Source organism: Bombina bombina, chromosome 5 (genome assembly GCF_027579735.1).
Source record: "Bombina bombina isolate aBomBom1 chromosome 5, aBomBom1.pri, whole genome shotgun sequence".
NCBI classification, from domain to species: Eukaryota; Metazoa; Chordata; class Amphibia; order Anura; family Bombinatoridae; genus Bombina; species Bombina bombina.
This window is the reverse complement of record NC_069503.1, coordinates 60,811,530-60,949,799: the sequence shown is the minus strand read 5'-3', so window position 1 is coordinate 60,949,799 and position 138,270 is coordinate 60,811,530. Positions and strand designations below refer to the sequence as shown.

The following is a 138,270-nucleotide window of genomic DNA, read 5'->3' as shown; positions in this document are numbered from 1 at the left end:
TTTGCCTTTAGTTGTAGACTGGCGTGCCTTCGTGACCTGCTGAGGCACATTTTGGCACTGCTGGAGGATCCCGCTCTTAACGGGTTGGTGGATCCTCGATATTCTGTTCCAAATCCAGTTAGCATGTATTTTATTTAATTTTGTAAAGCTCATATCTGTTATAATTTTTCCTTTGGCAATTTATCTTCTCTGGAACTGGATACTTGGGATTTTGTTGTCACATTGATGCTTCTTCTAGGGAACTTATTTGAAAAGTTGGTACATTGTTATGTCTACTGGTTGTCTGTTTTATTTGTCTATCTCTTCGTGGGTTGCAACTTTCTGTGGCCTTGGACAGTCCTGGGGTGCCCTATGTATTAGGCTGGTCCTGATTGGGTACTTGTTTTTCTTTCCTTTGAGGTCTATCTCATACATGTGGTGCCTGTTTATATCTGGCTGGCCCAGTTGGGGTGCCGCGTGGCTCTCTCCGGTTTGAGTCACGTTTCTTGTTTTTCATTATAGGTGGCCTTTCGTTCTCGGACATCAGGCTGGTCCTTGTTTATTTTCTGGGGGCATCAGAGGGGATTGTGCTCAGTCCTCATTGGCCTATCCATGCATAGCTAGCGGAGTTTTCGGATCCTGCTAAGGCATTCTTTAGGGGTGGCCTTTTGGTCATCTGTTTAGGGTCTTTTGACTTTTTCTACTCCAGGATCTCGTCTGCTCCCATATTTTTGGACTGCAGACTAGGTTGTCTCCTCTTTTCCTGTGTTAACCTCTGCTTAGGCGTTTTGTGTTTCAACCGCCAGGGATTAGGATGCTCGTTCATTCGTACTTTCCTCGAGTGTAGGGGTTTCCAGGAAGATGATCCTAAAGTATCTTGGAGACTAGTCTTTTCTTCTCAATCCAGGATTTTTCAGGGTTGAGGTATGTTCTCGTGTACATTTCTCTTAGTCTTTGGACTTAGTGGATTTTGTCCCAAGTGACTTTTGGGTCAACCAGAGTAGCTGTGTGGCTTTCATCATTGCCTAGCACCCTTTTAGTTGGGAGTTTGAAACCTGCTATGGGGGTCTTAATAGCTCTCTGTGTTCTGGGATTCCTACATGAGAATTCAGGGTCCAAGGTGTCTTGGATATGACTGTATTGCATCGCCTGTGGTGCAGGTCCGCTCCGGATGGGGTAAACTGGTGGTTCCTCAGAGGTTATTAGTTTGTTAAAGCCGGATCCGGATGTCCGGGTTTTTTTGTCCTGGTCCTTGTCCTTGACTGGACATCTTGTGGTTCTGTTTTCCGAATCCTTTTGGACTGGTTCGGGACGGCCCAGTTTTCCGGTTCTGGGGCTTCTTCTGCTCCTATGGGCTGACTTTTCTCTCCTTTTTCGGTGAGTGGTTCTTTTTTACTTGTTCGGCCGTAGTGTTCGGATGGTTCTTCATTTGGTACTTGACTTATTGAGTCAGTCTGCAGCTTTCACTCCATATCATTGTTTGGGTGAGCCATTTTTGTGCTTGTTTTTCCATCCCTTTGGGGGTGGATTTGGCATTCCTCAGTACCCGACTGGTACTCCGAGGTACTTTCTTTCTCTTTTCTGTGGGGTTTTCCCCCCTGCCTTGCATGCAGAAGGTCAGAGTGAAGGGCTGGATTTGCCTTTTCTGTATTTCCAGTAGCCGGGGCTGGACAGGTAGCTCAGCATGCTACTGCACTGTGGCTGAGCTCTGTTACAACTCGAGGGTTGCAGGTCCAACCCCTGGCTAGCTTTTCTCAGCCTTTTCAGCCTATAGAAGTTGATTTAGTGAGCAGTGCCTTGGGACCGTTCGGGTGATTAGCCACATTTTACCAGTACCTATTTCTTGGGGGTCTCCTTTGGGAGTGTCCTTAGTCTTGTTTTGACAGGATTTTTAAAACGAAGGTCCTTTTTGGGGGGGGGGCTGGTCCCCCTCCCCTTTTTCCTTCCTGGAGGTCTCTGTGGTTGGGGACACTTAATCCCCTTGTTTTTCGGACATGTCAGTCGCTTGTTACTGGGTCCATTGCTCGGAGCGGGTCAGAGATCTGTCTGCTCTTGTCTGCTCTGTCGATCTTGGACCACGTATCATACATAGGTCTTGTGAACCTTCCTTAGGTGGTTCTGCTCCTGCTTGTTGTGGGGAGGAGTTGTTCTGCATTACTTTGGCGTTTTCTGAAGACGGTCATGTGCAGTCTACTAGTTTTTGCTGGTGTTAGCGTTGTTGTGTTCTTCTAAGAACTCTCTTGCAGCAAGAAGCCTATGGCTTTCAGAGGTGCATATTCAGATATGCTAATGCTGTTTTTCAGCGGCTCCCGGGGACAGGTTGTCTTTCGGTTGCCATATCCTGGGTGTGGGTTGCACTCTGCATAAGGGAAAAGTTCTCTTCTCCCTTTAAAGTCACAGGGTTTTCTTTGATCCCTTGGATTCTATGCAGATGGGGGCTGGGTTGCCTCCCTTTTCTTTGCTAGTTTGGTAGGGTTCTTTTATGGGTCTTTGCTCTGTTTCATCTGGGCTACACTCTTGAAATTACCCTTGGGTTTCTTTCTTGCCCTTCTTCATTTGCGTTTTTCAGAGTCCTTTTGGACTCCATTATCTGTGTCCTTTTTTCTTCCCTTCTGAGAGAATAGGGAAGTTCCCCTTGCTTCTGGTCGGGGTGTTTTTCCTTGCAGCCATAGTGTCTGCGGGACTTTGTCTCCTCAGAGGCTTATTGGCTCAGTCGAGTCTGGGTTTTTGTAGCGGTCTCTAGTGTGGGCCTTACTGGGCTAACTGCTGGACAGTTACTTGGGCCTTTTCCTCTTTTTTTTCTTTTGTTCTTGGCTTCTGATGAAGCTGTTTTTTTGTTGGGAGTTTGGGTGTTTTCAGGTTGGTGCCCTCAGAATGGGCCACCTTTTTGTACCCTCCCGTCTTAGCATTCAGTGTCCTCTATAGCTTGGGTATTGTTTTCCCAAAAGTAATGAATGCAGCTCCTACTGTATGAATGCAGCTCCTACTGTTCCTTGTTCCCTCTGCAGAATGACAGGGGGATGAGGGAAGTGGGAGAGGTATTTAAGCATTTGGCTGGGGTGTCTTTGCCTCCTCCTGGTGGCCAGGTTCTGAATTCCCAAAAGTAATGAACACAGATGTGGACTCTTCCCGTCTGAAGAAAAGAAAATTATCAGGTAAGCATAAGTTAAGTTTTCTGTGCCCATACATATAAGTACAATGCTTTGTAAAAATGCTATAACCGTAATAAGTTCATTTCTACAAAATGAAACACGAGAACTAATATTGTTTAAAGCTGTAAAAGGAACCAGTGTTTTGCTGAGATTAGCAATACTAATATTTGCTGACTCTTTGAATTAGGAGGTTTTAACATGAAGAGTTGGGGGTAATCATTTTATTACTTAACTATCATGCCCCACACTCAATGTGTAATCTCTTCTGCTGGCTGTGTTTACTTAGGCTATTCAATAGAATATACTCCAGTATAGGTTGGGATACCACAGGCTAAATCAGCTGTTTCAAATGCCAAAATAGGGGTAAAGGAGCTACTTGTAAACCATTTAAAACACTCCAGCAGGTGAAATGAATCATTGTAAACAATATAAAGGGGAGAACATTTTTGCGTGAACTGTCCCTTTAAGTTTCCTTGTACTTAGGAACTAGCAAGAGCCATGCATTTTGCATACTTTCATTCTGCTCTGTACTCTCACCAGTTTGTTCTACCTTCAATGCATCTCCTGTAGGACCCGTACCATAAACCAACTATCTTCTGTGCATTCATAATAGCCACACCCCTGTAACCATTCATAATAGCCACACCCCTGTAATCATTCATAATAGCCACACCCCTGTAACCATTACTTAACCCTGCACCACCTCCCTCAGATACGGAGCACATCCATATGTGTGCTCACAAAGAGGCTGCCTCTGCTCACATTTGCATGAGACGATGTACTGCATAGTAGTCTGTGAGATCAGTAAAATCAAGAGTTTAGTAGCAAGGCACTCTGTCTGTCTGAATGCTGCTCCCTCTGATGAGGTCTCTCCCTTGTCCCATTGCCCCCTCTGGATCCACCACTGCACACCCTTCTCCATCCATTCTCTTTGAGGCTTAGGGCTCGATTTAATAAAGCTGAGGCAGACAAGGGCGCGTATACGCGCCGCTGTACTCCTCAGCTCGCCTGTGGCAGGGCAAATTTACCTGCAGGTAATCACCATTGTAATGTGCAATCCCTCCCCCTGCCCGCACACAGCCGATCACGTGCGGGCAGGAGCTGTCAATCTCCTCTGTCGGACTCGAGGAGTCTTAGAGGTGGCGAAGCGGTTAAATTACGGCAAGCAAGTTCTTGTGAGAACTTGCAGCGATAGGGCTTTGATAAATCGAGCCCTTATTAGTCTGTTTACCATACTCCCACCTGCAGTAGTGGGGGAGCTTGAGTCTTAGTGCAATCCACTACAATATGCGGCAAAGCTTATTTTATAGGAAGCAAATGGAGAAATTGAGAGCTGCGATAGGAAATGAGACTGCAGGTTTGTCTGCTTGCCGTCAGGCTGTTTAATAAAATACGTCCCTGTGTATATAATACACTTATAATATAATATATACACAGGGATGTATTTTATTAAACAGCCTGATGGCAAGCAGACAGGGCTGCAGTCTCATTTCCTATTGCAGCTCAAAATTTCTCCATTTGCTTCCTATAAAATAAGAAAAAAACCCTATTGAGAGAATAGGGAAAAAGTATGCTCTTTCTACACATAAAGTATATATTTTTCCACTTAAAATGTAACTTTTACTAGTTATTTTAACTGCACTCTGTTAATGTTAGACTATCTACTAATTTAATATTTTTATTTGTTGTTGTAACATTTGTTGTAACATTCGGGACATATTGTGGGAAGAATGGGGAAGGCATTTATAGCTTATAGCTTAGCTTATCTACTCTAATATTTATTTATAAAATATTTTACCAGGAAGGATACATTGAGATTTCTCTCGTTTTCAAGTATGTCCTGGGACCACAAAACATTGCACTTTTTATTTAGTTTATTCACTTTTATTCTTATGTTCCTCTTCCTAGTGTTTTCTGTACACCCGGGTTCTCTATATCTCAGATATCCAACTAAGTGCCATTGAAGTTAGTGCTATTACCTACTCATGTCCTTCTTACCTATATAGGTTATATATATTTCCACATCTGGCAAACCCCTGCCCCTTTCTTCACTTCTCGTCTCTTTAAGAAGTAGGAGCCTAATACAATCAATAGGACACTTAGCCATCATGCACTACGCAATGCACTGCCTTAGGGAAGTCCCTGGGTTAGAGATAGTTTTAAAAAACCTCATCAAGTGTACAGAATTTACATATACACATAAACCATTCGGATGAGTCACACACATTGCTTCTAGTTGCCTTCTTTACTGAGTGTAACGTTACCGTTTTCAAAAAATACCGAGCCCAATAGGATATAGACATCCCCTTAGGATTGTGCCCTTAGTTTATTTTTCGGTAACTAACAGGTCTTTGCATATTTATATTTATACATATGTTATTTCAGGATATATAGTACTTCATATTATATTTTTTTTATATATTGTTTTACATTAATTGTTCATATGTTTTATCTTTAAAAGTGAATATTATTTATATGTTACCCACTGTATTTAAAATAAGAGAGTTGACCACAGTGAACTTATAATTAGGATGTGCCCATTCCAAACAGCAGCGATCTTAAAATACACTGATTATATATATTAAGTAAGATCACACTGAGGTTTGGAAATGTTGCACCCATTGGCCATCTTTTCAAGCCACCCCAGGATTGGTGGCTTCAAGGTTTAAAAGCTGTCTTGGCCGTAAACTAACTAGCCTCCGAAGAAGCGCATCTACGCATGCGCGAAACGCGTCAGGCGTCTCTCACTGTGACCCTATGTACTTTGCTTACTTTGACTTGTTTTGGATCACCATAATAAACAAGTTTTTCCAGCAACCAACCTTGAGTCAACAGATCTCTTTTCTTTATGAACTTTAGACTAAATAATGTGCTGGTATTGGATCGGAGGTTATAGGAGGTGGTAATAGCCGGGGAGAGCATTCTGCTCAGGTAGGGTGGGAGCTTCCCAGAAAGGCTCTTAAAGACAAGGCAGGAAAGATGGAGGGTGCGTCTGGATTCCAGCGTCAGCCAGTTTAGTTCTTTTAGCATGTCACAATGGTGGGTCTTGTAGTTACATTATAGCACAAAGCAGCAGAACAAGTTATGCAACGTATTAACTTTATTTAGGTGAGTTTGCGGTGCAGGTGCGTATACTACATCCCCATAATCCATGATAGGCATCAGCATTTGCTGTACAATCTTTTCCTTAACTGTAGGGCTGAGGCAGGATTTGTTTCTGTACAGTGCACCTAGTTTTGGATAAAGTTTAGATGCAAGTTTTTCTATGTGGAGGCCAAAGGATAGATTGGGGTCTAACAACATACACAAGTATTTAAGAGTGGACTGCGGTAAGCGTGCAATTGGATTTTGTTTTGATGCGAAGATGGGAATTTTCTAATTTGTGTAATTTAGGTCTTGTTCCAAAGATCATGTGACAGTTTTGTCAGTGTTTAGGAAGAGTTTGTTTTTTGAGATCCACTTTTCTATCTCTGTGAACTGGTCTTGGAGTACTGCTTCAAGCTGCGGTAGATCGGAATTGTTTGCATAGATTACTGTGTCATCTGCATACATGTGTACAGTTGAGGATTTGCAGACATTAGGTAGATCATTTATAAATAATGTGAATAGTAGGGGGCCGAGAATGGAACCTTGGGGTACACCACACGTGACTGGGAGAGGGAGGGAGTCGCTGTCAGAAATGGAGACATATTGCGATCGATCCGATACATATGATCGAAACCAGGTTAATGGATGATCAGCAATACCAGAGTTTTTTAGTTTGAGCAGTAGTATGTCATGGTCCACTGTGTCAAAGGCCTTTGCAAAATCAAGGAAAATAGCTCCAGTTAGGTCTCCTTGTTCCATGCCAGTTTGGATGTAGTTGCAAACTTTTAGGAGGGCAGTTGTAGTGGAGTGATTCGGGTGAAAACCGGATTGATCAGGGGTCAGATAGTTAGATTGTTGGTAATACTCGCATAATTGCGTATGGACGCATTTTTCTAAGATTTTTGACAATACTGGGAACAAAGATATAGGGCGATAATTAGAAACCAAGGTTAACTCCCCACTTTTATGGATAGGCACTACTCTTGCGGTTTTCCAAAGTTTGAGTATGTATCCAGACACCAAGGATTCGTTAATTAGGGTTGTGACCGGTTTAGCAATTGCCGGTGCACTGAGCTTCAACAGCATTGCTGGGATTTGATCAGGTCCAGACTGGTTTTTCATTTTTAGATTATTAAGGTGTTTCTTAATGACATTGATGGGTACAGGTCTAAAATTCTCTATATTGGGTCTTTGCTGATTTAATGGGGCCTGATCCACATTTGTAGTTTCAGGATGCGTGTCATTTATTAGTTTGTCAATCAGGGTGGTGGAGCATCCGACAAAATAACTATTAAAGGCATTTGCTACTTCTAAGGGGAGTTGCAGGGTATGGTTGTCCACAGTGACACTGGGGGGTTGGGAGTGGATTGGAGGATTTTGTACATTATTTATGAGTTTCCAAAACTTTCTAGGGTTTAATATGTTATTGTTCAGATTTTCACAGAAATATTGGGCCTTGGCCAATTTTGTTTGTTTAGAGCATATATTTCGCCATTTTCTATATACACAGTGATTATTCATAGAGCCTGTATGTTTGAATTTTGACCACAATGAATCCCGAAACTGGTGCATTTGAATGAGGTCAGCTGTGATCCAATTCAGGTGTGCTCCTTTTACTCTCACCTTACGCAGTGGGGCATATAAATTCCAAACTTGTAGGAGTTCAGACTGAAAGAATTCAACTGCAGAGTCTAGATCAGGGATTAAGTTTAATCTGTGCCAGGGTAGGTTCTGGATGTCAATTAGAAAAGATTGAAGATTAAATTTTTTGAAGGATCTGATGATTTTAACCTTGGGAGAGGATTTAGTTGCCTTTATCTTGCGCACGCAGTACACTAAGCAGTGATCACTGAAATTGTTAGGGAGAACACCTGCCTCCTGGATTCGGTCGGGAGAAGTGGAGAGAATCCAGTCGAGCAGGGTGTGATTATGGCTTTTGATGTTTATGTGAGTTGGTGAGGAGATTAATTGCGTGAGCTTCAAAGATTTAAACAGCAAGCGACAACTATTATTTTTTGGATTCAGCCAATCAATATTAAAATCTCCAAAAACCAAAATTTCACTTTTTGGGTTTTGAGCTATGGTTTCACTAAGGAGATGTGCTATGTCAGGATGGAATGCACAGGGGAGCTAGGTGGGCGGTAGATTCCTGCAACAATGATTGATTTACTGCACGGGATCTCAATTTTGCCAGAAAATCGAAGGTGGCAGAAGAGCTAGATTTTTTTAAGGGAGTGTACTTTATAGAAATGTCAGCATAAATTACAATGCCGCCTCCTCTCTTTGCTCTATCATTTCTATGGCATGAATACCCATGTATTGCAATGGCAGAGTCAGGTATTTTTGCAGTTAACCACGATTCAGAGATCACAATGATTTTGGGCTTGTAATGTGAACACCAAGCTTGCAGTGCATTGATTTTTGGTAGTAAGCTGCGAATATTGCAGTGCACAAAGGCGAGGCCTTTTTTAGCTGGAAGGCTAGGAATGGAATTTGTTGCTGGACCAGGGTTAGACTCTACATCATTTGCAAGGGCAAGTAACATAAGGAAAATTAATTTGGAAATCATTTTTGTTTGGCCATATTGTGAATGTGATACTTTATAATTTTGTGAGGTGGGGGTAGGAGGGTTATTTTTAATAACCCTCCACCAGCACTCAGCAGATAAGTTACAGCAACAGAGCAGGCCATGGTGTATGATAACAGAATTTATGCTTACCTGATAAATTGCTTTCTCCAACGGTGTGTCCGGTCCACGGCGTCATCCTTACTTGTGGGATATTCTCTTCCCCAACAGGAAATGGCAAAGAGCCCAGCAAAGCTGGTCACATGATCCCTCCTAGGCTCCGCCTACCCCAGTCATTCGACCGACGTAAAGGAGGAATATGCATAGGAGAAATCATATGATACCGTGGTGACTGTAGTTAGAGAAAATAATTCATCAGACCTGATTAAAAAACCAGGGCGGGCCGTGGACCGGACACACCGTTGGAGAAAGTAATTTATCAGGTAAGCATAAATTCTGTTTTCTCCAACATAGGTGTGTCCGGTCCACGGCGTCATCCTTACTTGTGGGAACCAATACCAAAGCTTTAGGACACGGATGATGGGAGGGAGCAAATCAGGTCACCTAGATGGAAGGCACCATGGCTTGCAAAACCTTTCTCCCAAAAATAGCCTCAGAAGAAGCAAAAGTATCAAATTTGTAAAATTTGGTAAAAGTGTGCAGAGAAGACCAAGTCGCTGCCTTACATATCTGATCAACAGAAGCCTCGTTCTTGAAGGCCCATGTGGAAGCCACAGCCCTAGTGGAGTGAGCTGTGATTCTTTCAGGAGGCTGCCGTCCGGCAGTCTCATAAGCCAATCGGATGATGCTTTTAAGCCAAAAAGAAAGAGAGGTAGAAGTTGCTTTTTGACCTCTCCTTTTACCAGAATAAACAACAAACAAAGAAGATGTTTGTCTGAAATCCTTTGTAGCCTCTAAATAGAATTTTAGAGCACGAACTACATCCAAATTGTGCAACAAACGTTCCTTCTTTGAAACTGGATTCGGACACAAAGAAGGCACAACTATCTCCTGGTTAATATTTTTGTTAGAAACAACTTTCGGAAGAAAACCAGGTTTAGTACGCAAAACCACCTTATCTGCATGGAACACCAGATAAGGAGGAGAACACTGCAGAGCAGATAACTCTGAAACTCTTCTAGCAGAAGAAATTGCAACCAAAAACAAAACTTTCCAAGATAATAACTTAATATCTACGGAATGTAAGGGTTCAAAGGGAACCCCTTGAAGAACTGAAAGAACTAAATTGAGACTCCAAGGAGGAGTCAAAGGTTTGTAAACAGGCTTGATTCTAACCAGAGCCTGAACAAAAGCTTGAACATCTGGCACAGCCGCCAGCTTTTTGTGAAGTAAAACAGATAAAGCAGAAATCTGTCCCTTCAAAGAACTTGCAGATAATCCTTTCTCCAAACCCTCTTGTAGAAAGGATAGAATCTTAGGAATTTTTATCTTGTTCCATGGGAATCCTTTAGATTCACACCAACAGATATATTTTTTCCATATTTTATGGTAAATTTTTCTAGTTACAGGCTTTCTAGCCTGAATAAGAGTATCAATGACAGAATCTGAAAACCCACGCTTTGATAAAATCAAGCGTTCAATCTCCAAGCAGTCAGTTGGAGTGAGGCCAGATTCGGATGTTCGAACGGACCTTGAACAAGAAGGTCCTGTCTCAAAGGTAGCTTCCATGGTGGAGCCGATGACATATTCACCAGGTCTGCATACCAAGTTCTGCGTGGCCACGCAGGAGCTATCAAGATCACCGAAGCCCTCTCCTGATTGATCCTGGCTACCAGCCTGGGAATGAGAGGAAACGGTGGGAATACATAAGCTAGGTTGAAGGTCCAAGGTGCTACTAGTGCATCTACTAGAGTCGCCTTGGGATCCCTGGATCTGGACCCGTAGCAAGGAACCTTGAAGTTCTGACGAGACGCCATCAGATCCATGTCTGGAATGCCCCATAATTGAGTTATTTGAGCAAAGATTTCCGGATGGAGTTCCCACTCCCCCGGATGGAATGTCTGACGACTCAGAAAATCCGCTTCCCAATTTTCCACTCCTGGGATGTGGATTGCAGACAAGTGGCAGGAGTGATTCTCCGCCCATTGAATTATTTTGGTCACTTCTTCCATCGCCAGGGAACTCCTTGTTCCCCCCTGATGGTTGATATATGCAACAGTCGTCATGTTGTCTGATTGAAACCTTATGAATCTGGCCTTTGCTAGTTGAGGCCAAGCTTTGAGAGCATTGAATATCGCTCTCAGTTCCAGAATGTTTATCGGGAGAAGAGATTCTTCCCGAGACCATAGACCCTGAGCTTTCAGGGGTTCCCAGACCGCGCCCCAGCCCACCAGACTGGCGTCGGTCGTGACAATGACCCACTCTGGTCTGCGAAAGCTCATTCCCTGTGACAGGTTGTCCAGGGTCAGCCACCAACAGAGTGAATCTCTGGTTCTCTGATCTACTTGGATCGTCGGAGACAAGTCTGTATAATCCCCATTCCACTGTCTGAGCATGCACAGTTGTAATGGTCTTAGATGAATTCGCGCAAAAGGAACTATGTCCATTGCCGCAACCATCAAACCTATTACTTCCATGCACTGCGCTATGGAAGGAAGAAGAACAGAATGAAGTACTTGACAAGAGCTTAGAAGTTTTGATTTTCTGGTCTCTGTCAGAAAAATCTTCATTTCTAAGGAATCTATTATTGTTCCCAAAATCAGTATGTCGTCCAAGTAAGGTACTACTGCAATGCCCCTTGGTCTTAGCACCGCTAGAAGGGACCCTAGTACCTTTGTGAAAATCCTTGGAGCAGTGGCTAATCCGAATGGAAGTGCCACAAACTGGTAATGCTTGTCCAGAAAGGCGAACCTTAGGAACCGATGATGTTCCTTGTGGATAGGAATATGTAGATACGCATCCTTTAAATCCACCGTGGTCATGAATTGACCTTCCTGGATGGTAGGAAGAATTGTTCGAATGGTTTCCATTTTGAACGATGGAACCCTGAGAAATTTGTTTAGAATCTTGAGATCTAAAATTGGTCTGAATGTTCCCTCTTTTTTGGGAACTATGAACAGATTGGAGTAAAACCCCATCCCTTGTTCTCCTAATGGAACAGGATGAATCACTCCCATTCTTAACAGGTCTTCTACACAATGTAAGAATGCCTGTCTTTTTATTTGGTTTGAAGACAATTGAGACCTGTGGAACCTTCCCCTTGGGGGTAGTTCCTTGAATTCCAGGAGATAACCTTGAGAAACTATTTCTAGCGCCCAAGGATCCTGAACATCTCTTGCCCAAGCCTGAGCAAAGAGAGAGAGAGTCTGCCCCCCACCAGATCCGGTCCCGGATCGGGGGCCAACACTTCATGCTGTTTTAGTAGCAGTGGCAGGTTTCTTGGCCTGCTTACCCTTACTCCAGCCTTGCATCGGTCTCCAGGCTGGTTTGGTTTGAGAACTATTACCCTCTTGCTTAGCGGGTGTAGAATTTGAGGCTGGTCCGTTTCTGCGAAAGGGACGAAAATTTGGTTTATTTTTAGCCTTAAAAGACCTATCCTGAGGAAGGGCGTGGCCCTTTCCCCCAGTGATGTCTGAAATAATCTCTTTCAAGTCGGGGCCAAACAGCGTTTTACCCTTGAAAGGGATGTTAAGCAATTTGTTCTTGGAGGACACATCCGCTGACCAAGACTTTAGCCAAAGCGCTCTGCGCGCCACAATAGCAAAACCTGAATTTTTCGCCGCTAATATAGCTAATTGCAAAGTGGCGTCTAAGATAAAAGAGTTAGCCAATTTAAGTGCTTGAACTCTGTCCATAACCTCCTCATACGAAGATTCTTTATTGAGCGACTTTTCTAGTTCTTCGAACCAGAAACACGCTGCTGTAGTGACAGGAACAATGCATGAAATTGGTTGTAGAAGGTAACCTTGCTGAACAAACATCTTTTTAAGCAAACCCTCTAATTTTTTATCCATAGGATCTTTGAAAGCACAACTATCTTCTATAGGGATAGTAGTGCGTTTGTTTAGAGTAGAAACCGCCCCCTCGACCTTGGGGACTGTCTGCCATAAGTCCTTTCTGGGGTCGACCATAGGAAATAATTTCTTAAATATAGGGGGAGGAACAAAAGGTATGCCGGGCCTTTCCCATTCCTTATTTACAATGTCCGCCACCCGCTTGGGTATAGGAAAAGCATCGGGGAGCACCGGGACCTCTAGGAACTTGTCCATCTTACATAATTTCTCTGGAATGACCAAATTGTCACAATCATCCAGAGTAGATAACACCTCCTTAAGCAGAGCACAGAGATGTTCTAATTTAAATTTAAATGTAATAACATCAGGTTCAGCTTGTTGAGAAATTTTTCCTGAATCTGAAATTTCTCCCTCAGACAAAACCTCCCTGGCCCCTTCAGATTGGTGTAAGGGCATGTCAGAACCATTATCATCAGCGTCCTCATGCTCTTCAGTATCTAAAACAGAGCAATCGCGCTTTCTCTGATAAGTGGGCATTTTGGACAAAATGTTTTTAATAGAATTATCCATTACAGCCGTTAATTGCTGCATAGTAAGAAGTATTGGCGCACTAGATGTACTAGGGACCTCTTGTGTGGGCAAGACTGGTGTAGACACAGAAGGGGATGATGCAGTACCATGCTTACTCCCCTCACTTGAGGAATCATCTTGGGCAACGTCATTATCAGTGGCATCATTGTCCCTACTTTGTTTGGACATGTCACATTCATCACATATATTTAAATGGGGAGGAACCTTGGCTTTCAAACATACAGAACATCGTCTATCTGATGGTTCAGACATGTTAACAGGCATAAACTTGATAACAAAGCACAAAAAAACGTTTTAAAATAAAACCGTTACTGTCACTTTAAATTTTAAACTGAACACACTTTATTACTGAATATGTGAAAAAGTATGAAGGAATTGTTCAAAATTCACCAAAATTTCACCACAGTGTCTTAAAGCCTTAAAAGTATTGCACACCAAATTTGAAAACTTTAACTCTTAAAATAATGGAACCGGAGCCGTTTTTACATTTAACCCCTATACAGTCCCTGGTATCTGCTTTGCTGAGACCCAACCAAGCCCAGAGGGGAATACGATACCAAATGACGCCTTCAATAAGCTTTTTCAGTGGTTCTGAGCTCCTCACACATGCATCTGCATGCCTTGCTTTCCAAAAACAACTGCGCATTAGTGGCGTGAAAATGAGGCTCTGCCTATGACTAGAAAAGGCCCCCAGTGAAAAAGGTGTCCAATACAGTGCCTGCCGTTTTTTTAATACATCCCCAAGATTATAAGAACTATTTATAGATTAATCCACTAAATATATACTTATAGAGTAATCGTTTTAGCCCAGAAAAATGTCTACCAGTCTTTAAAGCCCTTGTGAAGCCCTTTATTCTTATACTAAACTAAGAAAATGGCTTACCGGTTCCCATAGGGAAAATGACAGCTTCCAGCATTACCAAGTCTTGTTAGAAATGTGTCATACCTCAAGCAGCAAAGTCTGCCCACTGTTTCCCCCAACTGAAGTTACTTCATCTCAACAGTCCTGTGTGGAAACAGCCATCGATTTTAGTAACGGTTGCTAAAATCATCTTCCTCTTACAAACAGAAATCTTCATCTCTTTTCTGTTTCAGAGTAAATAGTACATACCAGCACTATTTTAAAATAACAAACTCTTGATTGAAGGATAAAAACTACATTTAAACACCAAAAAACTCTAAGCCATCTCCGTGGAGATGTTGCCTGTGCAACGGCAAAGAGAATGACTGGGGTAGGCGGAGCCTAGGAGGGATCATGTGACCAGCTTTGCTGGGCTCTTTGCCATTTCCTGTTGGGGAAGAGAATATCCCACAAGTAAGGATGACGCCGTGGACCGGACACACGTGTTTTCCAGTTTGAGGTGTGTGTTTATGGTGGTAATGATAGGAACAAAATTGGAGTGAGAAAAGAGTTATCATGAATAGCAGTATGGTCATATTTGGATTCATGTTAGTGGTATAAGGTGTGTAGATGGGAGGGGGGAAAAAGTATATACTATTGTTTTGTATATATATATATATATATATATATATATATATATATTAGAAATATAATGTATGCTAGAAAGATTAGAAAAAGAAATAGTACAGTTAGTTAACAAACAATAAAAGGGTCAAATTATTAATATTGAAATTCTCAGCATTGTATCACATACTGTATGTATCTAATAACAGGTTAATATTATACATTTGTTTGCAACTAAATTATTTTAAATTAACAATTTCCATCAATAAAAAGATAATATAATGCTGTATCCTGAGATATTTTAGTACAGAACAGAAAAATCTCACATTTAAATAAACAGTTTGTTTCCTCCTTACTTATCCATATGATAATCACACCCTGAGGGGAGGCAGGGACTCTGTATTCATGTGACACCAGAGGGGACAATAGACATCTATATGAGAACAAAAGTCCAGCTGTGACCCTCTCATTGTCTCCCAACTGACAAGTTGTACTCATGTGAGTCACACAGAGAAAGGTGACACTCCCACATTAGTATAAATATCTGTGTAACACTCAGTGATATCACAGGAGGAACCAGACAGACTTCATACTTACAGAGCTTCTGCTAAACGGTAATGTGCAAACCCTGACATAAATCTTTATTAACAGCCTCACACTGTTGTGTTTTATGTAATGATGAGAAAATATTGTTCAGTATTTTGTTATGATAAAGATAAAATATTTCACTTCATATAAGAAACCGAGTTTATATAAAAAGTCCACTGAATTAATTTAATTTGTTTTCTATATTTGTCATGCTGTGTTAATGAATTTAACATTGGTTATTTCATTAAAAAGGCTAATTTAATACATAATGATTTACTGCAGTTTGTAAAATGAATGTTTGTAGCAGAACCAAACCATATTTTCAAGCTTGAGGAACTGTGTCCTATAATACATCTGTGGGTGTTATTCTTGTTATCCAATGAGTAATAGATTCTTAAGTATCAGCCAACGAGAATCCTGTATTTCCCTATAGGTTTATAATTAACTGTAGAGCCCAGATAAACCATTTTAATTTAATATTAGTCTGAAGCTGCTATTTGCTCCAGTAATAAATATCACTTAGCTTATGGCCCTGTTGTATCAGTCTCATCACAAATACTGATCTAATCATAAATATCTTGTGATCTGCATATTATTTTATTTCTAATGAGGTTATTTTATAATACATTTCTTATTTCTATTAGCTGCACCTGTTTATCATCAGAACGTTTATCCCACTGATCTGTGACTGATTCTTGTTGTTAGTAAAGACCTTAGTAAGTGTATTCTGCACCTTCAGCTGCTGCTGTTTATGTCACATGATCACAGACTTAAAGGGACAGTGTCCTGTAAATTTGGTTTTCTCTTAAAGGAACAAGAAACCCGAAATGTTTTTTATAATTTAAATAGAACATATGATTTTCAACAACTTTCTAACTGACTTTTATTATGATATTTTGCTTCATTCTCTAGATATCCTTTATTGAAGCAGCTGCAATGCACTACTGGGAGCTAGCTGAGCACATAAGGTGAGCCAACGACAAGAGGCGTGTATGTGCCACTAATCAGCAGCTAGCGCACCATAGTGCATTATATGCTTTGTCACAAAGGTCCCCAAGGGAATAAAGCAGATTTGACAATAGGACATTGGAAAGTTGTTTAAATTTGAATAATAAAAGTGTAATTGTGACTTTGCTGTCCCTTTAATCTGTTTCTAATGACTTGTTTTACCGGTGTATAAAATAGTATAAAGTGTATGGGAAATTTCTCCTTTAGCTTTATTTTTGTGTAAAATAACTGTTTGCTGTTTGTAATTTAGTTTCATTATTAAATTGTACACAGCCTTTTAAATGACCTGAGGCTCCGGCTCCTACTTAGCATATGCAGGAGTTCACATTATATAAAAATATGAGTCTGTTATTGGCTGATAGCTGTCACATGGTACAGGAGTCTGTTATTGGCTGATAGCTGTCACATGGTACAAGAGTCTGTTATTGGCTGATAGCTGTCACATGGTACAAGAGTCTGTTATTGGCTGATAGCTGTCACATGGTACAGGAGTCTGTTATTGGCTGATAGCTGTCACATGGTACAGGTGCAGAACTACAGTTATCAGAATACAATCTACTGCTCTTTTAAATTTCATAGTAAGTTTTATTGCATTGTATTTTTATTATGCATCTGTGGTTTTGTAATTCTATATTTTATGGACCTTTTTAGATGGACTGAATTTGCCAAAAGAACATATCTCATTATATTATCACTATGTAAACACAAATTCTTCCATTTCTTAACTCTATCCAAGATAACAATTGAAATGAACACTTTAGTGCCTATCTTCCCCCCCCCCTCCCCCCTTGCAGTGTGATTTAAGACAACTCAATATTGACCAAGAGAAGTTAAAGGACTGGGGGTGGAGCACATGACAAAATGTCTGAAAGTGAGAATTAGTAGGAAGTACAATACCAATACTGCAGTATCCAATTTAACTTATATTTAAACAAATTATATTTAACATTTGTTTCAGGAGAAAATATTTTCTACCATTATGTTGTATAGATCTGGTAAGATTCATATTTAAGGGGCAATTATAGCACCCACAGAGCTAACTGTACTAATTCTTGTGCTGAATCAATAGCACATATGTAATAGCCTAATCAGCTGATCTGTATCACATGACTTGTTATGTGTGCCTTTAATTATACCATACGTACAGTTAATCAGAACCATTAGTTATTATTATCTGTCTAAACCATTTAATATACTTTTTACAGACACGACCAGAGCACTCGGAGATATCAGATATTGATGTAACTGGCAGTGAATAAGGGAACCTTCTTCCTGAGCACAGACATTGGAGCCTGTTATCAGCATGAACTCATATGTGTTAGGTGAGTAAAATAGATATTATGCTGATTTTAATTGCTCATTAAACAAATATTAACTATCATATTTATATCTGCATCCTTAAAGGGACGGTAAGGTCAGAAATGTTCTGTTCATTCTTATACACTTTTAGTCTAATGATACATTTTTCCAAATACCTTGTGCTGCGCTTTCTTTGCTGTTTAGGAACTATTGCGGTCCAAAAATATGTCAATTTCCAAACCCACCGTGGGGCTAATTTGCATTAGCCAATCACGGTGAGCAACCTGTATTCTTTTTTCCCTGCAGTTCCGGGTACAAAGATGAAGTCTAACGCATGCACTCTGAAGTGAGCAAAGTTAAAGCATGCGCACTCTTTTTTTGAATTCTCTGACGTCCGAGGACTAGCGGTCATGTGACCGCAGTCATTCATGAACCGGAGCAGAGAGAGGCGGGGAAATATGTTGATAACGGCATATAATTTATGCGTGCAGAGGAGTATTCAAGACCACCCTTTGTAGGGGGCTGGAAAATGTGACGTGATAGCTACAAATAGAATAAAGTTTTAATACAGGATCAGTGCTTCGTTTTAAGTACAATCACATTAACCTCTTGAGTGCTAACGACGGCTCTGAGCCATCACAAATTGTATCACTCAGGTGTTAATGATGGCTCAGAGCCGTCGCTAGCACTCTCCCACCTTGAGGGAGATCTGGAGGCTTCCACCTCCTCTTACCCAGATCGGGCCTGTATTGTGACAGGCATTGCCGGAGCTTCACATTTTGCGTGGTGACGTCACGCACAATGACGTGATGACGTCACCGCGCAATAACGCGATGACGTCACCGCGCAATGACGCGATGACGTCACCGCGCAATGACGCGATGACGTCACCGCGCAATGACGCGATGACGTCACCGCGCAATGACGCGATGACGTCACCGCGCAATGACGTGATGACGTCACCGCGCAATGACGTGATGACGCAATGACCGCGCAATGACGTGATGACGTCACCGCGCAACTTTATTTAAAATGGACAATGTAAAGTATAAGGAAAGGGGGCATGCTGCTTAGAAGTCTTTATCTCAGGCATCTAAGCAGCTACATAACCCAAAGACCCACCGTTGGAAAGGTAATAGCCTTTCCAATGGTATAATGGGTATCTGTAAAAAAAAAAAAAAAAAAAAAAAAAGGTAAAAAATGTTTTAAAACATAAAAAAATAAAATAAAATAAATTTCAGTTTAGCACCCAGGTGGGAAAGTGCTTAGCACTCAAAGGGTTAAGTTATAATATAGGATCATTTGCTTTAAAAAAAAAATAAAAAATATTAATGACACTGTGAGTCCATAATTACTGTTGGGAATATCACTCCTGACCAGCAGGAGGAGGCAACTTCTTGTATCAGTTGCAAGGAGGGATAAAATTAGGACTTCTCTTTCGCTTGGCATATGAGTCTGCTGGACAGCAGCCTCCTGAGAAAATCACGGCTCATTCCACGAGGGCCGTTTCACCTTCTTGGGCCTTCAAAAATGAAGCTTCTGTAAATCAGATTTGCAAGGCTGCCACTTGGTCATCTTTGCACACTTTTTCTAAATGTTATACTTTTGCTTCAGCTGAATCTTCTTTTGGGAGAAAGGTTCTTCAAGCAGTGGTGCCTTCTGTTTAGCTTCACTGTCTTGTCCCTTCCTTATCATCTGTGTCCTCTGGCTTGGGTATTGGTTCCTAACAGTAATTAGGATGATTCGTGGACTCACTGTGTCATTAGAAAGAAAATAAAATTTATTCTTACCTGATAAATTTATTTATTTATTGACACAGTGAGTCCACAGCCCGCCCTGTATTTTACAGACAGTTTATTTTTCTATAAAGCTCAGGCACCTCTGCACCTTATATTACTTCCTTTCTCCTTTCCCTTTGGTCGAATGACTGGGAATTGTGGGTAGGGGAGTGGTATTTAACAGCTTTGCTGTGGTGCTCTTTGCCTCCTCCTGCTGGTCAGGAGTGATATTCCCAACAGTAATTATGATGATCTGTGGACTCACTGTGTCAAAAAAGAAATACATTTATCAGGTAAGAATAAATTATTTGTTTTTAATCTGACTTTACTAATCCTTTAAGAACATTTGTGTCAGTGACAGTTATAAAGATGAAGCAAACTCTTTTGGGCTGAGGAGGAGGGTAAAAAATACTAAACCCCCCCCCCCTCTGTCCTTCTAGACAGACCATGTCCAACAACTGCTTAAACTCATCCCCTGTTGCATAAAAAAAAAAGTGTGTGGGATAGCGCTATACAGCTAAAAATATCTAAAGACGTCTGAAAGTATATAGCAAAGGAGTCTGTGCACATATAAATAAGTGGGAAAACTAAACTCTGTGATGTATGAAGTCCTATATGTATACAAATGTGATCATATGCACATAAATATAATGTGGTTAAATGTACATGACTTCATGAATCCTAAAGATTTGTAGCTATAACGAGTAAATGCAGTTAATATCTGTAAAGCATGAAATATATGCAAAAGCGAGTATGTCAAATAAAAAGGTTATTTAATATGACAGATAAAAAATAGATTAAAAGAAGATGCCGGCATAATGTAATGAACAATTAATAAACTTAATAAATATAAATTCAGATATAAATAAATATTTAAATATAAAGAACCTAACGGTGTAGCTAAATTAGCTGATATTATTGTAATATAAGGTACCTGAAACAATTACAATTTCTTTGAATACAGTCCTTATTAAGGGTTTAGAGTCCCAGATGGTAATAGCTGAACTCCAGAGTAAACTTCATACAGGTATGTTTCAGCTAAACTCCAAAGAAAACTTCATATAGTTATGTCTACCCTGAATTTCTAGCTCTTTAGATAGACAAAATTCCTGAATTTCCAGGTTTTTTTAGATAGACAAAATTCCTCCGTGATCCGAGTGTTCCAAGTTTGAGCGATTGGGTCTCGGTAGTAGCAAAGTTGTGGATCGTGTGGTTCAAATGCCAAGACCGGGACATAAGTTTGTACGCCAACAGAACTGGACAATGTCTCGCGGTCTGATTAGCAAGTAGTTCCAGTGTTGAGGTTAGGGGAATATCCTCAGTACAGGGAGACTGATAGATGGATTTTGTAGCAATATCCACTTTACAAAGAGACTGGTAAATGAGTTTCTTAGAGATTTGGTGAACTAGTAGATCCTGGGAGAGGGATTATACATATAGAGTCTTTTCGGGTGATTCAAAATAGCTTGATGTACCTGTCCTACTACCAGACAATTCCAAACCTTACCAGCTGTATATCAAAGTAAAGGTGATGATCAGTGTGAGCATCAATGTGAGCAAATCAACGCGTTTCAGCTGCCTGGGCCTTTATCAAGATGCTCATTAGATTCTTTGTCCAGTTTAAATAGCATAGGCTATATCTTGATTGGCTGAATTAAACAACCAATGTCTGCTCAATATTTTCAATTCTATTTTGCATAAAACAGTAAGATAATAACGTCTATATCAAAGATTTAAACATTTGAAACTAAATGTTAACAACTTGGGAAACAATTACTAGTAAGGTAACAAAGTATGTGTTTTGATTTTGTATACTTCATTTTTGTGAAAAAGTGAATAAAGCGCATTTACAAATTGGATTCTCAGGGTCCTAAAAGAAGTTTAGTAATATTTAAATTGAAACTTAACAATGTGTAACATGAGATGCCAAATAACTTATGTTAGTGACTTATAGGCTATTAAAGATAGGCATATATAGAGAAAAGCAACATATAAAAAATAGTAAAGTATGATCGGTAACTAGAGTGTAAATGTAACACGTTTGCAAGATAGTGTAACACATATGTAACGGATATCGTGTTCTATTGGATTGTAAGATTAATAAAGAGCAAAGGAGCACATAAAAAATATATATTTGAGATTCACATATATAAAACATTCATAAATAGCCTCTATATTCATAAATAATCTTTTCATAGAAATACCCGAAATCAACATATTTAAACAGACTAAAGTTGTAAACATTCAGTTAAAGGGGCATGAAACATAATTTTTTTTCTTTCATGATTTAGAAAGAGCATACAATTATAAACAACTTTCTAATTTACTTCTAATATCTATTTTGCTTCATTCTCTTGATATTCTTTGCTGAACAGCATATCTAGATATGCTTAGTAGCTGCTGATTGGTAGCTACACATAGATGCCTCCTGTGATTGGTTCACCGTGTGCATTGCTATTTCTTCATTAAAGTATATCTAAAGAATGAAGCAAATTAGGTAATAGAAGTAAATTGGAATGTTGTTAAAAATTGTATTCTCTACCTTAATCATGAAAGAAAATGTTTGGGTATAGTGTCCCTTTAAGTTTAATTGTGTGTAATGTCCGATTTGAAATTGAATTATTATGAGTATATCCATATCCATCATTATTTCATTTTTAAAATGTATTTTTATTTCTACATTAATTTTTTTTATATATGTGAATCTCTAATCTATATATTTTTATGTGCTCCTTTGCTCTTTATTAATCTTACAATCCAATAGAACACGATATTCGTTACATATGTGTTACACTATCTTGCAAACGTGTTACATTTACACTCTAGATACCGATCATACTTTATTATTTTTTATATGTTGCTTTTCTCTATATATGCCTATCTTTAATAGTCTATAAGTCACTAACATAAGTTATTTGGCATCTCATGTTACACATTGTTAAGTTTCAATTTAAATATTACTAAATTCCTTTTAGGACCCTGAGAATCCAATTTGTAAATGCGCTTTATTCACTTTTACACAAAAATGAAGTATACAAAATCAAAACACATACTTTGTTACCTTACTAATAATTGTTTCCTAAGTTGTTAACGTTTAGTTTCAAATGTTTAAATCTTTGATATAGACGTTATTATGTTCCTGTTTTATGCAAAATAGAATTGAAAATATTGAGCAGACATTGGTTGTTGAATTCAGCCAATCAAGATATAGCCTATGCTATTTAAACTGGACAAAGAATCTAATGAGCATCTTGATAAAGGCCCAGGCGGCTGAAACGCATTGATTTGCTCACATTGATGCTCACACTGATCATCACCTTTACTTTCATATACAGCTGGTAAGGTTTGGAATTGTCTGTAGTAGGACAGGTTCATCAAGCTATTTTGAATCGCCCGAATAGCCTCTATATGTATAATCCCTGTCCCAGGATCTACTAGTTCACCAAATCGCTAAGAAACTCATTTACCAGTCTCTTTGTATAGTGGATATTGCTACAAAATCCATCTATCAGTCTCCCTGTACTGAGGCTATTCCCCTGACCTCAACACCGGAACTACTTGCTAATCAGACCGTGAGACATCGTCCAGTTCTGTTGGCGTACAAACTTATGTCCCGGTCTTAGCATTTGAACCACACGATCCACACTTTGCTACTACCGAGACCCAATCGCTCAAACTTGGAACACTCGGATCACGGAGGAATTTTGTCTATCTAAAGAGCTAGAAATTCAGGGTAGACATAACTATATGAAGTTTTCTTTGGAGTTCAGCTGAAACATACCTGTATGAAGTTTGATCTGGAGTTCAGCTATTACCATCTGGGACTCTAAACCCTTAATAAGGACTGTATTTAAAGAAATTGTTATTGTTTCAGGTACCTTTATATTACAATAATATCAGCTAATTTAGCTACACTGTTAGGTTCTTTATATTTAAATATTTATGTATATCTGAATTTATATTTATTAAGTGTATTAATTGTTCACTACTTCATGCCGGCATCTTCTTTTAATCTATTTTTTATCTGTCATATTAAATAACCTTATTATTTGACATACTTGCTTTTGCATATATTTCATGCTTTACAGATATTAACTGCATTTACTCGTTATAGCTACGAGTCTTTAGGATTCATGAAATCATGTACATTTAACCACATTATATTTATGTGCATATGATCACATTTGTATACATATAGGACTTCATACATCACAGAGTTTAGTTTTCCCACTTATTTATATGTGCACTGACACCTTTGCTATATACTTTCAGACGTCTTTAGATCTCTTTAGCTGTATTGCGTTATCCCACACACCTTTTTTTTTTTTTTGAAACATTTTTGGGTGATCTTTTTGGAGGTTAGGTCACCTTTACGAGATTAGCCAATAAGAGACAGAGTGTAGTATCTTTAAATCACACCCCTTTTTCTTAACCTCATCCCCTGACCTGGTTCAGTACTCAGAACACCTGCAACTCCACATTCCCCTGCCCTGACCTCGATCATGGAACACCCATAACTGCACTTATGCCTGCCTTGTTCCCATTTGTGGAACACCCACAACTCCCCCAGTGTTCCCCACCCAAGAACCACCACTGATTTGTGTGCTTAATTTTACAGTGAGTATTATGAAACTAATAACGTTTTTGGCTGTTTATATAAATAGAACAACCACAGCCGAAAGCTAAAGATTATCATAAGGTCACTGCTTCTTACCCTCTCAAAACATCTCACACTGATGATTAGTCTGTGATGATTAAGGCATCAGGTTCTCACCCAACTGGTTAAGCATGAGCCTGGCAGGGCTGTATGTGCAGTTGCTTGTGCAATGTTAAATGAGGATGGTGGATGCCACCTCTCTTGCCCAGAATACAGATGTGCTTGTTCCCTGGCTAAGAACATTATCCACACGCACCTTGTTTAATGCGGCTCTATAACTTGTTTTCATCAGTAATCAGTCATTTAGGTTACTATGATGAAGTAATGTTTACATTCTATGTCATCCTTTTTAAATTGTGATTTACAGGTAAATAAATAAAAATACAAAATGGAAGACCTTTTTGAGTATAAAAAAGTTTTTTATTGAGATGGATTATATTATAAATGAATAAACATTCTTATTTTTTTTTTTTTATTCCATTTCTTTTTATGTAGACAAACACATGCATAGTTCATATCTATCCTTCACTACAGGAAGCATCAGAATGATACCGCAAACTCCACTAGTCTTAGACACCAATGACTATTCACACACATTGGGGAATTCACAGCAGATATTTAAAGAAGATGGAGAATTGGCAGGAACTGTGAAGCAATCATTCTGTACAGAGAGTAATTTAGTCATCAAACAAGAGGAAAACATTTATGACTTGTCTAGTGAAATTATTATCCCAGATGATAAACCACACACATTTACTGAGTTTTCAAAACATAGTAAAGAAGGGAAAAGTCTACAGTCTAGCCAAATGATTCATACAAAGGAGAGACCTTTCACATCTACAGAATGTGAGAAAAGCTTTAGATGGAAGTCTCCTCTACTAGAACACTACAAAATTCACACAGGTGAGAAGCCACACACATGTACTGAGTGCGGCAAATGTTTTACACAAATTAATTATCTGAAAACTCATAAAACGAGTCACACAGGAGAAAAGCCTTTCACATGTGCAGAGTGTGGAAAAAGTTTTGCACTAAAGAGTAATCTGAAAAGTCATGAAAGGATTCACACAGGAGAAAATCCTTTCACATGTACAGAGTGTGGAAAAAGTTTTACACAAAAGAGTAATCTGAAAAGGCATGAAAGGAGTCACACAGGAGAAAAGCCTTTCACATGTACAGAGTGTGGAAAAAGTTTTACAGAAAAGAGTAAACTGAAAACTCATGAAAGGAGTCACACAGGAGAAAAGCCTTTCACATGTACAGAGTGTGGAAAAAGTTTTACAAAAATGGATCATCTGAAAACTCATGAAAGGATTCACACAGGAGAAAAGCCTTTCACATGTACAGAGTGTGGAACAAGTTTTACAAAAATGGATCATCTGAAAACTCATGAAAGGAGTCACACAGGAGAAAAGCTTTTCACATGTACAGAGTGTGGAAAAAGTTTTACACAAATAAACAGTCTGAAAACTCATGAAAGGAGTCACACAGGAGAAAAGCCTTTCACATGCACAGAGTGTGGAAAAAGTTTCACAAAAATGAATCATCTGAAAACTCATGAAAGGATTCACACAGGAGAAAAGCCTTTCACATGTACAGAGTGTGGAAAAAGTTTTACACAAAAGAATGATTTGAAAAGTCATGAAATGATTCACACAGGGGAAAAGCCGTTCACATGTACAGAGTGTGGGAAATGTTTTACACTAAAGAATAATCTGAAAAAGCATGAAAGGATTCACACAGGGGAAAAGCCTTTCACATGTACAGACTGTGGGAAAAGTTTTACAGTAAAGTGTCATCTGAAAACTCATGAAAGGATTCACAAGGGAAGAAACCTTTCACATATTTAGAAAGTGGAAAAAAGGTTTTTTATTGAAATCAGGTATCACAAAACATCAACTATTTACACACAAATAAACTTTATATACACAGTGTACAACCTTTTTTACAATTATTCTAAAGAGGACAAACTCTCTAAATAGAAGCATCAAAAAGGATCCTATTGTAAATAATACTTTCTAAATCCCAGTTATAAAAGCCCCAGATTGGAAGTGCTCTCCTGCTGTCCTTTGTTCCTCTATATATGTGCACCTCAGTTTCTTTCATATCAATGTGATAGAATCTAAACACCACACAGGAATATACAAATCTGTCCTCATACTGACCAGTTTACACAGCCATTCAAAACCAAAGCACCCCAGTGTTGTTTATTAATATGTCAGTGTTAGGAGTTGTACATTTGATTTACATAGGGGAGAATATAATTATATTTACAGAATAAAGAGTCTTTGTATGAATAGAGTGCTAGATAATTATATAAACAAGAACATCAGTCTTAAATGATTGACATCTGGGAAGATATATTTAATGTGCACATCATGTGGATAAACCTTTTCTTATAGCAATAGATGCTTAGCATTGTAGATGTTATATACCAGAGGGATTACTGAGGGGAAAATGATATTATTTCATGAGACACAATATCAATAACCGGTACATACGTGATCAAAATCAGTTTAATTTAAATGGCTACTATAACCTACATGTATACTGGGTATGTAATATGTGTGTCATGTTCTGTAACTTGATATTATGTCTGTTAGATGTTTTCATGTTAGTTAGAAGCCACAAGAACTGATAATAGCACATACTGTATATATAAAGGGAACATTATATATCTGATAAATCCTTTTGTATCAAGAACACAAGTGTTTGGTATATTTATACCATTGTGTGCATATATCATGTAATGCTGCTTTTTACTATATAATATGTAATGTTTTTTTCATGCAAATAAAAAGTGATTGTAATCCAGACCAGTATTTTCTTCATAAACGGGAAGAGTCCACACCTGCATTCATTACTTTTGGGAATTCAGAACCTGACCTCCCCCACTTCCCTCATCCCCCAGTCATTCTTTGCCTCTCTTCACAGGAGGTTGGCAGAGAAGTGTCAGAAATCTTCGATAGTCTCTTATGGAGGGTAGTACTTTTCAGATTGGGACTGGAGTTTTAAGTAGTCCTGTCAGCCTCTCAATGAGAACATCAATGAAAGTTAGAGTCCGTAGATGCAGGGAGAGTCTTTCTGCAAAGCCATCCCAACTCATATTAACAGCTCCATAAGCAATCAGCATTGATGAGTTTTGCTGCCTGTTCTCTTCTCTCAAGTCCATGTCAGAAGCAACGCTACTATCTGTTGCACTTGAAGGGCCATGTTCCTGTTCCACGGCGTAGATTCCAGTAAGATTGTTTTGTTTTACTTTCAAAATGGATTGGATTGTAATGAAGAAAAAGCTATCTAACCGGGAGGGCTAAGGCCCTTTGATGATAAATTTAAGACAGGGTCTCAGTGGGACTCCTTTTTATCTTATGGAATCATGGATTAATATCTCCTGAGGGGGGTTATTGAACAGGGGGGACTTTAATCATGTTTGTTATGTGATTCTGTCTGCTAATGTGTAGTGATATTTAGGCTCGTTGCTATTTCGGAACATAGCGGCCTTTTTGATATGCAACGCGGTCTTTGCGGACTGGCATGCTTTTTCTTGGACCGCATGGTGTACCTTGTGACCGGGCGTGGTCACGTTTCTTTCTCCTTCTTGCGCCTTCTTGTCCTGCTGAGGCATGTTTTGGCGCTGCTGGAGGATCCCAGTCTTAACGGGGTGGTGGATCCTCGGTCTTCCGTTCCTAACGGCAAGCAGAGTTAGACGTATGGGGATGAAGCAATCTCCTTATCGTCTTCTTTTATTTTGAGTATCTTTTCCAGTTATGAGCTTTGGAAGAATCAGATCCCTGACGGCCTGGTCCTTTTAGTCTGTCCATTCTTCTTGGGCGTTAACCTGTGGGTGTTGCCCTTCTTTTATTTGAATCAGGTTAGGATGTATTTTATTTAATTTTGTTAAGCTCATGTCAGTTACAATTTTTCCTTTGGAAACATTTCTTCTCTGGAACTTGATTCTAGCAATTTTTGTGGTCACATTGATGCTTCTACGGAAGTTATATGAGAAGTTATGTCTACCGTTTGTCTGTTTTATTTGTCTATTTCTTATAGGGTTGCGACTTTCTGTGTCCATGAACAGTCCTGGGTGCCCTATGTATCAGGCTGGTCCTGATTGGGTACTAGTTTTAGTTTTTCTGTCCCTTGAGGTCTATATCAGACACGTGGTGCCCGTTATACCTGGCTGGTATGGTTGGGGCACCGAGTGTCTCTCTTTGGTTTTGAGTTGCAATCTTGTTTTTTTCGTTGCAAGTTATAGGGGCATCAGAGGGGATTTGCTCAGTCCTCATTGGCCTATCCATACTTAGCTGCCAGGGTTTCCGAGGTTTGGATCCTGCTAAGGCATACTCGGTAGGCTCCTGGGTTCCTTTGGATCAGGTGCTAGAGTCTTTCTCCTTCCCATAGTGGGTTGGAGGTTCGGAGGATTCCATGGAAATCCATGGTGCCAGTTTCAGTTGGCGTTGTCCTCGTCTTTCTTTGAGGCTTCCTTGGGGATGGTCCTCTTTGGATTCGGTTACCTTGATGACGGTATCTCTTCCTTCGGGTCGAGGCTAATTGGGCTTTTTGTCCCCTTTCCTTGGGGGTGGCCATCTGGTCATCTGTTTCAGGAAGTTTAGGGCTATTTGTTTTTTTTCTACTTCCGGGAATCTCGTCTGCTCCCATATTTTTGGACTGCAGACTATGTTATCTCCTTTTTTCCTGTGTTAGCCTCTGCTTAGGCATTTTGGTTTTTCACCCGCCACGGGTTAGGATGCATGTTCATTTGTACATTCCTCGAGTGTAGGAGGTTCCGGGAAGATGATCCTGACAGGATCTTGGAGACTAGTCTTTTCTTCTCAATCCTGCATTTCTCAGGGTTGAACTCTGTTCTCATGTACGTTTCCCTTAGTCTATGGACTTAGTGGGTGTTGTCTCTAGTGCCTTTAGGTCAACCAGATTAACTGTGTGGCTTTCATCATTACCTAGCACCCTTTTTGTTTGGGAGTTTGAATCCCGCTATGGGTGTCTTTTAAGCACTCTGTGTTCTGGGACTCTTCCGTGTGAGTTCAGTGTCCGAGGTGTCTTGGATATGACCGGAATGCATCGCCTGTGGTGCAAGGTCTGCTCTGGGTGGGGTAACCCGGTGGTTCCTCAGGGGTTATTAGCTTGTTAAAACCGGCTCCGGGTTCCGGATGTCTGTTTTTTTTTTGGTCCTTGTCTTTGACTGGACATTTTGAGGTTCGGTTTTCCAGATCCTTTCGGACTGGTTTGGGACGGTCCAGTTTCCTGGTTCCGGGGCATCTTCTGCTCCTACGGGAGGATTTTTCTCTCCTTTCTCTGTGAGTTAGTCTTTTCTTCTGGGTCAGCCATAGTGTCCGAATAGTTCTTCATTCGGTACTTGACTTTGAGTCAGTCTACAGCTTTCACTACATATCGGTGTGCAGGTGAGCTTTTTTTGTGCTTGTTTTCCATCCCTTTGGGGGTAGATTTTGCATTTTTCAGTACCCAACTGGTACTTTCTTCCTCTGTTCTGTGGGGTTGTTCCCCCTGCCTTGCATACAGGAGGTTGGAGTGAAGGGCTGGACTTGCCTTTTCTGTATTTTCAGTAGAAGGAGCCGGACAGGTAGCACAGCATGCTACTGCACTGTGGCTGAGCTCTGTTGCAACCCGAGGGTTGCAGGTCTGACCCCTGTCAAAGTCTTCTCAGTCTTTTGAGCCTATCAATGTTGATAAAATGAGCAGTCCCTTGGGCCCCCTACAGGTGATTGGCCGCGCTTTACCAGTACTAGAATCTTAGGGGTCTTCTTTGGGGAATGTCCTTAGCCTTCGGAAAGGGAGCTGCGACAGGGTTTTGAAACCCAAGTTCTTTTTTTTTTTTTTGGAGGGGGGGCTGGTCCCCCTCCCCTTTTCCTTCCTAAAGGTCTTGGTGGCCGGGGAAATTTTAATCCCCTTGTTTTTCAGATTTTGTAAGTCGCTTGATACTGGGTCCGTTGCTCGGAACGGGGTCAGAGATCTGTCTGCTCTGTTGATCCTGGACCCTGTATCATACAAAGGTCTTGTGAGCCTTACTTCCTGCTTTTCTTGGGGAGGAGTTGTTCTGCATTAGTTTGGGTCTTCTTCTGAAGACGGTCGTGTGCAGTCTACTAGCTTTCGCTGTTGTGACTTATGTTCACCTAATAACTCTCTCTTGCAGCGCAAAGCCTATGGCGTTCAAAAGTGCATATTCAGATATTCTGATGCTGTTTTTCAGTGGCTCCCGGGGACGGTTTGTCTTCAGTTGCTCTATCCTGGGTGCGGGTTGCACTCTGCATAGGGGAAGAGTTCTCCTTCTCACTTTAAAGTTGCAGGGCTTTCTTTGATCCCTTGGATTCTATGTAGACTGGGGTCTGGGTTTTCCTTTTCTTTGCCTTATTTCCTCTGGGCTACACTCTTGAAGTTACCCTTGGGGTTCTTTATTGCCCTACTTCATTGCATCCTGGGGGCCCTTTCGGACTCCCTTATCAGTGTCCTATTTCTTCCTTTCTGGGAGAATATGGTAGTTCCCCTTACTTCTGGTGAGGGGTGTATTTCTTGCGGGACCAAGTGTCTGCGGGACTGTGTCTCCTTAGAGGCTTGTTGGCTCAGTCGAGTCTAGGTTTTCAGGAACGGTCTCTAGCAAGGGCCTTACTGGTCTAACTGCTGGACAGTTACTTGGGCCTTTTTTTCTCGGCTTCTGATGAAGCTGTTTTTTTGTCAGGAGTTTTGGGTGTTTTCAGGCTTGGTGCCCTCAGAATGGGCCGTCTTTTGTACCCTCCTGTCTTGGCATTCAGTGTCCTCTATAGTTTGGGTATTGTTTTCCCAAAAGTAATGAATGCAGTTGTGGACTCTTCCCATTTATGAAGAAAAACTTAAATTCTGCTTACCTGATAATTTTCTTTTCTTCAGACGGGAAGAGTCCACAGCTCCCCACCTTTGTTTTTTTTTATGTGGGGCGGATGTAATTTTTTTATTCTTCTGGCACCTTTTTTACTCTGATATTTCTCCTACTGTTCCTTGTTCCCTCGGCAGAATGACTGGGGGATAAGGGAAGTGGGGGGGTGTATTTAAACCTTTGGCTGGGTTTCTTTACCTCCTCCTGGTGGCCAGGTTCTAAATTCCCAAAAATAATGAATGTAGCTGTGGACTCTTCCCGTCTGAAGAAAAGAAAATTATCAGGTAAGCAATAATGAGTTTGTGTGTTTTTTGTATAATTAAAAACACAATATCACAGAATAATTAGGAAAACATCATCAAAGACAGAAGCCAAATCTGACAGTGAAAGTTAAACGCTGATAATTCAGATAGAGCAGCAATTTTACCCAACTTTTCAATTTACTTCTATTATCTAATTTGCTTTGTTCTTTTGGTATCCTTTGTTATAGAGTAAACCTAGGAGGCTAATATTACATTAGCTTAGGGACGTGCACGTGTATTTAGCACTCTGTGCAGCAGTGTTTGTAACTATGTATAACATTGCTATAAATGTTCTTGCAAACTGCTGTCTGAAGATACGTGCACGCTCCTGAGTTCACCGAGGATTACTCTTTAACAAAGGATACTAAGAGAGCTAAGCACAATGTATAATATAAGAAAAATGGAAAGTTGTTTGAAACGTCATGTTCTATCCAATCCATTTAAGGTTAATTTTGATGTTAACCCCCGATCTACACCAACCCAGATTATTAATCAGCAGCAAGACCTTATACACAGACATTTTCTGTTACTTATAAGAGGAAGGAAGAGAAAAGAGAGGCGCTTGTGTGTACCAGTAGGAGCAGATCAAAACAACTTTATTCGCCCACACAGGGTACTCACATTTAGGTGAAGCACTCAGACAGTGCAATTAGGCGCAGACTGGGTGATCAACAGCAACCCAGCTTGCTGTGCTCTCCAGCAGATGTACAGGAATGCCTTTGGAGCTGGAAGTGGAACTGCCAAACTGGGTCCCTTTCAACAGGACACAGCAACCAGCATGCAAAAAACACACATAGGGACCTCCACAAGTCGCGGAGCCAATGCAAATGATTGGTAGAAGATGGTGAATAATGATCAGAGGAGGTTCCAGTAGAAATTATGATTTATTGAAACAATACAAATTAATAAAAACAGGAACCAAGAGGTAGGGCATATAGTATCCCCCTCTAAAATATAACATGCGACGCGTTTCTCAGCACCAACGCTGTTTCATCAGGCATATCTGTATTGAAAGTGACTTTCTCATATCATTATGTCCTTATGTCCTATGAATGCTATGTGATTCATTCGTTACATTTGCTACATGTGTTACATATGATCCATTTGCATATACTTGTATTTCATTTATTTCAACTTATCATATTCATTTATATTCTATCTACCCAAAGTGCCTCCTATTAGGTTATCCTAGTAAGATACCCTTTGTTTGTCCGATTTTCTGTTACTTAAATCATACTTAAAGGGATAGGAAATTACACTTTCATGATTCAGATAGAATGTGTAATTTTATGATACTTTTAATTCCACTTCTGTTAACAAACTTATGTACCTCTGAGTGCTGACTGGTGGCTACACACATGTCACTTGTCATTGGCTCACCAGATATGCTCAGCTAGTTCCCAGTAGTTAATTGCTGCTCTATAGAGGACTTTGCAGGAGTTAAAGGGACAGTCTTCACCTTAGTCATCTAGAAGTCTTACCTTAGATTAAAGGGACAGTCTACACCAGAATTGTTATTGTTTTAAAACATAGATAATCCCTTTATTACCCATTCCCCACTTTTGCATAACCAACACAGTTATATTAATATACTTTTAACCTCTGTGATTATCTTGTATCTAAGCCTCTGCAAACTGCCCCTTTTTTTTTAGTTCTTTTGACAGAGTTTCAGTCTAGCCAATCAGTGCCTGCTCTCAGATAACTTCACGTGCACGAGCACAGTGTTATCTATATGAAATACGTGAACTAACACCCTCTAGTGGTGAAAAACTGTTAATATGCAATCTGAAAAGAGGTGGGCTTCAAGGTCTAAGAAATTAGCATATGAACCTCCTAGGTTAAGTTTTCAACTAAGAATACCAAGAGAACAAAGCAAAATTGGTGATTAAAGTAAATTGGAAAACTGTTTAAAATTACATGCTCTATCTGAATCATGAAAGTTTATTTTGGCCTAGACTGTCCCTTTAAGCTGCAAATAGCCTCCTGCACCTTTTTTATATCATGCAGCAGGAACAGTAAAAAAGTTATTTTAAAATGTATATTGTCTCTGGCCACTTTGAAATGGCTGCCAAGCTCCACCCACTGATGACATCATGATCTGCATCTAGGCCCTCTGCTGAATAGCAATGGCAGTCTGTTACATCCAGCTAGTGAGCCTTTTGTGATTGGATGCCATATGCAGCCCAGATCATGATGTCATCAGTGGGTTGAGCTTGGCAGCCATTTCAAAGTGGCCAGAAACAATATATTTTTTACTGTTCCTTCTGCATGATATAGAAAATGTGCAGGAGGTTATTTGCAGCTTAATCTAAGGTAAGACTTTAAGATGACCAAGGTGTAGACTGTCCCTTTAAATACATAGTTATATACAATCAGTGGTACAATAATAAACTGATCTAACATATTAAACATTATTGCACCTTTATATCCCTTTAATTAATAACAGAAATAATTAATACAAAATGTATTCTAGATAATCAATATCTTGTTAGATTTGTCACAATGTTATCTTCATTAAACAAGGACTCACAACAATATAGCACACAGCTAGATCTGATTAAAGGGACAGTAAACACCTTGAGACTAATATAAACTAATTATTCCTAGGAAAACAACTTTACCATATACTTTCATTGTCTAATAGTATTGTTATATCAGCTGTGTGCAGGGATATTATCTGTGTGTCACAGACGTACAGTGACTAATAATGCAATAAACACATAGAAATAACTTCACTGACTCACTATTTAATGTCTAATAGTATTGTTATATCAGCTGTGGGCCGGGATATTATCTGTGTGTCACAGACGTACAGTGACTAATAATGCAATAAACACATAGAAATAACTTCACTCACTCACTATTTATTGTCTAATAGTATTGTTATATCAGCTGTGTGCCGGGATATTATCTGTGTGTCACAGACGTACAGTGACTAATAATGCAATAAACAAATAGAAATAACGTCACTGACTCACTATTTAATGTCTAATAGTATTGTTATATCAGCTGTGTGCCGGGATATTATCTGTGTGTCACAGACGTACAGTGACTAATAATGCAATAAACACATAGAGATAACTTCACTCACTCACTATTTAATGTCTAATAGTATTGTTATATCAGCTGTGTGCAGGGATATTATCTGTGTGTCACAAACGTACAGTAACTAATAATGCAATAAACACATAGAAATAACTTCACTCACTATTTAATGTCTAATAGTATTGTTATATCAGCTGTGTGCCGGGATATTATCTGTGTGTCACAGACGTACAGTGACTAATAATGCAATAAATACATAGAAATAACTTCACTGACTCACTATTTAATGTCTAATAGTATTGTTGTATCAGCTGTGTGCCGGGATATTATCTGTGTGTCACAGACGTACAGTGACTAATAATGCAATAAACACATAGAAATAACTTCACTCACTCACTATTTAATGTCTAATAGTATTGTTATATCAGCTGTGTGCTGGGATATTATCTGTGTGTCACAAACATACAGTGACTAATAATGTAATAAACATAGAAATAACTTCACTGACTCACTATTTAATGTCTAATAGTATTGTTATATCAGCTGTGTGCCGGGCTATTATCTATGTGTCACAGACGTACAGTGACTAATAATGCAATAAACACATAGAGATAACTTCACTCATTGACTATTTAATGTCTAATAGTATTGTTATATCAGCTGTGTGCCGGGATATTATCTGTGTGTCACAGACGTACAGTGACTAATAATGCAATAAACACATAGGAATAACTTCACTCACTCACTATTTAATGTCTAATAGTATTGTTATATCAGCTGTGTGCCGGGATATTATCTGTGTGTCACAGACGTACAGTGACTAATAATGCAATAAACACATAGAAATAACTTCACTCACTCACTATTTAATGTCTAATAGTATTGTTATATCAGCTGTGTGCTGGGATATTATCTGTGTGTCACAAACATACAGTGACTAATAATGTAATAAACATAGAAATAACTTCACTGACTCACTATTTAATGTCTAATAGTATTGTTATATCAGCTGTGTACCGGGATATTATCTGTGTGTCACAGACATACAGTGACTAATAATGCAATAAACACATAGAGGTAACTTCACTGACTCACTATTTAATGTCTAATAGTATTGTTATATCAGCTGTGTGCCGGGATATAATCTGTATGTCACCGACGTACAGTGACTAATAATGCAATAAACACATAGAAATAACTTCACTCACTCACTATTTAATGTCTAATAGTATTGTTATATCAGTTGTGTGCCGGGATATTATCTGTGTGTTACAGACGTACAATGACTAATAATGCAATAAACACATAGAAATAACTTCACTGACTCACTATTTAATGTCTAATAGTATTGTTATATCAGCTGTGTGCCGGGCTATTATCTATGTGTCACAGACGTACAGTGACTAATAATGCAATAAACACATAGAGATAACTTCACTCATTTACTATTTAATGTCTAATAGTATTGTTATATCAGCTGTGTGCCGGGATATTATCTGTGTGTCACAGACGTACAGTGACTAATAATGCAATAAACACATAGGAATAACGTCACTGACTCACTATTTAATGTCTAATAGTATTGTTATATCAGCTGTGTGCCGGGATATTATCTGTGTGTCACAGACGTACAGTGACTAATAATGCAATAAACACATAGAAATAATGTCACTGACTCACTATTTAATGTCTAATAGTATTGTTATATCAGCTGTGTGCTGGGATATTATCTGTGTGTCACAGATGTACAGTGACTAATAATGCAATAAACACATAGAAATAACGTCACTTACTCACTATTTATTGTCTAATAGTATTGTTATATCAGCTGTATGCCGGGATATTATCTGTGTGTCACAAACGTACAGTGACTTATAATGCAATAAACACATAGAAATAACTTCACTGACTCACTATTTAATGTCTGCTAGTATTGTTATATCAGCTGTGTGCTGGGATATTATCTGTGTGTCACAAACGTACAGTGACTAATAATGCAATAAACACATAGAAATAACTTCATTGACTCACTATTTAATCTCTAATAGTATTGTTATATCAGCTGTGTGCCGGGATATTATCTGTGTGTCACAGACGTACAGTGAGTAATAATGCAATAAACACATAGAAATAACTTCACTCACTATTTAATGTCTAATAGTATTGTTATATCAGCTGTGTGCTGGGATATTATCTGTGTGTCACAGACGTACAGTGACTAATAATGCAGTAAACACATAGAGGTAACTTCACTGACTCACTATTTAATGTCTAATAGTATTGTTATATCAGCTGTGTGCCAGGATATTATCTGTGTGTCACAGATGTACAGTGACTAATAATGCAATAAACACATAGAAATAACTTCACTCACTCACTATTTAATGTCTAATAGTATTGTTATATCAGCTGTGTTCTGGGATATTATCTGTGTGTCACAGACGTACAGTGACTAATAATGCAATAAACACATAGAAATAACTTCACTAACTCACTATTTATGTCTAATAGTATTGTTATATCAGCTGTGTGCCAGGATATTATCTGTGTGTCACAAACGTACAGTGACTAATAATGCAATAAACACATAGAAATAACTTCACTCACTATTTAATGTCTAATAGTATTGTTATATCAGCTGTATGCCGGAATATTATCTGTGTGTCACAAACGTACAGTGACTAATAATGCAATTGCTGTTATGTGCTAGTGTTAATAATATATATTATGTAGCTGTTATGTGCTAGTGTTAATAATATATATTGTATAGCTGTTATCTGCTAGTGTTAATAATACCGTATATATTGTGTAGCTGTTATGTACTTGTGTTAATAATATATATTGTGTAGCTGTTATGTGCTAGTGTTAATAATATATATTGTGTAGCTGTTATGTGCTAGTGTTAATAATATATATTGAGTAACTGTTATGTGCTAGTGTTAATAATATATAATGTGTAACTGTTATGTGCTAGTGTTAATAATATATTGTGTAGCTGTTATGTGCTAGTGTTAATAATATATTGTGTAGCTGTTATGTGCTAGTGTTAATAATATATATTGTGTATTTGTTATGTGCTAGTGTTAATAATATATATTGTGTAGTTGTTATGTGCTAGTGTTAATAATATATATTGTGTAACTGTTATGTATTAGTGTTAATACTATATATTGTGTAGCTGTTATGTACTAGTGTTAATAATATATATATTGTGTAGCTGTTATGTGCTAGTGTTAATAATATATATTGTGTAGCTGTTATATGCTAGTGTTAATAATAAATATTGTGTAGCTGTTATGTACTAGTGTTATTAATATATATTGTGTAACTGTTATGTGCTAGTTTTAATAATAAATATTGTGTAACTGTTATGTGCTAGTGTTAATAATATATATTGTGTAACTGTTATGTGCTAGTGTTAATAATATATATTGTGTAGCTGTTATGTGCTAGTGTTAATAATATATATTGTGTAGCTGTTATGTGCTAGTGTTAATAATATATATTGTGTAACTGTTATGTGCTAGTGTTAATAATATATATTGTGTAACTGTTATGTGCTAGTGTTAATAATATATATTGTGTAGCTGTTATGTGCTTGTGTTAATAATATATATTGTGTAGCTGTTATGTGCTAGTGTTAATAATATATATTGTGTAGCTGTTATGTGCTAGTGTTAATAATATATATTGTGTAGCTGTTATGTGCTAGTGTTAATAATATATATTGTGTAGCTGTTATGTGCTACTGTTAATAATATATAATGTGTAACTGTTATGTGCTAGTGTTAATAATATATATTGTTTAGCTGTTATGTGCTAGTGTTAATAATATATATTGTGTAACTGTTATGTGCTAGTGTTAATAATATATAGTGTATAGCTGTTATGTACTAGTGTTAATAATATATATTGTGTAACTGTTATATGCTAGTGTTAATAATATATATTGTGTAACTGTTATATGCTAATGTTAATAATATATATTGTGTAGCTGTTATGTGCTAGTGTTAATAATATATATTGTGTAGCTGTTATGTACTAGTGTTAATAATATATATTGTGTAACTGTTATGTGCTAGTGTTAATAATATATATTGTGTAACTGTTATGTACTATTGTTAATAATATATATTGTGTAGCTGTTATGTGCTAGTGTTAATAATATATATTATGTAGCTAATATGTGCTAGTGTTAATAATATATATTGTGTAGCTGTTATGTGCTAGTGTTAATAATATATATTGTGTAACTGTTATGTGCTAGTGTTAATAATATATATTGTGTAGCTGTTATGTGCTAGTGTTAATAATATATATTATGTAGCTAATATGTGCTAGTGTTAATAATATATATTGTGTAGCTGTTATGTGCTAGTGTTAATAATATATATTGTGTAACTGTTATGTGCTAGTGTTAATAATATATATTGTGTAACTGTTATGTGCTAGTGTTAATAATATATATTATGTAGCTGTTATGTGCTAGTGTTAATAATATATATTGTATAGCTGTTATCTGCTAGTGTTAATAATACCGTATATATTGTGTAGCTGTTATGTACTTGTGTTAATAATATATATTGTGTAGCTGTTATGTACTAGTGTCAATAATATATATTGTGTAGCTGTTATGTGCTAGTGTTAATAATATATATTGTATAGCTGTTATGTGCTAGTGTTAATAATATATATTGTATAGCTGTTATGTGCTAGTGTTAATAATATATATTGTGTAGCTGTTATGTGCTAGTGTTAATAATATATATTGAGTAACTGTTATGTGCTAGTGTTAATAATATATAATGTGTAACTGTTATGTGCTAGTGTTAATAATATATTGTGTAGCTGTTATGTGCTAGTGTTAATAATATATTGTGTAGCTGTTATGTGCTAGTGTTAATAATATATATTGTGTATTTGTTATGTGCTAGTGTTAATAATATATATTGTGTAGTTGTTATGTGCTAGTGTTAATAATATATATTGTGTAACTGTTATGTATTAGTGTTAATACTATATATTGTGTAGCTGTTATGTACTAGTGTTAATAATATATATATTGTGTAGCTGTTATGTGCTAGTGTTAATAATATATATTGTGTAGCTGTTATATGCTAGTGTTAATAATAAATATTGTGTAGCTGTTATGTACTAGTGTTATTAATATATATTGTGTAACTGTTATGTGCTAGTTTTAATAATAAATATTGTGTAACTGTTATGTGCTAGTGTTAATAATATATATTGTGTAACTGTTATGTGCTAGTGTTAATAATATATATTGTGTAGCTGTTATGTGCTAGTGTTAATAATATATATTGTGTAGCTGTTATGTGCTAGTGTTAATAATATATATTGTGTAGCTGTTATGTGCTAGTGTTAATAATATATATTGTGTAGCTGTTATGTGCTTGTGTTAATAATATATATTGTGTAGCTGTTATGTGCTAGTGTTAATAATATATATTGTGTAGCTGTTATGTGCTAGTGTTAATAATATATATTGTGTAGCTGTTATGTGCTAGTGTTAATAATATATATTGTGTAGCTGTTATGTGCTACTGTTAATAATATATATTGTGTAGTTGTTATGTGCTAGTGTTAATAATATATATTGTGTAACTGTTATGTATTAGTGTTAATACTATATATTGTGTAGCTGTTATGTACTAGTGTTAATAATATATATATTGTGTAGCTGTTATGTGCTAGTGTTAATAATATATATTGTGTAGCTGTTATATGCTAGTGTTAATAATAAATATTGTGTAGCTGTTATGTACTAGTGTTATTAATATATATTGTGTAACTGTTATGTGCTAGTTTTAATAATAAATATTGTGTAACTGTTATGTGCTAGTGTTAATAATATATATTGTGTAACTGTTATATGCTAGTGTTAATAATATATATTGTGTAACTGTTATATGCTAATGTTAATAATATATATTGTGTAGCTGTTATGTGCTAGTGTTAATAATATATATTGTATAGCTGTTATCTGCTAGTGTTAATAATACCGTATATATTGTGTAGCTGTTATGTACTTGTGTTAATAATATATATTGTGTAGCTGTTATGTGCTAGTGTTAATAATATATATTGTGTAGCTGTTATGTGCTAGTGTTAATAATATATATTGAGTAACTGTTATGTGCTAGTGTTAATAATATATAATGTGTAACTGTTATGTGCTAGTGTTAATAATATATTGTGTAGCTGTTATGTGCTAGTGTTAATAATATATTGTGTAGCTGTTATGTGCTAGTGTTAATAATATATATTGTGTATTTGTTATGTGCTAGTGTTAATAATATATATTGTGTAGTTGTTATGTGCTAGTGTTAATAATATATATTGTGTAACTGTTATGTATTAGTGTTATTAATATATATTGTGTAACTGTTATGTGCTAGTTTTAATAATAAATATTGTGTAACTGTTATGTACTAGTGTTAATAATATATATTGTGTAACTGTTATATGCTAGTGTTAATAATATATATTGTGTAACTGTTATATGCTAATGTTAATAATATATATTGTGTAGCTGTTATGTGCTAGTGTTAATAATATATATTGTATAGCTGTTATCTGCTAGTGTTAATAATACCGTATATATTGTGTAGCTGTTATGTACTTGTGTTAATAATATATATTGTGTAGCTGTTATGTGCTAGTGTTAATAATATATATTGTGTAGCTGTTATGTGCTAGTGTTAATAATATATATTGAGTAACTGTTATGTGCTAGTGTTAATAATATATAATGTGTAACTGTTATGTGCTAGTGTTAATAATATATTGTGTAGCTGTTATGTGCTAGTGTTAATAATATATTGTGTAGCTGTTATGTGCTAGTGTTAATAATATATATTGTGTATTTGTTATGTGCTAGTGTTAATAATATATATTGTGTAGTTGTTATGTGCTAGTGTTAATAATATATATTGTGTAACTGTTATGTATTAGTGTTAATACTATATATTGTGTAGCTGTTATGTACTAGTGTTAATAATATATATATTGTGTAGCTGTTATGTGCTAGTGTTAATAATATATATTGTGTAGCTGTTATATGCTAGTGTTAATAATAAATATTGTGTAGCTGTTATGTACTAGTGTTATTAATATATATTGTGTAACTGTTATGTGCTAGTTTTAATAATAAATATTGTGTAACTGTTATGTGCTAGTGTTAATAATATATATTGTGTAACTGTTATGTGCTAGTGTTAATAATATATATTGTGTAGCTGTTATGTGCTAGTGTTAATAATATATATTGTGTAGCTGTTATGTGCTAGTGTTAATAATATATATTGTGTAGCTGTTATGTGCTAGTGTTAATAATATATATTGTGTAGCTGTTATGTGCTTGTGTTAATAATATATATTGTGTAGCTGTTATGTGCTAGTGTTAATAATATATATTGTGTAGCTGTTATGTGCTAGTGTTAATAATATATATTGTGTAGCTGTTATGTGCTAGTGTTAATAATATATATTGTGTAGCTGTTATGTGCTACTGTTAATAATATATAATGTGTAACTGTTATGTGCTAGTGTTAATAATATATATTGTTTAGCTGTTATGTGCTAGTGTTAATAATATATATTGTGTAACTGTTATGTGCTAGTGTTAATAATATATAGTGTATAGCTGTTATGTACTAGTGTTAATAATATATATTGTGTAACTGTTATATGCTAGTGTTAATAATATATATTGTGTAACTGTTATATGCTAATGTTAATAATATATATTGTGTAGCTGTTATGTGCTAGTGTTAATAATATATATTGTGTAGCTGTTATGTACTAGTGTTAATAATATATATTGTGTAACTGTTATGTGCTAGTGTTAATAATATATATTGTGTAACTGTTATGTACTATTGTTAATAATATATATTGTGTAGCTGTTATGTGCTAGTGTTAATAATATATATTATGTAGCTAATATGTGCTAGTGTTAATAATATATATTGTGTAGCTGTTATGTGCTAGTGTTAATAATATATATTGTGTAACTGTTATGTGCTAGTGTTAATAATATATATTGTGTAGCTGTTATGTGCTAGTGTTAATAATATATATTATGTAGCTAATATGTGCTAGTGTTAATAATATATATTGTGTAGCTGTTATGTGCTAGTGTTAATAATATATATTGTGTAACTGTTATGTGCTAGTGTTAATAATATATATTGTGTAACTGTTATGTGCTAGTGTTAATAATATATATTGTGTAGCTGTTATGTGCTAGTGTTAATAATATATATTGTATAGCTGTTATGTGCTAGTGTTAATAATATATATTGTGTAGCTGTTATGTGCTAGTGTTAATAATATATATTGTATAGCTGTTATGTGCTAGTGTTAATAATATATATTGTGTAGCTGTTATGTGCTAGTGTTAATAATATATATTGTGTAGCTGTTATGTGCTAGTGTTAATAATATATATTGTGTAACTGTTATGTGCTAGTGTTAATAATATATATTGTGTAACTGTTATGTGCTAGTGTTAATAATATATTTTGTTTAGCTAATATGTGCTAGTGTTAATAATATATTGTGTAGCTGTTATGTGCTAGTGTTAATAATATATATTGTGTAGCTGTTATGTGCTAGTGTTAATAATATATATAGTGTAGCTGTTATGTGCTTGTGTTAATAATATATATTGTGTAGCTGTTATGTGCTAGTGTTAATACTATATATTGTGTAGCTGTTATGTACTAGTGTTAATAATATATATTGTGTAGCTGTTATGTACTAGTGTTAATACTATATATTGTATAGCTGTTATGTGCTTGTGTTAATAATATATATTGTGTAGCTGTTATGTACTAGTGTTAATAATATATATTGTGTAGCTGTTATGTGCTAGTGTTAATAATATATATTGTGTAGCTGTTATGTGCTAGTGTTAATACTATATATTGTGTAGCTGTTATGTACTAGTGTTAATAATATATATTGTGTAGCTGTTATGTACTAGTGTTAATACTATATATTGTATAGCTGTTATGTGCTAGTGTTAATACTATATATTGTGTAACTGTTATGTGCTAGTGTTAATAATATATATTGTGTAGCTGTTATGTGCTAGTGTTAATAATATATATTGTTTAGCTGTTATGTACTAGTGTTAATAATATATATTGTGTAGCTGTTATGTGCTAGTGTTAATACTATATATTGTGTAGCTGTTATGTACTAGTGTTAATAATATATATTGTGTAGCTGTTATGTACTAGTGTTAATACTATATATTGTGTAGCTGTTATGTGCTAGTGTTAATACTATATATTGTGTAGCTGTTATGTACTAGTGTTAATAATATATATTGTGTAGCTGTTATGTGCTAGTGTTAATACTATATATTGTGTAGCTGTTATGTACTAGTGTTAATAATATATATTGTGTAGCTGTTATGTGCTAGTGTTAATAATATATATTGTGTAACTGTTATGTGCTAGTGTTAATACTATATATTGTGTAGCTGTTATGTGCTAGTGTTAATAATATATATTGTGTAGCTGTTATGTGCTAGTGTTAATACTATATATTGTGTAACTGTTATCTGCTAATGAAGAATATAGCAGGGACAATGTGCTCAGTTTCTGTCATTCTTATGAATTTGCAGCATTACAATTTAATGAACATCCAACCCGTCTTTGAAATTGAGACACATTTTCTGTTTGCCTGATTGGCTGCTGATTGACATGTGACTTCTCAGGGTGTTTTCTGGGAGATGTGGTTTTATATCATTCTTCCTTTTACTTCCTGTACAGCTCAAGTAGTCTAGCTGCAAACTGGAGCTCCACTCTAGACAGGAAACATGTGACCTCCAATCAACTTTAATGTAACAAACAACCTATAGACAATCATTCTGAAAACGAAACATTTTGCAGCTTTCTTGTTCTTCTTAATGTGCACTCACAGTGGTTTATGCTGATTGTCATTTATAAGGTAACCACTGTGAGTGCACATTCAGAAGAACAAGAAAGCTGCAAAGTGTTTTGTTTTCAGAATGATTGTCTATAGGTTGTTTGTTACATTAAAGTTTTAAAAAAAAAAGCTTTGAGTGGAGGTCACATGTTTCCTGTCTAGAGTCAGTGGAGGTCACATGTTTCCTGTCTAGAGTCAGTGGAGGTCACATGTTTCCTGTCTAGAGTGGAGCTCCAGTCTGCAGCTAGACCCTTCTCTGTACAGCTGCAGCCGGGTGAGTGAGTCAGGCTCTGTGTATTGTGTGATTATAAGTTTGTGTTTATTTCTGCACTGCTTAAAATGATCAGTTTTTATAAATGTTGTCCTTTTAGTGCCTGTTATTTACCTGCTTGTGCCAGGCAACAAAATAGTAACTGCTGTTTAAATGTTAGTGCTAGTGAAAGGGTTAATACACTCTCTCTGCGGCTCTCTGTCCTTGTAAAGGGGTTAATACATTCTGTGCTGCTCTCTGTGCTAGTGAAGGGTTAATACACACTGTGCAGCTCTCTGTGCCAGTGAAGGGTTAATACACTCTGTGCTGCTCTCTGCTAGTGAAGGGTTAATACACACTGTGCTGCTCTCTGCTAGTGATGGGTTAATACACACTGTGCTGCTCTGTGCTAGTGAAGGGTTAATACACACTGTGCTGCTCTGTGCTAGTGAAGGGTTAATACACACTGTGCTGCTCTCTGTGCTAGTGAAGAGGTTAATACACACTGTGCTGCTCGCTGTGCTAGTGAAGGGTTAATACACACTGTGCTGCTCTGTGTGCTAGTGAAGGGTTAATACACACTGTGCTGCTCTCTGTGCTAGTGAAGGGTTAATACACACTGTGCTGCTCTCTGTGCTAGTGAAGGGTTAATACACACTGTGCTGCTCTGTGTGCTAGTGAAGGGTTAATACACACTGTGCTGCTCTCTGTGCTAGTGAAGGGTTATTACACACTGTGCTGCTCTCTTTGCTAGTGAAGAGGTTAATACACACTGTGCTGCTCTCTGTGCTAGTGAAGAGGTTAATACACACTGTGCTGCTCTCTGTGCTAGTGAAGAGGTTAATACACACTGTGCTGCTCTCTGTGCTAGTGAAGAGGTTAATACACACTGTGCTGCTCTCTGTGCTAGTGAAGAGGTTAATACACACTGTGCTGCTCTGTGTGCTAGTGAAAAGGTTAATACACACTGTGCAGCTCTCTGTGCTAGTGAAGGGTTAATACACACTGTGCAGCTCTCTGTGCTAGTGAAGGGTTAATACACACTGTGCTGCTCTCTGTGCTAGTGAAGGGTTAATACACACTGTGCTGCTCTCTGTGCTAGTGAAGGGTTAATACACACTGTGCTGCTCTCTGTGCTAGTGAAGGGTTAATACACACTGCTGCTCTCTGTGCTAGTGAAGGGTTAATACACACTGTGCTGCTCTGTGTGCTAGTGAAAAGGTTAATACACACTGTGCAGCTCTCTGTGCTAGTGAAGGGTTAATACACACTGTGCAGCTCTCTGTGCTAGTGAAGGGTTAATACACACTGTGCTGCTCTCTGTGCTAGTGAAGGGTTAATACACACTGTGCTGCTCTCTGTGCTAGTGAAGGGTTAATACACACTGTGCTGCTCTCTGTGCTAGTGAAGGGTTAATACACACTGCTGCTCTCTGTGCTAGTGAAGGGTTAATACACACTGTGCTGCTCTCTGTGCTAGTGAAGGGTTAATACACACTGTGCTGCTCTCTGTGCTAGTGAAGGGTTAATACACACTGTGCTGCTCTCTGTGCTAGTGAAGGGTTAATACATTCTGTGCTCCTCTCTGTGCTAGTGAAGGGTTAATTGTCATTTAAAAATGCAGATAAGGGCGACAGCATTGTTATTCAGGATAAGGAAGCTTACTTTGACGAAGCCATAAAACAACTTAATCACACAGAAACATATAGAATACTTCCAGGTAACCCTATTTTTCTATATAAAAAAAAATTACAATCCCTTGTCATGGAAGGTGTGGCTTTGGGTGTCTTTGGAGAAAAGGACATTCCAAATTTAATACCTGAACATCCACTTACTCCTATTTTCTACCATGTCCCCAAGATTCACAAGGGAGACCCATTGTTTCAGGAGTGGGGTCCTTGTTTGAGCCTTTGGGGGCATGGTTAGATGATGTCCTACAACCCATTGAAAAAAAACAACTCTCCTATCTAAAAGATAGTGCAAAACTGATTGAAATTGTGGACACTGTCAGTTGGAAGGAGAACTATTCTTGGGCAGTAATTGACGTATGCTCACTGTATACAAGTATTCCCCAAGATTTGGGGGTACAAGCAATAGAATTTTTCCTCCAGAGAGAGAGATGGACCTAAATATCCATATAAAACAATATGTAGGAGATGTGTTAAGATTTTTACTCTCATATAACTATTTTTGGTTTGATGGATGCTTTTATAATCAAATATGTGGCACCGCCATGGGGGCAAAGTTTGCCCCTGCCTTTGCAAACTTATATGTCATTTACAAATTTTTTTTGTGCAGATATTTACGAACAGGTAATTAGTGAACCAAAATTTAGCTAGCGTAACTATTCACTCCTGAGTTGGAGTCCCACCTTTCGCGGGATACACTTAGCTACTAAGATATTATTTCCAACAATCCTGCTTAATAGACAGATCTTTAGTGCAGAGGTAATCCATACCACATCAACAACTCATATAGGTAACTGTTGTAAGGTATACTTGATAATACACAATGGCAAAAAGCCGGGTAAGTATCATATCACTCACCCTCCTTATCCGTAGCGGTATTCGTGCCTCTGTCACACACAACAGGTGAGTATTGCTGTTGTAGGCTGTTCTGAACTCCGGAACCATTCAGGCTCTCCTGAACCCAACATGAAAACCGATTGAAGCATTTTAAGTTCCAAGGCATAGAACAGGTTACTCTGGGGGTTAGAGGAGGTGATAGGTACCATGCCCTAAGTAAAAGAGAGATCTTTTGGATCTATACACTTAAGACTGGTCACCCTTGTGGAATAAACAAAATCAGTGATGTGAAACTTTTTATTGATAAATAGAGTATTATGTTCACATTGGGTAAATTGTTATTAGTTGTCACTATAAAGATTTCTTCTTTTCCATCTTCTTCAGATGTAGAACATTTACTATTGTTTTTATATATTTATAATGACTAAAATGTTCCACTATTGAGAGGAAAGCTTTATTTTAAGTTTCCTAATTTTGGAACATACCAGTCTGCAAGTGTTGGAGACCAAACACCGATTGATCTTTGTTTAACAATATTGTTCTAGAATAGATTCTGTGTATATATAAATATCTATCCACTTAAATTTATAAACAGACTATTTCTGCCAATTTTGTCTTATTTTCAAAATGACACGCTATATTTATGACTATACCCCTAGAAATATGTTTGCAGACTCGCTATTATAATTAGTATTTACCTTTTATACTTATGGAATAGTCTGCTAATATGTTGATTAGATATATTTATATTCTTCTAATATTATTTTGCAGGGCTTAGTCCCTTTCTGTCTTTTTTAAGTTTTACTTAAATGCAAATGTCTGATAATAAAATCCACTTTTCCTTTGTTGCTATGGAAACATTCTATGATCGTATCCCAATTCATAGGTTTTTAAATATTTTTTTCTACTTTTAAAGTCTGTTTTTCAATTACAAGTGTATATAATTTCACTGTTTGACTAATCGCTAATTTATTAACTACTAAGTCTTGTACGATCAAGGGTTAAGTGAACACTACAAGGTGTGCAAGTTTACTCTGATGACTTGTTTCTGATTGGTCTGTTATACATTGTTGCAAGTGATTTAACAGCTGTGTAAGTTACTATCCGTATGCTCTGATGAAGTGCCAGTGAGGCAGGAAACGCGTCAGCAGAAGGATCTCACTGTTTGCTGTGCCGGTTTGTTTTAAGAAACATTAATAAAGTACATGTTTTATTATACCAAAACCTCCCCTCTCTCTCCTTTCTACCCTGGAACTGTGAATCTGTTTCAAACTTATATGTCTCCTGGTGGGAATTGTCCCATATTTATAATACTCAAAATCCTTGGTATGAAGACATCCTATTATACATTCGTTACATCGACAATCTGTTGGTCATTGTAAAAAAAACTCTAAATGATGCAGAATTTAATATTTTTATGGATTACATCAATATTAACCCATTCAACTTAAAATTTACAGGGATATTCAGCACACAGAGTGTTAACTATTTAGATCTAACATTAGAAATTATTGACAACTGCATTGTTACAAGCACTTATCGCAAGGAAACTGCAGGCAATACTATTTTGTATGCCACGTCTCAACATCCTACACATTTAATTAAAGCAATACCACGTAGTCTATTCATCAGGATACGGAGAAATACAAAGTCAGACCATATTTATGAAACACAATCTCTTGACTTAAAAAAAAGACTAACCTGTAGAGGATATAATGCCAATAGTTTAGAAAAATGTAGGAAAGAAATTAAAAACTACAACACAACCGTAGGAACACACAGCAATAAGAAAAAGAGAAATGAATCTAGTTTTAAAGATGCAATAGTTTTCACTACAGCATATTCTAAACAGTATAATGTCATCATAAAAATCCTGCAAAAACATTCACATATTCTCTCAGGAGATGACACTCTCAGACCCCTCATTAACAAGATTAAATATGTTCCTAAAAAATCAAAAACTTTAGGACAAATTATATCCCCCAGTTTAGTTATGAGAACTAAAGGAAACAAACATGATTGGTTAACACATAAGGGAAACTACAAATGTGGCAGACGAAATTGTAAAATGTGCTCACACATTCAGGAAGGAAATATATTTAACAGCACTAGCACAGAGAAAGAATATACTATAGACTTCTATGCCAACTGCAGCACCACCTTTGTGGTATATCTCCTTACATGTAATATATGCAATTTACAGTACACAGAACAAACCTCCAGGGAAGTCAGAAAGCGGTTTAATGAACACACAAGAGACACTAAAAATTACAATAAAGATTCTGAAGTAGCCAATCATTTCAACAGTCTCCATTTTACCAACGAAGCTAATATAAGCATAAAAATAATTGACACTGTTAATTTGCCCATCAGAGGTGGTAATAAATTTAAGTCTTTGGAAAAGAAAGAACTTTTCTGGATGTTAAAATTACAAACACGTTCCCCTAGGGGAATGAATCGTGAATGTGATATTAATTTCTTCATTGACACTTAAAGTGTTAAATGTGTATCTTTATTTTTATTGGTATTTTTGTCTTCATCTGAGAATGCTTATCTTCATCTAAGGATGCATGTACTATGTTATTTATATACATTAAATCTTTGTACTTTACACATGTCTGCTGATCCTCATACAATCTTATGTCTAAAATTCTTCAACAGGATATAAATTCAGCTTTATTTATACCTAATATGTCCTATTGTAATCCATTGAAAGAGAGTTCCTTTGTAATTTTTCTAGAAATGTACTAATAATATATTCACTTGTAAAGTTGAGAATATTAAGATAATTATATTTGTTATACACATCTTATACAGTGTTTGCTAAGTGCTCCCATCCTATCAAGTATTTACAAATGAGATTATCTATTGTTTAACTAAACAACATGTACCTGAGAATTTCTTTATTTGTTTTTAACTTTTCTGTTAAGGATTAGGAGCGACATGCACTTTTAGGGGTTAACTATTTCTGGTTCCCTAATTAATTTGTATAGGAACCAGCTGCTGTTCACATATAGTTTTCCCTTTAAGTACAGGCCCCACTTTCTCCTTTTCATGTCTATGAATAAGAGTCCTGAGAGGACTCAAAACTAGTCAGACATTTTTCGTGTCTAAATACCCCTGCCTTGTACCTTACCTTTTTGTACCTTTTTTATACAAGCACTCTTTACAGCGGATGTAGCTGTTTACTTTTTAAACTTTGTTCAAATAAAGCATTACTGTTTTAAGGAACCTCCAGCAGTGCCTGCATTTCTTCTTTGTTATTTTATAATACATTTCTTATTTCTATTAGCTGCACCTGTTTATGCTAGCTGAACATATCAGGTGAGCCAATGACAAGAGCTTTGTATGTGCAGCCACTAATCAGCAGCGAGCACACTATAGTGCATTGTAAGCTTTGTCACAAAGGTCTCCAATGGAACACATCAGATTTATTAATAGAAGTAAATAGAAAGTTTATTAAATTTAAATCTTGAAAGTTTAATTGTGACTTAGCTATTCCGTGTAATGTGTTTCTAATGACTTTTTATAACAGTGTATAAAAGAGTATAAAATGTATGGGAGATGTCACCTTTAGGTTTATTTTTATATAAAATAGCTGTTTCACATTTATTTACGTTATCAAATTTTACACAATGTTTATGAAATACAGGTTATGTGGCGCCAGCTGCTACTTAGCATGTGCACGAGTTTATATTATATACAGATATGAGTCTGTTATTGGCTGATCGCTGTCACATGACACAGGTGCAGAACAAAATGTCAGAAATAAATCTACTGCTCTTTAGAAATTCATAGTAAGTTTTATTACATTGTATTTAGGGATGCACTGAAATTTCGGCCGCAGAAACGTTTCGGCCAAAAATGAAATTTCTTTCATCTAATTGGCAAGAGTCCATGAGCTAGTGACATATGGGATATACAATCCTACCAGGAGGGGCAAAGTTTCCCAAACCTCAAAATGCCTATAAATACACCCCTCACCACACCCACAATTCAGTTTTACAAACTTTGTCTCCTATGGAGGTGGTGAAGTAAGTTTGTGCTAAGATTTCTACGTTGATATGCGCTTCTCAGCATTGTTGAAGCCCGATTCCTCTCAGAGTACAGCGAATGTCAGAGGGACGTGAAGGGAGTATCACTTATTTGAATACAATGATTTCCCTAACGGGGGTCTATTTCATAGGTTCTCTGTTATCGGTCGTAGAGATTCATCTCCTACCTCCCTTTTCAGATCGACGATATACTCTCAATTTACCATTACTTCTACTAATAACTGTTTTAGTACTGGTTTGGCTATCTGCTATATGTGGATGGGTGTCTTTTGGTAAGTATGTTTTCATTACTTAAGACACTCTCAGCTATGGTTTGGCACTTTTATGCATTTATATAAAGTTCTAAATATATGTATTGTACTTATATATGCCATGAGTCAGGTTCATGTATTTCCTTCTGCAGACTGTCAGTTTCATATTTGGGAATGTAAACATTTTTAAGAAATTTATTTCTTACCTGGGGTTTAGTCTTTTTTTCAATTGACTACTTCTTGCAATTACGGGTATTAGGCCGCAGGTGCGTCAAATGCTAAACTTTATTGCGTCATTCTTGTGCGAAATTGTTTTTGTCGCGAAAAAGTACGTTTATGATGCAACTTCGTCATTTCTGGCATCATACGTGACGCCGAGACCTTTTACACGGCAGCGTTATTAGTGACGCAAGTGTGTCATTTCCGGTCATTTTTGGTGCCAAAAAGAGTTTACGTTACATTGTGCGTCATACTTGGCGCCAAATTTTTTTCATTATTTCAATACCCCTTGTTTGTTTGCCTCTTGCTTTTTGTTTTCAGAGGCCTATGCTATTGCATTTTTTCCCATTCCTGTCACTGTCATATAAGGAAATAGATAATTTTGCTTTATATGTCATTTTTTCTCTTACATTGTGCAAGATGTCCCAATCTGATCCTGTCTCAGAAGTTTCCGCTGGAACATTGCTGCCTGACATCGGTTCTACCAAAGCTAAGTGCATTTGTTGTAAAATTGTAGAAATTATTCCACCGAATGTCATTTGTAATAGTTGTCATGATAAACTTTTACATGCAGATAGTGTTTCCATCAGTAAAAGTACATTGCCAGTTGCAGTTCCTTCAACTTCTAATGTGCATGATATACCTGTAAATTTTAAAGAATTGATTCTATTATGAAGGCTTTGTCTGCATTTCCACCTTCTAATAAACGTAAAAGGTCTTTTAAAACTTATGAAAAATATATGAAAATAAGATCACCAGTATGTCTGTGTCAACGCGTTTCGGCCTATCTTAAAGGACCAGTCAACACATTAGATTTGCATAATCAACAAATGCAAGATAACAAGACAATGCAATAGCACTTAGTCTGAACTTCAAATGAGTAGTAGATTTTTTTATAACAAATTTCAAAGTTATGTCTATTTCCACTCCCCTTGTACCATGTGATAGCAATCAGCCAATCACAAATGCATATACATATAGTCTGTGAATTCTTGCACATGCTCGGTAGGATCTGGTGACTCAAAAATTGTAAATATAAAAGACTGCACATTTTTTAAATGAAGTAAATTGTAAAGTTGTTTAAAATTACATGCTGTATCTGAATCATGAAAATGTAATTTAACCTGAGTGTCCCTTTAAGGCCTTTCTCAAGACTATACTGATGTGTAACTATTGGGAGCTTATATGGGGTACCAAGTGATGTGATTGGTGGTGGGTTTGGTGCCAAAAATGGATGTGACACCTCTTCCTGTTTGACCCATTGGATTCTGGGACATAATTGAGCTCTTTTTCCTTTGTAATTTTTCTAGAAATTTACTAATAATATATTCACTTGTAAAGTTGAGAATATTAAGATAATTATATTTGTTATACACATCTTATACAGTGTTTGCTAAGTGCTCCCATCCTATCAAGTATTTACAAATGAGATTATCTATTGCTTAACTAAACAATATGTACCTGAGAATTTCTTTATTTGTTTTTAACTTTTCTGTTAAGGATTAAGAGTGACATGCACTTTTAGGGGTTAACTATTTCTGGTTCCCTAATTAATTTATATAGGAACCAGCTGCTGTTCACACATAGTTTTCCCTTTAAGTACAGGCCCCACTTTCTCCTTTTCATGTCTATGAATAAGAGTCCTGAGAGGACTCAAAACTAGTCAGACATTTTTCGTGTCTAAATACCCCTGCCTTGTACCTTACCTTTTTGTACCTTTTTTATACAAGCACTCTTTACAGCGGATGTAGCTGTTTACTTTTTAAACTTTGTTCAAATAAAGCATTACTGTTTTAAGGAACCTCCAGCAGTGCCTGCATTTCTTCTTTGTTATTTTATAATACATTTCTTATTTCTATTAGCTGCACCTGTTTATGCTAGCTGAACATATCAGGTGAGCCAATGACAAGAGCTTTGTATGTGCAGCCACTAATCAGCAGCGAGCACACTATAGTGCATTGTAAGCTTTGTCACAAAGGTCTCCAATGGAACAAATCAGATTTATTAATAGAAGTAAATAGAAAGTTTATTAAATTTAAATCTTGAAAGTTTAATTGTGACTTAGCTGTTCCGTGTAATGTGTTTCTAATGACTTTTTATAACCGTGTATAAAAGAGTATAAAATGTATGGGAGATGTCACCTTTAGGTTTATTTTTATATAAAATAGCTGTTTCAGATTTATTTACGTTATCAAATTTGACACAATGTTTATGAAATACAGGTTATGTGGCGCCAGCTGCTACTTAGCATGTGCACGAGTTTATATTATATACAGATATGAGTCTGTTATTAGCTGATCGCTGTCACATGACACAGGTGCAGAACAAAATGTCAGAAATAAATCTACTGCTCTTTAGAAATTCATAGTAAGTTTTATTACATTGTATTTAGGGATGCACTGAAATTTCGGCCGCAGAAACGTTTCGGCCAAAAATGACATTTCTTTCATCTAATTGGCAAGAGTCCATGAGCTAGTGACATATGGGATATACAATCCTACCAGGAGGGGCAAAGTTTCCCAAACCTCAAAATGCCTATAAATACACCCCTCACCACACCCACAATTCAGTTTTACAAACTTTGTCTCCTATGGAGGTGGTGAAGTAAGTTTGTGCTAAGATTTCTACGTTGATATGCGCTTCTCAGCATTGTTGAAGCCCGATTCCTCTCAGAGTACAGCGAATGTCAGAGGGACGTGAAGGGAGTATCACTTATTTGAATACAATGATTTCCCTAACGGGGGTCTATTTCATAGGTTCTCTGTTATCGGTCGTAGAGATTCATCTCCTACCTCCCTTTTCAGATCGACGATATACTCTCAATTTACCATTACTTCTACTAATAACTGTTTTAGTACTGGTTTGGCTATCTGCTATATGTGGATGGGTGTCTTTTGGTAAGTATGTTTTCATTACTTAAGATACTCTCAGCTATGGTTTGGCACTTTATGCATTTATATAAAGTTCTAAATATATGTATTGTACTTATATTTGCCATGAGTCAGGTTCATGTATTTCCTTCTACAGACTGTCAGTTTCATATTTGGGAATGTAAACATTTTTAAGAAATTTATTTCTTACCTGGGGTTTAGTCTTTTTTCAATTGACTACTTCTTGCAATTGCGGGTATTAGGCCGCGGGTGCGTCAAATGCTAAACTTTATTGCGTCATTCTTGGCGCGAAAATTTTTTTTGTCGCGAAAAAGTACGTTTATGATGCAACTTCGTCATTTCCGGCATCATACGTGACGCCGAGACCTTTCACACGGCGGCGTTATTAGTGACGCAAGTGTGTCATTTCCGGCCATTTTTGGCGTCAAAAAGAGTTTACGTTACATTGTGCGTCATACTTGGCGCCAAATTTTTTTCATTATTTCATTACCCCTTGTTTGTTTGCCTCTTGCTTTTTGCTTTCAGAGGCCTATGCTATTGCATTTTTTCCCATTCCTGTCACTGTCATATAAGGAAATAGATAATTTTGCTTTATATGTCATTTTTTCTCTTACATTGTGCAAGATGTCCCAATCTGATCCTGTCTCAGAAGTTTCCGCTGGAACATTGCTGCCTTACATCGGTTCTACCAAAGCTAAGTGCATTTGTTGTAAAATTGTAGAAATTATTCCACCGAATGTCATTTGTAATAGTTGTCATGATAAACTTTTACATGCAGATAGTGTTTCCATCAGTAAAAGTACATTGCCAGTTGCAGTTCCTTCAACTTCTAATGTGCATGATATACCTGTAAATTTTAAAGAATTGATTCTATTATGAAGGCTTTGTCTGCATTTCCACCTTCTAATAAACGTAAAAGGTCTTTTAAAACTTATGAAAAATATATGAAAATAAGCTCACCAGTATGTCTGTGTCAACGCGTTTCGGCCTATCTTAAAGGACCAGTCAACACATTAGATTTGCATAATCAACAAATGCAAGATAACAAGACAATGCAATAGCACTTAGTCTGAACTTCAAATGAGTAGTATATTTTTTATAACAAATTTCAAAGTTATGTCTATTTCCACTCCCCTTGTACCATGTGATAGCAATCAGCCAATCACAAATGCATATACATATAGTCTGTGAATTCTTGCACATGCTCGGTAGGATCTGGTGACTCAAAAATTGTAAATATAAAAGACTGTGCACATTTTTTCAATGAAGTAAATTGTAAAGTTGTTTAAAATTACATGCTGTGATGCCCTGTGGGTTCCGGTGGAGGAGGAGCTACATGCAGGTGCTGCACAGGTGCCTGCTCAGGTGCTGCTAGCTCGTTTCTCCAATCACTGGGAAATTGGTGGAGGATTCCCGCACCAGCCCCAGGCTCTGGGGCTATTCCCCCCGATAGATACCGCAGACCTACTCCAGAACCTCACAGTGGCACGCCATCCCACTGTGCTGAACTTACCTGCTGGCTAACTGGTATTTCTGGCTACAGCTCTCTGCCTATTGACCATTTGGTCTTGAAAGCGGCTTGTGACTGTCAGTGCCTCAGCTCACTATCTCTGACTTTACTTACAGCCCCGCTATTCCTCTGAAGCCCAGATCTCCCCCCCCCTCTGTGAGGCTACCACCCCTGAATGAACTATCCTTGAACAACGATCCGCAGTCTTCTCAGCCTACCTGTTGCCCCGCTGGTTTCCGCGGGTCTCGCCGCCTTGGGCCCGCCCCTCGCCCTCCCCCACCGGTGCTGCGTGGGAGGGAGTCGGACTCGGAAGGGCTGCTGGATCCAGCGTGTGGCCGCCTCTCTGCCCCGTTGCCCGCTTGGTGTGGCGACATCCTCTCCCCCCCCACCGGTGCTGCGTGGGGGGAGTTGGCTGTGTTCTTTTCTCAGGGCGGAGGAGCCTCGGCCCTGCTGACCTCGAATTGTCCTGCAAACGGCTGGAAGTCGGATGCCGCGGGTGGTAGCTGGACCAACAGCACAGGAGGGGGTGAGTTTCATTCAAAAACACTGTGATACATGTTATATGGTAGCGGCAAAAGTGCAAACCTCAGAAGAGGAAACTGTTAATATCGAATAACATTGAAGCAGAATAACTAAACTTTACACGCAGAACGGATGACTCTCTAAATCTGAAAGGGTATTACAAGAAATCCCCATTTAAATTAAACAGACATATACCCTTGCCTGGACACTTAGGAAAGGAGGATAAGGGATAAACATCGCCCTATAGCTGAATTTAACTAATACATCTCAGACTGAAAACACTACCGGCTAGATTTGGAGTTTTGTCGATAATGAAAAGAAATAGATATCTATCAAATCCTGGATATGGTATATGCTGGAAAGTATTAATTAGATATTCTGAACTTCACTCCTCTAACTGACTCAAGGTTCAAATCTGGTGTCTACATAAAATAAGTGCATACTGTGTTATCAGCTAAATACTTTGCAATTATATAGATTCCTTTTTTTTTGTTTGTTTTTCTTTCTTTTCTTTCTTTTTTTTTTTTTGTGTCTGCTTTTTTTCCTATCTCTTTAGCTCTCCAGTTAAATCAGGTGTTTAGCTTTAATGAAGAAAAACTATTGTTCCTATTGCTGTTTCTATAAAGGGACCTTAACATGAGACCCTTATAGTCTGAAGATAATCTTGTATAAGCTTTATTACATACACTAATTCAGTTGGAGATATATTGAATCTGTGGCTGATATCTTTGTGAAAACTGGAACTGATATAGTAATTTATAAAAGTCTCTTCAAAAATCTAAAATTAAAATCATGTGTGTGGTATCACACTAGCAGCAAAAAATAACTGCCTTACTTATTGTTATAGAATAAGACCCAGCCTAATATAGGCAGCTGCTGGTGTAGGAGCTCATATATGTAACTGCTTGAAACTATAGAAACATATTAGGAATAGAAAGGAAAAGTTTATAACATCTGAGTTCAATAAGATTTGAACGGGCATAGATATAGTTTAATATAGAATTTGTTACTATAAACTGGTAAGATACAAGTTTTTACATAAATTTATCTGCACCATATCCTAACAATTTGTATTTAAACTGTAGTAAAGAAATAACACCTTTCTAGTGATTCTTGAAAGGTAGGCATCTACCATCTTTAGAGCCTCACGAGATGTTCTAAGTACTTACTTACTCTACCTTATTGGGTGTTGATCCACCTCATATACTTTGAATTACAATATATCTCACCCTCCACTTAATCTTATTCAATATCCCCTTCCCTTACTGCCATGGTTGGACCTTCACACAGCTAATATAATCACCCCCACGTAGACACTCCAACCCCCCCCCCTTTTTTTTTTTTCCCCCTCCCTCCCCCACTTGATCCACACCGTTCACTTTTCTCCCCACTTGCTTATCCTGAGATTTAATTATCTCTCTAACTTTCCACTTGGTGGCTTTCTATGTGTTTAGAGAGCACCTCACGACATAAAAATTCACTTTTTTTACTTTTTTCGGCACATGGATAAATTTTTACGCACCCCACACAAGACCCCCTCTCCAGCCATGGCAGCCAGACAGAGGGATAGGAAAATAAAAAATACACAAGAAAGTGTTACCGACATACAACCTATATTGGCAAATGTACCAGTGACACAAGAAGTAACTAATATTCAAAGTCTGGTCACCAGCATCTCGGATGCCCTCACCCCTAAATTTGACGCCATTAAAACTGAATTAAAACAAGATATTCTCTTGCTAACACAGGAAGTCCGGCAGTTCTCTGCTAGACTACAAGAAGCAGAACAAAGGATATCTGACCTGGAAGACCTAACTACTTTACATAGCTCTAAACTTGAATCAGCAGACACTAATATACAAAAAATCCAAAATAAATTAGAAGATTTAGAGAATCGTTCCAGAAGGAACAACATAAGAATCATTGGTCTTCCAGAGGAACAACAAAATGAGAACCTTGTATCCTTTATCTCAGAGGTATTACCTAATATTCTCGAAATACCTTCTACACATTATCCCATAATGGTTGAGAGAGTACACAGGCTGGGTTCCCCCTATACAGACAATAAAGGCAGAAATAGACCCAGGCCTATCATAGCAAAACTCTTAAACTACCAGGACAAAATTACCTTATTTCAATACTACCGCAAACAGCAACCGATTACATTCAATGGGGCTACATTATTAATGTTCCAAGATTTCTCTGCTGATACAGCAGCAAAAAGACGGGAGCTTGCCCCCATTTGCTCCAAATTCATACAGAAAGGCTACCGAGCAATGATAATGTATCCCCACAAACTCAAGGTTATAGCACATGAAAAATCGCACTGGTTTGAAGAAACAAGTTCGGCTGAAAATTTTTATAAATCACTCGACTCCTTAACCCAACAATAGAGTATAGGAGTGTAGTAAAACGTAAAAGTTAATAAAAATATGACTCAAAATGCAGGCGTACATTAGGGAAGACCCCCGTCTCTGGATAGACAGGTGTCAAGGGATTTCTTCCCCTCACGTGTGCAGTGATTTTAAAGGGAAAGAAAAAGAAACAAAAACCTTTCTTGTCCCTTTTTTTTTTTTTTTTTTCTTCTCCCCTTCTCACCCTTCCTCCCCCTCTGTGCGATCTCCCTATACTTTTCCCATCATATCTCTCTCCTAAAAGGAAAAAATAGATAAATGTAAAATAGTATCATGGAATGTAGGAGGGATCTCTACACCCATTAAACGTAAGGCAATTCTTACACAATTACGTAAACTTCAAACTGATATTGGTTTCATTCAAGAAACACACTTGACTGCAGAGGAAACCCTAAAATTAAAAACTTCCTGGGTTAAAGAAGTATATTTTGCTTCTGGTGTTAAGAGAAAGAGGGGGGTAGCAATATTAATAGGTAAAAAAATCAAATCAGAAGTGGTCCACTGTGTGGCTGATCCAGGGGGGAGATATGTCCTTTTAAAAATAAAGATTGCTCAGAAGTTGTACACACTCTGTAACACATATGGCCCAAACGTGTTTGATCCAGAATACTGGAACACTCTACAATCGAAGCTTCTATCATTCACAGAAGGCTCCTTAATCATTGGTGGTGATTTCAATATGGCACCACAATGCCCACTAGACAGGCTAAGACAAGACACTAAACACCTGAAACAAAAAAGAGATAATTTAGAAACCAAGTTATATAAAAAAATCATGCATAATTTAGCCATATATGATATATGGAGAAATCAGAACCCAACTGCTCAGGAGTTTACCTGCCTCTCAAAGGCCCATAAAACTATGTCTAGAATTGATATATTTCTGATCGATGACCGTATCTTAACAACAAGGGTCAAAGCGGCAATAATGCCGATATTAATATCAGATCACACACCTATCTACCTTGAACTACAACTAGCATATGTGCAGCCTATTCCATCACGCTTCTTCTTCCCCTATTACCTAGCATCTGATTTTAAATTTAAAAACTGGTTATTAAATAAATATAAAGAATATGTATATTTCAACAGAGAATATCTGAATAGACCCGAAATATTCTGGGAGACTGCGAAAGCAGTGATGAGAGGGGAAATTATCGCATATAGCGCCACTTTTCAAAAAAAAATCAGACTAAGGGAAAAGGAATCTTGCAAATTCTTGCTTAATTCTTATAATCAATTTCTACTTGATAGAACTTCTCTTAACTGGGCAAAATATGTGCGAGCAAAAAACGAGAGGGACGCCTTTGTATTAACTCAACAAACACAAAAAGAGCTGAAAATTCAGGCTAGATTGTATAGGTACGGCAATAAGTCAGGCAAAATATTGGCTAAATTAATTAAAAATGAAAAAAAACAACTAAATATAGACAAATTGCAGCATAAAGGGGATTATCTTACAAAACCTGATGATATTCTGAATGTATTCTACGAATACTTTAAAGAACTTTACATGCTTAAAGCCACTGAGGTACATAAATCGGCTGAGTTTTGGAGCACAATTGAACACCCCACACTGGCTCCAGAAATTACCAATAGCCTTAATGCACCCGTTACGGCGGAAGAGATCAAGAAAGTAATATCTAAACTATCTCTAAATAAAGCAGCTGGCCCTGACGGTCTTCCGAGTGAATTTTACAAAATCGTGCTTAGCGAAGTCACTCCGCATATTTCTACTCTTTTTAATAGTTTTTTTTTACTGATGGTAAACCCATTCCTCCCTCCTTTTCTCAGTCTTACACAACACTAATACTCAAAGGAGGCAAAGACCCTGTTTGTAAGGAATCATATAGACCTATAGCCCTCCTTAACGTTGATTACAAAATCTTAGCAGCAGTATTGGCGGCTAGATTACAAGGAGCTCTTGCAAAAATTATACACACAGACCAATCCGGGTTTCTAAATAACAGAAATTCCGCTGCAAAAATTAGGGAGGTCTTAGTGGTGACAGAATACCACGAGATAATGTCAGATGTGACCAGCGGGGGAGAGGGCATACATGATCTTGCCATCATATCTATCGATGCAGAAAAGGCATTCGATTCAATTATCCATGAGCATATCTATTCTTCGTTAAATCATTTCGGTATCAAGGGCAAATTTACTGATTTCATAGCAAATCTGTATACCCTATCTGCTACACAACTGATAGTAAATAATAATTTCTCTCCCTCTATTCCCTTAGGCACTGGTACGCGTCAGGGCTGCCCTCTCTCCCCGCTCCTTTTTAATATTGCCATTGAACCTCTGGCAATTAAACTAAGACAATCTCTTGATGGTATTAAAATTCATAATCATGAAATCAAAATTGGACTCTATGCAGATGACTTGCTTGTTTATATGTCAAATACTAAATTAAATATGCCGAAACTTTTTCGTATAATGGACTACTTCGGTTCATTCTCGGGATATAAAGTAAACTACACGAAATCCGAAATACTTTGGCTCAGGAATACGGAAAATTCTGTAACAAATACACCGCTTCGACAGGTTACAGATTCCTTTAAATATCTAGGGATCTACATCCCGGTCAAAACTGCGGATCTCTACAATCTTAATATCCCTCCAGTGCTGAAAGTGATCAAAGAAAAACTTAAGAATTGGCAAAACTTGCCACTATCACTATCCGGTCGAATTGCCTTATTCAAAATGGCTCTCCTCCCGAAATTACTCTACATTCTTCAAAATACACCTATAATACTATTAGGGAAAGATATCCGATCAATTAATAGTGCACTTATAGAATTTTTATGGCAAGGAAGGAGATCAAAAATATCCCTTGGGAAACTTTCAGTACCAAAAGAAAGTGGAGGATTGGCTCTCCCTGATATACGGCTATACAACTTCTGTTTCCTTGCGCGAGTAGTCATAGACTGGATCTCTTGTAACAATTATATCTTAAACAACGATCTAGAATCTAATGTCTGCCACCCATACTGGTTATCTGCACTCATCCACCTTGATTTAAAAGAAATCCCGACAGAAATCAAGAAGCTTAAAATAATTTATAATCCGCTTAAAGCATGGCAAAAAATAGCAAAGCTTTTTTCAATAAATAGTAAAGCCTCTCCATATCTCCCGATATTAGGAAATCCTAAATTCCAGGCAGGTATTCACTCTGCTGTCTTTAAGAGATGGCATCATATTGGTCTAAATAAGGTTCACCAAATAATAGATAAAGAAAGACATTGTATCAAATCATTTCAAGAGCTAAATATAGAATTTGGCCTGCCAAACAAAGACTTCTTCGCATATCTACAACTTAGGCACTTCGCGCTGGAATTAGTTAAAGAAAAAGGCTGGAATTGGAACATAGGTAAACTTGAAGATTGGCTGATATTATCTAGGAACAGCCGTATGTCCATTACACCATGCTACCACTTTCTAGGTTTAAATAAAGGTGCCTCTGTTATAACACAATTGACTGCAATTTGGAATACATTAACTGCTCAGAGCAATATAGAAATAAAAACTCTTCAACTTTCAATTAACAAGGTTACTCAGAACGCACTTTCGGCCACATGGAGAGAAGCCCATGTTAAATTTCTCCACAGCGCATATTTTACCCCTGAGAAAGGCTACAGGTGTGCCAACTTAGGGTTTTATAAATGCCCCAAATGCTCATACCTTGCAGCCAATTTTCTACATATGATATGGTATTGTCCGAAAGTCAAGATATTATGGCTCAAAGTAGAATACTGGCTAAAAAATGTATTAAAAATAACCCCTCTTTCTCTAACACTATTTCAGATGGCACTCTGCTTAAGGGAAGAATCTGGTAAACAAAACAGTGTAAAGGTTGTAATTTCCACTATTCTAGCTACTAGATATTTAATTTTTTAAAAATGGAAGACTCGGTCAATTCCATCTCTCTCTGAAGTGAAAAACTGTTTGAAAAAACAGTGCATACTAGAACAAAGAGACACAAATATAGACAATGAACAGGATGTTAAAAGATTTTTCGATAATTGGGCAATCTTTTTAAAAACTTTTTCTCCTACAGAAATAAATCATATAATTTTTCCCTTTCAAAACACAGAAATAGTTTTACTAGGGAACTGGTAGATAGTAGGAAGGGTCCAGTGTAAGAGTGATAAAAGGAAGTGGTCCCCCCTTTTTTTTCCCTTTTTCCCTTTTTTTTTTTTTTTTTTTCTCTTTGTTATTGTTTCGTTTCCTTGGTTTTTTCTGCACACGTGGGGGGGAGAAATCGAGTGGGATTGAAAAAGTAAATAAAACTCCAAGACATCTCCACAGAAAACTTTATAAGATGTAGCAACATTATCAACGGTCATTAATGTAATCTTGATTGCCTATGTTAACTAAAATTGACACAGAACTATTTAAACTAAGCAAGGTCATTGTGTTATGTTACGTCTTCATAGTTTTGTATTTCTGTTTCTAATTTTATTGTTTTTGTATGAACAACAAATGCATTATTTCTGGTTTGTATTAACTATGACCTAGATTTGGAGTTCGGCGGTAGCCGTGAAAACCAGCGTTAGAGGCTCCTAACGCTGGTTTTAGGCTACCGCCGGTATTTAGAGTCATGTAGGTAAGGGTCTAACGCTCACTTTTCAGCCGCGACTTTTCCATACCGCAGATCCCCCTACGCCATTTGCGTATCCTATCTTTTCAATGGGATCTTCCTAACTCCGGTATTTAGAGTCGTTTCTGCAGTGAGCGTTAGAGCTCTAACGACAAGATTCCAGCCGCAGAAAAAAAGCAGGAGTTAAGAGCTTTCTGGCTAACGCCGGTTTATAAAGCTCTTAACTACTGTACCCTAAAGTACACTAACACCCATAAACTACCTATGTACCCCTAAACCGAGCTCCCCCCACATCGCCGCCACTCGATTAAAAATTTTAACCCCTAATCTGCCGACCGCCACCTACGTTATACTTATGTACCCCTAATCTGCTGCCCCTAACACCGCCGACCCCTATATTATATTTCTTAACCCCTAACTTGCCCCCCACAACATCGCCGCCAGCTACTTAAAATAATTAACCCCTAATCTACCGACCGCAAAGCGCCGCCACCTACGTTATCCCTATGTACCCCTAATCTGCTGCCCCTAACACCGCCGACCCCTATGTTATATTTATTAACCCCTAATCTGCCCCCCTCAACGTCGCCGACACCTGCCTACACTTATTAACCCCTAATCTGCCGAGCGGACCTGAGCGCTACTATAATAAAGTTATTAACCCCTAATCCGCCTCACTAACCCTATAATAAATAGTATTAACCCCTAATCTGCCCTCCCTAACATCGCCGACACCTAACTTCAATTATTAACCCCTAATCTGCCGACCGGAGCTCACCGCTATTCTAATAAATGGATTAACCCCTAAAGCTAAGTCTAACCCTAACACTAACACCCCCCTAAGTTAAATATAATTTTATTCTAACGAAATAAATTAACTCTTATTAAATAACTTATTCCTATTTAAAGCTAAATACTTACCTGTAAAATAAATCCTAATATAGCTACAATATAAATTATAATTATATTATAGCTATTTTAGGATTAATATTTATTTTACAGGCAACTTTGTAATTATTTTAACCAGGTACAATAGCTATTAAATAGTTAAGAACTATTTAATAGTTACCTAGTTAAAATATTTACAAAATTACCTGTAAAATAAATCCTAACCTAAGATATAATTAAACCTAACACTACCCTATCAATAAAATAATTAAATAAACTACCTACAATTACCTACAATTAACCTAACACTACACTATCAATAAATTAAATAAACACAATTGCTACAAATAAATACAATTAAATAAACTAGCTAAAGTACAAAAAATAAAAAAGAACTAAGTTACAGAAAATAAAAAAATATTTACAAACATAAGAAAAATATTACAACAATTTTAAACTAATTACACCTACTCTAAGCCCCATAATAAAATAACAAAGCCCCCCAAAATAAAAAATTCCCTACCCTATTCTAAATTAAAAAAGTTACAAGCTCTTTTACCTTACCAGCCCTGAACAGGGCCCTTTGCGGGGCATGCCCCAAGAAGTTCAGCTCTTTTGCCTGTAAAAAAAAACATACAATACCCCCCCCCCAACATTACAACCCACCACCCACATACCCCTAATCTAACCCAAACCCCCCTTAAATAAACCTAACACTAATCCCCTGAAGATCTTCCTACCTTGTCTTCACCATCCAGGTATCACCGATCGGTCCTGGCTCCGATATCTTCATCCAACCCAAGCGGGGGCTAGACATCCACTGAAGAAGTCCAGAAGAGGGTCCAAAGTCTTCCTCCTATCCGGCAAGAAGAGGACATCCGGACCGGCAAACATCTTCTCCAAGCGGCATCTTCTATCTTCTTCCATCCGGAGCGAAGCGGCTGATCTTGAAGACCTCCGGCGCGGATCCATCCTCTTCTTTCGACGTCCAACTGAAGAATGAAGGTTCCTTTAAGGGACGTCATCCAAGATGGCGTCCCTCGAATTCCGATTGGCTGATAGGATTCTATTAGCCAATCGGAATTAAGGTAGGAATTTTCTGATTGGCTGATGGAATCAGCCAATCAGAATCTAGTTCAATCCGATTGGCTGATCCAATCAGCCAATCAGATTGAGCTCGCATTCTATTGGCTGTTCCGATCAGCCAATAGAATGCGAGCTCAATCTGATTGGCTGATTGGATCGGCCAATCGGATTGAACTAGATTCTGATTGGCTGATTCCATCAGCCAATCAGAAAATTCCTACCTTAATTCCGATTGGCTAATAGAATCCTATCAGCCAATCGGAATTCGAGGGACGCCATCTTGGATGACGTCCCTTAAAGGAACCTTCATTCTTCAGTTGGACGTCGAAAGAAGAGGATGGATCCGCGCCGGAGGTCTTCAAGATCAGCCGCTTCGCTCCGGATGGAAGAAGATAGAAGATGCCGCTTGGAGAAGATGTTTGCCGGTCCGGATGTCCTCTTCTTGCCGGATAGGAGGAAGACTTTGGACCCTCTTCTGGACTTCTTCAGTGGATGTCTAGCCCCCGCTTGGGTTGGATGAAGATATCGGAGCCAGGACCGATCGGTGATACCTGGATGGTGAAGACAAGGTAGGAAGATCTTCAGGGGATTAGTGTTAGGTTTATTTAAGGGGGGTTTGGGTTAGATTAGGGGTATGTGGGTGGTGGGTTGTAATGTTGGGGGGGGGGTATTGTATGTTTTTTTTTACAGGCAAAAGAGCTGAACTTCTTGGGGCATGCCCCGCAAAGGGCCCTGTTCAGGGCTGGTAAGGTAAAAGAGCTTGTAACTTTTTTAATTTAGAATAGGGTAGGGAATTTTTTATTTTGGGGGGCTTTGTTATTTTATTAGGGGGCTTAGAGTAGGTGTAATTAGTTTAAAATTGTTGTAATATTTTTCTTATGTTTGTAAATATTTTATTATTTTCTGTAACTTAGTTCTTTTTTATTTTTTGTACTTTAGCTAGTTTATTTAATTGTATTTATTTGTAGCAATTGTGTTTATTTAATTTATTGATAGTGTAGTGTTAGGTTAATTGTAGGTAATTGTAGGTAGTTTATTTAATTATTTTATTGATAGGGTAGTGTTAGGTTTAATTATATCTTAGGTTAGGATTTATTTTACAGGTAATTTTGTAAATATTTTAACTAGGTAACTATTAAATAGTTCTTAACTATTTAATAGCTATTGTACCTGGTTAAAATAATTACAAAGTTGCCTGTAAAATAAATATTAATCCTAAAATAGCTATAATATAATTATAATTTATATTGTAGCTATATTAGGATTTATTTTACAGGTAAGTATTTAGCTTTAAATAGGAATAAGTTATTTAATAAGAGTTAATTTATTTTGTTAGAATAAAATTATATTTAACTTAGGGGGGTGTTAGTGTTAGGGTTAGACTTAGCTTTAGGGGTTAATCCATTTATTAGAATAGCGGTGAGCTCCGGTCGGCAGATTAGGGGTTAATAATTGAAGTTAGGTGTCGGCGATGTTAGGGAGGGCAGATTAGGGGTTAATACTATTTATTATAGGGTTAGTGAGGCGGATTAGGGGTTAATAACTTTATTATAGTAGCGCTCAGGTCCGCTCGGCAGATTAGGGGTTAATAAGTGTAGGCAGGTGTCGGCGACGTTGTGGGGGGCAGATTAGGGGTTAATAAATATAACATAGGGGTCGGCGATGTTAGGGCAGCAGATTAGGGGTACATAGGGATAACGTAGGTGGCGGCGGTTTACGGAGCGGCAGATTAGGGGTTAAAAGTGTAATGCAGGGGTCAGCGATAGCGGGGGCGGCAGAATAGGGGTTAATAAGTGTAAGGTTAGGGGTGTTTAGACTCGGGGTACATGTTAGGGTGTTAGGTGCAGACGTAGGAAGTGTTTTCCCATAGGAAACAATGGGGCTGCGTTAGGAGCTGAACGCGGCTTTTTTGCAGGTGTTAGGTTTTTTTTCAGCTCAAACAGCCCCATTGTTTCCTATGGGAGAATCGTGCACGAGCACGTTTTTGAGGCTGGCCGCGTCCGTAAGCAACTCTAGTATCGAGAGTTGCATTTGCGGTAAAAATGCTCTACGCTCCTTTTTTGGAGCCTAACGCAGCATTTTTTTGGACTCTCGATACCAGAGTTAATTTTATGGTGCGGCCAGAAAAAAACCCGCGGAGCGTTAACAGCCCTTTTACCGCCGAACTCCAAATCTAGGCCTATGTTTTGGTTCAAGATACCTTTAAGGATAAAGGTACAAGATGTAACAATACTATGAAGTGTAATTAATATATCGTCAAATATGTATGATAAGTAAAACTAATATAATATTGTTTAAATTTAGCAAGGCCATCGTGACGTATTGGGTTTTACAGGCCTTGTAGTTCTGTCCTTATCTCTGTTTTCTGTGCAAAGATAACAAATGTATGATATTTGATTATTGTATTTTGTTTTGGTTCATAAATAAAATATATAAAAAAAAAAAAATTACATGCTGTATCTGAATCATAAAAATTTAATTTAACCTGAGTGTCCCTTTAAGGCCTTTCTCAAGACTATACTGATGTGTAACTATTGGGAGCTTATATGGGGTACCAAGTGATGTGATTGGTGGTGGGTTTGGTGCCAAAAATGGATGTGACACCTCTTCCTGTTTGACCCATTGGATTCTGGGACATAATTGAGCTCTTTTTTTTTTAGTTTAATTAATATTATTATTATATTACTCCTTATGTTTGCATACCCCAATGTGTTTAAGAGTTGTCTCCAATTTTTTAATTTCTATAGTCGATTTAAATCCAAATTATATTAACAAAAACCGCCAGTGAGTACCGGTACTTCCGGTATCGTGTATCACTTCCTGTTTCGTTAAGGTCACTTCCGGTATGTCACCTCCGGTTCCGTTAGGGTCACTTCCGGTATGTCACTTCCGGTTTCGCTAGGGTCACTTCCGGTTTTGGTGATTTTACTCCCCACTTCCGGTTTAGGTTGTTTAGTATTGGTATGATAAATCCCATGTCACTTATACTTGTAATAGTTTTGGGCATATCTTCAATAATAATGTTGTTATATAGGAGCAAGTTATCAGTTGTAAAAAGCTTAAAATTGTCAGTTATAAACAATGTTGAGCTAATCATATCCAGTGTATCAAATGAAATGATAAAGTAATATATCCTTGGCGCCAAACTTTTTCATTATTTCAATACCCCATTGATGTTTGCCTCTTGCCTTTTTCTCTATCAAAGGGCTATGCTATTTGCATTTTTCCCATTCCTGAAACTGTCATATAAGGAAATAGATCATTTTGCTTTATATGTTGTTTTTTCTCTTACATTTTGCAAGATGTCTCAATCTGATCCTACCTCAGAAGATTCTGCTGGAACATTGCTGCCTGACATTGGTTCTACCAAAGTGCATTTGTTGTCATTTTTAATAGTTGTCATGATAAACTTTTACATGCAGATAGTGTATCCATCAGTAATAGTACATTGCCAGTTGCAGTTCCTTCAACTTCTAATGTGCATGATATACCTGTAAATTTTAACGAATTTGTTTCTGATTCTATCCTGAAGGCTTTGTCTGCATTTCCACCTTCTAATAAACGTAAAAGGTCTTTTAAAACTTCTCATTTAGTTGATGAAATTTCAAATGACCAACAACATAATAATTCATCCTCTTCTGATGAGGATCTATCTGAAACAGAAGATCCTTCCTCAGACATTGACACTGAAAAATCTACTTATTTATTTAAAATAGAGTATATGCGTTCTTTATTAAAAGAAGTGTTAATTACTTTGGATATTGAGGTATCCAGTCCTATTGATGTTCAGTCTAATAAACGTTTAAATGCTGTTTTTAAACCTCCTGTGGTTTCCCCAGGGGTTTTTCCCATTCCTGAGGCTATTTCTGATATGATTTCTAGGGAATGGAATAAGCCAGGTACTTCTTTTATTCCTTCTTCAAGGTTTAAAAAATTGTATCCATTACCAGCAAAATCTATAGAGTTTTGGGGAAAAAATCCCCAAAGTTGATGGGGCTATTTCTACTCTTGCTAAACGTACCACTATTCCTATGGAAGATAGCACTTCCTTTAAGGATCCTTTAGATAGGAAGCTTGAATCTTATCTAAGGAAGGCCTATTTATATTCAGGTCATCTTCTCAGACCTGCTATTTCTTTGGCGGATGTTGTGGCTGTATCAACTTTCTGGTTGGAAAATTTAGCGCAACACAAATTGGATTCTGACATATCTAGTGTTGTTCTCTTACTGCAACATGCTAATCATTTTATTTGTGATGCCATTTTTGATATTATCAAAATTGATGTTAGATCCATGCTTTAGCTGTTTTAGCTAAAAGAGCTTTGTGGCTTAAATCTTGGAATGCTGATATGACATCTAAATCTAGATTACTATCTCTTTATTTCCAGGGTAATAATTTATTTGGTTCTCAGTTGGATTCTATTATTTCAACTATCACTGGGGGAAAAGGAGTTTTTTTGCCTCAGGATAAAAAACCTAAGGGTAAATCTAAGGCTTCTAATCGTTTTCGTTCCTTTCGTGAGAATAAGGAACAAAAACTCAATCCTTCCCCCAAGGAATCTGCTTCCAATTGGAAGCCTTCCTCAAATTGGAATAAATCCAAGCCATTTAGGAAACCAAAGTCAGCCCCTAAATCCGCATGAAGGTGCGGCCCTCATGCCAGCTCAGCTGGTAGGGGGCAAATTAAGGGTTTTCAAGGATTTTTGGATAAAATCTGTCCAAAATCATTGGATTCAGAGCATTGTCTCTCAAGGGTATCGAATAGGATTCAAAGTAAGACCTCCTGTGAGAAGATTTTTTTCTCTCACGCATCCCTGTAAATCCAGTAAAAGCTCAGACTTTTCTGAAGTGTGTTTCAGACCTGGAGTCTTCATGGGTAATCATGCCAGTTCCTCTTCAGGAAAAAGGTTTGGGGTTTTAGTCAAACCTATTCATTGTACCAAAGAAAGAAAATTTATTCAGACCAGTTCTGGATCTAAAAATTTTGAATTGTTATGTAAGAGTACCAACTTTCAAGATGGTGACTATAAGGACTATTCTGCCTTTTGTTCAGCGAGGACATTATATGTCCACAATAGACTTGCAGGATGCATACCTTCATATTCCGATTCATCCATAACACTTTCAGTTTCTGAGATTCTCTTTTCTAGACAAGCATTACCAATTTGTTGCTCTTCCATTTGGCCTAGCAACAGCTCCAAGAATCTTTTCAAAGGTTCTGGGTGCCCTACTATCTGTAATCAGAGAACAGGGTATTGCGGTGTTTCCTTATTTGGACGATATCTTGGTACTAGCTCAGTCTTTACATACTGCAGAATCTCACACGAATCAACTAGTGTTCTTTCTTCGGAAACATGGTTGGAGGATCAATTTACCAAAAAGTTTCTTTATTCCTCAGACAAGGGTCACCTTTTTAGGCTTCCATATAGATTCAGTGTCCATGACTCTGTCTCTAACAGACAAGAGACGTTTAAAATTGGTCGCAGCATGCCGGCTCCTTCAGTCTCAGTCATTCCCTTCAGTGGCTATGTGCATGGAAGTTTTAGGTCCCATGACTGCAGCATCGGACGCGATCCCCTTTGCTCGTTTTCACATGAGACCTCTACAGCTTTGTATGCTGAATCAATGGTGCAGGGATTATACAAAGATATCACAATTAATATCCTTGAATCCCAATGTACGACACTCTCTGACATGGTGGATAGATCACCATTGTTTGGTTCAAGGGGCTTCTTTTGTTTGCCCAACCTGGACAGTGATCACAACAGATGCGAGTCTTTCAGGTTGGGGAGCTGTTTGGGGATCTCTGACAGCACAAGGGGTTTGGAAATCTCAAGAGGCGACATTACCAATAAATATTTTAGAACTCCGTGCAATTCTCAGGGCTCTTCAGTTCTGGCCTCTGCTAAAGAGAGAACCGTTCATTTGTTTTCAGTCAGACAATATCACAACTGTGGCTTATGTCAATCATCAGGGTGGGACTCACAGTTCCCAAGCTATGAAAGAAGTATCTTGGATACTTGCCTGGGCGGAATCCAGCTCCTGTCTAATCTCTGCGGTGCATATCCCAGGTGTAGACAATTGGGAGGCGGATTATCTTAGCCGCCAGACTTTACACCCAGGGGAGTTGTCTCTCCATCCAGATGTGTTTTCTCAGATTGTTCAGATGTGGGGGCTTCCAGAGAGAGATCTCATGGCCTCTCATCTAAACAAGAAACTTCCCAGATACCTGTCCAGGTCCAGGGATGTTCAGGCAGAAGCAGTGGATGCGCTGACACTTCCTTGGTGTTATCAACCTGCTTATATCTTCCCGCCTCTAGTTCTCCTTCCAAGAATGATCTCCAAAATCATCATGGAACAGTCTTTTGTGTTGCTGGTGGCTCCAGCATGGCCACACAGGTTTTGGTATGCGGATCTGGTTCGGATGTCCAGTTGCCCGCCTTGGCCACTTCCGTTACGGCCAGACCTACTATCTCAAGGTCCGTTTTTCCATCAGGATCTCAAATCATTAAATTTGAAGGTATGGAAATTAAACGCTTAGTTCTAAGTCATAGAGGTTTCTCTGACTCGGTGATTAATACTATGTTACAAGCTCGTAAATCTGTCTCTAGAAAGATTTATTATAGAGTTTGGAAGACTTACATTTCATGGTCTTCATAAATTCTCCTGGCATTCTTTTAGAATTCCTAGAATTTTATAGTTCCTTCAGGATGGTTTGGATAAGGGTTTGTCTGCAAGTTCATTGAAAGGACAAATCTCTGCTCTTTCTGTTTTATTTCACATCTCTTCTGCTAGAAGAGTTTCTGAGCTATCTGCTCTTTCTTGTGAGTCTCCTTTTCTGATTTTTCATCAGGATAAGGCAGTTTTGCAGACTTCTTTTCACTTTTTACCTAAGGTTGTGAATTCTAACAACATTAGTAGAGAAATTGTTGTCCCTTCCTTGTGTCCTAATCCTAAGAATTCTTTGGAGAGATCCTTACATTCTTTGGATGTGGTAAGAGTTTTGAAATATTATGTGGAAGCTACTAAAGATTTCAGGAAGACTTCCAGTCTATTTGTTTTATTTTCTGGTCCTAGGAAAGGTCAGAAGGCTTCTGCCATTTCCTGGGCTTCTTGGTTGAAACTTTTGATTCATCAAGCTTATTTGGAGTCGGGTCAGGCCTCGTCTCAGAGAATTACAGCTCATTCTACTAGATCTGTCTCCACTTCGTGGGCTTTTAAGAATGAAGCTTCAGTTGATCAGATTTGCAAAGCGGCGACTTGGTCCTCTTTGCATACATTTACTAAATTTTACCGTTTTGATGTATTTGCTTCTTCGGAAGCAGTTTTTGGTAGAAAAGTTCTTCAGGCAGCTGTTTCAGTTTGATTCTTCTGCTTTTTGATTTAAGTTTTTTTTCTTTCAAAAATGAAAATAAACTTATTTTTTTGGGTTGTGGATTAATTTTTTAAGCGAACTATGGCTGTTTTTATTTTTATTCCCTCCTTCTCTATTGACTCCTGAGTGGAAGTCTGCACATCTTGGGTTTTGATATCCCATATGTTACTAGCTCATGGACTCTTGCCAATTACATGAAAGAAAACATAATTTATGTAAGAACTTACCTGATAAATTCATTTCTTTCATATTGGCAAGAGTCCATGAGGCCCACCCTTTTATGGTGGTTATTATTTTTTGTATAAAGCACAATCATTTCCAAATTTCCTTTGTTGATGCTTTCTACTCCTTTCTTTATCACCCCACTGCTTGGCTATTCATTAAACTGAATTGTGGGTGTGGTGAGGGGTGTATTTATAGGCATTTTGAGGTTTGGGAAACTTTGCCCCTCCTGGTAGGATTGTATATCCCATATGTTACTAGCTCATGGACTCTTGCCAATATGAAAGAAATGAATTTATCAGGTAAGGTCTTACATAAATTATGTTTTTTGGCTATTTCGGTTTTCGGTTTTTTTTGCTGTTATTGTTTGGTAAAATTTTTGTGTAGAATGTTTAAAATTTGATGCTAGCCTAAAGCTGCTGTTTAAGTTCATTACTTGACTTACTGTTTTGAATATAATGAGTTTTCTAGGACAATTTTTTTTGGATAATTGGTAAAAAAAAAAAAAAACCTGTTAAATCTGATTCTGTTACATAGAACTAAATGAAGAATAATACAGTATATTGATTTTTAATATTGTTTTAGGTAGGGATGCACCAAAATTTTGGTCGCAGAAACATTTTGGCAGAAAATGGCATTATCATTTTTTGCCTGTTTTTTTGTGTAAAATTATTGTGAAGCATACAGGGGCGTATTAAGGCAGGTTTTGGGGGGTGGCACTTGTCTCAGCCACTGCACTGGCTTACCGCTGAGCGGTCACGTGACATCAGTCAGTGGTACTGTAGAAGACTTAGTAAAAATGGAGGCGTGGAGAGGAGGTTGATCAGTGGACTGGAGCAAGAGTAAGGAGTCCCTTTATAGTGAGATGAGATCATAAGATTGTTTATAGCCTAGGTGTTAGGGATCAGATTTAAAGATCTTTCAACTATTGCTGTGGATCTACAGCTGCGGATCAGATGTAATGTTTCACTCAGCACTTAATTAACATATGACGATGTTAACCATAATGGGGCTCAGAGTGAGTTAATAAACTTTAAGTCTATGTGGAGACTTGGGAAAAATAAAGGAGTAACTTAATATGTTAAGTATCCATAAAGAAACAGATTAACAAAGTAATTCTTTTTGATGGTTAGTGGAAAAGTATCAGTTCATATGCATCACAAAACAATTAATGTAGCAGTTCCTCTGTGACCAATAATTAGTGAGGTTTGCGCCAAAGATTTAAAGTCACAATAAGATGTTACACAACTCAGTTAGCTGTAGTGAGTTAGTCGTAGGTTACCTGTTGAATCGGCTGAGAGCAGAGAACTCAAGCGGCATTCGAGACAACAGCTGATAGGCGGTGAGTGACAGCTTACTGAAAACCGGTTGCGGTTGGCGTCTGACGTCACAGGAATGAAGTCCACGGGAGATTAAAACTCACAAATCTTCTGGTGATGTTGAAAAAGCACTCAGATGCTTGAAGTATAATCCTGGCTTGATAATATGAGAGGAAATGCAACGGAAATGTATACTGTAACCAAAACAGTGAAAACAGAACACCGTAGCAGGGTGTCAGTTTCCCTTGAATAAAGTTTTGAACAATTTTCCTATAAGGTAGCTTGAAATAAGCAGGAGCTCAGTTTGTAGCAGAGTTACCTAGGGATAAAACTCAATTACTAAGCACCTGGCTGGCGTCAGGGGAAAGCTTAAATATGCTAGGAGGAACTAAAAGGTAAAGGTGGTATTGGTAATTGTATGACAGTTAACATAAGGTGGTATAGTGAGTTCTGACAGATTGCCCCCTTCACTCAAGCCGTCCCACGGCTTGTAAGCGAGGTCTATGAGGATTCCTTGAATGGAAGCGAGACACCAATCGGGGAGCGTTCACAAGATTATGGGGTTCCCATGTGTCTTCGTCTGAAGAGTACCCCTTCCAACTGACAAGGTATTGTAGATCCCCTTTATATAAACGTGAATCCAAAATATCCCTCACTTCATAAACGTTAGGGTCTAAAGACTGAGCTTCAGGAGGTAGTAGTTGAGTACCAGTGTTTTTTGCAGGTTTCAATAAGGAGACGTGGAATGTAGGATGGATGGCAAGAGTGGTAGGAAGTTGTAAAGTGACAGCATTTTGGTTGATGATACGTATAATACGAAATGGTCCTGTAAAGAGGCTTGCTAGTTTCTTGCTTGGGGTCTGCAATTTTAGATTTTTTGTAGATAGCCAGACCCAGTCTCCAATTGAATATTGTGGGGATGGCCTTCTCCTGAGGTCATAATACTTCTTTTGTGTTTCTTGAGCTGTTTGTAGATTCCTTTGTAATAGTTGCCAGTTTTCAGTAAGTCTATCAGTTAGATCCTCCACATTTGGGTTTAAAGAAGAGTCTTTTGTTGAGAGACTAATCTTTGGATGGTATGCATAATTCGCGAAGAATGGTGACATCTTACTGGACGAATTGAGAGAGTTGTTATATGCGAATTCTGCAGTTGAAAGGAATTTCTTCCAGTCTGTTTGGTGGTAGGCACAGTAGCAGCGCAGATACTGCTCAAGCCACTGGTTTAAGCGCTCTGTTTGGCCATTAGTCTGAGGGTGGTAAGCGGTGGTATAACGGTGTTCAATCTGTAACTTGTTGCAGAGGTTCTTCCAGAAACGAGAGGTAAATTGAGTTCCCCTGTCAGAATTAAGGATTTCTGGTATCCCATGTAGTTTAATAATGTTGTCTATAAATAGTTGTGCGGTTTCAGCTGAGGTTGGCAATTTGTGGTGCGGTATAAAATGAGCCATCTTGGTAAACAAGTCGATAACCACCATTAAGGTGTTCATTCCAGCTGAAGTAGGTAATTCAACTATAAAATCTATACCTAGATGAGTCCAGGGTCTTTGTGGAACTTGTATGGGCATCAGCAATCCATAAGGAGGACGTCTCTCCGATTTTGAAGTGATACATCTAGTGCAATTTTGTACATAGTTACGAACATCCATGGCCATATGTGGCCACCAATAAGTCCTTGAAATGAGGTTTAAAGTTCTTTGAATACCAGGGTGTCCAGAAAGAGGGGAATTGTGATGTTCCTTCATCAAATTTTGTCTTAACTGCTCAGGTATATATAATTTGTCTGAATTGTAATATAGGCCATCATTTCCTAGTGTTATTTCTTTAGGTAAGTCTTGTTCAGCATGTATGGCCTTTTGATAAACGGATTCAGAAAATGATGAGATGCCTAAGAACTTCTCGTGGGGTATCATCACTGTAGGGCTACCTTCCGAAGGAGGTTTAGGGTCTCTTCGGGAAAGAGCGTCCGCCTTTCCATTACGGTTAGCTGGTCTGTAAATGATTTGAAAATGAAATCTGCTAAAGTAAAGACTCCACCTCACCTGTCTAGCTGAGAGGGTCTTATTTCTCTGGAGGTATTCCAAATTTTTGTGGTCGGTATAAACTATAACCGGTAAGAGTGTACCCTCTAGAAGATGCCTCCAGTATTCAAAAGCTCTTTTAATGGAGAGTAACTCCTTTTCCCCAATAGGGTAATTCCTTTCAGGAGGAGACATAATTTTCGAATAGAAGGCTATAGGGTGTAGAGGTTTGGTTAAAGTTTCTCTTTGGGATAAGACAGCTCCTAAGGCGTAGTCTGAGGAGTCCACTTCAAGAAAATACTGTAAAGCAGGATCAGGGTGACGCAATATTGGAGCTGTTGTAAAGGAGTGTTTTAAGAATTCAAATGCTTCATTGGCCTTTGAGTTCCACCGATAGGTAGTTGTACTGCCCGTAAGGATGGTAAGAGGTTTAGCGATAGAGGAATAATTTTTTATAAATTTTCGGTAGTAGTTGCTGAAACCTAAGAAGCGTTGGAGATCCTTTCGGGTTTGTGGAATAGGCCAATCTTTTACTGCTTCAACCTTGTCTTGTTGCATCTCGATGCCTTCAGAGGAGATGTTGTAACCAAGGAAAGATATCTTTTGAGTGTGAAATAAGCATTTTTCAGCCTTTGCATAAAGTCGATGTACTTGTAATCTTGAGAGTACCCAGCTGACGTGCTTAATATGATCTTGAAGGTTTTGGGAGTAGATCAGGATGTCATCCAGATAGACTACGACACAGATGTCTAACAGGTCTCTGAAGACATCATTGATGTAGTGTTGGAAAGTGGCTGGTGCATTGGTAAGGCCAAATGGCATAACTAGGTACTCATACAGACCGTATCGAGTCCTAAAGGCAGTCAACCACTCATCTCCCTCTCTTATGCATATGAGGTTGTAGGCCCCCCTGAGATCTAATTTGGTGAAAATCTTAGCTTTGTGAAGGCGTTCTATGAGCTCGGGTATTAATGGGAGAGGGTACCTATTCTTAACAGTGATTTTGTTTAGGTCTCTGTAGTCTATGATCGGACGTAATGATTGATCTTTGTTTTTGACAAAAAACATTCCTACACCAGCAGGAGATACCGAGGGTCTGATGAATCCCTTCTTAAGGTTCTCGTCTAAATAAGCTTTTAAATGTTCAAGCTCAGGTTGACTCAACGGGTATAAGTGACCATAGGGTATAGTTGCACCAGGTTTAAGGTCTATGGGGCAGTCATAACTGCGGTGTGGTGGTAAGTTTTCTGCCTCACGTTTGCTAAATACTTCTATATATTGGGTGTACTCCTTAGGAATGATAGGCAACTCCTCATCTACCTGTGCTACCTGTATTACATGTGTGGGAGATGTACAGGTACTCTTACAATATGGGGAGTCTAAAGTGAGTTTTAATGTCTTCCAGACTATAGTGGGTTCATGCAAGCGTATCCACTGTATACCTAAAACCACAGGAAAAAGAGGAGAAGGCAATACATCAAAACGAATATATTCATGATGATTGTCTTGTGTGGTAACCAATAAAGGGACAGTATGATGTGTTATTGGACCGCTAGATATGTATGTGCCATCAACCACACGAATAGAGACAGGAGTGGTTTTTCTTTCAAGTGCTATTTTATTTATTTTCACAATGGTAGAATCTATATAATTCCCATGGGCCCCGGTGTCAACAATAGCCTCAGTGGTTAGGCGTCTACGTTCCCACTGCAAAGAGAGAGAGATGATACAATAAATAGGGTTATTCTGCTTTGAGGTAGAAATGTTAGTCATAATGCACTTACTTTTCTTATTCTTTTGTAGCAGTGGACATTCCTTTACGGAATGGGAAGGATTAGCACAGTATAGACAGAGTGCTAGAGTTTTGCGTCTCTGCTTTTCTTCTAGTGACAGAGGACCTCTTAGAACTCCAATCTCCATCGGCTCTTGAGTGGTACTACTGGTAGCCCCATGGGATATAGGAGGCGTAGGTTTTCGGTAGATAACTTCAGAACTGTGTCTTTCACTTCTCCTTTCCCTGAGACGCCTGTCTATTTGTATGGACAGCCTCATCAGCCCTTCCAATGTATCTGGTAGAACCACTCTAGCCAACTCATCCTTAATAGACTCAGAGAGACCCAGTCTGAATTGGTTTCTAAGAGCTATTTGATTCCATTGGGAGTCTGTAGAGAACTGCTTAAATTCAGTGATATACACCTCAACTGGTTTAGAACCTTGTCGTAAAGCTCTCATCTTAGTTTCAGCTGTAATTTGTGAATTAGTATCCAAATACAATTCATCCATGGCAGTGAGGAAATCTGGTAGGGAAGTGAGAATAGGATTATGTGTTTCATAAAACGAGTCTGCCCAGATCCTGGGTTCACCACGTAAAAAAGATATCATTGTCAAAACTTTCAGGTGATCAATAGGGTAAGTTTTAGGTTTGAGTGTGAAAAGCAACATGCATGCATTCTTAAATTGACGATATAGACGTCTGTCGCCTGAAAAGAAATCAGGGGATGCTATCTGAGGCTCAGGTTGACTTACCGGAGGTGGTGTTGTAACCTTCACAGTGTCTCTGATAACCTTTCTCAAAGTTTCATTCTCCACTTGTAAGGCACTCATGGCCTGTCCTAGTTGATCTACCTTTTGTGTAAGATTGTAAACAATTTGCGGCAGATCCGCTGGATCCATTATTAAGGCTTAGTAATTCTGTTAGGGATCAGATTTAAAGATCTTTCAACTATTGCTGTGGATCTACAGCTGCGGATCAGATGTAATGTTTCACTCAGCACTTAATTAACATATGACGATGTTAACCATAATGGGGCTCAGAGTGAGTTAATAAACTTTAAGTCTATGTGGAGACTTGGGAAAAATAAAGGAGTAACTTAATATGTTAAGTATCCATAAAGAAACAGATTAACAAAGTAATTCTTTTTGATGGTTAGTGGAAAAGTATCAGTTCATATGCATCACAAAACAATTAATGTAGCAGTTCCTCTGTGACCAATAATTAGTGAGGTGTGCGCCAAAGATTTAAAGTCACAATAAGATGTTACACAACTCAGTTAGCTGTAGTGAGTTAGTCGTAGGTTACCTGTTGAATCGGCTGAGAGCAGAGAACTCAAGCGGCATTCGAGACAACAGCTGATAGGCGGTGAGTGACAGCTTACTGAAAACCGGTTGCGGTTGGCGTCTGACGTCACAGGAATGAAGTCCGCGGGAGATTAAAACTCACAAATCTTCTGGTGATGTTGAAAAAGCACTCAGATGCTTGAAGTATAATCCTGGCTTGATAATATGAGAGGAAATGCAACGGAAATGTATACTGTAACCAAAGTAGTGAAAACAGAACACCGTAGCAGGGTGTCAGTTTCCCTTGAATAAAGTTTTGAACAATTTTCCTATAAGGTAGCTTGAAATAAGCAGGAGCTCAGTTTGTAGCAGAGTTACCTAGGGATAAAACTCAATTACTAAGCACCTGGCTGGCGTCAGGGGAAAGCTTAAATAGGCTAGGAGGAACTAAAAGGTAAAGGTGGTATTGGTAATTGTATGACAGTTAACATAAGGTGGTATAGTGAGTTCTGACACTAGGTGATCATGCTGGGTGCATAAGCGGGACCCTAACATTGCTCAGGCTGTGTGTATACAGGGTGACAGACTGCTCTGTTATTACAGGATGCAGACAGTGTACAAGCTGAACTTTGTTCCTTTTTTATTTTAGCAACGGTGCTGGCACTGCTGGGGGAAGATCAGTTCCGGGGGATTTGGCTGCTTTTCTATCTATTGTAAAAAAAATAATTTCCTTCCTGAGGGTTTAGGGGAGAAAGCGTTGGGACTTGGGAGGGACACAGACAACATTATTTATTTACATTGCACAGTGCTTGGATTTGTTTGTGTAGGAAACAGAGTGGGTGCTAAGGTCTGTTGTGTTATATATTACAGAGAATCTGCTTACATGTGTTTAGCATGAACGATTCTGACATTTCTCTGACTGACGGTCTTACTATAATTCAATGTGAGCGCACAGCACCTCCGTGTAAGCCCCTCCCCCAGCACACAACCTGAAATCAGCTGTAAAGTTTAAACACTTATGAGGCAGCATACAGCGCTGACAGAAGCACACAAGCAGTGTCCAGGGTAAGGGATCCATCTGATTTCACTACACACTGCTAGATCATCGGTTGTAAAATAGCTTTTATGTTACCCAGCCTAAGTAAATATGAGAGCAGCACAAGGAATTCTTTTTCATTGCTAATACATTGTCCAGCTGCACAGAGGTCAGGTTACATTCATACAGCTACAGTAAACTAAATGAGTGTGTCCACCACAGAGCTTGCTAAAATGCCTGATGTGATAGTGAGAGGAGAAAGTATAACACCCTCCTATCTTATGTGTAGCTGGGCAGCTGGTAATGTACGGCTGTTCAAAACAGAATGAGAAGCAGTCTGCCAGGAACGAACAGCAGAATCAATAGCTTGTTCTATGGCCCGGTTGCCACCTGGTAGTAGCTTCTTTCTGCCCAATTGTGCTTTTCACAGAGGAAAACTTTCCTGTAGTATATCAGTCTGATCCTGCCGACATGGTCAGTCCAGCCATGAAATACCAGGCAATTCTCCTCTGAACAAGGAACATGACAACCCCAGACAATCGTTTCGGCCTCCTTTGGGCCTCGTCAGTGAGGTGCAGCCATATCCCTCTAAGCACATTGGGCAAGGAGTCCATGTCTGGTTTCCCCCATCAACCTTAGGGAGACTATCCCCAGGGTATACAAAAAAGGAAAAAGAGTCCCAACTTGATAGCTTCTATATATTAGTAAAATGCCCAAACTTATTTCACTGGATTAGTTGTGATAGCAGTCTCTATTAGCTTCCCATGTAACTTATAAATTGTATATCATATGTTCAAACAGCTACCTTGTCATTCAGGACACCAAGAAGCAGTAGAATTGAATATGCTTCAGGAAAGTTTTTTCTCTGTGAAAGGCACATGTTGAGAAAAAAAGAAGCTGCTTCTTGGGTGGTAACTAGCCATAGAGCAAGCTATTATGCTATTGTTCGTTTCCAGGTTGAGCTCTTATCTCTTTTTATTAATGTATGGCTGTTCTCTGCTTTCTAAAAGTATATCAATGTGGCTAATATCTGTAAAATGGTGAACAGCTTTTACATTGTTTATGTGTTCGGGATCATATCTGACTTAGCAACATATATATTAGTGAAAGTAAGTTTCCTTAGTTACCTCTTGTGTGTCTGTGTGTTTGTGAATATAATATGTGTGAATGTACTGTATGTGTGTATGTGTGAATGTACGGTATGTGTGAATGTACTGTATGTGTGTAAGTATGTGTGAATATACTGTATGTGTGTAAGCATGTGTGACTACTGTATGTGTGAATATACTGTATGTGTGTAAGCATGTGTGACTGTAATGTATGTATGAATATACTGTATGTGTGTAAGTATGTGTGAATGTACTGTACGTGTGTAAGTATGTGTGAATATACTGTATGTGTGAATATACTGTATGTGTGTAAGTATGTGTGAATGTACTGTATGTGTGTATGTGTGAATGAATATATATATATATATATATATATATATATATATAGATATAGTATATTATACATTTAAAAGAATAGGCACTCACAGGAACTTATAGAGCCAAACAAATGTAAGATTTTGTTTTAATCTATAAGGTTCTGTGAATGCCTATTCTTTCACTCACACACAGGCATCTATTTATCAAGCCGTCAACCGCAAATACACTGGAATTCCGCAGCGTATTTGTGGCGAGCCTGATTCCCCTTAGTTATCAAACCCTACAGATCGGCAAAAGTAGAATTTAGTGACGTAACATACGATCTGCAGGACTCAGTCCGACACAGATCGATGCTTACGTCACTACAGATGTTCCGAATACAAATTCGGCATGTCAGTATATTTATGAAAATCTTAGTAGTGCTATCCAAATAATATATCAGCTTATGGCAGGGTTAAAACGCAATACAAAACAGAATTTATGTTTACCTGATAAATTACTTTCTCCAACGGTGTGTCCGGTCCACGGCGTCATCCTTACTTGTGGGATATTCTCTTCCCCAACAGGAAATGGCAAAGAGCCCAGCAAAGCTGGTCACATGATCCCTCCTAGGCTCTGCCTTCCCCAGTCATTCGACCGACGTAAAGGAGGAATATTTGCATAGGAGAAATCATATGATACCGTGGTGACTGTAGTTAAAGAAAATAAATTATCAGACCTGATTAAAAAACCAGGGCGGGCCGTGGACCGGACACACCGTTGGAGAAAGTAATTTATCAGGTAAACATAAATTCTGTTTTCTCCAACATAGGTGTGTCCGGTCCACGGCGTCATCCTTACTTGTGGGAACCAATACCAAAGCTTTAGGACACGGATGAAGGGAGGGAGCAAATCAGGTCACCTAGATGGAAGGCACCACGGCTTGCAAAACCTTTCTCCCAAAAATAGCCTCAGAAGAAGCAAAAGTATCAAATTTGTAAAATTTAGTAAAAGTGTGCAGTGAAGACCAAGTCGCTGCCTTACATATCTGATCAACAGAAGCCTCGTTCTTGAAGGCCCATGTGGAAGCCACGGCCCTAGTGGAATGAGCTGTGATTCTTTCAGGAGGCTGCCGTCCGGCAGTCTCTGCTTTTTGACCTCTCCTTTTACCAGAATAAACAACAAACAAGGAAGATGTTTGTCTAAAATCCTTTGTAGCATCTAAATAGAATTTTAGAGCACGAACTACATCCAAATTGTGCAACAAACGTTCCTTCTTTGAAACTGGATTCGGACACAAAGAAGGCACGACTATCTCCTGGTTAATGTTTTTGTTAGAAACAACTTTCAGAAGAAAATCAGGTTTAGTACGCAAAACCACCTTATCTGCATGGAACACCAGATAAGGAGGAGAACACTGCAGAGCAGATAACTCTGAAACTCTTCTAGCAGAAGAAATTGCAACCAAAAACAAAACTTTCCAAGATAATAACTTAATATCAACGGAATGTAGGGGTTCAAACGGAACCCCCTGAAGAACTGAAAGAACTAAATTGAGACTCCAAGGAGGAGTCAAAGGTTTGTAAACAGGCTTGATTCTAACCAGAGCCTGAACAAAAGCTTGAACATCTGGCACAGCCGCCAGCTTTTTGTGAAGTAACACAGACAAAGCAGAAATCTGTCCCTTCAAAGAACTTGCAGATAATCCTTTCTCCAAACCTTCTTGAAGAAAGGATAGAATCTTAGGAATTTTTATCTTGTCCCAAGGGAATCCTTTAGATTCACACCAACAGATATATTTTTTCCATATTTTATGGTAGATTTTTCTAGTTACAGGCTTTCTGGCCTGAACAAGAGTATCAATGACAGAATCTGAGAACCCTCGCTTTGATAAAATCAAGCGTTCAATCTCCAAGCAGTCAGTTGGAGTGAGACCAGATTCGGATGTTCGAACGGACCTTGAACAAGAAGGTCTCGTCTCAAAGGTAGCTTCCATGGTGGAGCCGATGACATATTCACCAGGTCTGCATACCAAGTCCTGCGATCACCAATGCCCCCTCCTGATTGATCCTGGCTACCAGCCTGGGGATGAGAGGAAACGGTGGGAATACATAAGCTAGGTTGAAGGTCCAAGGTGCTACTAGTGCATCTACTAGAGTCGCCTTGGGATCCCTGGATCTGGACCCGTAGCACGGAACCTTGAAGTTCTGACGAGAGGCCATCAGATCCATGTCTGGAATGCCCCACAACTGAGTAATTTGGGCAAAGATTTCCGGATGGAGTTCCCACTCCCCCGGATGAAATGTCTGACGACTCAGAAAATCCGCTTCCCAATTTTCCACTCCTGGGATGTGGATTGCAGACAAGTGGCAGGAGTGAGTCTCCGCCCATTGAATGATTTTGGTCACTTCTTCCATCGCCAGGGAACTCCTTGTTCCCCCTTGATGGTTGATATACGCAACAGTCGTCATGTTGTCCGATTGAAACCGTATGAACTTGGCCTTTGCTAGCTGAGGCCAAGCCTTGAGAGCATTGAATATCGCTCTCAGTTCCAGAATATTTATCGGGAGAAGAGATTCTTCCCGAGACCAAAGACCCTGAGCTTTCAGGAGTTCCCATACCGCGCCCCAGCCCACCAGACTGGCGTCGGTCGTGACAATGACCCACTCTGGTCTGCGGAAGCTCATCCCCTGTGACAGGTTGTCCAGGGACAGCCACCAACGGAGTGAATCTCTGGTCCTCTGATCTACTTGTATCGTCGGAGACAAGTCTGTATAATCCCCATTCCACTGACTGAGCATGCACAGTTGTAATGGTCTCAGATGAATTCGCGCAAAAGGAACTATGTCCATTGCCGCGACCATCAAACCTATTACTTCCATGCACTGCGCTATGGAAGGAAGAGGAACAGAATGAAGTACTTGACAAGAGTTTAGAAGTTTTGATTTTCTGGCCTCTGTCAGAAAAATCCTCATTTCTAAGGAGTCTATTATTGTTCCCAAGAAGGGAACTCTTGTTGACGGAGATAGAGAACTTTTTTCTACGTTCACTTTCCACCCGTGAGATCTGAGAAAGGCCAGGACAATGTCCGTATGAGCCTTTGCTTGTGGAAGGGACGACGCTTGAATCAGAATGTCGTCCAAGTAAGGTACTACTGCAATGCCCCTTGGTCGTAGCACCGCTAGAAGGGACCCCAGTACCTTTGTGAAAATTCTTGGAGCAGTGGCTAATCCGAATGGAAGTGCCACAAACTGGTAATGCTTGTCCAGAAAGGCGAACCTTAGGAACCGATGATGTTCCTTGTGGATAGGAATATGTAGATACGCATCCTTTAAATCCACCGTGGTCATGAATTGACCTTCCTGGATGGAAGGAAGAATTGTTCGAATGGTTTCCATTTTGAACGATGGAACCTTGAGAAACTTGTTTAGGATCTTGAGATCTAAGATTGGTCTGAATGTTCCCTCTTTTTTGGGAACTATGAACAGATTGGAGTAGAACCCCATCCCTTGTTCTCCTAATGGAACAGGATGAATCACTCCCATTTTTAACAGGTCTTCTACACAATGTAAGAATACCTGTCTTTTTATGTGGTCTGAAGACAATTGAGACCTGTGGAACCTCCCCCTTGGGGGAAGCCCCTTGAATTCCAGAAGATAACCTTGGGAGACTATTTCCAGCGCCCAAGGATCCAGAACATCTCTTGCCCAAGCCTGAGCGAAGAGAGAGAGTCTGCCCCCCACCAGATCCGGTCCTGGATCGGGGGCCAACATCTCATGCTGTCTTGGTAGCAGTGGCAGGTTTCTTGGCCTGCTTACCTTTGTTCCAGCCTTGCATTGGCCTCCAGGCTGGCTTGGCTTGAGAAGTATTACCATCTTGCTTAGAGGATGTAGCACTTGGGGCTGGTCCGTTTCTGCGAAAGGGACGAAAATTTGGTTTATTCTTAGCCTTGAAAGACCTATCCTGAGGAAGGGCGTGGCCCTTGCCCCCAGTGATATCAGAAATAATCTCTTTCAAGTCAGGGCCAAACAGCGTTTTCCCCTTGAAAGGAATGTTAAGCAATTTGTTCTTGGAAGACGCATCCGCTGACCAAGATTTTAGCCAAAGCGCTCTGCGCGCCACAATAGCAAACCCAGAATTTTTCGCCGCTAATCTAGCCAATTGCAAAGTGGCGTCTAAAGTAAAAGAGTTAGCCAATTTGAGAGCATGAATTCTGTCCAAAATCTCCTCATAAGAAGAATCTTTATTGAGCGCCTTTTCTAGTTCATCGAACCAGAAACACGCTGCTGTAGTGACAGGAACAATGCATGAAATTGGTTGTAGAAGGTAACCTTGCTGAACAAACATCTTTTTAAGCAAACCCTCTAATTTTTTATCCATAGGATCTTTGAAAGCACAACTATCTTCTATGGGGATAGTGGTGCGTTTGTTTAGAGTAGAAACCGCCCCCTCGACCTTGGGGACTGTCTGCCATAAGTCCTTTCTGGGGTCGACCATAGGAAACAATTTCTTAAATATAGGGGGAGGGACAAAAGGTATGCCGGGCCTTTCCCATTCTTTGTTTACAATGTCCGCCACCCGCTTGGGTATAGGAAAAGCTTCGGGGGGGCCCCGGGACCTCTAGGAACTTGTCCATCTTACATAATTTCTCTGGAATGACCAAATTCTCACAATCATCCAGAGTAGATAACACCTCCTTAAGCAGAGCGCGGAGATGTTCCAATTTAAATTTGAATGTAATCACATCAGGTTCAGCTTGTTGAGAAATTTTCCCTGAATCTGAAATTTCTCCCTCAGACAAAACCTCCCTGGCCCCCTCAGACTGGTGTAGGGGCACTTCGGAACCAATATCATCAGCGTCCTCATGCTCTTCAGTATTTTCTAAAACAGAGCAGCCGCGCTTTCGCTGATAAGTGGGCATTTTGGCTAAAATGTTTTTGATAGAATTATCCATTACAGCCGTTAATTGTTGCATAGTAAGGAGTATTGGCGCACTAGATGTACTAGGGGCCTCCTGTGTGGGCAAGACTGGCGTAGACGAAGGAGGGGATGATGCAGTACCATGCTTACTCCCCTCACTTGAGGAATCATCTTGGGCATCATTTTCTCTAAATTTTGTGTCACATAAATCACATCTATTTAAATGAGAAGGAACCTTGGCTTCCCCACATACAGAACACAGTCTATCTGATAGTTCAGACACGTTAAACAGGCATAAACTTGATAACAAAGTACAAAAAACGTTTTAAAATAAAACCGTTACTGTCACTTTAAATTTTAAACTGAACACACTTTATTACTGCAAATGTGAAAAGGTATGAAGGAATCGTTCAAATTTCACCAAAATTTCACCACAGTGTCTTAAAGCCTTAAAAGTATTGCACACCAAATTTGAAAGCTTTAACTCTTAAAATAACGGAACCAGAGCCGTTTTTATATTTAACCCCTATACAGTCCCTGGTATCTGCTTTGCTGAGACCCAACCAAGCCCAAAGGGGAATACGATACCAAATGACGCCTTCAGAAAGCTTTTTCTATGTATCTGAGCTCCTCACACATGCATCTGCATGTCTTGCTTCCCAAAAACAACTGCGCAATAGAGGCGCGAAAATGAGGCTCTGCCTATGATTAGGGAAAGCCCCTAGAGAAAAAGGTGTCCAATACAGTGCCTGTCGGTTATTTTACATAATTCCCAAGAATAAAATAACTCCTCAAAGCTATGAAGTATTAAAAATGCTTATATATCAATCGTTTTAGCCCAGAAAATGTCTACCAGTCTTAAAAGCCCTTGTGAAGCCCTTTATTCTTATGTAATAAAAATGGCTTACCGGATCCCATAGGGAAAATGACAGCTTCCAGCATTACCTAGTCTTGTTAGAAATGTGTCATACCTCAAGCAGCAAAAGTCTGCTCACTGTTTCCCCCAACTGAAGTTAATTCCTCTCAACAGTCCTGTGTGGAAACAGCCATCGATTTTAGTAACGGTTGCTAAAATCATTTTCCTCTTACAAACAGAAATCTTCATCTCTTTTCTGTTTCAGAGTAAATAGTACATACCAGCACTATTTTAAAATAACAAACTCTTGATTGAAGAATAAAACTACATTTAAACACCAAAAAACTCTAAGCCATCTCCGTGGAGATGTTGCCTGTACAACGGCAAAGAGAATGACTGGGGAAGGCGGAGCCTAGGAGGGATCATGTGACCAGCTTTGCTGGGCTCTTTGCCATTTCCTGTTGGGGAAGAGAATATCCCACAAGTAAGGATGACGCCGTGGACCAGACACACCTATGTTGGAGAAATAATAATTTTCCTTAAAAATAGAAACCCTTAACCAACATGCACCTACTAGACCATACAATTAATATAAATATCTGAATTCTTTTATTTAGTTAATATCCATAAACATATTGAAATATATTTGCAATAAAAGGAAATAATATTATATGCACTTGAAAACTATTTAAATATGCTATGCAAAATTCATACACGCTTATCTTAAAAACCAGCCTTATTTACCAATCTTTTAACATCCAAACAATACAATTCTAAGCTGTGCTCTTAAACAATATGATAATATATATATTCTGCTATTTAACTGTAATTCTAATACAAAATTAACTTACAATCTCAGAACTTGCACAGATAAGTTACTCAGCCAATCAGATACAGATTTAAACAACAATACAATATATAGGCTGTGATTACCAATTTAAAATACAATATACACTTCTGAATTATTATTATATATTTGCATAGATAAATAATTTAAGATTGGGATTAGTTTAACAATACATAGGCTATGAAATGTTAACTTGAAATATTTCCTTAACTCTGCTACATACAGCAATAGTAAATGTTTACTTTAAATGCTTGCATACAAACAGGCAGGCTAAGAGCTATTTAAGGTTATATAATACAATCTAAAAGCCCAATTTGTTCTTTCCTAATTCAAAAATTGAAATTTTACTGTAATGGCTATGCATATAACTTATCTTATCAAAAACCTTGTATACATCACCAAATAAACCAGTCGATATCCAGTTTCCAATGTCTCTTTAACAGATCCAATTTCACCTCAGAAATTCAAAATTCAGGGATAACGCATATGGAATCCAATAGTAGGTGTGTGCTTTAATAATAACTGCAGCAGTTATTCCTTTCTGGATCAGTCAACACAACCTTTTTTTTTCAGTCTCTATGCTGGGGTTTAAATCATCTGATCTCACCCCTCCCCGTTTTTTATTTTTATCAGTCATTGGTGAATATTGGGAACGCCCACAGAGCCTTGTCCCTTGTCATTTGAATATCTTATTTTTAACAGCCAAAAGGCTTTCTGGCTGTAGTTCTCTCATGGCAACACCGGGTGGCATCATTACAAACAGACATAGCAACATTTGAACCACTTAAATCAGTATTTCTATGAAATGGTTATTAATTTATCATAATTTACTGCAACAACTATTCACAACATTTGTTTTGGATAAGTTATATCTTAATGAATTTTCTGATCATTTTGATATGAAATATCAAATACATCTAACATTATATTAAAATAATTTATATTTCATTTAGCCTAACAGAAAATTTATATTTCATAGTCATATCACATCAAAGTAACTTCCATATCTTCATCTCACTATATTTTAAGAGATGTATTTAAAACTTTATAAACCTTTATTGCACATTCATATGATATGACTTATTTTATTTCATGCAGGCATTCCATCTCTTTCTAAGTGCATAGATTGATACCCATGACCAATGGTTGTCTGCAATAAAAATAGAAATAATTATTAGAAATGATCCAAGCATTCATATGTATTTGATGTAGTCATTACTCAACATAGCAATCATTCATTTAATATCAAATGTCTCAGTCCCATATATATATACATATCTGGGTTATTTGAATTTTTCCAAACACATATGAAATTAGTGTTGTTCCCTTTGCAAAAAAAAAAATGTATTTATTTTTATTTAAAATCTAAGTACAGTTGCTTTGAAATCATAATGTAAGCCATGTGCCTTCTCTGTGTTATCTTAACCCAGACGCAATGTTTAAACATCTTGTATATTGCAGTCTTAGTAGCCACACAGCATGAGCCACTCAAACAAATTTGTGCTAATTATCAGTCCCTTGAAGAATGTTTGCATCTCTCACATCTCTTCAGACGGATCGGCATTTCCCTTGGAGGAAATCCATATATGGGCTTGTGTCCTGTTCTATGTATCAAAGTGCTGTAATTTAACATTGGTTCCCAGGCAATCATACAGAGGTTCCTGAAACTGTGTTAATTTTAAGTTCCTTGCTAAATTATACAATTGCATAATTTAGCATATTGAGTGTGTGAGATCTCCTGTGTAATTGAAGAAGTGGGGGAGAACTGAACCTGTCTGAAGTCAGTTCTTCTGAATGCAATGAGTTATATATTTTTTTTTTACTGATCAGTGAAATATCTGTTCAAAGATACAGATTTATTAATCTTGAAATATATGATTAAAATATATATTTATTAACCTCACATATACCTTGACATAAATCCCCCTTCCAATTTTAAATAGATGTAGGACACATGTATTTAAATTGGCCTAAAGTCAATGGTATTTGGTGAGGATGTTGACCGTACATACCATAGACAGTCTTCTATGTAGAAAGTCTGTCATTTTTGAGCCTTCACATTCATCAGCTGGTCATCTTTAAACTACAGTATGTCTTTAGTGCAGTTGGGGATATGACACTTCATTCTTCCTCTATAACTTGTAGTTGGGATCTTGGATGACATGCTCGCAATTGATTGATATGGACCCATTTATCTATGAAACTTTCATTTTTGGGGATCCGTATTTTATAGGCCACTGGAGATATTTTGTCAGTAATGACGAAAGGACCTTTCCATGAGGGAAGAAATTTCTTCTCCCTAACCTGATCTCTTCCAAAGTTATAAAGATAAACTTTATCATTTATTTCATATTCCTTTTTTGGACGTTTTGAGATCATAATCGGTTTTAGTGGCAGTTGCGGCTCTTTCTAAATTCCTTTGAGCAAATGCAAATGCATATTGCAGGTGCTTTCTTAGGTTTTCCACATATTGATGTGTATTGACAGCGTTTATCAAATTTTGGTCTGATGTACGGTACAGTAGATGCTGAGGTAGAACCATTCTTCTACCAGTCATCAGTTCAAAAGGTGACATCTTGGTAGCACTACTTGGAGTTGCTCTTAATGCCATTAAGACTAGAGGTAGTTTTACATCCCAGTCTTTACCCGTTTCACTCACAAACTTTTTGAGGATTTTAACAATGGACTGGATGTAACGCTCTACACCACCACTTGAGGCAGCTCTATAAGCAATATGGAGCTTTCTTTTTACCCCTAGTATTTTCCACATTTTGGTCATCACTTCGCTAGTGAAGTGGGTCCCCCGATCTGATTCGATTCTTTGGGGCAGACCAAATCTGGAAAACACATGGTTGATGAGCAATGCTGCGCATGTTTCCGCACTAATGTTAGGTGCACTAATGCACTCTACCCATTTAGTAAACAGGCATGTCACGGTTAACATGTATTTGTTACCTCTTGATGATCTTGTTACTGGACCGATAAAGTCAATTTGTATATCTGACCATGGCATTACCATCCCCCTTTTCTGCAATGGCGCTCTATGCGTTGGTGCAGTGGGTTGGAACTGTGGGCAGATCAAACACCCTTGACAGTAGGTTTGAACATCTTTCAACATGTGTGGCCAAAAAGCATAATCACGCAATATTTCATACGTGAGTTTGGCACCACGATGACCAGATGTGGGAGCATCATGGGCATGTTGAAGCATTAGACCTCTGAACTTGGTGGGTACTACCCACTGCTGGATGCCAGTTTTGGAAGTTCTAATTAACAAACCATCCTGTAACTTGAATTGTGATCTAGATTTTATTAAGATTCTAAGATCTTCCTTGCCAATACAATCATCTTTTGAGATGGGGTTGCTTTCAGGATCTTCTATGTGTTTATAGAAGATGCCTACAATGGGGTCTTCTTTTTGACTAGTGATCAGGTCCTCACTAGGAGAATCCTGACTCCATTGTACCAAATTAGGCTCACTCTGTTGTTTTGCCTGGTTTCTGGTAATGGCTTCTACCTGAATTGCACCCATTAAGTGGTCAATATTAAGGAGTTCTCCAATTATGGCTCCTTGTTTGGCTAATGAATCCGCAAGGTCATTGCCTTCCTTATCCGGACCTAGAACTCTGGAATGACCCTTGGTCTTTTTCCAGTGTATGGTTAAATCATTGGATACCACCAGATTATCAATCTCGCAGAACAATTTGCCATGTTTGACTGGTTTGTTATTGCTTTTCTGCATGCCATTTCTCTTCCAAGTTGGCAGGTATTCAACAAAACTGTCACGCACATAATTTGAGTTAGTTATGATCACAAATTCATGAATACCATGTTCAATAGCCATTTCAATGGTTTTGAAAACAGCAGTGAGTTCTGCAACTTGACTGGATCTTGGTCCAATGTTGAAACCTATAGATATATTTGGGAATCCATTTGTCCCAGTTATACCAATGCCAGCGACTAATCTGCGCTCATTATCAATAGTGGCATGGTAAGAACAACCATCAACATACACCCAAGGTAATGTTTGACAATGGTCCTCATTGTACATTTTATATGGGGAAAGCAATTGTTCCTCCAGAAAATCATCTTCTGATAATTCTTCCCCAGGATCTCTAGCAGTACAGTCGTGGAGCTCAGCAAGTCCCTGTGCAACTGGATTCTTTTTATTCTGCTTGTAGCGAATTTCTAATGGCCAGCCTTCTAAGGGAAGGGTCCACGCTGTTATGCGGCTATTTGACAAATTCCCATCTCTTATTCTTTCACTTTGCAAATATAGCAAAGGCTGGTGGGCCGTTTCTACAATAATTTTCTCGCCCTGTATATAGCTGCGGAAATTTTGTAGAGCCCATACAGTAGATAAGAGGGCTTTTTCGCAATCGTTAAACTTTATTTCTACTGGGGATAGATTTTTGCTCGCATAAGCAATGGCTTTGTTCAAATTATCATGCTTTTGGTATAAAACAGCACTCATGCTTATCTCTGTGTAACCTGTCTCTAAGAAGAAAGGTTTACCACCTTCAGGGTACGCTAAGCAAGGTGCTTGAGTGAGTTTTCTCTTCAGCTCTCTGATGGCTGTCTCTTGAGACTCACTCCAGTGCCATTTCACATCTTTCTTTAGAAGAAGTAGTAGTGGTTTAGCTAACTCTGCATAATTATCAATGAATTTGTGAGAATAATTCGTCATACCCAGGAATGATCTCAATTCCTTTAAGATAGTTGGGTTTTTAGAATGTATTATAGCTTCAACCTTTTTCTTCTGGGGATTTAATCCTTCAGAAGTAACTTCATGTCCCAAGAAGTTTACACGAGTGCGGCACCATTGAGCTTTTTGTAGGGATAATTTGACACCTGCCCTTTTAAGTTGGCTGAGGACGTGCTTTTGATTAAAACATCATCAACATAAGATAAGGTCCCCCTTTCCAGTGCATCAGGCATAGCCTTATGCATGAATACAGCAAATTCGTGTCCAGAATTTATGTATCCAAAAGGAAGTCTTTGAAATGCATATTGGACCTTTTGGAAAGAGAATGCCAGCTTATATTGGTCCTCTTCATGTACCTTTATGGTCCAGTATCCCTGTGCACAATCAATGGCAGTGAATATTTTGGATCCCTGCATTTGTGCTAGGCACTGGTCAATGTATGGTAGAGGCCAGCCAGACATGTATACTCGTTTGTTTAGCTGTCTTAAGTCAGCACACAAACGCCATTGTCCATTGGGCTTAAGGACACCTAGAATAGGATTATTATAAGAGCTGTGCACCTGTCTGATAATGATGTTTGACAAATACAGGTGGCGCATCGGGATCTGTTTGTATTCTTGCAATGTGCAAGTCTGTAGTACCACAGTCATAAGAATCCTTAGCAAAAATATCTTTGTATTCCATTAGGAGTTCTCGCAGCTGTTGGCGTTCGTCATCGCTGGAACAGCCATTAGCTAAGGATATTTGCTCTTCGACTATTTGCTGAAATCCTGTAAAGATTTCAGGCTGTCCTATTTCATAGGCTTCTTCCAATCTAGAGGTGAGATCCCCTTGATTATAGTTTACATTGCTCCCATGACTCTGGGTATTGGGGTAATCTTTCTGTTTGATTGGCTGATCAAACACTAGAGAGGCTTCTTCAATTTTACAGATGCCTCCTCTGAGCTGAAGGGATAAATAGACTGAACATTAAATAGACCCTCTGGCATAGATGCAAAGGATTGTTCTATTAATTGTTCTTCAGTTAGGTATCCTTCAGGTATTAGCCCAATTACATTATTCTGTAATCCAAAAGTGTAATAACTTGATTCCAGTGCATATCCTATGGTAGTTCCCTTGGATAATGTTATATCCTGTGGGGTCGTGTTATGCACAATAATATTTATTGGAACAGTTCCAATATTCACCATAGGAGTGTAGGTTACTGTGACACCCAGATTTTGTATTCTATGGGAGAGGCAAATCAGTGTTTCAGAAGTTTTTAATTTCTGACCTCTCTTTACCTGTAAGGGTAAAAGAAATTTATCAGCCCCAGCAGGAATTATAACATCGCTAGATACCTGCATATTCACAGCATATGGCAATTGCTGTTTTGACTTCAGGGCTGCATTTCCATCCTGAAATACTTCAGGGTCCCCCTTTAACCTGCTCCAGAGGCAAGAGTTAATCAAATCTATTTGTATGGCATATCTATGTAAGATATCATTGCCAATGTATATTTGATTATGGGGAGTATTTAAAACTAAAAACAGGTGCTTCACTGCCTTATTACCAATAGAGATAGATAATAAGCATTTAGCTGTGATGTTATAGCTTTCAGACCTGTCATCCAGGCCGTTGACACTGTGGTCTTGGGGAGAAAGATATTTAATCACTTTAGGTTCAGTTATTTGCGCTAATAAACCTTTGCTTATATAGCTAGCTTCCTGTTTTAAGTTTATTTTAGCATACTTGGTTTTACCAAGGTCATGTACTTGTATAGGGATAAATAGATCCTCTTTAACTCTCTCAATTCCTGTGAGGTATTGAGCGTGGCCTCCCCCCCTTAGGGATTTTATGATCCCCCTTGTGGAGTGATATGGTTAATACATCGCCATCTAGGGAAATATTCGCTATCTTTCCAGGCGAAATTTTAAAAGTATTACCATCAGAGCCACTAAAAGGAGTCTGATCATCTATTTGTAGAATAGTGATTTCAGGTACAGAGTTATTCCTGAAATGAATCTCCACAGCATCTGGTTTCTCTTCCACCACGTGACAGCTATGTCGGGCGCGAGATATACCAGATTTTTCATAATTGATAGGCCGTTTAACTTGTGACCAAATTACATTATTTATGCAATCAATTATGGTGCTTAATTGCTTCAGGAGATCACTACCAATAATTAAACGATCAGTTGGCAGATCCACTATAACGACAGGGTATCTTATGACCCTGTTCCCCAATTTAAATTTTAACCAGGCAGTACCGTAGACTTTTAGGGAGTCACCCCCAACACCTATTAGAGAACCGTCAAATTCTCTTATTTTAAGGTTTGTGGGGGGTGTTAGCTCATTTAGCTGTGTGTAGTACCTGTGGGATAAAATAGTTGCCTGTGACCCAGTGTCAATTAATCCCATGAAAGGGTTGGAGACTGAATCTTGCAGCTCAACTAATACATAATATCTTCCTGCATTTTCTACCATTTCACACATAAAATTGGCATTCTCACACATCTGTGGGCTTCGCCACGTGTTACCTGAGTTTGCCATGCTTTCCGATGCAGAAGAATCTTCATACCTACCTGTTTCCTCTATGACAGGTTCGGCTGGATTCTTGTGTACTGCATCTGTGGAGATAAGTTAAGAGAGTGCTGCAAAGGAAGAGATTTGTTAACTTTTCCCGGATAAGGTTGCTTGTCACCACAGTTAAATTGGTCCGTTTCCGGTCTGTGGGGAGAGAACATGATTAGTATCATTGATATTTATTATTACATTTTGTATATCTCTCCCTTCCCCTTTAGGTGATACTGCAGTATTTATGACTGTGCCTGTGGTCCACTTCTGACCACTGGCTGTACCCCTAAAAAAGTATTGTTCGGTTGCTGAGCCATAGATTTTTGACTCATATTAGCGATTTGTTCGCTCAACCGATTTAACTGGGTAAACAGCATATCTACCCTGATTGTACAAGTTACCTCTACCCTGGGCCTATCTCCTGGTTGCCCATTGTAATGATTCCTGGACCATTGAGTTCCCTCGGAATCAGGGCCGCTATTTCTATTCCGGCGTGGTTGCCCCTGGGGTTCAGCTTGCTCAGTATTAGTACTTTGGGGAGCATTATATACCTGGGGTGTCTGGTTACCCTGAGAATATCTTCGCTGTCTATTGTATCTACCCTTGCGCGGATACCAATTATTTGGTGAGTATTCTCTTTGTGAGTAATTATTCACCTGATTATGTCCCCCACTTTGGTTATAGTCTCCCTGCGCCTCAACCTGTGTAGGGGAGGGGGCAGAGTTAAAACCTCTGTGGAGATGGCCTGTTTTTGACTGGCCACCTCTGCATAAGTTCTCTTTTTAGACTCCAAATTGAGGGGGCTAGGTGACACCCTAGTTTCTGCCACAATTTGGGGTTTTGACTCCTTTTTAACCCCCTGCTCACTGGACTGCTGAATAGAGTATAACTTTGTACTCTCTTTGATCAGCCATTCCAATGAGCAGTTCCTCATCAAAAATCTCTAGCTAAGTTGATTTTGATGGGTGTAGGCAGGGCTTCAAAAAATAAATTTACAAATTCTGAGCCATCAAATTTGGGATTATCTTCAGCCATACTGTACGCATTTTTCAATACAGAAAGGAATTCGATTGGGCTCTGATTCGCACGACACTTTAAACCATATACCGCTATTTTCGCAGCAGTTTTAGTGCGATAGTTGCCCCGAATTCTTTTCTGCATTGTCGTTTTACCCCATTCCAGGAATGAATATTCATATCCTTTAGTGAAGCAAAGAATTTGTGATGCTTACTGTCAAATACCCAGGGCAGATATTCAATTTTCAATTTCTCACTTGTAACATTCATTATAGCTAACGCATTTTCAAAAGCCTGTAAATGATCAATTACAGATGTTGTTCCCTTATTGGAGAATATAGGTACTGCGCGTTGTACGAAGGTGATTATTTTATGGGAATCATAGATTTTACCAGACTTATTTTGGGCTTCTCTGTTAGAGTTTCCCTCCCCCACGCAGCTGCGCTACAGGCAATCCTCTGGATTTACATCCTGAGGGGATTGTCTATTCGGGGAAATCTATTTCTGACCCGTTAGGGGTCATTTGTCTATATTGTTCTATATATTTTTGTACCTCGTCCCTGACGCGTTCGCTAAGGAGTTAGCATTATCTGTATTATTCTCACTGTTAATATAAGGGTTTTCATTATGGCGATATGACCTTTTTAAATTGCTTAATTCTCCTCTGGCTTTGCGCAAGCTGTTTATTTAAATCTTGTATCTGTGCGAGTAAGTTGATGTTATGTTTATCTAAGGTGGCTAGGTTTTGGGCAATTCATCCATTTTATTTTTGGCTATTTTTAAGTCCTCTTTGCGTCTGCGTGAGGAACGAATACTATTTTCTAGCTCCTGTATTTGCAATCGTTTGTCTGTGACACAAAACGACATTTCGTCAATCATGCATATTAAGAGGGGCCAAGATTTTAGTATTAGTTCCTCTCGCTTTTTGGGGGTTTTGCATTGATTAATCATTAATAATTCCTGGAAGAATTCATTCTCTTCATTCCACATATTATTATTAACGGTAATATTTTTAGCTCTAGTTTCAAGCATATCCACAAAATCATTTAATTTACCAGCAATATTTAACTTCCCTTTAATGTAAACTTAAGATATCTTTCTTAAGGACCTGACCTTTAGTAATGGGTATTTGTAATGGGACCAATTTCATCGCTATGTATAGAATTATATGAGTCACTTCTGGCTACAGACATTATTGTATTGGTTTAGTATTCAGTTAAAATTAAACGCTAATACAATTTTTGCCAATAAAAGAGAGAAGAAAAATTTATATTTAAAAAAAATATATATTATTAATTTTGAAATATGAAAAATTTATATTTCGAAATATGAAAAATTAATATTTTTGATTAATTTTGAAATATGAAAAATCAATATTTTTATTAATCTTTCAAAAATTAATCTTCAATAATATTTCAAGATATTAATATCAATCTTGAAATATGAAAATTAATATTTCAACCTTTCAAAAATTATATCTTCAAAATATTAATATCGAAATATGAATTTTTTTCTCTCTTTTATAATAATTTCTATTTACTACAAATATATTATATCAAATATGATGGAATATTAATAAATCTCAGAAAAGTGCCTCCAATTATTATGTCAGTATATTTATGAAAATCTTAGTAGTGCTATCCAAATAATATATCAGCTTATGGCAGGGTTAAAACGCAATACAAATAATAATTTTCCTTAAAAATAGAAACCCTTAACCAACATGCACCTACTAGACCATACAATTAATATAAATATCTGAATTCTTTTATTTAGTTAATATCCATAAACATATTGAAATATATTTGCAATAAAAGGAAATGAAATAATATTATATGCGCTTGAAAACTATTTAAATATGCTATGCAAAATTCATACACGCTTATCTTAAAAAACAGCCTTATTTACCAATCTTTTAACATCCAAACAATACAATTCTAAGCTGTGCTCTTAAACAATATGATAATATATATATTCTGCTATTTAACTGTAATCCTAATACAAAATTAACTTACAATTTTAGAACTTGCACAGATAAGTTACTCAGCCAATCAGATACAGATTTAAACAACAATACAATATATAGGCTGTGATTACCAATTTAAAATACAATATACACTTCTGAATTATTATTATATATTTGCATAGATAAATAATTTAAGATTGGGATTAGTTTAACAATACATAGGCTATGAAATGTTAACTTGAAATATTTCCTTAACTCTGCTACATACAGCAATAGTAAATGTTTACTTTAAATGCTTGCATACAAACAGGCAGGCTAAGAGTTATTTAAGGTTATATAATACAATCTAAAAGCCCAATTTGTTCTTTCCTAATTCAAAAATTGTAATTTTACTGTAATGGCTATGCATATAACTTATCTTATCAAAAACCTTGTATACATCACCAAATAAACCAGTCGATATCCGGTTTCCAATGTCTCTTTAACAGATCCAATTTCACCTCAGAAATTCAAAATTCAGGGATAACGCATTTGGAGTCCAATAGTAGGTGTGTGCTTTAATAATAACTGCAGCAGTTATTCCTTTCTGGATCAGTCAACACAACCTTTTTTTTTCAGTCTCTATGCTGGGGTTTAAATCATCTGATCTCACCCCTCCCCGTTTTTGATTTTTATCAGTCATTGGTGAATATTGGGAACGCCCACGGAGCCTTGTCCCTTGTCATTTGAATATCTTATTTTTAACAGCCAAAAGGCTTTCTGGCTGTAGTTCTCTCATGGCAACACCGGGTGGCATCATTACAAACAGACATAGCAACATTTGAACCACTTAAATCAGTATTTCTATGAAATGGTTATTAATTTATCATAATTTACTGCAACAACTATTCACAACATTTGTTTTGGATAAGTTATATCTTAATGAATTTTCTGATCATTTTGATATGAAATATCAAATACATCTAACATTATATTAAAATAATTTATATTTCATTTAGCCTAACAGAAAATTTATATTTCATAGTCATATCACATCAAAGTAACTTCCATATCTTCATCTCACTATATTTTAAGAGATGTATTTAAAACTTTATAAACCTTTATTGCACATTCATATGATATGACTTATTTCATTTCATGCAGGCATTCCATCTCTTTCTAAGTGCATAGATTGATACCCATGACCAATGGTTGTCTGCAATAAAAATAGAAATAATTATTAGAAATGATCCAAGCATTCATATGTATTTGATGTAGTCATTACTCAACATAGCAATCATTCATTTAATATCAAATGTCTCAGTCCCATATATATACATATCTGGGTTATTTGAATTTTTCCAAACACATATGAAATTAGTGTTGTTCCCTTTGCAAAAAAAAAAAATGTATTTATTTTTATTTAAAATCTAAGTACAGTTGCTTTGAAATCATAATGTAAGCCATGTGCCTTCTCTGTGTTATCTTAAAGTGAAGGTCAAGTCTGGCGCATTGCTTAACATTTTTCAATAGCAGACTAAAATTAAGTATTATGTTCATTCATCAATTTCATTTTAAATATTGTTCTCATTACTATTTTTCAACTTTTATTTCACCTCCGTTTTCATCTTATTACCCGCCCGCCATACTCCCTATATTGATTGACATTTCTGTTAGCCAATATATCGTCTAACCCCGTGGCGTCCAGCCCCTTTTCTCTAGCGTCACTACAAAGTTCTGCGCATGCATTTAAAAAAAACGCCATCGTCGTCCAGCTCGTTCACGAATGCGCATGCGTTCTCCCTTCTCAGAATCAATTGAGCCATTGTATCAGTTACTACGCCCGATCGCAGCAGAGGCAAGCTTTATTCAAAAAGGGTAAGAATGATTAAGATGCTTGCAGCAGCTATTGCGGTCTAATATTTAAAAGTAACTACTGAGGGTACGGGTATGACACGCATGCGCATTTAGAAGATACTGTTGTGCACGAGCGTAGTCCGTTTGTAGGAACTACAGCGACGTCACAACAGATAAATAAGGAAGTGTTGTAGGGGCGGAGCAGATAGAATAACGGAGGTATTTTCTATATATATTTTGGTTGAAAAATAAGAGTTCTATACAAATATAAACTTAGCGACTGTAATATTTGGATAATAAGCTTTATAATGGTGTATTGCAATATGCAAAAATTGACCTTCACTTTAACCCAGACGCAATGTTTAAACATCTTGTATATTGCAGTCTTAGTAGCCACACAGCATGAGCCACTCAAACAAATGTGTGCTAATTATCAGTCCCTTGAAAAATGTTTGCATCTCTCACATCTCTTCAGACGGATCGGCATTTCCCTTGGAGGAAATCCATATATGGGCCTGTGTCCTGTTCTATGTATCAAAGTGCTGTCATTTAACATTGGTTCCCAGGCAATCATACAGAGGTTCCTGAAACTGTGTTAATTTTAAATTCCTTGCTAAATTATACAATTGCATAATTTAGGATATTGAGTGTGTGAGATCTCCTGTGTAATTGAAGAAGTGGGGGAGAACTGAACCTGTCTGAAGTCCGTTCTTCTGAATGCAATGAGTTATATATTTTATTTTTTTTACTGATCAGTGAAATATCTGATCAAAGATACAGATTTATTAATCTTGAATATATGATTAAAATATATATTTATTAATCTCCACATATACCTTGACAGGCACTATCTGACTACTTTTTGCTAGTTATCAAATAACTAGCAGGTACGCTCTGCACTTTTCCGGCCCAGGCGTACCTGGTTTTCAATCCCACCGCCTGGAGGCGGCGGAATGCCATAGGAATCAATGGGAGTCTGAAAGAGCGAAAGCTTATGTTCGCTGCTGCCCGATATCCCATTGATTCCTATGGTAATGTTTACACCTAACACCCTAACATGTACCCGAGTCTAAACACCCCTAATCTGCCCCCCCACACCGCCGCCACCTACATTATACTTATTAACCCCCTAAACTGCCGCTTACAGACCCCGCCGCAACTAAATAAAGTGTTTAACCCCTAAACCGCCGCCTCCCGGAACCCACCACCACCTATATTATATTTATTAACTCCTAATCTGCCCCCCCTACACTGCCGCCACTATATTAATTTATTAACCCCTAAACCTAAGTCTAACCCTAACACCCCCTAACTTAAATATAATTTAAATAAATATTCCTAGCATTAAAAAAATGATTCCTATTTAAAACTAATTACTTACCTATAAAATAAAGCCTAAACTAGCTACAATATTACTAATAGTTACATTGTAGCTAGCTTAGGGTTTATTTTTATTTTACGGGTAACTTTGTATTTATTTTAACTAGGTAGAATAGTTATTAAATAGTTATTAACTATTTACTAACTACCTAGCTAAAATAAGTACCAAATTTACCTATAAAATAAAATTAATTCCCTAAATTAACCTACAATTAAATAAAATTATCTAAAGTACAAAAAACAAACACTAAATTACAGAAAATAATAAAAAAGTACAAGATTTTTAAACGAATTACACCTAATCTAATCCCCCCTAACAAAATAAAAAAGCCCCCCAAAATAAAAAAAAAAAAGCCCTACCCTACACTAAATTACAAATAGCCCTTAAAAGGGCCTTTTGCGGGGCATTGCCCCAAAGTAATCAGCTCTTTTACCTGTAAAAAAAAAGTACAAATCCTTCCCCAACATTAAAACCCACCACCCACACACCCAACCCTACTCTAAAAACCCCACAAATACCCCCCTTAAAAAAACCTAAGACTAAACCCCTTGAAGTCACCTTACCTGTCATTGTTGAAGAAGGACTCCGGATGAAAGAGGATGCTCCGTGTCAGATGTCTTTTAAGATGGAGCCGCTCCACGCGGATGGATGAAGATAGAAGATGCCGTCTGGATGAAGACTTCTGCCCGTCTGGAGGACCTCTTCTGCCCGGCTTGGATGAAGACTTCTGCCCGTCTGGAGGACCACTTTGCCCGGCTTCGTTGAGGACTTCGGCCCCGTTGGGTGAAGACTTCTCAAGATAAGGTGATCTTCAAGGGTTAGTGTTAGGTTTTTTTAAGGGGGGTATTGGGTGGGTTTTAGAGTAGGGTTGGGTGTGTGGGTAGTGGGTTTTAATGTTTTGCACTTTTTTTTACATGTAAAAGAGCTGATTACTTTGGGGCAATGCCCCGCAAAAGGCCCTTTTAAGGGCTATTTGTAATTTAGTGTAGGGTAGGGCTTTTTTATTTTGGGGGGGACTTTTTTTATTTTGTTAGGGGGATTAGATTAGGTGTAATTAGTTTAAAAATCTTGTAATTTTTTTTATTATTTTCTGTAATTTAGTGGGGGTTTTTTTGTACTTTAGATAATTTTATTTAGTTGTATTTAATTGTAGTTAATTTAGGGAATTAATTTAATTATAGTGTAGTGTTAGGTGTAATTGTAACTTAGGTTAGGTTTTATTTTACAGGTAAATTTGTACTTATTTTAGCTAGGTAGCTTCAGTGTTGCATAAAAAACTCCAATAATGTGAAACCATTAATACCCAGTGTTCCACTCTCATTGGTAGAGCTACTGATTGAGATTTAAAGAAACAGAGGTTTTGCCTAAGCATAGAGAGACATATTGCGCCTAAATGCAAATCATGCTTGTATATATAACTTCTTATCATCTGTATTATATCTAACTTAACTCTAACTTAAATCTAATGTACATTAAAACTCCAATATGTTATATTAAAAAAGACCTAAGTTAATTAAGTAGACATTAGCATCATAACAATGTTATCATTCAGAACCAGCTGTTGTATGTGAAAAAGCCTATTTCTCTTGTAAGGTGTATCCAGTCCACCGGATCATCCATTACTTGTGGGATATTCTCCTTCCCAACGGGAAGCTGCAAGAGGATCAATCACAGCAGAGCTGTCTATATAGCTCCTCCCCTAACTGCCACCTCCAGTCATTCTCTTGCAGCTCTCGACAAGCATGGAAGCAGTTAGAGAGATGTGGTGAAATGTAGTTGTTTTTCTTCAATTCAAAAGTTTGTTATTTTTAAAATGGTACCGGAGTTGTACTATTTTGGTCTCAGGCAGAAAATAGAAGAAGTCTGCCTGTGGTCTATAATGATCTTAGCAGGTTGTAACTAAGATCTATTTGCTGTTCTCACACATAACTGAAGAGAGAGGTAACTTCAGTTTGGGGAATGGGCGTGCAGGGTATCCTGCTATGAGGTATGTGCAGTCTAAATTTTTCTAGAGAAATGTAAATGCTAGAAAATGCTGTTGATACCAGATTTATTTAATATAAAGCCTAATTACAGTGATTTAATAGCGACTAGTATCATGCTTACTGTTAGAGGTAATACTCTTATTATTTTTTCAATTACTGACATATAAAACATTTGGCTGGGAGTGCTTAAACGTTTTTTATATGCTTTTTGGTGATTAAAACTTTATTGGGGCCCAGTTTTTTCCACAACGGCTGGCTTAAATTTGCCTAGGGATGTTTTTGTTAGGCCTCTCACTGTGTAGAATGAGTGGGAGGGGCCTAATTTTGCGCCTACGTGCGCATTAACCTTATGCAGACTGAGACATCCAGTTCCCCTGAATGCTTAGGACCTCTCTGAAGGGTTTTTGGGCTTTCCAAAGTCGTTTGTATGGCAAGGTAGGGCCACAGCAGAGCTGTGGCAGTTTGTTGTGACTGTTAAAAACGTCTATTTCGTTTTTTTTATCCGTTTTTTAAAATAAGGGGTTAATCATCCATTTGCAAGTGGGTGCAATACTCTGTTAGCCTATTATACACACTGTAAAAATTTCGTTTGATTTACTGCTTTTTTTTCACTGTTTTTCAAATTCTGACCTTTTTTATTCTTCTTAAAGGCACAGTACCGTTTTTATTTTTTGCTTGTTAACTTTCTTTAAAGTGTTTTCCTAAGCTTGCTGGTCTCATTGCTAGTCTGTTTAAACATGTCTGACATCGAGGAAACTACCCTTTGTTCATTATGTTTATAAGCCCATGTGGATCCCCCTCTTAGAATGAGTACCAAATTTACTGATATTCACACTTTGAGTAAATAAAGACCATATTCTGTCTTTAAAAGATTTGATCACCAGAGGAATTTGACAAGGGGGAAGTTATGCCGACTAACTCGCCCCACGTGTCAGAACCTTTGACTCACGCTCAAGAGACTCACGCTCAAGAGGCGCCAAGTACATCTAGCACGCCCATGGCGTTTACTTTACAAGACATGGCGGCAGTTATGGATAATACACTGTCAGCGGTATTATCCAGACTACCTGGGTTACGAGGAAAGCGAGACAGCTCTGGAGTTAGAAGAAATACAGAGCACACTGACGCTTTAGTAGCTATGTCTGATACCCCCTCACAATATGCAGAAGCTGAGGAAGGAGAGCTTCTTTCTGTGGGTGATTTTTCTGACTCAGGGAAGAAGATTCAACCTGATTCTGATATGTCAACATTTAAATTTAAGCTTGAACACCTCCGCGTGTTGCTCAGGGAGGTTTTAGCTGCTCTGAATGACTGTGACACCATTGCAATGCCAGAGAAATTGTGCAGATTGGATAAATACTATGCAGTGCCTGTTTACACTGATGTTTTTCCAATGCCTAAAAGGTTTTCAGAAATTATTACTAAGGAATGGGATAGGACCAGGTGTGCCGTTCTCTCCCCCTCCTATTTTTAGAAAAATGTTTTCCAATGAGATAGCAGCCACACGGGACTTATGGCAAACGGTCCCTAAGGTGGAGGGAGCAGTTTCTACCCTAGCAAAGCGTACTACTATCCCTGTCAGAGGACAGTTGTGCTTTCTTCTAGATCCAATGGATAAAAAGTTAGAGGGTTACCTTAAGAAAATGTTATTCAACAAGGTTTTATTCTACAGCCCCTTGCATGCATTGCCCCAGTGACTGCTGCGGCGGCCTTCTGGTTTGAGTCTCTGGAAGAGGCTTTACAGGTAGAGACCCCATTGGACGATATACTTGACAAGCTTAGAGTACTTAAGCTAGCACAATTCTTTGTTTTCTGATGCCATTGTTCATTTGACTAAACTAACGGCTAAGAATTCTGGTTTTGCTATTCAGGCGCGTAGGGCGCTATGGCTTAAATCATGGGTCAGACCTGATGTACTTCAAAGTCTAAGCTTTCTATATTCCCTTCAAGGGGCAGACCCTATTCGGCACCTGGTTTGAAGGAGATCATTTCTGATATCACTGAAGGAAAAGGTCATGCCCTTCCTCAGGATAGGTCCTAACAAATCAAGGGCCAAACAGTACTAATTTTCTGTGCCTTTCGAAACTTTAAGGCAAGTGCGGCATCAACTTCCTCTAATACAAAACAAGAGGGAACTTTTGCCCAGTCCCAAGTCGGTCTGGGAGACCTAACCAGGCTTGGAACTAAAGCCCTATGCTGCTGCCCTCTAAGACAGCATGAAGGATTGTCCCCTGATCCGGTAACGGATCGAGTAGGGGGCAGACTTTCTCTCTTCGCCCAGGCTTGGGCAAGAGATGTCCAGGATCCCTGGGCGTTGGAAATTGTATCCCAGGGATATCTCTGGACTTTCAAAGCTTTCTCCTCCTCCAAAAGGGAGATTTCACTTTCACAATTATCTGCAAACCAGATAAAGAGAAGGGCATTTTTACACTGTGTTCAAGACCTCTAAGTTATGGGAGTGATCCACCCAGTTCCAAAGAAGGGAACAGGGACAAGGCTTTTATTCAAATCTGTTTTGTGGTTCCCAAGAAAGAGGGAACCTTCAGACCAATCTTAGATCTCAAGATCCTAAACAAATTTCTCAGGGTCCCATCATTCAAGATGGAGACTATTCGTACCATCCTACCTATGATCCAGGAGGGTCAATACATTACTACAGTGGATTTAAAGGATGCTTATCTTCACATTCCGATACACAAAGATCATCATCGGTTTCTCAGGTTTGCCTTCCTAAACAGGCATTACCAGTTTGTAGCTCTTCCTTTTGGGTTAGCTACAGCTCCAAGAATCTTTACGAAGATTCTGGGGTCACTTCTGTGGTTCTAAGACCACGGGGCATAGCAGTGGCCCCTTATTTAGACGACATTCTGATACAGGCGTCAAATTTCCAAATTGCCAAGTCTCAATACGGACATAGTTCTGCATTTCTGAGGTCGCATGGGTGGAAAGTGAACGAAGAAGAAGAGTTCTCTATCCCCTCTCACAAGAGTTTCCTTTCTGGGAAACTCTGATAGATTCTGTAGAAATGAGGATTTACCTGACAGAGACCAGGTTATCAAAACTTCTAAATTCTTTGCCCGTGTTCTTTATTCCACTTCTCCGCCCTTTCGGTGGCTCAGTGTATGGAAGTAATCCGGCTTAATGGTAGCGGCAATGGACATAGTGCCATTTGCCCGCCTACCATCTCAGACCCGCTGCAACTCTGCATGCTCAGTCAGTGGAATGGGGATTACACAGATTTGTCCCCTCTACTAAATCTGGATCAAGAGACCAGGGATTCTCTCTCGGGTCCATCTGTCCAAAGGTATGACCTTTCGCAGGCCAGATTGGACAATTGTAATGACAGATGCCAGCCTTCTAGGCTGGGGGGCAGTCTGGAACTCCCTGAAGACTCAGGGATCGTGGACTCAGGAGGAGACACTCCTTCCGATAAACATTCTGGAACTAAGAGCGATATTCAATGCTCTTCAGGCTTGGCCTCAGCTAGCGACAATGAGGTTCATCAGATTTCAGTCGGGACAACATCATGACTGTGGCTTACATCAACCATCAAGGGGGAACAAGGAGTTCCCCTAGCGATGTTGGAAGTTTCAAAGATAATTCGTTGGGCAGAGATTCACTCTTGCCACCTATCAGCTATCCATATCCCAGGTGTAGAGAACTGGGAGGCAGATTTTCTAAGTCGACAGACTTTTCATCCGGGGGAGTGGGAACTCCATCCGGAGGTGTTTGCACAATTGGTTCATCGTTGGGGCAAACCAGAACTGGATCTCATGGCGTCTCGCCAGAATGCCAAACTTCCTTGTTACGGATCCAGGTCCAGGGATCCCAAGGCGACGCTGATAGATGCTCTAGCAGCTCCTTGGTCCTTCAACCTGGCTTATGTGTTTCCACCGTTTCCTCTGCTCCCTCGTCTGATTGCCAAAATCAAGCAGGAGAGAGCATCGGTGATTTTGATAGCACCTGCGTGGCAACGCAGGACTTGGTATGCAGATCTGGTGGACATGTCATCCTTTCCACCATGGACTCTGCCTCTGAGACAGGACCTTCTACTTCAGGGTCCTTTCAACCATCCAAATCTAATTTCTCTGAGACTGACTGCCTGGAGATTGAACGCTTGATTTTATCAAAGCATGGCTTCTCCGAGTCAGTCATTGATACCTTAATTCAGGCACGATAGCCTGTCACCAGGAAAATCTATCATAAGATATGGCGTAAATATCTTTATTGGTGCGAATCCAAGGGTTACTCATGGAGTAAAGTCAGGATTCCCAGGATATTATCTTTTCTCCAAGAAGGTTTGGAAAAAGGATTGTCAGCTAGTTCCTTAAAGGTACAGATTTCTGCTCTGTCTATTCTTTTGCACAAGCGTCTGGCGGATGTTCCAGACGTTCAGGCATTTTGTCAGGCTTTATTTAGAATCAAGCCTGTGTTTAAACCAGTTGCTCCGCCATGGAGTTTAAATTTGGTTCTTAAAGTTCTTCAAGGGGTTCTGTTTGAACCTCTTCATTCCATAGATATTAAGCTTTTATCTTGGAAAGTTCTGTTTTTGGTAGCTATTTCCTCGGCTCATAGAGTTTCCGAGTTATCTGCCTTACAATGTGATTCCCCTTATCTGATCTTCCATGCAGATAAGGTAGTTTTGCGTACCAAACCTGGGTTTTTACCTAAGGTGGTATCTAATAAGAATATCAATCAGGAGATTGTTGTCTCGTCATTGTGTCCTAATCCTTCTTCAAAGAAGGAACGTCTATTACACAATCTTGACGTGGTTTGTGCTTTAAAGTTTTATTTACAAGCTACTAAAGATTTTCGTCAAACATCCGATTTGTTTGTTGTCTACTCTGGACAGAGCAAAGGCCAAAAGGCTTCGGCAACTTCTCTTTCGCTTTGGCTAAGAAGTATAATATGCTTAGCTTATGAGACTGCTGGCCAACAGCCTCCTGGAAGGATTACAGCTCATTCTACTAGAGCTGTGGCTTCCACATGGGCTTTTAAGAATGAGGCTTCTGTTGAACAGATTTGCAAAGCGGCGACTTGGTCTTCGCTTCATACTTTTTCAAAGTATCAAATTTGATACTTTGCGTCTTCGGAGGCTATTTTTGGGAGAAAGGGTTTTACAGGCAGTGGTACCTTCCGTTTAAGTACCTGCCTTGTCCCCTCCCTTCATCCGTGTACTTTAGCTTTGGTATTGGTATCCCACAAGTAATGGATGATCCGTGGACTGGATACACCTTACAAGAGAAAACATAATTTATGCTTACCTGATAAATGTATTTCTCTTGTGGTGTATCCAGTCCACGGCCCCGCCCTGTCATTTTAAGGCAGGTATATTTTATTTTTAAACTACAGTAACCACTGCACCCTATAGTTTCTCCTTTCTCTTGCTTGTCTTCGGTCGAATGACTGGAGGTGGCAGTTAGGGGAGGAGCTATATAGACAACTCTGCTGTGGGTGATCCTCTTGCAGCTTCCTGTTGGGAAGGAGAATATCCCACAAGTAATGGATGATCCGTGGACTGGATACACCACAAGAGAAATAAATTTATCAGGTAAGAATAAATTATGTTTTCTGAATTATCAGATAGCATAAACAAAGCTAGAAATATTCCACATTGATTGAACCTCCCAATCTTAGTCTTTAATATACAACTTCATCTTTAATGAAAGATGTTCAAAATCTATCATACTAAAACGTACTTATGGATATTACTAGTCCATCAGGTTCTTATATTAATACTGAAAATCTAGCTATGTTATTGATAAAAATATGGTTATCCTTCAAAGTATGTTATTTCATCTAATGCACATATATTAATTAATCAATATGCAGAGGATGGATAACTAAGGGAAAAGATCTAGTAAAAGGATAGACATTGAGATGAAGTGGGCGTATCTAGCATTAAGGACACAGAGGTACTAATGTTTAAAACCGTTGTCCAACTTCAAGCTATGGTAAGAGATTGACTTATAGAGGCTCATTACACTCAAATGTATTAACCACATGGTCAGTCCAGCCCTGAAATACCAGGCAATTCTCCTCTGAACAAGGAACATGACAACCCCAGATGATCGTTTCAGCCTCCTTTGCGCCTCGTCAGTGAGGGGCAGCCATATTCCTCTAAGCACATTAAGTAAGGAGTCCACGTCTGGTTTCCCCCATGACCCTTAGGGAGACTATCCCTAGGGTCATATTTACATATGCAAAACAGAATGAGAAGCAGTCTGCCAGGAACGAACAGCAGCATCCTCTTTTTATTTATGCAAATTATGACATTTTGGAAGTCTCCCTAAGTGTGATGCGGGAATCCAGACGTGGACCCATTTGCTCAGTGTGCCTAGAGGGATATGGCTGCACCTCACTGACGAGGCCCACAATAGGCCGAAACGTACGTCTGACGTTTTGCTGTTTCTCTCGTTCAGAGAAGGATTGCCTAGTATTTTGGGGCTGGATTGTACTGTAAAGTCAGGATCAGACTGATATGCTTCAAGAAAGATTTTTCTCTGTGAAAGGCACATGTTGAGCAAAAAGAGGCTGCTTCTTGGGTGGTAACTAGCCATAGAACAAGCTATTATGCTATTGTTCGTTTCCAGGTTGAGCGGCTTCTCTCTTTTATTTATGCAAATTATGACATTTTGGGAAGTCTCCCTAAGTGTGATGCGGGAATCCAGACGTGGACCCGTTGCTCAGTGTGCCTAGAGGGATATGGCTGCACCTCACTGACGAGGCCCACAATAGGCCGAAACGTACGTCTGGGGTTTTGCTGTTTCTCTCGTTCAGAGAAGGATTGCCTGGTATTTTGGGGCTGGACTGTACTGTAAAGTCAGGATCAGACTGATATGCTTCAGGAAAGTTTTTTCTCTGTGTGAAAGGCACATGTTGAGCAAAAAGAGGCTGCTTCTTGGGTGGTAACTAGCCATAGAACAAGCTATTATGCTATGGTTCGTTTCCAGGTTGAGCGCTTCTCTCTTTTTATTAATGTATGGCTGTTCTCTGTTTTCTAAAAGTATATCAATGTGGCTAATATCTGTAAAATGGTGAACAGCTTTTACATTGTTTATGTGTTCGGGATCATATCTGACTTAGCAACATATATATTAGTGAAAGTAAGTTTCCTTAGTTACCTCTTGTGTGTCCTGTATGTTTGTGAATATAATATGTGTGTAAGTATGTTGTGAATGTACTGTATGTGTGTAAGTATGTGTGAATGTACTGTATGTGTGTATGTGTGTAAGTATGTGTGAATATACTGTATGTGTGTAAGCATGTGTGACTGTACTGTATGTGTGAATATACTGTATGTGTGTAAGTATGTGTGAATGTACTGTACGTGTGTAAGTATGTGTGAATATACTGTATGTGTGTAAGTATGTGTGAATGTACTGTATGTGTGTATGTGTGAATATATATATATATATATATATATATATTATATATTATATATATATATATATATACAGTATATTATACATTTAAAAGAATAGGCACTCACAGGAACTTATAGAGCCAAACAAATCTTATGTTGTATAAAAAAAAATGTAAGATTTTGTTTTGCTCTATAAGGTTCTGTGAATGCCTATTCTTCCACTCACATACACACACAGGCATCTATTTATCAAGCCGTCAACCGAAAATACACTGAATTCCACAGCGTATTTGTGGCGAGCCCTGATTCCCCTTAGTTATCAAACCCTACAGACCGGCAAAAGTAGAATTTAGTGACGTAACATACTATCCGCCGGACTTAGTCTGACACAGATCGATGCTTATGTCACTACAGATGTTCCAAATACAAATTCGGCACTATCTGACTACTTTTGCTAGTTATCAAATAACTAGCAGGTACGCTCTGCACTTTTCCGGCCCAGCGTACTTGGTTTTCAATCCGCCGCCCTGGAGGCGGCGCATGCCATAGGAATCAATGGGAGTCTGAAAGCAGCGAAAGCTTATGTTCGCTGCTGCCCGATATCCCATTGATTCCTATGGTAATGTTTACACCTAACACCCTAACATGTACCCCGAGTCTAAACACCCCTAATCTGCCCCCCCACACCGCCACCACCTACATTATACTTATTAACCCCTAAACTGCCGCTTACAGATTCCGCCGCAACTAAATAAAGTGTTTAACCCCTAAACCGCCGCTCCCGGAACCCACCACCACCTATATTATATTTATTAACTGCTAATCTGCCCCCTCTACACTGCCGCCACTATATTAAATTTATTAACCCCTAAACCTAAGTCTAATCCTAACACCCCCTAACTTAAATATAATTCAAATAAATCTAAATAAATATTCCTAGCATTAAAAAAAGTATTCCTATTTAAAACTAAATACTTACCTATAAAATAAAGCCTAAACTAGCTACAATATTACTAATAGTTACATTGTAGCTAGCTTAGGGTTTATTTTTATTTTACGGGTAACTTTGTATTTATTTTAACTAGGTAGAATAGTGTCAGGTTTCACCTTACTTACCTGCAGTTCTGCCTAAATCTCCACCCACAAACCCTTTATATCCTGTTCACGCCCTGTTCCAAGTGCTTAGTAATTTTGTGTGTTGTTAGAGATAGCATCCTGCACTCTAAGCTCCAACTTCCAGTGGATTACTCCATTCCAAAGCATCAGTGAATTTCAATCACTATCAACATCAAATCTTATTACCTCTTGGTATATTTGAGAATTCCTAAAGAGACTTTTTCTCATTCAAGTTGCATCTATCTAATCAGCCTGACCGATGCACCGCTACATCTCAAACAGATTCTTCAATCTCTCTCCGCAAGTTTCTACACAACACTTGTTTCAAAACTATACCTCCAAGGACGCTCAAGTTTCCTTCTGTTTAAAACTTACCAACTTGTAACAATCTCAAGTTTTCCTCTGGTGCTGCATACACGCTAACAGCGTCCTGTGCCGCATACTGCAGAGATACGGTGACGTCACCCGCCGCTTCCTTCCAGCGTGATACACACCTCTCCAGCCTGTCAGTCCTTGATCGCGTGTAGCGATACAGAGCCTCAAGCAAGTTACCGCATTCCCAACTCAAGGTAACACTTCTCCTTCAAACTCAAGCGTTTGCAGTACGAAAAGGGCTGCTTGTGAGAGTAACACTTTGCCACTCTCATTACTCTGAACTTTGCAACTCTGTAGTTATAAAGTTATACTCTTCAGCTTTATTGCTCTCTGCATTAACTCTTCACTTGCTAATTACAGCAACTATCAGCACCATTGTTTTTGCTATATTACAAGTGGAACAAAACAATTATTTAAGGTTTACAATTGTGATCTGGTTAACATCAGGAAAAAACTAAAAGGTTTAAACATCTCCTTTTACAAACGTGACATAATTACTAAGCCACAATGACATCAGATCCTGTAGACCTCCCACAATTTGTGTATTCCTTATCGCAGAGAGTGGATCAAATGGGACAAACTTTAAGGGATCTAGAAGTGGAAAACCAGTCTTTGAGAAGGATTATCAGGGATTCTATCAATACTAAACCACAACAACCGGATCCTATCCCAGAACCTATAGTGTCCTTACCTGAACCATTCTCTGGCAATAGAAAGGTTTACCGACAATTTAAGAATGCCTGCCTCTTACTTTTTACTCTAAAGCCAAAGACTTACTGTACAGAGAGAGTGAAAGTCCTTACTATAATCTCATTCTTAAGAGGGGAGCCAAGGGTTTGGGCAGACTCTTTTTTTGAAACTAATCAGCCTAATCTGGGATCCCTTGATGAATTTTTGAATCAAATGGATGAACTTTACTTAGATATTGATTCACAACTCACAGCAGAAACTGTGATGCGCGCCCTGAAGCAAGGGAAGCGTATTGTTGAAGAATATATTGCCGAGTTCAAGCAATTTTCACGAGATTCTCAATGGAACCCAATTGCATTACGCAATCAGTTTAGATTAGGACTTGCTGATAATATTAAGGACGAGTTAGCTCGCACTGACTTGCCAAAGTCCCTAGACTCATTAATGCGATTGGTAATACAAATAGACCGGCGTCTACGTGAGAGAGGTCTGAAAGATTCCACACTGAGCATAATCCAAAACCTCAGACCTATGTTGCTCCTTCATCCACCACTAGATCTGTACCTGAACCAATGGAGATAGGTCTAGCCAGGGGCCCTCTCACCCCCGAAGAAAGGTCAAGACGCAGACAACATCTACTTTGCATGTACTGTGCAAATCCTTCCCACTCCGTGAAGGACTGTCCTCTACTTCAAAAGTCTAAGAAACGTAAGTCCTTTGCACTCTCTGCTGGTCATCATTTGCATAGTCCAAACACTTATTGCATTCTGTCTGTCTCTTTACAGTGGGATCAACGCCATCTGCAGTCTAGTGCCATTCTTGATACCGGAGCTTATGGGAACTTTATCAATATTGCCATTGTAAATACAAATAAAATACCCTGTGTGTTGAAGCAGAATCCAGTTGCCATTCGTGTTATTGATGGTACATCTATAGCAAGTGGTCCTATCACTCATCAAACTATTCCTATTTTGCTTGTAACACCCTGTGGTCACTCTGAGTACATTGAATTTGATGTATTACCTTCCCCGCTATTCCCCATCGTCTTAGGTATCTCTTGGTTTAAAAAACATCAACCTACTGTAGATTGGCAATCCCTTCAGGTTTCTTTTATGTCATCATATTGTAAACATTCTTGTTACTCCACACAGGCTCTCCTGGAAACTACTGTCCCTGAACAACACATCCCATTTGAATATCAAGATTTTGCTGACGTTTTCAGTAAAGTAGAGGCTGAATCGTTACCTCCACATCGGGATTATGATTGTCCCATCGACATTAAACCAGCGTCTACTATTCACTATGGTCGTCTTTACCCCTTATCCGCTCCAGAGCTTGAACATCTTAAAGGATATCTAGAAGAAAACCTTCGCAAAGGCTTCATACGACCCTCTACCTCCCCTGCGGGAGCTGCAATGTTCTTTGTGAAAAACAAGGATGGTTCCCTTTGACCTATCATCGACTATAGAGATCTGAATCAACGAACAATAAAAAACCGGTACCCTCTCCCCCTCATTCCGGAATTAATAGAGCATCTCCGGGAGGCTAAGATTTTCATGAAGCTGGATCTTCAAGGTGCATACAACCTCATAAGAATACGTGAGGGGGATGAGTGGTTAACCGCTTTCTGTACCGGGTTATTTGAATACCTCGTCATGCCTTTTGGGCTCTGCAATGCCCCTGGAACTTTTCAACACTTTATCAATAACATATTCAGAGATCTGTTGGACGTTTATATTGTCATTTATCTCGATGACATTCTCATCTACTCAAAAACCTATGATGACCATATCTCCCATGTCAGAGAAGTGTTGACCAGATTGAGAACACACCTTTTGTATGCAAAACTCGAGAAATGCCAATTTCACACCAACACCATTTCATTTCTGGGATATAACATAAGCCCTCTAGGTATAAGCATGCAAGATGATAAAGTACAGACCGTCAGAAATTGGCCTTATTCAAAGACCAGAAAGGATCTTCAAAGATTTCTTGGATTTGCCAATTATTACAGGAAGTTTGTGAAAAATTTCTCTAAATTGGCAAAACCTTTAACGAAACTCACTAGCTCTACAATCCGATTTTCTTGGAATACTGAGGCTGCTCAAGCTTTTGATCTCCTAAAATCCATGGTCACTTCGGCTCCAATACTTTGGTTCCCTGACCCGTCCCTTCAATACATCCTGGAGGTAGATTCTTCCGATTTCGCCTTGGGAGCGATTCTTTCACAAAAATCTTCTCATACAGAGCCATTGCATCCAATAGCTTTCTTTTCTAAGGTACTCAATTCATCGGAGATTAATTACCCTATTGGGGAAAAGGAGCTTTTGGCCATAAAAAGGGCATTGGAGCATTGGAGGCATCTGCTCGAAGGAACAGCTTTCCCCATAATCATATACACAGATCATAAAAATTTGGAGTTTTTACAAACAAACAAAACATTGTCTTCCAGACAGGTTCGATGGAGCTTGTTCTTCACGAGATTTAATTTTCATATTATCTATAGACCTTCCAGTAGAAACGGAAAGGCAGATGCACTCTCAAGGAAAGATGAAAGACCTGCTCAGGCTGATCAAGTAACTTCCATGATTCCATCCAACAAATTAATTGGATTGACACCTTATCTCCTGAAAGCCTTGAAAGATTCTCTTCAGTCAGATCCTGAACTTCCTCAACAGGTTCTAGATTCTAAAGCAGACGGTCTTCTCTATTACAAGGACAGAATTTTTGTTCCAAAAACTCTAAGGGACATTATTCTACAATTACATCATGATACCCCCTCTTGCAGGACATCCTGGTTATACAAAGACCTTAGAGAATATCTCAAGACTCTATTGGTGGCCAAATATGTCACAAACCGTCAAATCCTTCATAAAGTCCTGCTCCATTTGTGCCACCTCTAAATCTTTAAGACAACGTCCTTATGGTCTTCTCATGCCTCTTCCTGTTCCACCCCAGCCGTGGCATCATGTGTCAATTGACTTCATTGTTGACCTACCTGTTTCTAATAAGATGAACACCATTTTCGTCGTTGTGGACTTGCTGACCAAGATGGCACATTTTATACCCTTCAACAAATTACCTACTTCAGCAGAAACTGCTCAGCTGTTCATAGATAATATTGTGCGATTACACGGTCTTCCAAAAATCATAACCTCAGACCGTGGCACCCAGTTTACTTCCCGATTTTGGAAGGCTCTATGTTCACTTCTACAACTGGACCACCGTTTCTCAACCTCTTTTCATCCTCAGACGAATGGTCAAGTAGAACGAGTAAATCAATGGCTAGAACAGTATATACGCTGTTTTTGTTCCTACCAACAAACTGAGTGGTGTTCTTATCTATCCATGGCTGAATTCGCCTTTAATAATTCCATCACTACCTCCACGAAGATGTCACCTTTCCTGGCAAATTACGGGTTTCATCCTCATTCCTACCCAGTCCCTGACTTCGCTAATATCACTTCCACTGATTGTCCTCATGCTAATGATTTCTCAGCAAAGATCCGACAAACTTTCAAGGTCCTACAGGATAACATTCTAAATTCCCAAGAACAACAAAAACGCTATTACAACTTGAGGCGTCGACCAGCACCTGCCTATGCAGTGGGTGATTTAGTCTGGTTATCCACCAAAAACCTTAAACTTAAAGTACCAAGTAAAAAACTTGCCGGATTGTTTATAGGTCCTTTTCCGATAACTAAGATTGTGAACCCTAATGCAGTCACTATACAGCTGCCAGACACCTTAAAAGTCCATCCGACTTTCCATGTCTCCCTTCTGAAGCCATATGTCACTACGAGGAGTTCCACCTCTGTCCTTCCGCCTACTACTGTATCACAGTTAGATGAATATGAAGTGGATTCTCTCATTGACTCTCGGATTCGTAATGGTCAACTGGAGTATCTCGTTCACTGGGTCGGATACTCCTCGGATGAAGATTCCTGGGAACCCTCTTGTAACATACATGCTCCAAGGAAGTTGTCGATTTTTCATCGGAGACATCCAGACCGTCCTGGTCCTTGACGTTCTACTCTGTCTCTTGGGGAGGGGGAGATGTCAGGTTTCACCTTACTTACCTGCAGTTCTGCCTAAATCTCCACCCACAAACCCTTTATATCCTGTTCACGCCCTGTTCCTAGTGCTTAGTAATTTTGTGTGTTGTTAGAGATAGCATCCTGCACTCTAAGCTCCAACTTCCAGTGGATTACTCCATTCCAAAGCATCAGTGAATTTCCAATCACTATCAACATCAAATCTTATTACCTCTTGGTATATTTGAGAATTCCTAAAGAGACTTTTTCTCATTCAAGTTGCATCTATCTAATCAGCCTGACCGCTGCACCGCTACATCTCAAACAGATTCTTCAATCTCTCTCCGCAAGTTTCTACACAACACTTGTTTCAAAAACTATGGGGGGTAGTTATCAAGCCGTCTACTTTTCTGGCTTCGCCGGCCCAATACGCCCGCCTAAGCTTGCCTACCTTCGCCGCCGCGGACCTTGAATACGTTCGCCTAAGTTATCAAATAAAGCTGTCAAAAAGCCGCGGGGCGATGAGCAGCGGACTGTGACAGTTATCACTCATCCGATCTCGCTGCCCTTCGGCTTTTTCCCAGCTTTATTGCTAGCCTGTCACTAAGCACTCACACTAAACTGCACTGTTCTACCCCCTATACTGGCGCCCCCGGAGGCCCCCGCAACTAAATAAAGTTACTAACCCCTAAAACCGCCGCTCCTAGACCCTGCCGCAACTCTTATAAATGTATTAACCCCTAAACCGCCGCTCCTAGACCCTGCCGCAACTCTTATAAATGTATTAACCCCTAAACCGCCGCTCCCGGACACCGCTGCCACCTACATTATACCTAGTAACCCCTATCCTGCCCCCCCCTATACCGTCGCCCTCTATTATAAAATTATTAACCCCTATCCTGCTGATCCCGCACCTCTCCGCAACTAAATAAATAGTTTAACCCCTAAACCACCGCTCCATGAACCCGCCGCAACCTATAATAAATTTATTAACCCCTATCCTGCCCCCCACTACGCCGCCGCCACTGTAATAAAATGATTAACCCCTAAACCTAAGTCTAACCCTAACCATAACGCCCCCCTAACTTAAATATTAATTAAATACATCTAAATAAATTAACTCTTATTAACTAAATGAATCCTATTTAAAAACTAAATACTTACTTATAAAATAAACCCTAATATAGCTACAATATAAATAATAATTATATTCTAGCTATCTTAGGATTTATATTTATTTTACAGGTACCTTTCAATTTATTTTAACCATGTACAATAACTATTAAATAGTTATTAACTATTTAATAGCTTACCTAGCTAAAATAAAGAGAAATGTACCTGTGAAATAAATCCTAACCTAAGTTACAATTTACACCTAACACTACACTATACTTTAATAAATTATTCCTATTTAAAAATAAATACTTACCTGTAAAATAAACCCTAAGATAGCTACAATGTAATTAATACTTATATTATAGCTATCTTAGGATTTATATTTAGTTTACAGGTAACTTTGTATTTATTTTAGCTAGTTAGAATAGTTATTAAATAGTTATTAACTATTTAATAACTACCTAGCTAAAAGAAATACAAAATTACCTGTAAAATAAATCCTAACTTAAGTTACAATTAAACCTAATACTACACTATCATTAAATTAACTAAATAAACTACCTACAAATAACTACAATGAAATACAATTACATAAACTAACCAAAGTACAAAAAATAAAAAAAGCTAAGTTACAAAAAATAAAAAATTAAGTTACAAACATGTTAAAAATATTACAACAATTTTAAGCTACTTACACCTAATCTAAGCCCCCTAATAAAATAACAAACCCCCCCAAAATAAAAAAAATCCCTACCCTATTCTAAATTACATAAATTTCAAAGCTCTTTTACCTTACCAGCCCTTAAAAGGGCCATTTGTGGGGGCATGCCCCAAAAAGTTCAGCTCTTTTGCCTGTAAAAGAAAAATACAACCCCCCCCCAACATTAAAACCCACCACCCACATACCCCTAATCTAACCCAAACCCCCCTTACAAAAACCTAACACTAATCCCCTGAAGATCATCCTACCTTGAGTCGTCTTCACTCAGCCGAGCCACCGATGGAACTGAAGAGGACATCCGGAGCGGAAGAAGTTAATCCTCCAAGCGGCGCTGAAGAAATCTTCCATCCGATGAAGTCATCATCCAGGCGGCGCTGAAGAAGTCTTCGATCCGGCCGATGTCATCTTCAAAGAGGCGCTGAAGAGGTCTTCTATCCGGGCGAAGTCATCTTCCAAGCCGGGTCTTGAATCTTCCTTCCGCCGACGCGGAACCACCTTCTTCACCGACGGACTACGACGAATGACGGCTCCTTTAAGGGACGTCATCCAAGATGGCGTCCCCTCAATTCCGATTGGCTGATAGGATTCTATCAGCCAATCGGAATTAAGGTAGGAAAATCTGATTGGCTGATGGAATCAGCCAATCAGATTCAAGTTCAATCCGATTGGCTGATCCAATCAGCCAATCAGATTGAGCTCGCATTCTATTGGCTGATCGGAACAGCCAATAGAATGCGAGCTCAATCTTATTGGCTGATTCCATCAGCCAATCAGATTTTTCCTACCTTAATTCCGATTGGCTGATAGAATCCTATCAGCCAATCGGAATTGAGGGGACGCCATCTTGGATGACGTCCCTTAAAGGAGCCGTCATTCGTCGTAGTCCGTCGGTGAAGAAGGTGGTCCGCGTCGGCGGAAGGAAGATTCAAGACCCGGCTTGGAAGATGACCTTCGCCCGGATAGAAGACCTCTTCAGCGCCTCTTTGAAGATGACATCGGGCCGGATCGAAGACTTCTTCAGCGCCGCCTGGATGATGACTTCATCGGGATGGAAGATTTCTTCAGCGCCGCTTGGAGGATTAACTTCTTCCGCTCCGGATGTCCTCTTCAGTTCCATCGGTGGCTCGGCTGAGTGAAGACGACTCAAGGTAGGATGATCTTCAGGGGATTAGTGTTAGGTTTTTGTAAGGGGGGTTTGGGTTAGATTAGGGGTATGTGGGTGGTGGGTTTTAATGTTGGGGGGGGTTGTATTTTTCTTTTACAGGCAAAAGAGCTGAACTTTTTGGGGCATGCCCCCACAAATGGCCCTTTTAAGGGCTGGTAAGGTAAAAGAGCTTTGAAATTTATGTAATCTTAGAATAGGGTAGGGTATTTTTTTTATTTTGGGGGGGTTTGTTATTTTATTAGGGGGCTTAGATTAGGTGTAAGTATCTTAAAATTGTTGTAATATTTTTAACATGTTTGTAACTTAATTTTTTATTTTTTGTAACTTAGCTTTTTTTATTTTTGTACTTTAGTTAGTTTATGTAATTGTATTTCATTGTAGTTATTTGTAGGTAGTTATTTAGTTAATTTAATGATAGTGTAGTATTAGGTTTAATTGTAACTTAAGTTACGGATTTATTTTACAGGTAACTTTGTATTTATTTTAGCTAGTTAGAATAGTTATTAAATAGTTATTAACTATTTAATAACTACCTAGCTAGCTAAAATAAATACAAAGTTACCTGTAAAATAAATATAAATCCTAAGATAGCTATAATATAAGTATTAATTACATTGTAGCTATCTTAGGGTTTATTTTACAGGTAAGTATTTATTTTTAAATAGGAAGAATTTATTAAAGTATAGTGTAGCGTTAGGTGTAATTGTAACTTAGGTTAGGATTTATTTCACAGGTACATTTCCTCTTTATTTTAGCTATGGTAAGCTATTAAATAGTTAATAACTATTTAATAGTTATTGTACATGGTTAAAATAAATTGAAAGGTACCTGTAAAATAAAAATAAATCCTAAGATAGCTAGAATATAATTATTATTTATATTGTAGCTATATTAGGGTTTATTTTAAAGGTAAGTATTTAGTTTTAAATAGGATTCTTTAGTTAATAGGAGTTAATTTATTTAGATTTATTTAATTAATATTTAAGTTAGGGGGCGTTAGGGTTAGGGTTAGACTTAGGTTTAGGGGGTTAATAATTTTATTACAGTGGCGGCGGCGTAGTGGGGGGCAGGGATAGGGGTTAATAAATTTATTATAGGTGGCGACGGTGTAGGGGGGGCAGGATAGGGGTTAATACATTTAATATAGGTTGCGGCGGGTTCAGGGAGCGGCGGTTTAGGGGTTAATACATTTATTATAGTTGCGGTGGGCTCCGGGGAGCGGCGGTTTTAGGGGTTAATATGTATAGAGTAGCTTGCGGTGGGGCTCCGGGGAGCGGCGGTTTAGGGGGTAATAACTTTATTTAGTTGCGGCGGTGTTGTAGGGGGGGTCAGATTAGCGGTGTTTAGACTCGGGTACATGTTAGGGTGTTTAGGTGTAGACAGCTCCCATAGAAATCAATGGGATGTCTGTCAGCAGCGAACTTGTACTTTCGCTATGGTCAGACTCCCATTGATTCCTATGGGATCCGCCGCCTCCAGGGGTGGCGGTTTGAAAACCAGGTACGCTGGGCCGTAAAAGTGCCGAGCGTACCTGCTAGTTTTTTGATAGCTAGCAAAAGTAGTGAGAATGTGCCGCACTTGTGTGCGGAACATCTGGAGTGACGTAAGAATCGATCTGTGTCGGACTGAGTCCGGCGGATCGAAGCTTACGTCACAAAATTCTACTTTTGCCGGTCTCGAGCCTTTGATAACTAAGGCGAATCAGCCTCGCCACAAATACGCTGCGGAATTCCAGCGTATTTGAGGTTGACGGCTTGATAACTACCCCCCTATACCTCCAAGGACGCTCAAGTTTCCTTCTGTTTAAAACTTACCAACTTGTAACAATCTCAAGTTTTCCTCTGGTGCTGCATACACGCTAACAGCGTCCTGTGCCGAATACTGCAGAGATACAGTGACGTCACCCGCCACTTCCTTCCAGCGTGATACACACCTCTCCAGCCTGTCAGTCCTTGATCGCGTGTAGCGATACAGAGCCTCAAGCAAGTTACCGCATTCCCAACTCAAGGTAACACTTCTCCTTCAAACTCAAGCGTTTGCAGTACGAAAAGGGCTGCTTGTGAGAGTAACACTTTGCCACTCTCATTACTCTGAACTTTGCAACTCTGTAGTTATAAAGTTATACTCTTCAGCTTTATTGCTCTCTGCATTAACTCTTCACTTGCTAATTACAGCAACTATCAGCACCATTGTTTTTGCTATATTACAAGTGGAACAAAACAATTATTTAAGGTTTACAATTGTGATCTGGTTAACATCAGGAAAAAACTAAAAGGTTTAAACATCTCCTTTTACAAACTTGACAAATAGTTATTAAATAGTTATTAACTATTTACTAACTACCTAGCTAAAATAAGTACAAATTTACCTGTAAAATAAAACCTAACCTAAGTTACAATTACACCTAACACTACACTATATTTAAATTAATTCCCTAAATTAACTACAATTAAATAAAATTATCTAAAGTACAAAAAAACAAACACTAAATTACAGAAAATAATAAAAATGTACAAGATTTTTAAACGAATTGCACCTAATCTAATCCCCCTAACAAAATAAAAAAGCCCCCCCAAAATAAAAAAAAAGCCCTACCCTACACTAAATTACAAATAGCCCTTAAAAGGGCCTTTTGCGGGGCATTGCCCCAAAGTAATCAGCTCTTTTACCTGTAAAAAAAAAAGTACAAATACCCCCCCCCAACATTAAAACCCACCACCCACACACCCAACCCTACTCTAAAACCCACCCAATACCCCCTTAGAAAATTGTAACTTAGGTTAGGTTTTATTTTACAGATAAATGTGTACTTATTTTAGCTAGGTAGTTAGTAAATAGTTAATAACTATTTAGTAACTATTCTACCTAGTTAAAATAAATACAAACTTACCTGTAAAATAAAAATAAACCCTAAGATAGATACAATGTAACTATTAGTTATATTGTAGCTAGTTTAGGGTTTATTTTATAGGTAAGTATTTAGTTTTAAATAGGAATAATTTATTTAATGCTAGGAATATTTATTTAGATTTATTTAAATTATATTTAAGTTAAGGGGTGTTAGGGATAGACTTCTGTTTAGGGGTTAATAAATTTAATATAGTGGCGGTGTGGTCTGGTAGCGGCAGCTTTTTTGGTAATTTTGGAGAGCGTATTCAAGTCCGCGGCAGCGATGTTAGGCGAACTTAGGCTAGCGTATTGGTGCCATCGAATGCAGGTAAGTTGACGGCTTAATAAATAAATGCCACAGTATGCACTTGCTTGGCACACCCCCATCAGCAAAACTGTACACTTTGCTTTTAATACACCCTGCATATGCATTTAGGTTTAAATCAACCCATCTGAGTAAATGCAAACACTGGTGAACTACTTAGAAAGACATTAACATTTTTTTTTTAAATGTTACACCTTGACCAAAAATATTATGGCTAAAAAAAGGCCTAACACCTGGGGGGGTGGAGTGAGGGGGGGCAACAGAATTTTGAGTGCCTAGGGCAGCACAAATCCTAAATACGCCACTGGTAGCATATTATTGTTTTAAGATATTTTTGTCCAATTTTAGTGTGTTACTTTCAATAAAAGTGTGGGCTTTTCATTAAATAGTCTAATTATGCAACAACAACAAAATTGAAAATAATTTGAAAAAATAAATTTTCGGTATCGGTTTCAGTTTTCAGCCAAGTGCATCCCAGATTTTTGGGTTAGGTTTCATTCCAGAATTTCCATTTTGGTGCATCACTAATTGTATTGTTAGTTTGCATCTGTTGATTTTGTTATTATATACTTTATGAACATTTTAAATGGACTGAGCTTGATGAGAGATCATATCTTTTTATGTTATCAACATATGTAAACACAAAGGCTTCCTTTTCTTATCTCTGTCCTAGAAAACAATTAAAAGTTAACATTTTAGAGCCTGTCTCTCCGAATCCTCCCCCTTGCAGTGTGATTCAAGACAACTCACTACTGACCAAGAAAATTTAAAGGACTGGGGGTGGAGCACATGAAAAATACAAAATGTAGCGTCTTTTAAGCATTGTACAAATTGGTAACAATAAAGGGTATCTATCCGGTACAGAAAGACTACAGATACAGAGTGTAGCTTCATGCAGTCTGTAACAACAAACTATCACACGCAGTGGCGTATTTAGGTTTTGTGCTGCCCTAGGCACTCAGAATTCTGCTGTCCATCCCCGCTGATTTAGTCCATTTTTGGACATAATATTTTTTGCTCAAGGATTAACTTTTTTTTTTTTTGCGTGGCATTTCTAAAGTTAATGTTCACCAGGGCTTGCAAAAAACTTGCACACACACACACACATACACAGACACACATAAACACACATATACACACAGTTATGCACATACACATGGTAACGCACATGTACACACTCTCACACAGACATATTAGTATCTATTGCTGCAATATACTGTATGTATATATATATATATGTATATATATATATATATATATATATATATATATATATATATATATATATATATATATATATATATATATATATATATATATATATATAAACAGATTTCTTGAAACAATAATTCCCCAAACATAATACTAAGTCCAGTGTAATAATATATACAAAGTTTTTTTATTACACTGGTAATATCTTATTATGCATCCTAAGGCTTCCATATCTTATTACTCTGATTATATATATATTTGTTTCATTTTGTAATAAACACACTGCACTTAAAGTCTTCTTGTGCGCTCTCTCCCTTTGTTATATATATATTTTTTATTTGCATGGCATATATATATAATCAGTGTAATTAGATATGGGAGCCTTAGGATATAATCTAATTACTTTGATTATATATAAATATATACAGTGTATGTGTGTGTATATATATATATATATATTAGGGTTCTCTTGTATAGTTGGATAGGAATATTAGAATCTGTATTATTAATCTTGCTATGGTGAATAAAGTAAGTGGGAAGAGTTTAGGTAGATAAATATATACATATTTCATGGAGAATGGAGAGGATATTGTATTAGACAGTCACAGTGCCAGTTTTGTAAGTTTATCCCATCTGAACAGAGAGTGGTTTTTGTTAATGTGTTGCCATTTGGCAAGTACCTGCCCTGTGCATATCTATTTTTATTTAGCAGCTCTCTCCAGTCTCCATGAAATATCAACTTAGCTAACACTGATCGTCTGATCTCCGCGAAGTGGCTACCGGCTAGTCCCAATTGTTAAACTAGTTTGGAGCTGTGGCATCATGAGCTAACACTGATCTCTGTGAGTGAGGTGGAACTTAGTAATATTTTAAAATGATAATACAATTACTAAATTGAAATTAACGCTAGTATGCTATGCTACCCAGTATACCACCTGCCACCGTTGTTAAATTTTGGAGCTGTGGCATGCCCTGCCCTACCTGAGTTAAGTAGTCAGACTCAGCCGTGTCAGCCCCCTCCTCTCCAGTCCTCTCAGGATCCGCTCCGCCACTCCACCGATCTCGTAGACTCCACAGTAGGTGCAGTTCCTCTTCTTCTTCTAGCACTTCTCACCGCTGTGTGTCAACAGACAGGAAGGCCGGTAGCAGGGTGAAAACATCACATGACCTCGGCGAAAAGTGGGTTATGTGACTGCCACATGGTCAAAAAAAATTTTTTTAAACTCATGTCTACATTTTCAGTGGCAACAGAGAAGTGCCGCCCCCCAAAATTTACCACTCTAGGCACCGGCCTTGTTGGCCTATACATAAATACACCCCTGATCACACGCATAGTGTCTTTGTATGTTTGTACCTGTTACCCTTAGTGATTTACAAGAACTTTAGCTTTTGTTATTAATAAATTGTTCATTTGCTTTAAAGGGACACTGGACCCAAATTTTTTATTTCATGATTCAGATAGAGCATGAAATTTTAAGAAACTTTCTAATTTCATCCTATTATCAATTTTTCTTCATTCTCTTACTATCTTTATTTGAAAAAAAGACACCTAAGCTTTTTTTTTTTTGGTTCAGTACTCTGGACAGCAACTTTTCTTTTTCAAGATACGATGAGTCCACGGATTTCATCCTTACTTGTGGGATTACGCCTTCTGGTCAGCAGAAGGAGGCAAAGAGCACCAAAGCAGAGCTGTATAAATAGCTCCTCCCTTCCCTCCCAACCCAGTCATTCTCGTTGCCTGTGTTAGTGATAGGAAGAGGCAAAGTGAGGTGTTAGTTATAGATTCTCCAATCAAGAGTTTATTATTTTTTAAGAGTGCTACTTTGTTCTAGGGTGTAGCCTAGACCAGATCAGACTCTGCAGTAGAGCATTTGGTGGCTTTAAAGCAATGGGAACTTGTGGGACATTATTCTCACTGTGCCTCCCATATACTGTTGCTGCCCTATTCAGGGAAAAAAGTCCGAGGGATCTTACTCGGTGTTTTCCTTGTTATCCTCAGGTCCATGTGAGCAGTAGGACTTCACACACCTAGGAGCTGCCTTTGCTGTCGGCAGATGGTGAGGTAAGTGTAATTTTTTATTTCTGGGCCGGGATATACCCTTAGAGGATATACAAGAACTCAGAAGACGTGGCCACTCATATTGTGATTAAAAGCCCTTAGAGAAAGAGATGGGCTCTTAACTCAGGTATGTTTTACTTTTAGACAGCACATGTATTATTTTGGCTCTTTAGGAAGACCTAATCTCCCGGCAGTTTCATTACCTACATGCCGCCGGGAGATGACTCTGCTGATATTTCCCTAGGCGGGATAATTGACTCAGGGCCAGGGTTCAGATTCCCTTTGATAATCTGTCACATCTCCCAGCGATTACATGAGAGGGCAATGCCGACCGGGAGATGCCTAATGGGCGATTTTGTTCCCTATGCTTCAGGATGGAAGTTTTGGGGGGTTATTAAGCGCCTTTTTTATGTTATTGTACACTTTATCACATCTCCCGGCGGTTACAGAAGACAATGCCGACCGGGAGATGACTGCATGGTAAACTTCTGCATACGCCCACAAAGGGCAGTCCTTGGAGGCGTCTCTTACATTGCTCGTCTCTTACATTGTCTGCCGGCGGTTCAAAAAATCTATCATGCCACCATGGAGTTATCCAGGTCGGTGACCTGAAATAGAGACCGTACAGTTACACTGTTTTAATGACACGCTATTGATCATCTCCCGGTGGTTCAATAGATCTACATGCTGACCGGGAGATGACTGCATGGTTCATTTCTGCATACGCCCACGAAGGGCGGTCCTTGAAGGCGTCTTTTACATGGCGCGTCTTTTTTTATCTGTTAAGACAGTACAGTTTGTGACACTGTTTACATGACACGCTTTTACTCATCTCCCGGCGGTTCGATAGTTCTACATGCCGACCGGGAGATAGATTATGTCAACACACACGAGGGTGGTCATTGTGGAGTATCGCGCTCTGTTTCCCCTCTCTATATGGATAATTTTTATAAAGATCCAAGGAGATATGTTTTACCATATATTAGACGCAATTGTAGTCTATTTATTTGAAACACTCACACAAAAGACCCTTGCATAGTCTTTGAGTTGCGGTGGGGCCCCGGTTTAGAGTACATACTACTCAGAGGGAGATACTACTGAGGGGTATTGATAAGCTAGAAACATTTTTTACACTGTTTTTGGCCCTATTTACTGCAAATTCTTAAAAAGGAAAAATGTTACACTTTTAAAATTTAAAGTGATAGTAACATATTTGCTTGTGTTGATTTTTATTTTATATACTCCTTCTAAAGTGACTGTTAGAAGTCTGGTAACACCGGTCAATGCTTTCCGCATTTTTCTACTTATAGTGTCTGCAATTATTGCTCACCCACAGGCAGTGCTCTGCAGTTCCTTGCATAGATATTGCTTTGATGTCCTTAGCAATGTCTAGTTACAGCAATATTGTTATTCTTATTGATCTGTTTCTGCATGACAGAAATAAGATGCTCTTTTATAATTTAAAGAGACAGTACAATTTTTTGTGTGAATATTTTATATTCACTTTTCAGGTTAAGGATCTGTATCGTTTCCTATGGAATGATTTCTCCATTTTATTTTTTCTTCTTGAACCGACTCCCTCTACAGCCATTGCTGTCTGAGAATCTGTTAACGATGGCCACAAATTTTTCACAGAAATGTTCTGGCCCACATGCAGTGCGCTGCGTTTACTTCAAATACTGTTTCCCATAGCCATATCAGCTAGGAGGCTGGACGACATTCCTTAGGGGGGAAGGAGCAGTTTCAATTATTACTACAAAAACTTCTATACCCTTAGAGGATACTCCTAGGGATAACATTTAGTAATTGGACACAATCCAGGTTTTTTTTCTATGGCAAACATCTGTGTACTTTGTTACCGTCACTAGTGTGACGGCATATTGGTTTGATGTGCTGTATGAGGTTATTAGTCAGTACGTTCCCTGGATAAAATTCAGGACGAGATAAATCTTTCAATTGACTAATTCCTTTTTTTCTCTGTTTCTTCTCTTCCAGTTATCAAACTGGGAGCATAGGTGAATCTTTTCTGGCTCTTAGATTCTTATGGTTAGAGTCTTGTTTTGTGGAATATGTTTTAAGACCAAGATTTTGGTAAACACATTACATGCTGTTGAATCAAAGACAGCTTGGGGAACCTGCCTTGGTCCGGGATTGGATCTTGTAGGGGGGCTGACTTTCTGTTTTCGCGCAAGTCTGGTTTCAAGCTCAATTGTTTTCCTCTCAGAGGCAGTTTCTGATTTCAAGATTGTCTGAGAATTAGACAAAGGGACAGTCGTCCTTATTCTGCTTAGGAGACCTCTTAGACCTGGGAGTGGTTGTTCCAGTTCTCATATTTTGGTCTTGCCATAGTTCCAAGTTCTTTGGAGACTCTGGGATCGCTGTTGGCGGTGCTTCAGTTACGGGGGATTGCAATGGCGCCCTATCTGGCTAATATCACTAGTCCAGGTGTCATTCTTACAACAATCAAGATTTACACGAATGTTGTTATACTTCCCGTGAGCTCACGGGTGGAAGGTGATTTTGGAAGTGTTCCTTAGTCCCAAGCCCAAGGGTAGTTTTCTTGGGAATCTTGATGTATTCCATATCAATGAAGATTTTTCTTATTGAGATCAGGATATCTAGGCATTTCTGGTCCAGCCCTTCAGTTCATTTCTAGCCTTCAGTGGCTCATTACATAGAGGTATTCGGGCTGATTGTGACGGTAATGGACCTTAGCCGGACAGATGGCTCATCATGCCAAGGCACTATGGCTGAGCTCTGTAGCGATTTGAGGGTTGCAGGGTTAATTCCCGGTGAGGTCCACTCAACCTTTCATCCTTCTGAAGTTGATTAATTGAGCAGCGCCTTGTGTTGCTTAAATTTCCGTTTGTTCGTTCCACCTCAGACCTATGCAGTTAAGCATATTCAGGCAATGGAACGGAGGTTATGCAAACTTGTCTCCTCCAATAACTCTAGATCAGGAGACAAGGGACTTTTTTCTATAATGATTGTCTCTGGATCAACTATCTCAGGGACAATGATTTTGAACTTGATTTCGCAGAGTGTGGACTCTAGCGGAGTCTGTTCTTTTTATAGACTTCATGCAACTTAGAGCGAGCTTCAACGCTCTTCTGGTCTGGCCTCAGTTGGCTTTGGCCAAGTTCTTTCTTGCTATCTGTCAGCGTTCCATATCCCAGGGGTGGACACCTGGAAAATGGATTTTCTAAGTAGTCAGATATTTCATCGGGAGAGTGGGAACTCTGTCCGGGAGTATTTTCCAACCTGTTTTTAAAATGGGGTCAGATGGAGTTGGATCTCATGGCATCTTATCAGCCTGCCTGGTTTTTCGAGATACGGGCCCAGGTCCAGGGCCTCCGGTCCAAGCTGATAACTGCCTTGGCAGTTCTTGGTCCTTCAGCTTAGAATGTCTGTTTCCCCCGTTTGCGTTTTTTTTTTTGCCAGGTGATTGTTCGAATCAAATAGGAAGAAGGCGTCAGTGATTCTCCTCGCTTCCGCGTGGCCTTGCAGGATTTGGTATGCCACAGTCAGGCCTGTGTTTTAACAAATTGCTCCTCCATGGAATTTGAATTTAGATTTTAAAAGTTCTTCATGGGGTTCTGTTGAACCTATGCATTCCATAGATATTAAGTTGTTATCTTGGAAGTTTTACTTCTTGTTGCCATTTCTTCTGCTCGAAGAGTGTTTGAGAATTTGGCATTACTATATAATTCGCCTTGCCTGATTTTTCATTTGGATAAAGTGGTGTTATGTGCTTATCTTGGTTTTCTTCTTAAACGTTGTTTCAGACGAGTATTTTATTTAGGAATTTGTTGTTCCTTCTTTGGGTCCTAATTTTTCTCTCAGAAGGAAAGTCTTCTACACGTTTGGGCATAGTCTGTCTTTTAAAAAGATAGATTCTCTTTCTCAGCGACTACGGACTTTCGTTGATCGTCCTTTCTGTTTGACATTTTTTCTAGAGAAGTAAGGGTCAGAAAGCTACGACTTCTTCTTTCCTTTTGGTTGAAGAGTATTATCCATTTTTGCATATGTGATTGCTGGACAGCAGCCTCCTAAAAGAGTTGTGGCTCCTTCCACTTGAGCTGTTGCTTTCTTGTGGACATTCTAACATATTACTTCAATTGAGCTGATTGTTAGGCTTTGACTTGGTATTCTCTTCAATTTTTTTCTAAATTTTACAAATTTTATATCTTTGCTTCGGCTGAGCCTGTTTTTGGGAGAAAGGTTCTTCAAGCAGTGGTGCGTTCCGTTTAGGTTCCCTGTCTTGTCCCGCCAGTTTTATCCATGTACTATAGCTTTGGTATTGTATCCCACAAGTAAGGATGAAATCTGTGGACTCATCTATCTTGAAAAAGAAAAGGAAATTTATGCTTACCTGATAAATTTATTTCTTTTTCGATACGATGAGTCCACGGCCCGCCCTGTTCTATGAGACAGGTTATTAATTTTTTTGTTAAACTTCAGACACCTCTGCACCTTGGCTTTTACTTTCTCTTCCTAACTTCGGTCAAATGACTGGGTTGGGAGGGAAGGGAGGAGCTATTTATACAGCTCTGCTGTGGTGCTCTTTGCCTCCTCCTGCTGACCAGGAGGCATAATCCCACAAGTAAGGATGAAATCCGTGGACTCATCTTATCGAAAAAGAAATAAATGTATCCACCAATCAGCAAGAACAACCCTGGTTGTTCACCAAAAATGGGCCGGCATCTAAATTTACATTCTTGCATTTCAAATAAAGATACCAAGAGAATGAAGAAAATTTGATAATAGGAGTAAATTAGAAAGTTGCTTAAAATTGCATGCTCTATCTGAATCACAAAAGAAAAATGTTGGGTTCAGTGTCCTTTTAAGCATTTGTCTGTGTCTGTATCCAGTCTGCCTAGGGTCTGCACAATAAACCTGATTATCTTGAGCTGTTGAAGCTCTAACTAATGTGAGTATTCTGGGTCTGCCTTACATCTGGGGAGTGAAGATTACACCGTATTATGCTATGATGTGTTTCTTTCTCTTCCTTCTGAGTCGTATGGACTATTTGTATTTGTGGTACTGTCTCCATTAAAGACTCTTTTCACGTTGGATATATTACTACATATTGGTCGGTACTACATATTGGTCTGTATTATTATCACTATTTGTGTGTGGGTTTTGTTACACATTTTATTTTTAGTAAATACAAAATGTCTGACAGTGAGGATCTGTAGAAAGTACAATATCAATACTGTAGTATTAGATTTAAATTACATATAAACAACTCTTATCTAACATTTGTGTAACTGCTGCTCTTTGATATAAATGATATTAAAAATGATTATAATATATTTGTAAGGTTGTGGTTTGTCCCACTCATAAATAAATTGTCTACTCCTGGGCTTATACTGTACTTGTAAATTTCTGGAAAGATAAATATTTAATGTGCAACTGTAACACCCACAGAGCTAACTGTGCTAAATGCTTGTGCGGAATCAATAGCACATATGTAATAACCTAAACAGCTGATCTTTATCATATAAATTGTTATGTGTGCCTTTAATTATACCATACGTACAGTTAATCAGAAGCATTATTTATTATTACCTGTCTAAACCATTTAATATTCTTTTTACAGACACGGCCAGAGCACTGAGAGATATCAGGTACTGATGTAACGAGTGAATAAGGGAACCTTCTTCCTGAGCACGGACATTGGAGCCTGTTATCAGCATGAACTCATATGTGTTAGGTGGGTAACATAGATATTATAATTGCTTTAATTACTGGGAAAATAGAATAGATCCCTCATTAAACAAATATAAACTATTATATTTATATCTGCATCTTTTAATTACATTTGTGTCAACACCGGCTCTCAGATCACCTGCAACTCTACCTTCCCCTGCCCTAACCCTAACCCAACTCATGGAACTCCCATAACTACACTTGTTCCCATAAGTAGAACACCCAGAACTCCACCAGTAAGTGTTCCCCACCCCAGAACTGCCACTGATTTGTGTGCTTAATTCCACAGTGAGTCTTATTAAACTAATACATTTTTGGCTGATTATATAAATTAAACAACGGCAATTGCAAGCTAAGAAGTATCATAAGATCACTGCTCCTTTAGCCTTTCAAAACATCTCACACTAATTATTAGTCTGTGATGATTAAGACATCATATTCTCACCTTACTTGTTGAGCATGAGCCGGGCAGTGCTGTATGTGCAGTTGCTTGTGCAATGTTAACTGAGGGTGGTAGATGCCACCTATCTTGTTCAGAATACAGATTTACTTGTTCCCTGGCTGAGAACATTATCCACCTGCACCTTATTTAATGGGGCGCTATAAATTGTTTTAATCAGTACTCAGTGTTTTAGTTTATTATGATATAGAAATATTTACATTATTTGTCTTTCTTTGTTTAAATTTGTGATTTACAGGTTAATCAATATAAAAATAAACACAAAACAGAAGCCATTTTATGGAATGTAAATAAATAATATAATTTGTGTAAGACGATGGAATCCATTTTAAAGAATAAACTTTCTTTATTTTCTTCATTCCTTTTCTTTTTATGTAGACAATCACTTGAATAGTTCATACCCATCCTTCACTACAGGAAGCGTCAGAATGATACCACAAACTCCAATAGTCTCAGACACTAATGACTATTCACAAACATTGGGGAACTCACAGCAGATATTTAAAGGAGATGGAGAATTGACAGGAACTGGGCAGCAATCATTATGTACAGAGAGTAATTTAGTCATCAAACAAGAGGACAACATTTATGCCTTTTCTAGTGAAATAATTATCCCAGAGGATAAACCACACACATTTACTGAGTTTTCAAAACATTTAAAAGAAGGGGAAAGTCTTAAGTCTAGCCAAATTATTCATACAAATAAGAAACCATTCAAATGTACAGAATGTAAGAAAAGCTTCACATGTAATTTACATCTCCTGGAACACCACACAGTTGTGAAACCTCACACATGTACAGAATGCGGGAGATGTTTCACATCTAAAGGAAGCCTTAAGTGTCACAAAAAGACCCACACAAGGGAGAAACCTTTCACATGTACAGAGTGTGGAAAATGTTTTACACATAAGAGTGATCTGAAAACCCATGAAAGGGTTCACACAGGAGAAAAGCCTTTCACATGTACAGAGTGTGGAAAATGTTTTACAATAAAGAGTAATCTGAATATTCACGAAAGGAGTCACACAGGAGAAAAACTGTTCACATGTACAGAGTGTGGGAAAAGTTTTACACAAAAGAGTAAACTGAAAACTCATGAAATGAGTCACACAGGAGAAAAGCCTTTCACATGTACAGAGTGTGGGAAAGGTTTTACACAAAAGAGTGATCTGAAAACCCATGAAAGGATTCACACAGGAGAAAAGCCTTTCACATGTACAGAGTGCGGAAAATGTTTTACAGAAAAAAGTAGTCTGAAACATCATACATGGAGTCACACAGGAGAAAAGCCTTTCACATGTACAGAGTGTGGAAAATGTTTTACAAAAAAGAGTGAGCTGAAAACTCATGAAAGGATTCACACAGGAGAAAAGCCTTTCATATGTACAGAGTGTGGAAAATGTTTTACAATAAAGAGTAATCTGAAAACTCATGAAAGGATTCACACAGGAGAAAAGCCTTTCACATGTACAGAGTGCGGAAAATGTTTTACAGATGAAAGTACTCTGAAACATCATACATGGAGTCACACAGGAGAAAAGCCTTTCACATGTACAGCGTGTGGAAAATGTTTTACAAAAAAGAGTTATCTGAATATTCATGAAAGGAGTCACACAGGAGAAAAGTTGTTCACATGTACAAAGTGTGGGAAATGTTTTACATTAAAGAGTAATCTGAATATTCACGAAAGGAGTCACACAGGAGAAAAGCCTTTCACATGTACAGAGTGCGGAAAATGTTTTACAGAAAAAAGTACTCTGAAACATCATACATGGAGTCACACAGGAGAAAAGCCTTTCACATGTACAGCGTGTGGAAAATGTTTTACAAAAAAGAGTTATCTGAATATTCATGAAAGGAGTCACACAGGAGAAAAGTTGTTCACATGTACAGAGTGTGGGAAAAGTTTTACACAAAAGAGTGAGCTGAAAACTCATGAAAGGATTCACACAGGAGAAAAGCCTTTCACATGTACAGAGTGTGGAAAATGTTTTACAATAAAGAGTAATCTGAATATTCACGAAAGGAGTCACACAGGAGAAAAACTGTTCACATGTACAGAGTGTGGGAAAAGTTTTACACAAAAGAGTAAACTGAAAACTCATGAAATGAGTCACACAGGAGAAAAGCCTTTCACATGTACAGAGTGTGGGAAAAGTTTTACACAAAAGAGTGATCTGAAAACCCATGAAAGGATTCACACAGGAGAAAAGCCTTTCACATGTACAGAGTGCGGAAAATATTTTACAGAAAAAAGTAGTCTGAAACATCATACATGGAGTCACACAGGAGAAAAGCCTTTCACATGTACAGAGTGTGGAAAATGTTTTACAAAAAAGAGTGAGCTGAAAACTCATGAAAGGATTCACACAGGAGAAAAGCCTTTCACATGTACAGAGTGTGGAAAATGTTTTACAATAAAGAGTAATCTGAAAACTCATGAAAGGATTCACACAGGAGAAAAGCCTTTCATATGTACAGAGTGCGGAAAATGTTTTATAGATAAAAGTACTCTGAAACATCATACATGGAGTCACACAGGAGAAAAGCCTTTCACATGTACAGCGTGTGGAAAATGTTTTACAAAAAAGAGTTATCTGAATATTCATGAAAGGAGTCACACAGGAGAAAAGTTGTTAACATGTACAAAGTGTGGGAAATGTTTTACATTAAAGAGTAATCTGAATATTCACGAAAGGAGTCACACAGGAGAAAAGCCTTTCACATGTACAGAGTGTGGAAAATGTTTTACACAAAAGAGTAAACTGAAAACTCATGAAATGAGTCACACAGGAGAAAAGCCTTTCACATGTACAGAATGTGGGAAAAGTTTTACACAAAAGAGTGATCTGAAAATCCATGAAAGGATTCACACAGGAGAAAAGCCTTTCACATGTACAGAGTGTGGGGAAAGTTTTACAGTAAAGTGTCATCTGAAAACTCATGAAAGGATTCACACAGGAGAAAAGCTGTTTACATGTACAGAGTGTGGAAAATGTTTTACACAAATGAGTCATCTGAAAAGTCATGAAAGGATTCACAAGGGAAGAAACCTTTCACATGTTTAGAAAGTGGGAAAAGGTTTTTATTGAAATCAGGTATCACAAAACACCAAATATGTGCACACAAACTTTATGTACACAGTGTACAAACCTTTTTACAATTATCCTAAAGAGGACAAACTTTCTAAATTGAAGCAAAGGAAAATACACTAAGCGCTTACTCAATAATGACCTCTAGCTCTGATAGTTGAAACTTAGTTGTCAATGGTAATATAGCAAGTAATCAGAAATATATCAAAGCGCCACCCAAAGGGAGGCTAGGTCTAAGTGGAACTAAATTTGGAGTGCCACATGCAACGGAATTGAATTAGAATGACAATTTATTAACAAAATAAAAACAGTACATATACACATACATCATGGATCCATGAGATTAACAATACTAGTAAAATGACTTGATTACACAAGTTGGTAAAACATAAAAAAAAAAAAAAATGGTATAAGTTGGAACAACCCTGATGAGTAAGGTTATACTCAACAGGTGAGCAAACAAGTACAACCAGATAAGTAGCACAGTTTAAACTCCTATAATCAACTCAGAAGAGATGTTCATGAACAAAGGTGAAAAAGAAAAACAAAGTGGAATCTTATGTGTCAAATTGATAATGTATATAATTGGTTGGGTTGGTGTACAAATGGTATAGATGACTCCAAAAGATGGTAAAAAATGAAGCTCACAGCATGGCTTTAACTATGTGCTTAATTTTTCTCACAATGAAATTTCAACTATGTGCTTTATTAATACAAATAGTGCTTTTAAATAGCTAACTTATAAGCAGAGGCCAGTGGACTGTGTGCTATGACAGAGTAGATAAACAATTCAGTGTTCAAAGTGCATGTGTCAAAGAAAAAATCCAAATAAACAAAAGCAAAAGCAATAACAAATAGCGGTGGGTTAAATTAGTGAAGCAATTATCATATTCAATGCTATAAAATCACTACTGAAAAGTAAAATCAAAATTCAAATAGACAATTGGTTGTGAAAAAATAAACAATGTTGGTATTAAAAATCTTGAATTACAGCAAACAAGATTGTGCCTTTAAAAAGGGGGAAGTGTATAAACTTGAAGTGTCCCAAACGTAAATATAGTAAGCAATAATCCAAGGGTGGACATGAGATGTTATGTGAAGCTAGGTCTTAAAGATCCCAGCATCGAAGCTATGTATCTGTGACAGCTCCTGGGTTCAGTGTAGAAGTGTTAGGACGAAAAAACGGATTTCAATCTTTGTCCTGAGTGTTCCTTCTGCCAAAGGAAAAATATACAATAGTGTAGACTGTATACAAATTATAAAGTGTATGAGAGTTATTCTTACCTAGTCAACTCGTTTCGGTCTCAGTGACCTTTCTTGATAAAAAAAAAGGGAGGCTAGGTCTAAGTGGAACTAAATTTGGAGTGCCACATGCAACGGAAGTGAATTAAAATGACAATCCTACACTGAACCCAGGAGCTGTCACAGATACACAGCTTCGATGCTGGGATCTTTAAGACCTAGCTTCACATAACATCTCATATCCACCCTTGGATTATTGCTTACTATATTTATGTTTGGGACACTTCAAGTTTATACACTTCCCCCTTTTTAAAGGCACAATCTTGTTTGCTGAAATTCAAGCTTTTTAAAGACACAAATCTGTTTGCTGTAATTCAAGATTTTTAATACCAACATTGTTTATTTTGTCACAACCAATTGTCTATTTGAATTTTGATTTTACTTTTTAGTAGTGCTTTTATAGCATTGAATATGATAGTTGCTTCACTAATTTAACCCACCGCTATTTGTTATTGCTTTTGCTTTTGTTTATTTATTTGGTTTTTTTCTTTGACACATGCACTTTGAACACTGAATTGTTTATCTACTCTGTCATAGCACACAGTCCACTGGCCTCTGCTTACACGTTAGCTATTTAAAA

The 138,270-nt window shown here is 38.2% G+C and overlaps 1 pseudogene; it reads left to right on the top strand.

Moving 5' to 3' along the window:
• Positions 1 to 17,674: 17,674 nt before the first annotated feature.
• LOC128659853 (zinc finger protein 585A-like) lies at positions 17,675 to 136,515 on the top strand (annotated as a pseudogene).
• The last annotated feature ends 1,755 nt before the right edge of the window (positions 136,516 to 138,270 follow it).